Source organism: Equus przewalskii, chromosome 2 (assembly GCF_037783145.1).
Source record: "Equus przewalskii isolate Varuska chromosome 2, EquPr2, whole genome shotgun sequence".
Classification (NCBI taxonomy): domain Eukaryota; kingdom Metazoa; phylum Chordata; class Mammalia; order Perissodactyla; family Equidae; genus Equus; species Equus przewalskii.
Window position 1 is genome coordinate 60,234,614 of NC_091832.1, and position 141,656 is coordinate 60,376,269.

Here is a 141,656-nt window from a genome sequence, read left to right on the forward strand (position 1 = left end):
CAGTGTGGTCAGAATCCCCACACGCTTCCATTGGCAATTTGATTCCTCACCGGATCCTACTGCTTGTCTCCTTCACTTCCTTTCTTGCTGTCTTTGAGGTGGTTGTATTTTAATCGATTTTCACGTTCATTAAAACTTTAACCCTGTTGGAGAAATCAGGGGCACAAAGGAAAAGGGAGGAATTGGCTCCTTGGCCCTTAGAAAGCTGGGCACTGACCCCCATAAGTGCTGAGGTCCGGACTCCTGTGGGCTTTGGGGTTGCCTCCAATTCAGGAGGCAAATAATAACTAAAATGTATTGAGCTGTTACTATATGCCAGGCCCAGTGCTAAGAGGCTTAAGTGAATCATCTCAGTAAATCCCACAGTAGTCCAGTGAGGGAGGCATTTCACTCCATTTTACAGCTGAAGAAACTGAGGTACGGAAAGGTTAAATCACTTGCCCAAGCTCTGCCTGCTGAGTGGTAGGATCTGGACCCACGTTGCCAGATGCAGGAACAGGGTTCTTCACTGCTATTCTACATTTCTCTTCTAGGAGCTTGCTCTTTTCCAGGCAGATTCCCTAGCCGTATTGTCTTAGAATGATTGCATACACTTGCATCGCACTTTACAGTGTATGAGTGTTTTGTATCTGATATCTCACTTAATCATTCATCCAAAGAATATTTAATGAGTGCCTCCCAACTGCCAAGCGCTGTGCTCTAAATCCTTGCTGCTCCAAGTGCAGTCCCCGGACTAGGACTAGCAGCAGCAGCATACCTGGGAGCTTGTTGGAAAGGCAAAATCTTGGGCTCTGCTACAAACCTGAGTGAGCGTCTGCATTTAAACAAGATTCACAGGTGACTCATATGCACATTACAGTTTGAGAAGCCCTGCTTTATATTTCCATAGTAACACCGTGAAATAGATATCCCACTTAACACATGAATAGATTTAGATATTGTGACTTCCTTGTCTCCCACGGCTAATAATGAGGCAACATATGTAAGGAGCTTAGAACTGGTATCTTGCACACAGTATGTGCTCAACAAACAGCTACTATTATAAATGACAACAGAGTCATCTGGTTTCTCAACTGTATACCCCTTTGGCCTCAGCAGAGTCCTCTTAGGCACCAGGCATTCATTCCAAGAGGTGAGGCAGGGATTATGGTTCTGCCGTCCTTCCCAGCTCAGCCAGGGTCTACAGAATGGGGAGTTGGGGGCTCCAGCAGCTACTGGTGGGGTGTGCCCGATCCTACAGCAGGGGGCATCCTGTGATAGGGATGTTCTCCAGAGGAGGCCAGATAGAGAAAGAGGGAGACCAGAAGGCTCTGGGGGGATCCCTCTTGGAAACTCCATGTCCTCAAATCTCACCTCTGTCTCTAGAGTTCCTGTGTGCTGAGGACCGTGGGTACCAGCACCCCAGGCCTTCCCTGCCTTCCTCTCCTCACTTCCTGCCCTCGCCCCTTCAGAAGGCCACCTGTCCGAGGAGGGACTGGGCCTGCCTCCCCGTGCTGGCCAAGTCCTCCCAAGGACTCAGCTATGGTCCAGGGTGCCTGCCATCCGGGACAGTTTCTGGAATACCTGCTCCTGCACTTCTGAACTTCCCTGCTGACTTCTTGGAAAGTGTCAGCTCCTCATCCTCTTTGGAGAGCTAACAAAGGAACATACTTATTTTGAAATAGTCTACTATTTTCTCTCTTTTATTCTTTGAGATAATTTAATATACAAATATTACTTTTAAAGGAAAATCTGTTTATGGTAAAAATTCAAATAATAATATTTAAATAACATAAAGTGAAAGATTCCCCCCCCCCCCAAAAGTTTCATGACAATTTCCTGACAACCTGTTTCTTTTTCACAATTACCTCGCTGGGCTTGGAAGCCGAGTCAAATCAGCTCAAAAGCTCGCCTCTGCCTGAAACAACCAAAGCGCTCCTATTCAGCAACTTTTCTCTATAACCGTCTGTCTCAGTAAGACAATCCACTTTCCAAGGGCGGCTGGCTTCCTTCCACCACCGGCTCCGTCTCGGTCTTTCTCCGCCCGCCTCCCACCCCCGCGCTCGACACCGACCCTCGGCCGCCTCCCAGCCTCCAGCGGCCCTCTTAGGGGAGGAGCCGCGCGCTCGCCCCGCCCGCTCCAGGACAGAGCCCCGCCTCCAGCGCTCACCCCGGGGCGGCGCCCCGCTCTGCCCCCGCGCCCGGACCCCCGAGGGAGGAGCGTGGCGCCACGCCCCTTGCCCCCAACCCCAACCCGCGGACCGACCTCCGCGGCGGCCGACTCGTCCCCGCCTTCGCCGGCGCTGGGCCTTGCAGGGCCGAGCCGAGGGGCCGCGGGCCCGGAGCCGGTGAGTTCTGCCGGCCGCGCTCCCCGTGGCCTGCGCGGCGGGGAGCTGGGGGAGCGGGCCGGCGGGCCCTCCATCCTAAAGGCAGGGCTTTCCCCGGCCGTACGGCGGCCTGCGCGCGGCGTCCTCACCCTGTTCGCGGCGTGGAACCTGAGTTACTGAACGTTTTAGAAGCGTCCCTGATGGAGCCCGCGCCCCGGGCCGAATTTGTTTGTTTGCCACTGTGCCTCCGTGCATTTCCCCGCTGCGAGGCCCCCAGGGCCCTCCAGCCTCGTCTCTGGGTCCACCTCTCTCCCCGCTGACCCCCAAGAGAGTTGGGAAAAGCAGCCGTTTTAGACTCTCCCTCCGGGAATGAATGATTGACTTTAGAAAAGAGGACGCAGGTGACGCCCCTCTCCTCTCCTGCTTTCAGCGTGGTCCGATAGCGAGCCATTACCCAGCCTCGCCGCGGTGAACAGCTTGAGGGAGGGGACTTGAAGGTGGGCATGGTTTGTCCACCAAATCTCTTTCCCTTCTGGTTCTAATCTTTTAAGGCGATGGTAGCGGCAACTTGCTGCTCAGTTTTCCAGCTCCGTAAATATACCTAAAAGAAACATGCCCGGGTGTCGAGAGATTTTTAAGGACTAAGTGCGCTTCAGAGGGAGGCTTTCCAGAAGCTTCCTCTTTTGGAGATGACCAGGGCACGGAGAGCTGGTTGAGGTTAAGGTCGGCTGCGGAATGGCAAGCCTCCTTGCGGCCCCGCGGTTTTGTCAGGATAGCCTCTTGAGTGTCTTGAAGGTTTGATTAGGGGAAATATTTCTACATTTTAGCGACTCTAAGTAGCATCAAATTTAAAATACACGTCCGTGAATGTGCTGCCAATTAAACTAGACGAAAGCATGGATTGTAAGAGGCATCCCCATTTCAGAGATTTTAAAATGTTTTTTAGAGTTGTTGAAATACAGTAGCTCCCACCATGCCAGGTACCTCCTTAGTTCTTTGGGTTTTCATCATAACTTATAGAAACTTGTGCAGGTGAGGAGCAGGTGGTTAAGTAGCGTCCCCTGGGTAAGGGTGGGGGGCACTTCTGTGTCTGACAGGCGGGATGCAGACCACTCAGACTCAGACACCTGGACGCCTTATGCACAAGTTCTCAGCGAACTTGGATGATTTGGAGCAGGGAGAGATGGGGGTCACAGATAACCCTACCTGAGGAACCCCAGTTGTTCCTCACTTACCGTGGACAATTATTTGTAGTTAAGTTGGATGTGGCCTCTCCCTGCTCTGAACCAACATGACCCCATGCCTGCACTTGTCCTGATTCTGAGCTCTGCATTGTCATCACATCCACCGTGCCTCTACTAGGGCGTGGTCCTGGAAGAGCTGGATCCACATATGTCCTTGTGTCCCTTACAGCTTTCTCTTCTGTGACCATCTCTCCGCTGAAGGGGCAAATAAATCAGCAGCAGTGGGTTGGGAGGATTGGTTTTGAGGGGCAGAAAGGAGAGGACAGAGAAAGTGTGGAGATGAGTTAGGGGCCCACAGTACAGGCAAAAAGTAGCAAAGTCCAGCTCCTGTTCAAGCTGCCACAGGATCAGAGCGGAGGGCGCCCATGAGATGATGCTGAGCACACTGTTGGTGCTTAATAAGTGTTTGCTGCCTGAAGAAAGATGAGAAGGGCTGGAAAGGGAAACCATTCTTGGGAAGCTGGCCTGCGCCCTGCCACAGCTGGTCCTTCTCTTTGGTCTGACTGCCCTCCCCAGCCACACTCCCTTTTTGGCCATAGATACTCTTAAAGTTGGTGGCAAAAAGTAGCTGCTTGAAAGCTTGGAGTTTGGCACCCATTAGAACTGCTAGAAAAAAACTAGCTAAGTCAGTGGCCTCTTTCCCCCATTTCTGCCTGCAGGGATGCCAGAAGGGCCATCTGTGAGGAAGTTTCACCATTTGGTCTCCCCCTTTGTGGGGCAGCAGGTGGTCAGAACAGGTGGCAGCAGTAAGAAGCTAAACCCTGCCAGCTTTCAGTCCCTGTGGCTCCAGGACACCCAGGTGAGTTCATCCTCTTAGGCTGGGCTTGTCTGATATGTCACACAGGTGTCCTGGCTTCATCAGCAGCTGTGCCTCCCCTAGAATTTTATCTCAAGACTTTTCATGCATCATTTCCTTGAACCCAAGGCACCCACACTCGGACTCCACGCAGCTCCTCCTCTTTCCAGCCAACGTTTCTCAGCCAGAAGTGAGCATCACAGTGACCTGTGGGACTGTAAAAAATATACATGCATGAGCTAGAGATTCTGATCACTCCAGCTGACTCTGATGTGCACCTTTGGTTGGGAATCATGTTTAATCCCACTGGGCCAGCAAGGAGGTAAGGAAAGAGCCAAGCCTTCTGATCTAGGTTCCACCCGACTCACCTTTGCCCTGGGCATAAGTCAGAATTCCTTCAAGGGAGGCACAGGGTACCTTGTGGACTGACTCGTGCCTCCCTCTCTAGCCTGCTTCTTACTCTCTCTTCCAATCATATTGAACTATCTGGAGCTCCTCTAACAGTCCTTCTTGCCCCTTATTTTGACAGTCTGCTCCCCTGCTTGGGCAGGTCTTCGTTTTCCTCCCGACTCTGACCCCATTCTTGTCCCTCATGTTATCGTGGTAATTCCTAGTCTTTGTTCTGGATTCAGCCTTGCCATCACATTCTCTGAGAAGCCTGCCCTGCCTGCTCTAGGTCGGGGGAGAGAGACTTCTTTGTGCTTCCAGGACCCCCTGTACTGCTTCCTCCTGTTGGACCCTCATTGCTGAGTTTGCGTTGCTTGCTGAGTGGAGGAGACAGATAAACAGGGCAGAGGCTGTGTCCTCATTAATACGGTATCCTGAGCGCCTAGCTGAGTGCTTAGGCACTTAGAGTGCTTAGAAGCATATAGTAATTGGCTGTAGAAAAAATAAATGAGCTCTGCTGCTGCTCAGCTGTGTGCTCCTAGGCGAGTTACGTAATGACTTAGCTCTGGTTTCTGCAGTTGTGAAATGGGGATAAACTACCTACCACGCAGACACACACTCCCCAGGGGCCGTAAAACCATTCCTGGTTAGAACTGGGAGAGGTCTTCTAGACATTCACTTGTATTTTCTGTGTTTGGAGACAGGGGCTCAGAGAGGGGAGCACTTAGCCCGAGTTGACGTAGCTAGCAAGGGACAGAGACTGGGGCCAGGCCTCCTGACCTCCAGGTCCATGTTCTTCCCACAAGAGCATTGGGACTGTTTGTCCAGTCTGTCCTGTAAGGTTCGCAGGGGAGGATTATATCCCTTCGTCTCTGGATCCCCAGTACTTAGCATGGTGCCCGTCCCAGAGCCATCTCGGAGAATATTTACTGAATGGCTGAGTGGACAGATGAGTGTGTGGGAAGGGAGCCTTGAGATGGAACTGGAAGCTGCTTTCCCAGTAAACCAAGGCAGCAGTCTGTGATGTGAGGAGGCCAAGGAAGCCTGAAGGAGGTGGCCTTGGGGACTACCTGGCATGTAGTAGTAGTGGGTAGTAAGTGGGATCCCTTCTCTGTGCTTCTGTCGGTGAGTCTTCTCCCCTGAGGAACTGAGAATTGAACTTGGAAGGTAAGACATATGTCTCCATAGGCGAAACTGTTAGGTAACAATAAATAGGGAGGAGGCGAGCATACGGATAAGCCTCAGCTGAGGGCCTTGACATGAAGAGATGGCGTCCTTGGGGCCTGGAGGAAAAGATGTCATAAAGGAGGTGGGACTTGAGTTGGACCTTGAAGGCAGGAGGATTTAGATGGACCAAAATGAGAGGAAAGGGCATTTCAGGTTTGAGAAGCAGTTACAGAGAGGAAAATGGAGATAGAATGAGCAAGGTTGGTTAACGAGGCAGGGAAAATACTGGCTCCACTCTGTGCCAGCTGTTTTTCTGGTATGTCTCTTCACTGTCCTTGTCAGCTATCTAGTTGCTGTATCAGTATTTAATTACTCATAACAGACTTAGAAGAGTGGCTTACACAAGTCAGGATTTTTTTCTTTCCTCTTCATGTAATGCGAAATCCAGAGGAGGTGGTCCAGGGTGGTATGGGAATGACATGAGATCACTGGGGACAAAGCTTCTCCTGTTCTCCCCTCCCTGGGTGTGGCCCTCGTCCTCATGATGGTAACATGGCAGCTGGGATTCTAACCATTACATCTGCATTCTAGGCAGGAAGGAAGGAGGAAAGGGCAGAACAGACCTGTAAGCATTTTAAAGAGCGTTTCTGGAAACCACATTTGACCACTCCTGTGTACATCTCACTGGCCACCCCATCTGTAAGGGAGGCTGGGAGATTTTTAGCGAGTGTACTGAGGTCCCCATCAATCAGTAGATTTGTTAGTAGGGAGGAGAGAAGAGAGGGATACTGGGAGACAGGCAGCAGTCTGTCTACACATGGTCCGTAGCATCTTCTCTTCCGTTTTATCCTCTCATTTCGCAGAGCACACACTCCAGGCATTGCCTGAAAACAGATGCGTGGGAGATAAATGAGTCCTCGCATGGCTGTTAATGTTTCTGTCCCATCCTAGTTTGGGTGGGGTGGGAGATCTAGGGATCAAACCGCACTACATATTTAGACTTTTACTCAATCTTCCAGTTTTTAAAAAATACTTAAAAGCTTGATTGAGATGTAATTTACATAACATACAGTTCACCCTTTTAAATGTGTAATTCAGTGACTTTTAGTATCTTCATAGAGAGTTGTACAGCCATCACCACAATCAATTTTAGAACATTTTTATCAGCCCAAAAAGAAACGTTGTGCCCATTAGCAGTCACTCCCCATTTCGCCCCAACCCTCCATTCCCAGCCATAAGCACCCACTAATCTATTTTCTGTCTCTGTAAATTTCCCTTCTTTTGGATATTTCACGTGCATGCAATCATGGAATGTGTGTTTTTTTGTGACTGGCTTCTTTCATCCAGCATAATGTTTTGAAGGTTCATCGTGTTGTAGCATATGTCAGAACTTCCTTCCCTTTAAGTACCGAGTTCCTAGAAGGAAGGAGTGGAGACTTACTCCTCTGTGTGCCCTCAGAGCCTAGCACACTGCCTGGCACACAGTATGAGCTCAGTTAACCATCAGTTAATTGAAGTAACTGCAGTGTCACAGGAATTTAAAAGAGGGACAGTAGAAATTGCCGAAGTTGGACAACGTACAAGGAAATCCTGACCTAGGGATTTTCGACCAGGTAAATGTTTTGACCCTGAGGGTCATTTGACAAATACTTTCATCCACATTATACCAGTGTTGGTGAATTTCCATCGAGAAAGTGTTTTCTGGAACAAATTCTGTTATGCCCACTTAATTCCTTGCTCAGTTTTTTATGTAGTAGCTCCGTTAAACCATTTCTAATATGTGCCAGCAAACGGCTGTGCTCAGATTTGCAGATAACTTATTCTGGAATTATTTAGAAAGGTAATGCCCTCTTTTGGGGAGAGGATTTCAAAAGTCTGCTGCAGTTGTAATTTTATACTAATTGACAAATTGATCATATCAGAACTGTGATCTTTAAGTTTGTACCTTTGGTGGTCAAAAAAGTAGCACAGGCATTTCCATTATTAGTGCCAGATTTTTATTTATTTTTTTTCAGGGAAAGGTTTGTCCTGAACCAGCATCTATTGCCGGTCTTCCTCTTTTTTTTTTCTCCCCTCCCCAAAACCCCAGTGCATGGTTGCATATCCTAGTTGTAAGTTGTTCTAGTTCTTCTGTGTGAGCTGCCACCACAGCATGGCAACTGACAGATGGATCGTGTGGTTCCATGACCAAGAAGCGAACCCAGGCCATCAAAGTGGAGCATGCCGAACTTTAACTGCCGGGCCATCAGGGCTGGCTCCAGATATTTTGGTTTTAACTCTTTAAAAGACTCCGTGAATTTCAGGTCGTGTACAACAGGCCCATCCCAGGATCTGGCCACATACATGTTACATGCTAGAGCTAGCAGTGTGAAAATGGAATACAAAGCAGCTGGAATATTCTTATACACACATTTTCTATTCTCGTTTTCTTTTTTTTTTTTTTTTAATTTTATTTTTTTCCTTTTTCTCTCCAAAGCCCCCTGGTACATAGTTGTATATTCTTAGTTGTGGGTCCTTCTGGTTGTGGCATGTGGGATGCTGCCTCAGCATGGTTTGATGAGCAGTGCCATGTCCGCGCCCAGGATTCGAACCAACGAAACACTGGACCGCCTGCAGCGGAGCACGCGAACTTAACCACTCGGCCATGGGGCCATCCCCTATTCTCATTTTCTTTTACTGAAATAATTTTCATTGGGATGAAGTGAATTCTTTTCCTTATACGTGGAAAGGAAATGGTGTTGGTTTGATTCATTGATCAATTTTTGTGTCAGTATTCAATTTTTATTGATTGTAGTCTTTTTTATTGAGTTCTCTTGTGGCCCTTACTTCTGTCAAATCTAATTTCAGGGGGGTGGTGAGGGGTACCAAATTTTACAATGTGTTGTCTTTAGCTGCTGTCAATTTGTGTGTGGCCCGTGTGTGTGTGTGCTAATTATTTCTAATATACGAATGACAGTTTGTACTTATTACTTAGCTAATCCATGAAAAAACTGGGAGCATTTCTCCTCAGGTGTTCTAGGTGGCTGTGCTGTCTAGCATGGATCTATTTCATTGCTAATCTAGTTATTCCATTAGCTTGCAATCACATTGAAAACCGTATGCTAACTGCCCACACCACTGGAGCAAAGAGCAAAAGGCAAGTCCAAAATAGTCAACTTGGGAAAGCTTCATGGAAGAGGCAAGAAGGGAGAAATTGCATTAGGATAAATGTCCGTAAGCACCTCTTCTGTCTTCCCCTTTCTGAGTCTGTAAGGCTCTCTTAGTCCATTTGGATTCCTATAACAGAGTACCACAGACTGGGTGGCTTATGAAGAACTGAAATTTATTTCTCACAGTTCCGGAGGCTGGAAGTCCAAGATCAGGGTGCTGGCAGATGCAGTATCTGATGAGAGCTCACTTCCTGCGTCATAGATGGCCATCTTCCCGCTGTGTCCTCACATGGCAGAAAGGGGTGAGGGAGCTCTCTGGGGTCTCTTTTATAAGGGCACTAATCCCATTCATGAGGGCTCTACCCTCATAAGCTAATCACCTCCCAGAGGCCCCACCTCCAGATACCATCACATTGCCAGTTAGGTTTTCAACATATGAATTTTGGGGAGACACAAACAAGTCTATACCAAAGGCTTAGACCATGTTCATTTTTTTCTAGGTCCACGGAAAGAAATTATTCCTTAGATTTGATCCAGATGAAGAAATCGGATCCTCTGGCAACAACCCACTCCCAGAGTCTCTACAAAAAGGAGAGAGAAAGGAAGAGGCTGGGGACCAAAAGCAGGCCTTGGGGCCCAACAGCCAGAACACTGACCAGCCCTCCCAGTCCCGGGAGGTTGTTGTCCCCGGTGGAGAGGATGCTTTGGAGTGTTTAGGGGGAGACGGCCCTGCAGGAGGAGCTGAGAGGTGGCTGCAGGTCCGCTTTGGTTTGTTTGGCAGCATTTGGGTGAATGAGTTCTCCAGAGCGAAGAAAGCAAACAAGAGGGGAGACTGGAGGGACCCGGTTCCAAGGTAATGGCGTGGCTGAGCAGGCCGAGGGCTGTGGTCTGAGGCTCTGCAGGGTTCTACACAGCCCCCACCGTGCCGGGCGGGCCTGGGCTGGGCTCTGCGGGTACTCGGGGGACATCCAACCTCCTCCCCAGTAGCCTGCTTCCGAGGAGAGAGAGGGTACTTCTCCCTCTGCCTATAGTAGAAAGTAGACTGTGTGTGCACCCAGAGAGGGATGGTGACATCCTGGGGCAGCCCAGAGAAGGGGACAACTTTCCCAACAAACATGGCCCTTGAGTGGGGGAGGTCTCTGAAGCGCGTTGTGTGGCTTGACTAGTACGCTCTGAATTTAGGGACAGTGTTGTCCCGGGTTTTAATCTCAATGTTGAGAAGAATATCTTGGTGCGTAAAACGGTATCCATGTTCAGGATTATTTCCTCAGTGTAGATTCCTAGAGGAGTCACTCCTGGTCAGAGAGAATGAACATCGTGTGGCCTTGCCAGAGTGCTCGCCTGCCTGAATTCTCACGGGCACTGAGTTGTTCGTGTACTTCTTATCAATTTGTCGGGGCTTTTGGATATTATGTGTTAACCTTTGTGATACGTGGTGTCAGTGTTGGTTCGAGTCAGTGTTTGTGTGTTTTGGTATTCAGGGTTTTTAATTTTTTTGTGTCAGTGGTCAGTATTTTCCTGAGTAGCTCTTAAGTTTTCTCCTCTTGCTAAACAAGGCCCCTTCTACCCAAAAGTCACACTACTTTTCTCTTTTCTAAAATCTCATAATTATATATATTTTTAATGTTCAGAACTGTAGTCTTCATTTATGGTATGATGTAGGGCCAATCAGATGCTTTGGACTGTAACAATTACTCAGACTGGCTTATGTGGTGAGGAGATTTTTGGCTCACGTGATGGGAAGCTCACAGGGAGGGTAAGCTTTGGTGTTGCCTCAGTTCCCTGCTTCTGGCTTCACGTCCTTGTGACTTTCAAGTCCTCTCACTTTCCCGCGTGTTAGTTTTGTCCTTAGACCAGCAGCAAGGGGCTCTCGCAGTTCCCGGCCTCATGTCCACACGAGAGAAGAGGGAGAGAGAGAGTCGTTCTAGAAGTTTGGGTGAGCAAGGGGAGCTTCCTCAGAGCTCCCAGCAAACCTCTCAGGGTCCGAAGCCGGCTCCTGCCCTGGTTCCTGAGTTAGTCACCAGCCAGGGGAATGGAAGTGCTCTTCCAGTAACAAAGCTCACCCCAGGTTTTCATGTTTATTTTTACACGTATCATGCACTTATTTTTTAATCTCTTCTTGTCATGTTATGTCTCCTTTCTGATTCTTCATATTTTATATTTTGCTTTGTCCCCGTATCCCTTTTTTCTTTCTCTTTTTTTTTTAGTTTCTTTTTTTGGTGAGGAAACTTAGCTCTGAGCTAACATCCATTGTGAATCCTCCTCTTTTCTTTTTTTAGCTTGAGGAAGATTAGCCCTGAGCTAACATCTGTGTCAGTCTTCCTCCACTTTGTATGTGGGTCACTGTCACAGCACGGATGGCGAGTGGTGTAGGTCCATTCCCCGGGATCCAAAACCAAGCTGCTGAAGCAGAGCACACCAAACTTAACCGCTACACCACGCGCCTGGCCCCCCCCCCCCTCCGCTTTTTTTCTTAATTAGGTTTGCTAGAGTTTTATCTACTTTGTTGGTCTTTCACACAAATGATATTAGTTTTATATACTCTATCTATGTGGAAAAATATTTCCTAATTTTCCAAATGCTTGAGTGTTTGGGCCTTTGTTTTGTTTTGTTGTAATTTTTTATTGGATTATGTTCAGGATGTCAGCCTGTAGATTTTTGACTTTTGGCATCTATTAAGATTTGCAGCCGGCCAAACACAGCATTGATCTGTGGATATATTTTATGTACATAAATGAAGGTACTCTGTTCGTTAAAAGTAAAACATTCTGTATATGTTAAGAACGGGTTATTGTTTTGCTAACTCAAAATCTTTCTGTGCTTGCTCATTTTTTTTTTTTTTTACCTTTTAAAACAATTGTATAAGTTTCAGGTGTACAGCTTTATGATTCGGTATTGTTCACCCTACATAGTGATCCACCACTACCATCTAGTTATCACCCATCACCGTATAGTTGATTCCCTTTGCCTCTTTCTCCCTCCCCAACCCCTTCACCTCTGGTGACCACCAATCTGTTTTCTGTATCTATGAGTTTGTTTTTATTTTATTTGTTCATTTGTTTTGTTTTTTTTAGTTTGCACATGAGTGAAATCATACAGTATTTAAATTTCTCTGTCTGAGTATTTTGCTTAGCATAATACCCTCAAGGTCCATCCATGTTAAGTGGCAAAATTTCCTTCTTTTTTATGGCTGAGTAATAGTTCATTTTATATATATATATATATATACACACACACACACCACATCTTCTTTATCCGTTCATCTGTTGAGGGGACTTAAGTGTTTCTATTTCTTGTCTATTATAAATAATGCTGCAATGAACATAGTGGTGTATATATCTTTTCAAATTAGTGTTTTTGTGTTTCAGTAAATACTCAGAGGTGGAATAGCTGGATCATATGGTAGTTCTATTCTTCATTTTTTGGGAACCCTCCGTACTGTTTTTACTAGTGGCTGCACCAGTTAACGTTCCCACCAACTGTGCTTGAGGGTTCTCTTTTCTCCCCATCCTTTCCAGCACTTGTTATTTCTTGTCTTTTTGATAATAGCCATTCTGACTACTTTTTGTTTACTTAAGGTGCCAAACTTGGGAAGAGGGGCATTAAAGTCCCCCGGGTGATTGTGGTTTTATGTGGTTTCTCCTCTTTCTAAGTGTTTCATTTGTTTTTGCTGCCCTGGGGTCCCTGGCATCAGGTCCCTGCTTCTCAGAGGTTCATAGCAGCTTCATTAATAAACAATAAGATACCCTCTCTTTGCCTGTGGTCTTAAATTCTGCTTTTCTTGATGTTAATAGTACTGCTCTGTGTTCGGCTGGCCCCCACGTTGGTCTTTTTCCCCTTAGTTGTAGGTGTGTGTTCTTACTTATTTTAGGTATGCTCCTTACAAACGGTGAGTAGCTGGGTTTGTATCTCTTTAAACTCAAACTGAAATTCTTTGTTTTGAACTGGGATAACCGTGGTCGTTGGATTTTCTTCCATTTGCTGTTTTGTACCAGCTTTCCTTTTCTTCTGTTGGATTTATCAAGTTTCTTTTCTTTTTTTACCCCTGTTAATTGGGAAGTATTGCTATTCATCTTTACTCTGTTATTAATAATATTATTTTGAAATTATATCTCTATTTTTTTCTGAGTTAATAAATACCAAATTTTTAATAACATTAAATTAATAATTCTTCTCCTTTATTATTGAAACTGGTATTTTGCTCACTGTCCTTCATTCCTCTGAGATGAGACCTTTAAAAGATTTCTGCTTCACGACTTCTTTTCTGTCGTATCCACCCCATCTCCTGCGTTTGCCGAGAGGGTTTAGAATTTTAGTTCCAGATTGTTAATGAATGAATTATACTATCTTGTTAATCACATATAATTAAATTAATTAATATTAAAAACATGTTAATAGGTATCTTTTGTTTCAAGAACTCTTTCCTGACATTGTATTACAGTTCTCAGTTGTACATCATAATCATAATTCTTTTAGGATTTCACAATAAACGTTAGAAAATCTAGTGCTGCTCATTGTGTCCTGTCCTCTTCATCTCCCCCTGTCTTGAGATCCTGGCTGATTTAATTTCCCAGGGTGTGTATTTATTCTTGAGTAGTTAATTACCTCAGATACTTTGTGCAGATAGTCTTTCCAAGTCCCTCTTCCTCTAAATTTGTCCTTTTACTTTCACATAAGAGTACCACCTAGGTCAGATAGATGAATCATTCTCCTTCAGATGTGGAGTCCAATTCCAGCCTGATTATGTTCCCCTACAAAGTTACCTGTTGTTTCTTTATCAAAGTTCAAAGGTTTCTCCTCTGTCCTTGGGATTTAGGAAGCCCATGGGAGTACCCACACTTGCTTGGTAAATCTTGCCTGGGAGTGGTTCCTCTTCAGCATCCATTTCTCTACCCTCCTTCCTAACAAGCCCTGCTTTTTATGCAGGTAGCCACACCTCCTGAACTTCAGACTTTTCTATATGTCCCAAATTGTCTTCAGTGAACATGTTCTGCTATGATCAGACAAATGGAGAGATATGTATGTTTTCTTTTAATTACTCCATTTAGCCCTGAGATTTTTATGATCCTGGCAGAGCCATCCCTTTTCTCCTTTGGGACCTTAGCTTCTGTAGGTTAATCCTGACTGTGGAGTGGGAGCTGTAGGTGCGTGTGACCTGTACATTTTCTACTTAGATACAGTTGCCGTTGTATGCACTTAAAGTCTTTTCTTTCTCCCCAGGTTGGTCCTGCACTTTGGTGGTGGTGGCTTCCTGGCATTTTATAATTGTCAGATGTCTTGGAGCTCTTCCCCAGTGGTCAGACCCACCTCTGACATCTTGTCTGAAAAGTTCCATCGAGGACAAGCCCTGGAAGCTCTGGGCCAGGAGCAGCCTGTCTGCTATACATTGTTGGACCAAAGATACTTCTCAGGCTTAGGTATGACTGATGGGAAAGGGTTGAGCCCCACAGAGTGATTTAATAGACAGGTCGTTTGACTGGAAGGCTCAAAACAGAACCACCCCTGTGGTGCCCTCACTGCTGGTCTCGAGGTGATCACTTAGTCTCTTTAGCTTCATTTCCCATGTTTTTAAACTGAGGACGTTAGATTAGGTAATTTCTAGCTTCTCTCCTACCTTCAGAATTCACACCCTACTTGTCTTATCGGTTGTAGTCTGCCTGACAGCCACAGTGAGCATGACCTCCCAAAGGGCAGGGTCGTGTCTCCTCTCTCCTTGGATCCTCCACTGCCTGGCCCAGTGCCTGGTACACAGGAAGTGCTGGACCCATGTCTGCCAGGAACTGAAAGCTGTGCCACTTGCTAAGGGACATTCGCTAACGGGGGCCGCTCCTGGGCAGATGGAGCTGCCTGCTGGACAAAGCACAGATGTCTCAGGTCTACATCGGGATCTTATAAGACATGAATGAAGAAGTAGCTTCCCTCTCTCTGTTCAAGTGTCCTGAGCAGTGAAGCTGTGAACATTTTGAGGTGGGGAGAAGAGCTGAGCCATTTGAAAACTAGAACAGCTAATTAGCTGGACTACAAGAACCTACCGTTCTTATTGCCACACTGAGGGAACAAGTGCACCTGTGATATGTGCCGAGGCAGGTGGGTGAGCTGGTGATGGCAGAGTCACCTTATATCCAAGGCCTGATTTTGTCTGCTGCAGGCACAGCTCACCTCATGATGGGGAGGAGCCTCGGTGGCTCACCAGATAGTGGCCTTGCATCATGTTAGGACTGTGGGAGTCCCTGCACCCTCAGGGGCAAAGAGGCTTCCAGAAGTGCCTTTGGGGTATATATAGCAAGAGCTAATGCTCTACTAACTTGTTGTTATTACTAACAGTAGTATAACAGCCAACATTTTCTCCATGAGTCTAACATGCCAGGCACATGATTTCATCCTTACTGCTATTGCGTAAGATAGTTATTTATTCCTTTTCCTTTTATTCAGATGAAGAAACTAAAGCAAAGGACAGATTGTTAGTAAACGGTACAGCCGACATGAATCCAGGTGGTCGCCAGTGAATTTTAGAAAGAAGTTTTATGTGCAACCAGGAGCGTGATGATGAAGCTCTTGGAAAGAGCAGTAATTTCATTCATTGTTCACTTCACGCGTGCTGAATGGCTGCCCTCTACCAAGCTCACCTTCTCTCCTTGGGGAGACTGTTGCCTGGTGGCCCAGCAAGCATGGACTCAGGTCACTGTGACTTGAGATAGATTGTGATAAATGCCTGGTAGAGGTTCAAGAAAGTGTTGGAACATTTTGAAGAGAGTGGTTGATCCTGGAAGGAGGGATCAAGGCTAGCTTCACAGAGAATGAGGCAAGGGTAGAAAAATAATAAAATAATACCTTTCAAACACTTTCTGTATTTCAGGCGTTCTGCTCGACATTTCAAACAATAGCAGCTAATATTTATTGAGTGCTTTTTATGTACCAGCCACTGTGCTCAGCATTTGTGTGTGTGTGCATGTGTATGTGTGAAAATCCTCATTTACTGCTCACAAAAACCAGGTAACCTATCTCCATTTTACACATAAGGAGACTGACATTTAAAGAAGCTAAGGAACTTACCAGGGTCACATAGCTAGGATCTGGTTGAGCTCAGATTCAAATCCAGGCAGTCAGGTTTCAGAGCCCATTTTGAGAATCTCTTTGCTGTAACATGGGCCACGCATGAGTTTTATTTCATTCCATTTCATCTTCACAACAACCTTCAAAGTAAGTGTTAGCAAACCCACTTTGCAGACAGGGAAGTTGACTCAGAGAATATGTGACTTGTGCAGGAGCCCCTGGTACACGGCAGAGCTGGTTCCAGGTCTTCTGAGGCACTCCCGTGTGGCCATCATACCAGCTTCGCTTTACTATATTAACTTGTGGACGTGTCTTTTTTTTCTTCCCTTGTCCTCTCCCTGCTTTCTTCCAGGGAACATCATTAAGAATGAAGCCTTGTACAGAGCTGGGATCCATCCCCTTTCTCTCGGTTCGCTCCTCAGTCCTCCACGACTTGAGGTCCTCCTGGATCATGTGGTGGAGTTCAGTGCAGACTGGCTTCAGGGCAAGTTCCAGGGCAAACAGCAGCACACGCAGATCTACCAGAAGGAGCAGTGCCCTGCTGGGCACCAGGTCATGAAGGAGGCCTTTGGGCCTCCAGGTGGCTTCCGGAGGCTCACCTGGTGGTGCCCACAGTGCCAGCCCAGATTGCCACCCAGCCAGCCGGAGCAAGTCCAGCTCCCTTAAGACGCTCGGGCACCTTCTTCACAGAACCTCATCTTTTGGGGACCGTGATGTCTGAGTGTCCAGAAAGGGGCGTGGGCAGGGCTTGGGACCGGGTACAGGAATTAGAGGGCACGGTGGGGCAGGGCATTGTCAGTACTGTTATCTGGAGTTATGTCTAAGACAGTTTCCGCAGGACTAGATGTTTTTCTTTTTTAGTTTGGTTGATTTTTCCTGTCTAATTCTACCATTGTGAAAGATGAGAAAAATCATCATGAAAAACCTCCCAGGACAGTGGGGCAATGAAACTGAAAGCCGGTGGAAAACAGCTGTGCCCCAACATTGCTGTGCAGGTGTTTGGTTTTGTTTTGGAAACATCGGTTGTTTAAGGCCCTCCATTTAAGAAACATTTCTTCATTGCCCTAGAGGGATCCAGGGGTAAGGATGCAGTAGCATGAGAGCAGTGCTTGGATTCAGCCTGCTGCCTGGTCTCTTCCCGTGGGATGGAGACGCCAGGAGAAGGGATGGAGGGAAGAGGGCGACCGGAGAGCTGGCCACTTTCCTGGTGTGCCCAGTGGGCTTTAGAAAAAAGCTACTTGTTTTCTCTTCAAGGAGGTATATTTGTGACTGATAATTTAAACAATGTTGGAATCAAGCAAGAGTTGTAGAGACACACTGTCAGGCTATTAGCAACAGCTGGAAGAAACCAGGACAGTGACATAAAAATAAAGCCCTCTGTTATTTTCTGTTACTGTCTTTATTTGGCAGCAAAGACTTTTACACCAAGTAACTGAGCATCTTTGTGAAGGTGGCCAGCCAGCCATGTTGGACTTGTTGAGTTGGCCTAATGGGTCCCCTTGAAAGGAGCAGGGCTGGGAGTTGGGTGAACACACACCTGCTCTTCTGCCCCTGGTGCCCTGCGCTGGCAGGACATCTGGTGAAGCAAACATGGATTTCAGTTCTGTGGACCCAGCCTCTGGCATGGAGAAGATAGTGATTTGTGTGAGTGAAACTGAAAACAGTCGCTGATATTTCTGGTTTTCCTTTACTCTCATCTGTCTTAAGTCATTGAGTGTTGTCAACAGTGGGAAAAGCCACTTGCTAGCATACCTCTAACCTGTGTAATAGTTAATAAATACTGAGTGCTTAGCATGTAAAGCACTTAGCTTAGTTCTTGCCATATAATCTGCAAAAACCCCATGAAGATAGGTACTCAGTCTTATGTCCTTGTACAGATAAGGAAACTGAAGTCTGGAGAGGCTGAGGAATTTGCTTAAGATCACACGGTTAACAGACCAAGGGCGTGCACTGATCACCCACTCCATTGTAGCCACTCCATGTGGGGCCTCGGGAGCTGCACCACGGGATGTGGCCAAGTCCTCGCCGAAGTCACTGGGGGTATGTCCCTCAAAGTCGCCAAGTTGTCTTTGATCCATCAGCTCTGGAATGTGATCCAAGGAGGAAGCATCACCCGTGGTGTCTTACAGATGAAGGGTTCTGTGATCAAATAAGTTTGAGAAACACTGCATGCCATCTCCCACTCTTGGAGCTTCATGGAGCTCATAAAGGCTCCAGGAAGTTCCACAGTAAAGCAGACTGTTTTAGTTAGCGCCACCCAGTATTTCCAAACCTTATTTTACCATGAAACCCTTTTTGCCTTTACTATTCTTTGGAATATGGTGTACAAATTGGTATTATTTTCCATTAGGATCTCCAAAACTTCTCAAAGCATCGTTTGAACCTGCATTCAAATGTACGTCTCCACTGTCTGTTTTCTCTTCAGACCATCGCCTGCAGCCAGCATCAGCAATCTGTTAGTCACGGCATTCTTATAGCTAATCTAAATCCTTCTTGCTTTCCTCATGTCTCCTTTGTGTCACATTTTACATATCTTACACACTTGCACCTTAGCTATCTCTCTTTAAAAAAGTGCCAGTTCTTTTGGCTTATGTGTTAGTCAGCTAGAGCTCCCGTAACAAAATATCCCAGACTGGGTGGCTTAAACAAGAGAAGTTTACTCTCTCATAGTTCTGGAGGCTGGAAGCCTGAGATCACGGTGCCAGCAGGATTGGTTTCTTCTAAAGTTCCTTTGAGTTACAACTGTCTTCTTGCTGTGTCCTCACATGGTCCCTTCTCTGTGTGCAGGTACTCCTGGTGTTTCTTCTTAAAAGAACCCCAGTCCTATTGAATTAGAGCCCCATCCTTAAGACTTCATTTAACCTTAATTGCCTCTTTAATGGCTCCATCTCCAAATACAGTCACAGTGTGGTTAGGGCTTCAACACAGGAATTTGGCAGGGTGGGGTTGGGGGCTCCGGGGACACACAATGATCCGTAACAGACTACAAAAGGGTTTTAGAGAAAATCTTCAACTTCTCACAGGTCATCTCTCCTTCCTTTTTTTTTTTTTTTTTTTAACTTATATTAGTCTGTAAAATCCCACTACCAGACCAGATGCTCTGAAAATACTATTTGAGTAATAGATTGAAGTTTGTATCTAGATGAGTCTGCAGACTTGCGCATTATGTATATAAAGTATGTGTTATATAAAGATATGTGTGTGTGTGTGTGTGTGTATATATATATATATTTTTTTTCTTCATTCAAATATATCTTTCTAACCCATATGAGATAATATAAGCATGAAGTGCCAGGCATAAGCTAGAGGCAAAGATGGTACCCAGAAAGACCATTTCCTGTAAGTCAACATCTGTCATACAGTGGGTCCAGAGTACAAGAAGTGATGGGATGGTGAGGCTCTACAGACATGGGGGGCTGGGCTGGGCTGACCACCGCGGCCTGCATGTGGGTCTGTGGGTCTACACCCATTGTGATTTGTAGAAGAGAGAAAAATGCTGTTGCAGTTGTCAAGAAAAGAAGTGATGGGACTAGAAACAGCAGTGGAAGTGGGAAAGGGGAGGGATGTGAGGGCCGTCAGCTGACTAGATGTGGAGGGGAGGAGAGGGGGAAGAGCTGAAGATGGCTCGAGCCTGGCACCTGAGAGCCAGAGGAGGCCACCTCCCAAATGATACAGAAAATCATGAAGGAGAGGAGCAGGTTCTGTGGGGGAGGAGGATCCGAGTTGAGGCATGCTGAGCTTGAGGGACCTGCACCCCATCTAAGCTGTGTGGACAACCTAACTAGGAAGTAGGGCTGGCTCCCCACAAGTGCAGGCTGGGCTTGGAGGCACAGATTGGAGAAATTTTCTCAGCATGATGGTCAGTTAAAGAAGGTTCACAAGGGTGATCATGTAGCATGAAGGAAGATGAGAATCCCAGTGAAACCTTAAGAGAGAGTCTTGCGTTTAAGGGGCAAGAGAAGAAAGAGAAGCCAGTCAATGAGAGATCAAACCTAACAGAGGAAAAACAACTTTGAGTAGATGCTTATGGTCCATAATGTTGAATCATGCTGAGTTGAAGGAGAATGATTGAGAAGAGGCCTTTCAATTTGGCAGTTGATCACGTTTGAGGTCGTAACGACCTTCAAGAGAGAGATTTGTGCAGAGTGGTGGCCAACCTAAAGGGGCTGAGAACTGTTTGAGAGCCGAGGAAGTGGCAATGATGAGAGTAGCCTGCTCTTCAGGAAGGTTGGCCTTGAAGGAAATGAGGAAGAGAAAGTCAGGGAGGAGCATTATTTATTAACAGATGGATATATGTGTGGATTTCTGTGTGATTAGTTGAGGGAAAAAACCAGGAGGGAGAGAGCACACAAGTGCCAGCACTTAACGATGACTGGGCTAGGATGGGAAGAAAAAAACAGATCCAGAGAAAATTTGCCAAAGGTGAGGTTTTTTGAGGTGCAAAGGAAGAATGGGCAGGTTTGTAACAATTATGGGAATTTAGAGCCACACTGAAGATCTAGGGTAGTTGCTTCATTTCCCGACTTTGTCCAGCAGTGTCTAGTAGTTTAGGATCAAAAAAAAAAAAAAGGAAATGGATGCTAGATTAGCCCACAGTTGAAGGTTGTCAGGGTAAGACTAGTGGAAGGCCAAGAATCCAAAGGAGACTCCTTATTTTGTTATTTTAAAGTTATTTTTAAAATTACAGACATCAAAAGATTCAAGCAATACGAAAGTTTATAGAGCAAAATGTGGAAGAAAAATCCACATGCCTACTCTGTCCTCTTAGGAGGAGACTTGCGTATAATTCCTCTGACTTCAGTGACTTACCTACAGTCTGCAGAATGGGGAAATAATAGCACCTAGCAGCTGAGTTGTAAGGTCGTTGTGGGCGCTGTCAGAACTACATGGACTTGGTTCTGCATGGGAGAAATGGGGCAGCGGAAATGTGGACAGCTAACAGAAACCACGCCCCTCTCCCAGGCTCTTCAGCAGAAAGTTTCAAGATCTGAAAGGAGGAAGGGAAGGGATAGATAGCCTAATTGGAGTGAAGGAGAGTTAGAGAAGAGGTAGAGGTGGTACAGAAACAGCAGAAGTGGGAAGTTGAACAGAGAGAATGACTCCTGTTGTCCATGTGCCTGTTGGATGTAAGGAGAGGCTTTTGCTTGAGACTGCAGATGAGAATGGGGTACATAGAGGGTGACTCCAGGTTTCACTTAGAAGTAAGGAGAAGTGAGATATTTGTACTCAACAGATTCTACAGGAAAGATGTATTTATCTCATGACCTGGAGTTTCGTGATAACTAATGCTGTGAAAAACTTGGAGTTTATTGTTAGGTTTCAGCGGCCCTAGTAATTAAATAAATATTTCTGAAATGCCTCCTGAGTGCTAGGTTTGGGAGTACAAGGATAAACAAGAGAAGAAAACCCCTACACTAATAGGATGAGGCTGGCTTGTTACAAAAGTGTCAAAAGTGTTTCAGTAGGTTATGGAAAAAGTGCCATGTGAGGGTGGAGAGGATAAGTGACTGCCATCTGTCTTCTAAAAGTTCCAGTATAGTCCCGATTTCAAGCATTGTTACTCAACAAAAAGTAGTGGAGACTTGTTATGTGGCAGGCACCGGGTCAGGTGTTATGTTTAGCCATGGTCTCTTGACCTTAAGGGGTTCATGGTGAGGTGGAGAGTCAGACAAGAGATAGTTACGACATAGTTCAGAATGAGAGGAACCACTGAACTTGATTGAAGGACTGAGGATTGTGGAAATAAAGACCACAAAATAAGAACGAACAAATGAGGCTCTTTATTCAGAGCTTGCTATAGCAAGGGCATGAGCCACCATCATTTGCATTTGGCAGAGACTCAGAAGTACACAGGGGAGTGGGAAAGCTTTATAGTAAGAGAAAGGAAAGTGGTCAAGTGTGCTGTGGTTGGAGGAGGCTGGACAGGGAAGCTGGCACCAGGCTAACTAGAAGCCAGGTGTCTTATGTAATTGGTTTGGGGAGCATATTTGGCTTTCTGTGGTTGGTTCTGAGTTGAAAGTGGGGGCAAAAAATAGAAAAGTTATTTATCAAGTTCTGACCATTTTAAGCCAATTGTTGCATAGGTTGTGGGTCATAGTTCTGTTATTCTTTACGGTCTGACCATTGTCCATTTGTACATGCAGCCTTCGGTTGGGCATCTAGGTCAGAGTAGAAGAGCTGGATTAGGCTCCAACTGTGTTTCTAATAAATAGCACCATCATGTCAAACATGTCTGTCTCTGGTTCTGGACTGGAAGCTCTTTGGGGTGGAAAACCTCATCTCATTTGTCTTTGTTAGTTTCAGAGTCTGCCACACTGTTGTGTACTGGATGTTTGTTGAATCCAAAGAACAGATAAAGGAGAGGCCAGGGAGCTTCAGAAAAGGATTCCTGTAGAAGGGGATTCCGCCTGAGCTGTAGAGAAGGCCTGGTGGATAGCAAGGTGAAGAGCAAGGCATGGCATTCCAGGCTGGTGAATTATTCAGGCGCAACCTGAGGCGTGAAGTTCGGTGGCCTGTTTGGGACCTGGAAGTGCTGTCAGAGCTGGATCAGGATTTGAAAGTAGGGGAGTGACTGGATAGGAGGCTAAAATCCAAAAAAGGGAATATAGGTGCCAAATGATGAGGGAGTTTTTATGCTCTGCCAGAATCCTTGATTTTATCTTGAAAGGCATTTCCTTTGAGGAATTTAAAATTGAAGGATTGTAGGCAAGATACCAACATAATCAAATGTGTGTTTCAGATAAATTAGCTGCCCCATGGAGACTGATGGAGAGAGATGGGAAGTTGGCCTCAAAGTAGTTTGAGAGAGAAGATGAGACTTAAACCAAGATGGAGGAGAGAGGAGAGATTATATGAGAGACGTTTGTTTCTTGGACTCCATAGGATTGGGGAATAATTATTGGACTCTATAGGATTTGATGAATGATTTTGAAGTGGTGGGTATAGGGAGAGAGAGGAGGAGTTAGGGATCACTTCTGGATTTTATAGTTAGGCAATTGGGAGACTGTTAATGCCATTCATAGGACAAACAGGTTCAATGGGAGAGAGATTTCAGTTATGGACATGTTAAGTTTGCACCGTTAGGGGGACATCAACAACGGGGTGTTCTAGATAGTGCTCGATTCAGTAAATATTCATTGTGTGCCTAGCATGTGCCAGGCACTACTGTAGATGCTTGGGGGAGTGTTAGTGAACAAAACAAAGACCTGTCATCTTTGAGCTTACATTCCAGCAAGGGGAAACAAAGCTAAACATCATAAGTGAATTATGTATTATATAAGACTGTGATAAATACTATGGGAAAAATTAAAGCAACATGGGGATCAGTAGTGGTGGTGGTGGGGCAGGCTGCAGTATAAAATAGGGTGACCAGGGTGGGCCTAAATGAGAAGATGAGACTTCAGCACAGTTTTGAAGGAGGCGAAGGAGTTAGCCAACTGGATATCTAGGGGGAAAATATTGCAGGAAGAAGTTAGTGAACAGCTAGACAAAAGGCCCTAAGGCCAGAGAGAAAGAGCCTGGAAGAGGGGAGGTCAGACGTAATGGGGTGGAGGGCTAATGAAGCAGAGCTTTGTAGACCTTTGTAGGAGCTTTGTCTTTTACTGAGTGAAATCGAGGGACATTGCAGGAATTTAGGCGGGGATCTGATCTGACTTAAATTTTAGAAGGATCTCTGGCTGAGCGGTGGGGGCCCTCGGTACCAAGTAGTTTGTAGAGCTTGTGAGAGATCTAGGATGGAGATATAAATTTCCACATCACCCTTGTAAAGGTCGTAGAAACGCTTCAAATCATTTCTTGGGACTAAGCGGGATCTAAAATAAACACGTTAAAGAGGGCAGTTGAAACTTCAGGAGTGACTGACACTGCCCAGGGCGAAGTGAACTGCTGGGGCCGGTCCCAGGTGTTCCGCGGGGCTGCATGTGGGAGGCAGGTAAAAGGTACTGTGCGGTGGGTGTGGCGGATGACTGCCAAGCTTTGTTTCCTGTGTTAGCTCTAAAGACCCAGCGTAGTGGTGGGCCCACCAGCCTTTTAAATATTCGGCGGCTTCACGCGGGACGCGGTTCCAAGCGGAGCGCGTCACCGAAGAGCTAACCCAGCTGGCAGGACAGACAAAGCTAAACACGCGGACGGCTTATCGACAAAATCCTAGCAGACTCTCGCCTGCTTAGCTCTCACAGTACCGGCTCCGGGAGGGCTGGGTTTGCACCTCTGGACTGGCGCAGGGCAAGCGGAAGAAAACAAAAGCCCGCCCCCATTAGGAGCACCAATCCCACTCGCCTGCCTCTTTCTCACCTTCCAATTAGCTTCTAGGGTGTGGTCGTCACGCCAGCCTCATCCCGCCACCGATTGGTCGGCGTGCTCCTGGTGCGAGCAGCTCTGGCCAATCAGCGCCCCTCAGTCCACCCCACGCGCCTCGGGGAAGCGGCGCAGGAGCCGGAGGGCCGTTTGGGTAGGCGGGAAGTGGGCGTGGCGCCGCCGCGCTGGGCCCGCCTCTGCTCCCGCCCCGCCCCGCCCACCGTGCCTACTTCGCCTAATCCTGCCGTGGGTTGGCGGGTGCCGGCTATAGGTGTCTGCGAGGTGAGCCGGAGGTCCGACAGCCCGCTGCCGCCGCCAGGATGGAGTTCGTGAAGTGCTTGGGGCACCCCGAGGAGTTCTACAACCTGCTGCGCTTCCAGATGGGGGGCCGGCGGAAGGTGATACCCAAAATGGACCAGGTGGGCCGAGCATCCTTGCATCCCAGCCGGGGTGGGGAGGCTGCGGGCAGCCGGCCTGCGGGTCTGGCCGACTGGCCCCACAATCGAGGGCGAGGGATGCGGCCAGCCTCAAGCTCCCTCCTTCCCTCGGGGCGTAGATTTCCGCCCCATCAGGTGGCCCCTTCCGCCCTGCCTGGTTCCGCTCTCCTTAACCCAACGGCGGGCCCTGCTGGACTAGATCCCCTCGGCAGGCCTCTCTTCCTCGCTCCCCACCCTGCCCCAAGTTGTCTTGCTGCTTAAAATGTTTCTGCTCCTTCAAGGCATTGGTTTTCAGATAGTTTTGCTTCACATTTCGTTATGTCCGTGAACATTGACGTTTATCTGCTCCTAATACATGGGTTACAAAATGAGGTTATATGGGTAGATTAAGTGGGCGAGGACTTGAGAGAATTTTGTAAGTATAATGAACTATGCAGATATTGTCACTTGAATACCTTTTCTGGAATGAAGCCTTACTTATCCTTCCAGTTTTCGGTTACACCACCTCCTCCATATGCTTCTTGCACTTTCCTGCAGTCTGATCAGTCTCCTTCCTCGCTGCTCCTTCAGTTTTTATAACACATATCTACTCTTCCAGGTTCTTACTAGTTATCTCTATGTCTGTCCATCAACTATATTGTTGGCTGCTTGAAGGCCAGACCTAGTTTTGTTTATATTTTATCTGCCTCATTCCTGTACCCTTTGCTAAATGAATGCTTACAAAGGTATAACAACAAGAAAATTACTTTTAAGTTATTATTGAATGAATAGACACATTGAGCCCAATTAGTGGATTATATCAAAAGTTTAAAATTTTTTTCCCCAAGGGAAATATCACAATCAAAACTGTTCTTTGTTTAAATGTACTCTTAATTTGGTATCCTTTATTAAAACACTTTAATTTTCCATCAGAAAAAAAATTTCCCTTTGTCTCATAATTCGGAATCCTTCTCATCCTTCAGTGTCTAGCTTAAATGAGAGCCACCTCTCTTGACCGTTCCACAGACCTTTATTTGGTGCTCGGCATTATACTGGCTGCAGCATGGCAGCATGGCAGTATAAACAAATAAGACACTCAGAGAGCTCACCATCTTGTCAGGTCAATAAAACGTTATAAGACTGTTTGTAGAAAATTTAGGAAGGCACTATAAGGAGATGCCTTTTCATGTTTCCTATGAACCATTGTCTCAAGCTTATGTCAGTCCCATAGCCTTGTATTGTGGTTATTTGTGAATTGGTTTTACATTTCCAGAGTCCCTTTCAGATTTAAGGTTCTATATTTGATTCTGGATTTTAAGTTATTTGAAAATAGGAATCTTATTGGATGTACCTTTAGTGAATTAATGAACAACAGTTGGGTGCACTGCTCTCAAAAAAACCTCTGGCTTTTTAAACAAGATAAACTTAAGTAAATAGGGCAGAATATAATAAATGCCATAAGGAAATTCACAGAAGGGAAAAATCATTTCTGGCTGAGATAAGGGATTAATCTCAGGGATGCCTGAAGGAAAAACAGCTTTACATTGCTCCTGTTCCTCGCTCAGTAGATATTTGTTTAATTAGAGATTCTTACTGAGAGTTCTCACCTAGAGCTTTCCTGAAATTCTTGCAAATATTTAGATTATTATACATTTGTGTGTTTTGGGGGGAGGAGAATGGTTTCCACTGTTATCAGATTTGTCAAGGGATCTGGGGCCTAAAACAGATATATAGTCACTGCTTTACAATGCTTTTTGTTCAGTCTCCTGAACACCTCCTGTGACAGGTAATTCAATACCTCTGGAGACTGCCCCCTCCATTTCCAGGTAGTTCTGGTTTTTAGGAAGTGTTACCATGTAATGAGCTGAACTTACACTCTTTCTTCTCCCTCTGGAGCTAGAATATAATCCTTGTTTTGTAACACAGCACTTGAAGTATTTTGCGAGAACTCTCATATTCTTTCTAAGAATACTTATATCTGAGCCAAACGTTCTGTGCTTTTCCTTTAGTTATTCGTTATATTTCACTCTTTCCAGATTATTTACCAACCTGGGCTCTCTCCCTTTAAAGTCTCGTGTCCAAAATTGAACAGTACTTCAGGTGGGGTCTGGTCATTTCAGAACTTTAAATTCCTTTCTTATGGATGCTGTATTTCTTTAATTATAAAGTATTTCAAGAAAATAGAAAAATACTGAAAATACTGTAACAAATCATTTTGTGTCTATTTCTAAGATTAAATTTAAAGTTTTGCTATATTTGCTTCATTTTTTTTTTTCTTAAGAAATGTCCAGATACAACTAAAATCCTTTTCCCCATCTCACCCCCGCCCCCCCATCAGTGTTCATTGACTTTTTTAGGCAGTCTCCTCATGCCGTGGGCTTAAATTGTGCTCAGTCCAGATCCCCAGTGGCACTTGTTCAGGACCTATTCCTCCACCTGGATGCCCTGCCGAAAGACTTTTTACACCTGGATCCTTCCCTTTTACATAAAGGGTGTCACCATAATGGCTAACATTCATTGAGGTTTACTATGTGCCCAGCACTATTTTCAACACTTCCTTACATCTATTATTTAAACCTTCCAGTAACCCCATGAGGAAGCTACTATTATTTTTCCTGTTTTATACGTGAAGAAACAGAGGCCCAGAGGGATTCATTAATTGCCAGAGGTCCAACAACTATTCAGTGGCGGAGCCTGTCTTTGACCTTAGCAGTCCGACTCCAGAACTCACTCTTGACCCCACCATCTGCTCATCATTGAGGTGGACCACAGAGACACGTTAAGCACAGGATTGTCCAGATTGGGCTAAAAGTTGGTCACACTTGTGTGTGATGAACACAGAGTGGAAAAGGCCTGCCGTAAACACGTTCACAGGCCCATGGAGAACAGGTGTACAAAAGTAAGATCACCTGGGAAGTGCCAAGTACTCTGAAGTACATTTTGTTTTCCGGAAATTTTAGTGAAGTAACAATGTTTTGGAGTGGAAAGTTTTCAGAAAACACAGGAAAAGTGCGTTGAGAAAACACAGGAAAAGTGCGTTGTAAGGTGTCAGCCTTGAAGAGGTTAGGTTTAGATTAGTGGGGAGGATCCTCAGTGGAAAAAGCCAGCATGAGCCAAGACATATAGGTACACACAGTGTGTGGAAAGATAAGGACACCAGCCTGGCTGGGGCTGAAGCATGTGAGCTACAAGTGCAAAGTTCAGTAAGTGAGTGTGTGAGTCCAGAAGCAGAGCTGCAGCCAGGACAGCAGGTAGCGGTTAAAGGGCGAACTAGGACGTGATGAAACCAGCTAGTATGGTTTTAGACCACTAATTTGGCAGGTGAGTGAGATTAGGAGGAGATTGTATTATGAGTTAGAGTAGTCTAATTAATAGTGATACTATTAATCATAATCTAATAATAATAATAATAGCATTTATTAAGTTGTTATGTTTGCCGGGCACTGTGCTAAGCTCTTTAAGTCTCTTATCTCAGGTAGCTTTCATTGAGTACCAAACCACTCCAAAACTGAGTGACATAGTTCTGGAGATTGGTTGCACAACATTGTGAGTGTACTTAACACTACTGAACTGCACACTTAAAAATGGTTAACATGGGGGGCCGGCCTGGTGGCACAGCAGTTAAGTTCGCACATTCTGCTTTGGCGGCCCGGGGTTCGCCGGTTCGGATCCCGAGTGCATACATGGCACCGCTTGGTAAACCATGCTGTAGCAGGCGTCCCACATATAAAATAGAGGAAGATGGGCACGGATGTTAGCTCAGGGCCAGTCTTCCTCAGCAAAAAGAGGAGGATTGGCAGCAGATGTTAGCTCAGGGCTAATCTTCCTCAAAAAAAAAATTGTTAACGTGGTAAATTTTATGTATATTTTACCACAATTAAAAAAAATCAAACTTGGTGACTTAAGATAACAACTGTTACTTAGTTCACAATTCTCTGGGAAAGCTGGGGAGTTCTGGTCTGGACGAGCGTGGTCAATTTCTACTGGTCTTGCTCAGCCAGCCAGTCAGCTTGTGGCTTGACAGTCTGATGGTTAGCAGGCTGTAGGCTGGAGTGTCAAGGGCAGACTGGCCCATATGGATCTCATCATCCAGCAGGCAAGCCCCCAGACTCTTCACGTGGCAAGTGGAAGAATGCACACCCCATGTGCGTGCACTTTCCAAGCCTCTGCTTGAGTCACATTTGCTACTGTCTTGTTAGCCAAAAACTCATAAGAGGAACCCAGATTCAAGAGGTGGAAAAAGACCCCATCTCCGATGGAAAAAGCCACAAACTTTTGTGGCCATTTTGTAACTTACCACCCTTAGTCAGTGTTGACAACAACGCTGAAGAGATAAGTACTGTTATTGCTGCTGTTTTACAGATTAGGAAATAGTGGCATAAAGTAACTACATCACTTTTGAAGGGTCACACAACTGCCAAGTGGTGGTTCCAGGATGCCAACCCAGGCTTGTCTGAAGACCTCCATGCTTCCAGTTTGGGGGCCACCTGGGATAAGGAGCAGAGGCTTTAGCCCCAGACAGCTGACCAGATCCCAGGCTGTCGCATGTGCTCCCAGCACATCACAGGCACTCTACAATTCCTAGTTTCTTTCTTCCCTTCCCAATTCTGCATGTATTAGCTTCCTTCCAACCAATTAACCAACCAACCTCCCTCCCTCCCTTCCTTTCTTCCCTCCTTCCTTCCTTTCTTCCTCTCTTCCTTCCTTCCCCTTCCTTCGTTTAACAAATATGTGACCAACAATTGCATGCCAGTTATTGTTCCAGGTGCTGGAGATACAACAGTGAACAAGATAGGTGAACATCTTGCTTTTATAACGCTTACATTCTAGAGGAAGAGAGAGAGAATTTTTAAAAAGCAAATATACAGCATTTCAGGTGGAAATAAGTACTACAAAGAAAAATAATAGCAGGGCAAAGGATCTGCGTGTCTGAAGTCAGGGCACACAATTTATCGGGTTGTGATTTGGGTTCAGAGACTTGGCTTCTCTGAGTCTCATTTTTCTCTGTATAAAATGAGACTATTGGAGAAAATAGTAGCGTTGGTTACCCCTGGAGAGGAGACTAGGTGGGCTTGGTAAGGGGGTAGGAGAAAGACTTTTCACGGTATAATCTTTTGAATGTTTTTAAAAGTGAGACTTGGGCTAGTCCCTCTTCTAGCTCTGAGATTGATGAACAATACAGTACAATATTATTTGTGGTGTTAGTTGCAGTTTTTCTGAGCCCTTTTTAACCCCCCCACCCAAGCCATTTTTGAAAAATAGTTGAGTGTACTTCTAATTAGAGGAAACATGGGAGAAATATTTTCCTTCACTTAACGTCATCTTAAGTTAAGTAAAGCTGGAAAAAAATTTACCTTAGGTATTGAGGGCTAATTATTTCTATCACAGAAGGATTTGGCTGTAAGAACTCAGGATTCGGTGGAATTGATTTATACTGAATTTTTAGGAGCATATCAGTAAATCTAGGGGCCTACTGCCACCTGCAAGTTGTGTGACATCACTCAGAGGGCACACAATGGAAAAAGCAGGTGTTTTGTGATCAGGCCCATCTGACTCCTAGCAAGTCTAAATCGTGTTATTTAGACTAATATCTGAAGTCTGTTTCTAAATCCTGACTGTTAGCTGAGTAAGTTTTGGTAACTTAACCTCCGAGCGACAGTTTCTTCATCTGTACAATAGAGATGCTGGATCACAATCCCTTAACCACGACTTCCCAACTCCAAAATGGTCTGAAAACGAAGAGTTTTTTCATAAGTCAAAATTTGGCCAGCAAACCTGACCTGAATTCAAGTGATCCCGCTTATATAAATATTCAATGTTTTGTGGAAGAAGTGTTAATAGTCAATTATGGGGTGCTACTCTACCATGACTGGGGCTGTATATGCATTTTATTGCCTGTTTTCTAAAATTCTGAATTCATGAAGCTTTCAGGTGGATTGTAGGTCTCTAAGACCTTCCTCAAAGGGCTTTTTAGGGATTAAAGGTAATGATTGTGCTGTGGTTGGCCTGTAGTAGCTGCCCAGTAAATGGTAGCTATTAATTTGGTTGTTACATAAATTCAGTTCTCAAGTTTTTGGGGTCCCCCCAATTCTGAGGGAACCTGTGTTACTTCACGTCTCCGTGGAAGGCTGTGGGGAGGCTCGGTGGCTGTTCACCGTGGAACTGTCTCAGCTTGAGGCCGGAGCACCAGTCTGATGAATTCAGTCTTGTCCTTGCAGCCACTGCACGCTCTTGCCTTAACGCCCTTTCTCCCTGTTTTCTCTTGCTGGAGAGTTCTGGGGAGTGCGCTCACTCTCAGACAGCCGTGGAAAACATTGGCAGGCTCCAGGGACAGGCGCAGGAGGGCTGGCTTTTTGTTCCCCCTAGCTCATGGGAATCGAGCAGTGGAAATTTTTATAGTGAGTAGTGTTTTCCATAGTGTATTTCATAGTTATACCTTCCTGTATCTTCTTGCTAGTTTGAGGAAATTATTGTTACAGTGTGGGGTACTGAAAACAAATAGGTGACTGGAGAAAGAATGGTGGAGGAAGGAGAGAGGGACGTGATTTACTGACCTTGGAGAGGAGGGTAGCGTTCTTTAAGATGGTTGCTCTTCAAAACCAGTGCAGCTGCACCTTTGCATTTATTGAAACTCATGATTAGACATCAGCCCCCGAACCATTACTAGTTGTAGCTGAGGATTAAAACATGTGGCAGCCCAGTGAGAGGAACCATTGTGGCCTGGTAACACCAGCGAGTGTGAGGAGCTGCCGCGGGGCTCAGCAAATGGCCACTATCCTGTTTCTTTTATTTTACTGTGAAGTCTTGCCTCTCCACATTTTGAGAAGGAAGGAGTTGGTGAATAATTTTTGAATACACTATGAATGTATTCCTCTATTCATCAAAGCTTCACTGAGTATTTTTATATGCCAGACACTGTACTAAGTGATTTTACTAATATATGGTGCTCAGTAAATATTATTTTATTTTTTTGCTTGAGGATCATTGCCCCTGAGCTAACATCTGTACCAGTCTTCCTCTATTTTGTATGTGGAACACCGCCACAGCAAGGCTTGATGAGCCGTGTGTAGGTCCACACCTGGGATCTGAACCCATGACCCAGGACACTGAAGCAGAGCATGCAAACTTAATCACTATGCCACAGGGCCAGCCTGATATTAATTTTTACTAATAATTTTTTTATTGAATATGGCAATAAAGTCAAACTCTCACAATTATGTGATTTTTTTTTTAAAACTGTACTCTTTTGACAAAGTAATATACATCCGTGGTAGCAAATATAGGAAATACACACAAGTAAAAAGAACATAATTCACCTGGACCCCACCCACTAGGGTCCAGGTCTCGATTTTAACATTCCAGAGTGACTATGGGAAATATTTTAACCACTCCCCTGTTGTTAGATATTTGAAATGTTTCCCGTTTCTCTCTTAAAAATAGAGTCGGGGAGGAGTATATGGGGACTCTCTGTACTTTCCACTCAATTTCCTGTGAATCTAAAACTGTTCTAAAATATAAAGTCTCTATAAAACAGAACCAAACCACATAAAAACAGTCAACAATTCTTTCTGATATGCTTGCATTGAAAATATGGCTTTTTTCCCCCTGGAAAAACAGTTCTTGTTTTCCTCAGGAAAGAGTAGAGTTCAGTAGCTGGTTACAACTCATTGATTTGGAGGGGGAAGATGAGAAGAAATCTTAAAAGAATAGCTAGCTTTCCAGAGGATAGTAGAGGTTTACCTAGCGTTAAAGCAAAACGAGAGCTGGACAGTAGTTAAAGCGGTAAAAACATGTTATTCAGACAAGCGACTGCAATAGGAGAAAAAGACTTCAGCAGAGAACTGGGCTGAATTCCGAAGACAACGAGGAAAAGTGGGAATTTATAGCCAAGGAACAGAGTGGAGGTATCAGTGGATGGAAATTACTAAGAGGAAAGAAATATCTGGGGTAGGGAGGGGTTCTGGTTAAACGACCTCACGGGAGGTCCCGCTGGAGGCCAGGGCGATGGGATGGTAGGGGGTGAGGAACCGGGTCAGATAGTGAGGGTGATCAGATATGGGGATGGGGGATTCTGGCCAAACCAATTTAGGAGGGTTCTTGCTAAAATTGGCCCATGCAAAGATAGACACAGAAGTAGAGGATTCCGAGGAGCCAGGCTACAGTCTGGTCAAGGAGAGATTCTGTCATAGGGAGGAAGAGCAGGCTTCTCAAAAGAGGACTGGGTCCCGTTAGCAGCCTGGGGGCTCTGGAGAGAAGAGGACGACCCAGAGGGAGGCACGGGGTGGCGGCGGAGTTGGGAGCCGCGAGGCGGGACGGGGCGGGGCGGGGCGGGGCGGGCGGCGGCCCCCACGTGTCGGGTGGCCCGGTGGGCCCGCCCCAAGCCTATTGGGGTGGAAGGAGAGGCCGCCCCGCCCCTCGGTGGGCGCCTCCCAGCTCCGCTCGGGTCTATGGAGGAAAAACCCTGCGTTGGCTCGGCGATTCCCATGGCCGCTGCCGCCTGCGGCACCAAGGCCATGTCCCTCTTCAAGCGGACCTTGGTGCTGAGTCCCGCGGCGGCGCCCAGGGGCACGGGCTCGGGCGCCACCCCGCGCGGGTGCCCCTTGCCGCCCGCCGCCTGGCCCTCCAAGGACTGGCCGCGGGGAGAGGGCGTCTGCGGCAGGCTGCGGACCCCCCCGGCCCCCGGCCGCCGGCCCCGGTCCCCCTGCTGCTCCTCCACGTCGGCCAGCTCCGCCTGTGTGCTCTGCCCGCAGGACTCGCTCAGCAGCAGCTTGAGGACTTGCTACAAGTATCTGAATCAGACTAGTCGCAGTTTCGCGGCCGTGATCCAGGCGCTGGACGGGGAAATGCGGTGAGTGGCGGAGGCAGCTCGTTTTGACTTGGGGGAGGAAAGCTTTCCCGGGGGACTGTGAGTCGTTGGAAGCTACTTTTTGACGGGGCCCCTAGCATGGCAGCCTCCGTGCTTGTGGCTTAGCCAGAAGGTGTCCCACCAGAGTGAAGGAAATGGTCGGGTTGGAACGCCCGTGTATTTACTTTAGAATGCCCTTCCTGGCGCCTCGCCATCTAATAGTGTCCCTGCAGGCCCAGCTCTGTCAGGGAAGGGCGGGGCTTGGGGTGGGGTGGTGTTTATTAACTTTTTTAGTCCTGGCAGCAGGTCGTGCATTTTTCTTGGCTTCACTTACCTACTTTTGCATTTCTAGTATATTGGGTTAATTCTTCTGAAGTTGCCTCTGTGCAGATTACATACGTGAACTTAGACCACTTGCCTTTATGTATGATAGTATTTATCCTGAGGGTTATTGTGTCTTTTTTCTTTTATTTTTTTATCTGCAAAGTATTCGTTCTGTCTAAATATTTGGTGTCTTGGTCTTTGTACAGTTGTTCTACGTTAGTTAAATGTAACTTGTTCTGGGAGGCGTAGTGACATCCAGCTGGTAGGTTTTTTATAAATAAACTATAGAAGTTCGTTGCTTCCATCTAAGAAAGGAAAACTAAGATTTTCGTTAAGTGGGCTTTGGGAATCCTTTCATGGTTCTGTAGAGTAGCGGGTGAAGAGGGTTTAGAAAATAGCCTGGCATAAATGACATGTTACTTTAAAATAAATATTTTTGGATGTTTGTTCAAATATATTAATGGCTCTTCCTTTTTTACAGCCATGCAGTATGCATATTTTATCTGGTTCTGCGAGCTCTGGACACTCTGGAAGATGACATGACCATCAGTGTAGAGAAAAAGGTCCCACTGTTACACAACTTTCACTCGTACCTTTATGAACCTGACTGGCGCTTCACGGAGAGCAAAGAGAAGGATCGACAAGTGCTAGAGGACTTCCCAACGGTAGCAGCCTTACAAATCTCTTCTGCATATAGTTGTGTTTATAATTGATGATGTTGTTGTCAGCTGGCCCACATCCCTGTAGTGAACAGTGCCATAAGCAGTCTGAAGGCAGCATCATATAGTGTCATGGTTAAGAATTCTGGTAGCCAAGACTCTGAAGCCAGACTGCCTGGGTTGGAATCCCAGCTCTCCCACTTACTGACTGGTGCTTAGGTACGTAGTCTGTGCCTCAGTTTCTTCATCTGTAAGATGGAGATAATAATAATACCTACCTCACAGTATTGTTTTGAGGATTAAAAGAGTTAATATAGGTAAAGCTCTTGGAATGGTGTTAGCTCCTATTCTTATTACCAATATGTTTGGAAGTCCAAATCTTCCTGTGGAAAGATGCATTCAAATTCCGATGTTGTAAAAGGTGGCTTCTCAGGCTAGCTTACAAAACCTGTTGCTATATAATGCAGCCTAAGTCTCTAGCACTGCTGGCTTCTTGGGTCCCCTAAGCCTGGGAGCGTGGACGTGCTGCTCACAGAGGGTCTCCGCAGTGGGGCAGGGAGCGGGCTCTGCAGCTGGGGCGAGAACTGAGAAGCGGGGTCATCCTCTCCCACCTACAGCTGTGTGATCCTGGACAAGAGCTTTAACTTCTCAATTGTAAGGTTAGAGCTGCGAGGATTAAATAAGTCCATACATATAAAGTACTTGAATGGTGCCTGGTACATACTATGTATTCTGTAAATATTAGCTATTCGGTCCATTCTGTTGGAGTTAAGTGAGTTATAATTAAAATCTTGAACTTTAGAAAATCCCACAAGTTTATGTTACACAAGTGACTAGGTCCTAGTTTTCTGGAATTTGCATGTCTTATCACACAAATAAGTGTTTCTTCCATATCTTCTAAATAAAGATTTGATTTAGCGAAGTCTCATGTTCCCTACTAGTGCAAAGAAACCCTTCTTTTTGTACACAGTTGCCAGAATTTGGGGGAAAGAAGAGTCCTTATGTGACTCTTGCTGTTGAAATGAATCTTTATTCCTGAGTGGGGAGGTGAGGAATCCACCCATTACAATAGAAGGTTTGGGAAAGACTCCTTCGGAGCAAAGGGGTACCTCAGATTACTGAGGTCACATCTTCAGTGTCAAAACCAAAAATACGTTACAGTACAATACAAACCAAAGGAAAAAATCTCGAGAATAATTAGGCGTAGTTGACACAGTGTGATACAAAAGAAGAAAGAAAGAATCTGTAAAGAATAGTTGGAGGAGGATTAAGAACTCTCACCTGGAGAAGGTACCGGTGATTTGGCTCTCACAGGGCACCTCTCACAGGGCCAGAGGATGGATTCCCTCTGACTGGAAACCCATGGACATTCGTTCAGAAGCTTTTGCAACTGCTGAAGCAGAGGAAATGCTGCAAACAGGCTCCCTCCCATTGGTAATTGAAGTGTAGTCTCACTTTAAAAAATTAACTATGTATTCTAGCTAAAGCCTCCGAAAACAAGGACAACCTCCCAAACTACTTCCTAATTGAGTACGTTCATACCAATTAAATACTTTCTGGTCATGGGATGAATGTAATAGGTATTTTAAAAATCAAGGCAGCCCTATCTACTCAGCAAAAATGAGAGAATATGAAAATGTGTGAATGCTAAAATCATTTTGCAAGTATAGCTAGTAAGTTTTTAGACAGTATTCCAATATGGTTACAAAACCTAAGTCTCTTCCTTTATAAATACAGCATTCCAATGGAAAAACAGCACATTGTTCTGGCAAGTTTCAGTTTGAACATTAAATCCATGTTTTCCTCTTTTGGGTGGTAGGGTTAGAGAGCAGGCAGATGCTACCCTCCTGAAGGCAGACTTGCCCCTGGTGGAGTAAAGGGCAGCACAAAGCATAGGCCGGGCATCACTGTTCTGCTCCTGTTAACCTTTTATATCCTTATGAAGATGAAATACGTGAAGCTGCGTGTTTTGTGGGAGTGTAATTTTAAGATCCTTGAGTTGAGGTCCTTTCAGTGTGTGATTCAGCTTGAGATAGGAGTTTATGGAAGTTCTGGTGCCTTAATCTTAAGGACTGGTTTGTGTATATGCTGACCCATCCCAGCATCTCCTTGAGATGAGATGCACAATTTGAAGGGTGAAGCAGTTGCCTGGGGTTAGGTGTACAGTCAGTTTTTGCCTGGGTCCTAGGGCAGGACAGATAGCTTGGCCTCACACAAAGTGAGGCAAGGAGGGCCCCTCCGCCTGGCCCCTTACTTTAAAGGGCCCCACTCTGGGCCTCTTCACCCTCGAAAGCGTGAGGGGTTCCTGGGGCTATGGGAGTGTGCCCACCTGGAGCTTAGGTGGCTCCCCTTCTAGACCATGTCCTGGGTATCTGGAATTGCTTGCCCCTAATTCCCTGAGCCCACTTCCAGGGTCCACAGTCTGTTTCCTCAGGCCCCTCTCCTCCAGGGTGGGCCGTGCACCAGTGACAGTGTCCCTAGGCCTGAGAGCGGCCAAGGACGGCTGTTCAGAGGGTTGTGGATGAAGCAGGGCCCTGCAGGCTGAGGTGTCCTTACACATGAGTGAGAGATCCCTCCTCCCAGTGCCGGACAGCTGCGGTGGGAAGGGAAGGGTGGGTCGGCAGTGGGGATCCGCAGTCTTGGCCCTGCTGCATTTTGGAACAAAAGTCCGAGAGCCCAGGCGTTTTAAATTCACACGTGAGTCCTGCAGGTTGTTATGAAGGTGTGTTTGTCAAGGCAGGAGAAGAGTTACTAGCTTGATCGATCATTTTTAAATTTCAAGCCATTTGGTATGTGGGCCCCCTCTTGTGCCCTTTTCCCAGGCCCCACGGAATTAGGGCTAAGCTTAGAGTGTGCTAACCAGGTGGACTCTTTCTCCACGCACAGTCGGCCTGCATTGAGGGTGACCCTGGCGCTTTATGCCTTAGTGGTCGTTAGTTGATATCATTTAGAGTCGGCTTTCTAGACCTCTCATTGTATCTTATGGATTAATTAGAGTATATCTTTTTCATCTGGTACTAGTAGAAACTAGTAGTCTTAGAGATCTACCTCTAATAACAGAGTATTTTAAATGATAATAGCAATAATAGCATATATTTATTGAGCTATGACTTAGTTATAAAATATATTTCATTATTGATTTACCATTTATATTATTTTATATTAGTGTAGTTTTAACAGGTAATCTATGTGATGTGCTGTTATCCACATTTCGTGTAGATGAGGATACAAGACTCTGAGGCACAAGAGTCTTAAGGACCTTGCCTGAAATCACCTGTGAAGTTAATTGACAGAACCAAGATTCAAATCCAAAAGGTCTGACTCCAGAACCCTTGTGCTTAATCACTGCTGTACTGTACTGCCCCTTTTAAAAAATGGTTAAAAATAAAACTCCACATGTACGTGAAGGTAGAGTGACCCAGTGTTTTGATCATAACAGCCCAAGGTTTATGAGGAGAATTTTTATTTACAGGTTAATGGAAGCATCACACTACCCTTGCGCCCTCCTTGGGATGTGGCCTCTCTCCCTTATCCTCGTGGACTCACCCTGGGATCCTTCCTTCATGGACTTGGGGCCACCAGAGAGTGACCCAAGGACGTAGAAATCAACTGTGGTTGTGAAACAGACTTACCCAGACGGGCAGCACAGGGCCATCCTGGCCCACTCCATTCGGCAGTCACTGTTAGTCTAGGGAACATGGCGCTGAGTGTGGAGCGAGTCCGCAGTGCTCTCCCTCCTCCCTCGGGTTTCTGGGAAAACACAGAACTCTTCGTTGTCGCTCTTCCCCAGCTATTTTTTTCATTTTTTGAATTATATAATTATGTAATAAGTGCCAAAGAGTTGTTGCCAGGGATGGTTCATATTCAGCAGTGAAGTGTTTACTTTGGAGTGTTTGTTTTTAAGAGTCTAAGCTGCTCCTCCTCCCCCGCCTCCCTGGCCTTTCCTTTCTTATAAATAGAACTGACCCGGCCAGGGATCTGTGGAAAGAGCGGGATCCCAGGGAGACTCAGGGATTCAGGTAATCTTCGGGAGAGTCGCTCTCTTGGTAACTATAGGTGTTACCTTTTGGCTTTATGTTGGAACAGCTGTTCTGGAAAGGTTGGATTGATTTTATGGGTTTAACAGTCGATACTCCTCAGAGTAATCCTAAACTAGTTAGGCTTCTGAATCCCATCAGTGCCCTGCAGCCAGCTGCTTTTCCCTCAGGTCCTCAAATTTAGGTGTTTCCTGAGAAAGTTTTTCTCACCTTTCTGTCAACACAGACCAAGTATCTCTCACACTTTTGGTGTTTAACGAAGTCTGCTCACTGTGTTCAGTATCATGCGTTGGCTCTTAATATTTTGTAGCATTTTATTTAAGAAGTTCCATGGTGTTTTTGTATTGTATTTTGATCATCTATAAACACTTCTTTGAACTTCAATAACATATTTGTGCAGTAGCAATGAATTTTAAAAACATCAGTCCTACTGTTTTGCATTGGAGCTTGGGCTCTGAAGAAAAATGTTGGGTACTATGCTTCAAATTGAGCTAAGTTGAGTTGTTGAAGGAATTAAAAAGTGTAGCCTTATCGTGGGGGAGACGCTATAACTTAGGTGCTATAAATTTGGGGACTGATGATAGAAAATGGTTGGCTAATCTCCTCGATAGAATATAAATTACTTTACTTGAGTTTCTGGTCGTTCCCGGCTGTGTATCCCCGGTGCCCAGACAGCACTTGTTCCGTAGGACGTGCTCGATGATGTTTGCACGCGGGAATCTTCCCTGTCATGAGGTCTATCTGAAATGAGGCCTTTCCTAAAATTCTTACCATTAAATGCCCAGTTGTATGTGAAAGCATCTCATTTATTATGCATTGGCAAGATGAGTGTATAGTAAGACATTGAATCTTCTTTTGAATCTAGGAACTTTACCATTTTTAGACCCTTCTATTTTAATATTTATAAAGTTTGCTGAGTTTAGTATTTAAAATGTAGACAACGGTGATAACCTAGATGTTAGGCTTATAGATGAATCATTGGGAGTCTTGATAACGAGTTCTGCTATGCTTTGCTTTATGATCCATAGGTACCATGTTGGTTCCCAGTGTAAATACATATTTCATTCTTTCTGTCTTTTTATGATCTCCATTTCAGATCTCCCTCGAGTTTCGAAATCTGGCTGAGAAATACCAAACAGTGATTGTTGACATTTGCCGGAAAATGGGATATGGGATGGCGGAGTTTTTGGATAAGCACGTGACATCTGAACGGGAGTGGGACAAGGTTAGTGTCCGTAAAGCATTGTCGGTGTGTGGTGCCTAAGACAGGGCTGGCAGGACTCATCGCGAAGTTCAGAACAAGGGCAAAGGTGTCCACCAGTTCTGGGTTTTCTGGTTTTACAACCCGTCTATTTAGCTTGAATGTCTCATCGTAAACACTTAATAGGGGCTTCTAGTTTAATACTTGAAATAACCCAGGCCCTGGAGAGTTTACCGTTAAGCTGAAGTAGATATAACTTGTCCCAGAGGTACAGTCATTAAGCTTATAAAAGTGTCTTCGACTTGCTGTGAAATTTTAGGTAAGTGGCCAAGTTACTTTATGTTATATAGAGATATCAGTAATTTTCAAATCTTAAAAACATGTTTTTTGTTATTTTTTTCCTTTCCATTACCGAGTATGTGTGTATGTCTAGGTACCTTAGGATCTGAGTCATTTCCAGTTCCATCTTAACATAAGATTGCTTTTGAACTCAGTGTAGCTTGGCCCCATTTACTTAGGAGAAATAATTATCAGTTACCCTGTTAAATTATATTATGCGTCTGTTTCCTTAGAAATAGGAAAGGTTCGTGAGAATCCAGAGGTGTTAACTTTGGATCATAGGTGTGTTATGCTGAGGAGTGAGTGCCTCTCTAATACCTTACTTCTTCCTTTCCCAGCATCTCCTTAAGAAATAGGACAACAAGAGATGTTCCAAGTTTCGTGACACCCCTCTCCTGATTCGTATGCTGGTTATAAATGAATACATGTGAGGATGAGCTGTGGGATACCCTACATGGGTGAGGCTGTCTTCCTGAGGAGACAGAGTAGCTAGAAAGGGCTATGAGAGCAGGTGATGTGGCAAATAAAATTTAATGACCTTTATTTGGTCAGAGGTTATTCCTGACCTGCAGCCGCGTAGGATATTGGTAGGAGTATGGGCCTGGAAGAGAGTGCTTGTCTAGACAGAGTAACCTAATCGACTATGAGGACTAAACTGAACATCAAAATGCAAGATAGGGGCGAAGAGTCTTGCCCATTTTCCATTGGAATGGGTTTGTGAGACTAATTCATCACCCCAATGGAAGTGGAGACATAAAACATCTAAATTGTCTACGTATTTTGTATCTTTAATACTGTTTAGGTTAGGATCTCACAAGAGACACTGCTGCATATTCACTGAGTGAGAGTAGATCCAAAGTTTAGCCTCTTAATCCTTCAAGCCTCAAAACTCAATGGCAGCTTCTTTGGAGCTACTGGTTTATGCTCCCCAGTGAGCATGCGTGTGACTGCTGCTGGAATATCAGTTTATGAATTTAAACTTCAAGTGAAACTCCTCCTGCCCAAGACCAGCCCTGGTTATCTCATAGTAACTCCTTTCCTGCTGTGCAGATCTGTTCAGGAAGCTTAATTACGGGTTGTTGAACAGAAGTTCTGATCAGATAAAATAGAATATTTTTAAAGATATTTTTTCCCTTCAACTTTGGAGGAAGATAAATACTTCCATTCTAGGAGTATTTCTACCCGAAGAACTGTTATCTTAAAATAAAAATAGGCTTTTCTTTGGACAGCACTGTGATGTACTAATGTTTTTCAATTTCAATTAATTCTTTTTAAATTTCTTGTATTTGTCCAAGGCTCATTTCTCTCTGTCTAATTTCAGCACATCTTCACTCCTTCCAGATTCTTCCTCTCCTGGAACATAGTTCAAGTGCTTTCTCTTTGCCATCTCATTGTGCCCCTTGATTAGTCTCTGGCTTTGTATTGCTTTTAACTAGAGGTACTCTTTGCTTTGTGGTCTTTGCTAACTCTGCTCCAGAGCGTACCTTCTTTAATGACTCTTCATTCTTAGATGGCCCATTGGGCCTTCATTTTATAAGTATTCCATTAAGTTGTCTTGAAATACTCTTTTCAGGGGAGGGCAGCTTTGACAAACCACTTTTATGGGAAAAAAAATCTTTTCTTTTTTTTCCGGTGAGGAAGATTCACCCTGAGCTAACATCCGTTGCCAATCTTCCTCTTTTTTTGCTTGAGAAAGATTCGCCCTGAGCTAACATCTGTGCCAGTCTTCCTCTACTTTGTTTGTGGGATGCCTCCACAGCATGGCTGATGAGTGGAGTAGGTCCGCACCCAGGATCCAAACCTGTGAACCCTGCCCACGCCCAAGTGGAGTGCATGGAACTTGAACCGCTGAGCCACGGTGCCGGCCCCTGGAAGAAAATTCCTTGGCAATTAAGAATTATGTTTACTAAGGTCTCTTTTGAGAGAGAGAGAGAGAGTTTTGGCAAAGTTGTTAAAGCCTGCCTCTTAAGCCAGACTACCTGGCTTTGAACCCCTGGCCTCTGACTTTCTAGATGAGTGATCTTGGGCCAGGTAATTGACCTCTCTGTGCATCAGTTTCCACATCTATAAAATGGTGATAATGGTATGTACCTCATAAGAAGTTTGTGAGGATTGACTGCAGAGTGCTCTAAACAGTGTCAAGAACATAATGGCAGTGCTCTGTTCTACGTGAGGATTTTGAGACACTGCCAGATCTGGAAATGTCTTCAAGATTAAACTCTACTTAGAATTCTAGTTTCTATTCAAATATTCCTTATTCCCTCATTGTCTTCACTTCAAGTTTTGTATATCAAAAAGTTTACTGTACTAGTTTAGTGTTTCAGTAACCTTTTATTCTAGAAGCAGTGCATGTGCATTGTAGAAATATAGAAAATACAAGTAAAAAAATAAAAACATCAACTAGCCAGAGATCACTTTTGTTAAATCTTTTGTGCACATCCTTCTTGACATTTTTTACTCCTTACATGTATATAGTATATATTTGTGTTTTTCAATCAAAATGAGATCTTATACATTCTGTTTGGAACCTGTGTTTTTTTGTAGCTAATGATCTCTAGCGTTTCCATTTTAGTAAAAATTTCATTATTAAAGTACTTTAAAAATAATCTTTTACAGTACTGTCACTATGTTGCCGGGCTGGTGGGAATTGGCCTCTCCCGTCTGTTCTCGGCCTCAGAGTTAGAAGACCCCTTAGTTGGTGAAGACTTAGAGCGTGCCAACTCTATGGGCTTGTTTCTGCAGAAGACAAACATCATTCGTGATTATCTGGAAGACCAGCGAGAAGGAAGAGAGTTTTGGCCTCAAGAGGTAACACATTCAGGGGATTTGGGGAAAAATAATTTTAAACACTCTCTGAAAATAAACCATTAAACTCTTTTGGTTACGAGTGACAGGAACGCAACTCAAACTACCTTAGGCAACGTAAGAGAATGTCTAAAATGTGGTGAAGGTTTAGTTTGCTCCAGGTAGACTGGCTGAACCTAGAGGTTCAGACTATGTAGTCAGGCTCTGTCTCCTTACTTTCTGTCTCTTGGACAGGCTTTCCCCAAGTGGTGAGTATGTCATCCTATGACTCAAAACCTACTAGCTTAACAAAAAAGTCCTTAGCAAGGCCTGGTTGGTAGGACCTGGTTCCTCTGCCCATCCCTTAATCATTTACTGTAGCCAGAGGGCTGAGTATCTGTCTACACCTGGATTATGTCTGCCCAGCACACATGGAGTAGACTCCCCCTAAGAAAGAAGTCTTCTTTGCCAAGAAGGGGGAAAGGATGCTAGTGAGGCAAAAACTACAGATGTCCGTTATAAGAGATAGGAGTTGATCTCTGACTTAATTCAAAAAGGGACAGGGAAAGGAAAGGCTTTGACATTGATTTTATTTGGAAGGAAAGCTAGAAAATATGACTATTTCCTGATTTTACTTTAGTATTTACCTTGTACTTTCCATAAAATGGTTGGTTTCCTAAAACCAAATGGTTTTAAAGTGAAAAAACAGAAGGGACAAAGTGGGGAAAATATTTGCAGCTTATACTGTAGATAAAGGGTTAATATCCCCATATAAAAAGAACTGCTAGAAGTTAGAAAAAAGGCCCAGTGCCCTGGAGAAAAATGGGCAAAGAGATAAGAACAGATCTTCACAGAAAGATGCAAATAATCCTTAAACATCTGAAAAAATGATCAGTCCTACTCCTAATAAGAGACAATCATATTAAAACTATCCTGAGGGGCCTGTCCCGTGGCCGAGTGGTTGAGTTTGTGCGCTCTGCTTCGGTGGCCCAGGGTTTTGCTGGTTCGAATCCTGGGCGCAGATGTGGCACCACTCGTCAAGCCATGCTGAGGCAGCATCCCACATGCCACAGCTAGAAGGACCCACAAATACACTCCTATGTACCAGGGGGATTTGAGAGAAGAAGGAAAAATAAAATCTTTAAAATAAAACAAAACACTACCCCAAGCTCAGACATAGAGATTTTCAAGCTTCCCAGGTGATGCTAACGTGCAGCCAGGGCTGAGAAACAGCTCTTGACCGCCCCTCCACTGACCCCAAGGCTCAGAGAAGAGTAGAGGCTTGACTAAGGAGCCCCCGTGACTCAGTGGCTGCCCTGGAAGGGAAGCCTCAGTCTCCGGGTGCCAGCCTGGCGTCTCTCCACCGTGCCACGCTGCCTCTCAGACGGGCATGTCGCCCGGTGCTGTTCACGAGCACCAGCTCTGCAGGCCTGCAGGCGTTTCACTTCCCTCTTACATAAAATAGCATAGCTTGCTTTATACCACAGGATAGTGGTGTAAATAAAATGAAGTCAACTTCTAGCCTAGAGTGTTTAATAAATGTCAGTTCAGATAGCTTTAAAAAAAAAAGAACCGTAAGATAGCATTTCTCACATCAGTTTGGCAAATAGTCATGAGTTTGATAAGCCCTAAGCAAGACCAGGGCAACAGCCCCGTATGCGCAGTGGTACAACCCTGGGGTGAGCACTGTGGCAAATGGTGATTCTGGGAGGTTACTGCCCACAGCATCGTCTGCAATAAATAACACAGATGTCCCTCCATACAGGACAGATGAAATGAACCATGGTATATCCACCCAGTGGAGCACAAAAGCACTGTACCACTATGCAGTGATCTCCAGGTTCTGTTATTAAGTGAAAAAAGCAAGGTGCACAACAGCGTGTATAGTTTAAAAGGAAGGAAAACCCAAAAAGTAATAAAATGATTTCAGTAATCATATTGAAATACTGAAACTATTATAGAAGGTTGTAGCATAAAGCAAATAGATAATTGTATTCATATCATTAGGAATCAAGATTTTCAGTCTAGGGCCTGGCCCCGTGGCCGAGTAGTTGAGTTCAAGTGCTCCGCTTTGGCAGCCCAGGGTTTCACTGGTTCTGATCCTGGGCACGGGCATGGCACCGCTCATCAGGCCATGCTGGGGTGGCGTCCCACATGCCACAACTAGAAGGACCCACAACTAAAAATAGACAACTATTACCACTGAGCTTTGGGGAGAAAAAGGAAAAATTTAAAAAAATCTTTAAAGAAAAAAAATTTTCAGTCTAAAGTAAAAGATACAAATATAAAACAATAAAGTTAAGCAAAAACTCCCATAATCTTAAGTTGAATTGGAAATATTGATATGAATTTATGATATGGTTTCTGTCAAAAAAAAAAAAAGTCTAGCTCTATCTTCTTAAAGGTGTAGAAACAATGACCAAACCCAATAGTAAAGTGTACCTGTGGTGTTCCGGTTATGGTCTTTTGTGTGTGTGTGTGTGAGGAAGAGTCACCCTGAGCTAACATCTGTTCCCATCTTCCTCTATTTTGTATGTGGGATGCTGCCACAGCATGGCTTGATGAGCAGTGTGTAGGTCCACACCTGGGATCTGAACCCATGAACCCTGGGCTGCCGAAGCAGAGTGTGCAAACTTAACCACTGTGCCACTGGGCTGGCCCCCAATTGTGGTCTTTTGATACCATTTCTCACTAAAAGGAACCTGAGGAATAGGAGGGGCAGGAAATATACAAGATGAGCTTGGGACATCATGTCACACCAGGATGAAGCGAGCTGCCAAAGACTGGGTGAAAAGGAGCCAATTTGAAGGGGCTTTCTCTGGCCACATGTGGAATAGTTTGAGTATCAAAAAGAACAAAAACTGTAATTGATAGAAACACATCATAGATGTTTAAATCTAAATCAAAATGAAGGAAAAGCAGACATGCACCTCGATGAGAGATTTGGTGGTTTGTTCTTTTATCAAGAGGCACATAATGTCTGATTTTTGCCCACTTTTGCTGTTAGCAGTCATTATGCTTCATGCCTCGTTCTGTTAATTATTAGGCTTGCAAATAGTAATTTTTTTTTTTTGAGGAAGATTAGCCCTGAGCTAACATTGTTCCCATCTTCCTCTACTTTATATGTGGGATGCCTGCCACAGCATGGCTTGCCAAGCGGTGCATAGGTCTGCACCTGGGATCCGAACCAGCAAGCCCCAGGCCGCCGAAGCAGAACATGCGAACTTAACTGCTGCACCACCGGGCCGGCCCCTGCAAAATAGTAATTTTTTATCACAGCTTTATTGAGATATGGTTCACATACCATGTAGTTCACCCTTTTAAAGTTTTCAGTGGTTTTTAGGATATCCATGGAGTTGTGCAACTGTCACCATAATCAATTTTAGAACATTTCGTTACCCTAGAAGTAACCCCATGCTCACTGACAGTCGGCGTCCATTTTCCCCTGACGGCCACTCTCCAGCCCTCACCAACAGTCTACTTTCTGTCCATGTAGATTTGCCTGTTCTGGACCTTTCGTGTCATAGGTGGTCTTACATGACTGACTTCTTTCACTTAGCATGATGTTTTCAGGGTTCATCCGTGTGACAGTGTGTACCAGTGCTTCATTCCTTTTTATTGCCAAATAATATTCAGTTGTATGGATATGCCACATTTTATTTGTCCATTCATCAGTTGAGGAATATTTGGGTTGTTTCCACGTGATCATTGTTAATAATGCTGTGAACATTTGTATACAAGGTTCTGTGTGGACATATGTTTTCATTTCTCTTGGATATGTACCTAGGAGAGGAATCGCTGGTTCGCACAGCGACTCTGACCTTTTGAGGAACTGCCAGACTGTCTTCCACAGTGGCTGCCCCATTTTACAGTCCTACCAGCAGTGTATGGGGTTCCGGTTTCTCCACATCCTTGCCAATGCTTACTGTACACTTTTTTAACTATAGATGGTAAAGTGTACATAATATAAAATATACCATTCTAACTGTTTTTAAGTATGCAGCTCAGTGGTGTTAAGTACACTGACAATATTGTGCAACCATCACCACCATCTATCTCCAGAGCTTTTTCATCATCCCGAACAGAATCTCTGTACCTATTAAACACTTAACTTCCTGTTCCTCTCTCCCTGTTATCTATCTTTTTGGTTATAGCCTTACTAGTGGGTATGAAGTGATATCTCATTGTGGTTTTGATTTGCAACCTCTGATGGCTAATGATGTGGAGCATCTTTTCATACAGCTATTGGCCATTTGTGCATTTTCTTTGGAGAAATATCTATTCAGATGCTTTTACTGAATACTACTAAAATGCTTTCAGATATTTTGATTGTGTTGTTTGTGTTTTTGTTATTGAATTATAATAATTCTTTTTATGCTCTGGATACAAGTCCTTTATCAGATGGATGAATTGCAGATATTTTCTCCCACTTTATGGGTTATCTTCTTCCTTTCTGGATGACATCCTTTGAAGCACAAAAGATTTTAATTTTGATGAAGTTCGATTTATTGATTTTCTCTTGTTCTTGTGCTTTTGGTATCATATATAAGAAACCATTGCCTAATCTAAGATCGTGAAGATTTATGCTTACATTTTCTTCTAAGAGTTTTATAGTTTTAGCTCTTACATTTAGTTCTTTGATCCATTTTGAGTTAATTTTTTGTATATGGTGTGAGGTAGGAGTCCAACTTCGTTTTTTTGCATGGATGTCCAGTTGTCCCAGTACTATTAGTTAAAAAGACTGTTCTTTACCTGTTGAATTATTTTAGCACCCTAGCTGAGAATCGGCTGACCTGAAATGTGAGAGTTTATTTTGGGACTTTCAATTCTATGGCATAAAATAATAAATTTTTAGTTCCATTAGTTTTGTTTTCATTTATTAGCTGGACTGATTTTATAAGGAGATGCCTCCCGTCATCTACTATTTGGTTACTAAGTGGTACAGTTCATGTAGGGGAAACAGTATATATACTTGATGTTTTGTTTTCCCAGCTTTTAAGATAATCAATTGGTTTTCTCTTATCCTCAGAAGGTGACCAATTAGGTATTTTTTTGTTATCATTATAAACTCATGGATTAAAACATATTTGATTGAGTTCGATCTATTGCAATTATTCGCATGATGAAAGCACAAAATTTCACTTCTTTGGTCAGCAGAAGGTTCACGTTGGCTCCTGAGTTCTCTTGATGGGACCCTAATAGTCTTTGATGGCTTCCTTGCCATTTGGCATATGTCAAGATGTTCTGAGCTGATTTTGTGCATTCTTCGCCTGAGATCTGGTCTCATCTGGTTCTTTTAATGGGAAATGGTACTGAAGACCACACGTGGGCACTAGGATACGCATTGCTCTCAGGGTGGTCAGTGTGTGTGTGTTTAGTTTAAAGCTAAAATACCTGGTAAGTTTATAGTGATATTTCCCATTCAAACTCGGGACTATAGGATTGTTAATATAATCTCTTTTGTATTAGATCTCTACCTCACTTCTTCCTTATCAAGATTCATATTCCTCAGGGAAATAGGAGATGATAGAATTAGTATATCCCATAAGTATTCACTTGCTTTTTTCCCACATTACAAATCCTGCAGTCTCTGAATAGTGATACTAATGCTATTATCACCAAGTGTGATTACTGAAAACAATCGAAAATGTTTTTTTGCATGTGCTAGTTTAATTCCTTTTTTTCTTTTTGGCTGAGGAGGATTCGCCCTGGGCTAGCATTCATGCCAGTCTTCCTCTATTTTTTAGTATTCCCCTATTTTTTGCGGGCCACCAGCACAGCATGGCCACTAACAGAGCCGTGTAGGTCCATGCCCGGGAACCAAACCGAGGCTGCTGAAGCAGAGCACACTGAACTTAACCACTGGGCCCCTGGGGCTGGCCCTAATTCCTATTTTTTATGGTTGTATTTATATCTAAATTGTCAGATCAGATAGCCATTACATACTATAATATCTCCTTTTCCCCCCTTATTTAGTCTTAATTTTATGCTCACGACCAGTCTTTATGTTGATGTCTCTAGTCCTTTTGGTTGTCTGAGGCTTGTGCTCTGGAAAGACCCATGAGGATAACAACTCCCCAGGTTTATATGTATTGATAATAGTTTAGGTCCTTTATATTTGAAGGTCAGTTTTTCTGGATATGAAGTTTTTAGCTCACATTTTTTAGTATCTTACATGTGGTACCCTGTTTTCTTCTGCTTTAAAGACTGGCTGTTGAAAATCTAATGAACACTTAATTTTCTTTTCCTTACGAGTAGTGGTTCTTTTTCTTTTCCTTGGTGGTCACTGCCTAGAACCATTGTCATTGGAGATGCCACATGGTAGTATCCTAATTCTATCATCCTTTCTGGATTTATCAGCTAGAATTTTGGATTTTGTGAAAATGGTAGTAGTGGTGACAGCAGCATAGCTTTTGGATTTTCCCAAATTCTCACAAAAAAAGATGAAACAACTCAACAAAAAAACTAAAAGAAGCATACCCAAAACCCGGCCCATGGACAACATGTACAAAAGCACTGAGTGACAGAGCATCCCTAGGAACCCCAGAACCCAAGTGGATGCAGACAAAACGCCAGCAGCACACACAGTGCCAGCGTGCTGCCGGAGTCCGCATGGGAGAAGGCAGAGGTTGGCACCAGCATGTCTAAGAGGCCTGAGAACGGGAGAGGCCCCCAAAGAGCCAACAGGTGTTCACTGGACAGCGGGGCGGGCCCATTGGAGAAGATGAGGTGGAACGGGGAGAGGACTTTCTTCCTCAGCAGTGGGTGAGTCCACAGGAGCCATGCAACGCCTGCAGGAGCTCCATGGACCAGCCCCCTTGAACTGGACACTGACCAGTCAGGACTCTCTTCCGCTGGGCCCCACATTGAGGAGTGAAATAAAAATTGAGCAGAATAGACCTAATTGAGACCCTGTGTGACATGAACCAAATGCAATATATGGATCTTGTTTAGATCCTTATTTGAACAAACCAAGTGGAAAAAAAATTTAGACAATGCAATGGTTTGAACACTGAATATTTTGTATTAAATATTTACTGTTAATTTTTAGGTGTGATAAGAGGTCTTGTATGTACAAGAAAGGTTCTAAGTCTTTTAGAAATTCCTGCTGAGCTATTTGTGGATAAAATGATATATCAAGGCTTTAATTTAAAATAGTCCTGGGGCTAGGGCAGGGGGTATATAGCTGGAATAAGATTGGCCAAATGTCACTAACTGTTGAAGCTGTGGTTGGATACATAGGGGTTTTCTCCAGCTTCTGCAGAACCATCTAGTACCGTCAGCCTGAGTGGGTTTAGGTGCGAATTCAGAATGGGTAACAAATTTGACTTTCCATAGAATCTCCTAATTCTTCTAGGCCTAGTCATTTATTTTGGGAGGTGTATAAAGTTACCATGAGTGTTATTCTTTAGGAAGCTTAAGGATTACCCAAGAATAAAAGTAAGTTATTTTCTAGCTTCAGAGAATCCTTTAAATAATATTAAAAATCATCAAGCCAATGCTACTGTTGGAGTTAAGGATGTTATTTCACTTTCAAGGTGCTGAGATTCCAAGAGGTAGTGTTCTTACAGTGTAGCCCCAGCTCTTCCCCATATGCTCGTTCAGCAGCATTCTTATCAGAATTGGGAATGTAAAGTTGATCATTAATATTCTGAGGCCTAGCCATCTTGAGAATGTTTAATGTGTAGCTTGCAACACTGTTGTAGCTGATTTTGTATGTATCTGGTTATTTTCCAGGAGTAGACTAATGCCCTCTGAATAACAGGAGGTCTCTTTAGTCTGAGGGCATCAAAATATTGATTGGTACATGGTGCACTAATTGTCCCAAAGGGACTTCCCCAAATACTGAGCTTACTCTTAGGTTGTAATTAGACCTTGACTGGTAATCATAAATAGCCATTGCATGGAGCTTAAAATGACTTGGTTTTGGTGAAAGATAAGTCAGCAGCTAAGGAAGACTTTACTGGGTATCATAGTTTTTATTCAGTGACAGTCCTTTCATATTACTTGTACATTCTTCCCCTGTGCACATGTTGACTTGTTTTTTAAACTTATCTGTCTAGGTTTGGAGCAAGTATGTGAAGAAGTTGAGTGATTTTGCTAAGCCAGAGAATATTGACTCGGCCGTGCAATGCCTGAACGAACTTATAACCAACACCCTACACCACATCCCAGATGTCATCACCTACCTTTCAAGACTTAGAAACCAAAGTGTTTTTAACTTCTGCGCTATTCCACAGGTTTGGAATGGGGCTATTCTTGTTGTATATGGGAAGCAGAGGCTAAAGGGAATGGTGTGATGGGGGTGGATAAAATGCCTTTACTATTTTGGTCTGCTGTATTCAAGGATATGGTTCCTTAAAAAGATGACTTTATTTTCTTTTGCTGGGGGGCAAACAGTGTTCCACAACACCTCCCCTTTGCCCCACAACCACCGCACTCAGCCTCGAGGTTAAGTCTGCTCCTTTCCAGAACCTTCCAGAACTTTTCTTCCATTAACTATTCTGAACTAGTTAGATCCTTATCCTCACAATTAAATATAGGGCTTTGGCCTGGATTTATGGCAGTGCTGAATAGGGCTTTGGCCTGGATTTATGGCAGTGCTGAGTGCTTCGTGTAGGTGAAGCTGTTATCAATAAAGGTCTTAATGAAGCACCACTCTCCTTTTTACTAGAACCTGATCCTATGGACTTAGCCCCTCAATATTCTAAGACTACACTTTTTAAATGCCTTTCCCAATTACTTCAATTTTTAACTCAAATAAGTGAAGAAAGTCATAGGATTTAACTGATTTGGAAACTTGGTTTGGTCTTGTTCTAAGGACCAACCTTGAGTGGTTGTTGGAACTAAAATCTGTGTGCCTGACTTAGGTTTCCATTTATCCTAGAAATAATTTACATTTCAGCTGGGAAACTACCCTCCCCTTTTCTTTTTTTCCCCCCCATGTTATTTTTTAATGTGTAATGATTATGTTCGATGTACGAAAAATAGAACAAAATAGAAAATTCTTTCCAGATATTATTTTGAGACATATTTTTCAGATCTAATAACTCATTGCTCTAGCATGGAAAATGTTGCATTGGCTTGTGTTTGTTTTTTCCAAATAAAAAGGAACTTTTGTGGCTGAATTGCAGAGTTATTTAAGACTGCAAAGACCCCTTTATTCTGTGTGTTGTTGAGAAAGGAGGAGTGGGAAAAGTCAAAGTTTTGACGTCCTTTCTTCATGGGTGTTTTTTCTGGTTAGTTACATCTTAGCTCTTTGGCGCTTTCTCATTCCACAGAAGGTTTTCTTACCTTTTATGATGCTGATTGCTTACAGCACTGTTTCTTACTTTTTTCATGAAATGAATCAGTGTTTTATCTCTCTCCTTATTACCTGTAGGTGATGGCCATTGCTACTTTGGCTGCCTGTTATAATAATCAGCAGGTGTTCAAAGGAGTAGTGAAGATTCGAAAAGGGCAAGCAGTGACCCTGATGATGGATGCCACTAATATGCCGGCTGTCAAAGCTATAATATACCAGTATATGGAAGAGGTGGGTTTTTATTTAACTACCTGGATAATTTGTAGCTGTTTTTATGATTTAAATAATGTCAGTATTTAAACATTTTGTATTTGGATGTCAGATGATCCTAACAGCTCACTCTGTTATGGCGTAAAGAGACAGAGTTGGTATCCTTTATTAGGAAAAAGTATATGCACAGGGAGCTGACTGTTCTGAGCTGCACACACAGTACCCTGATGTTAGAGGCCACCTACCCTTATTGTTTATGGGTGAGGAGTGTGGAACTGCAGCCTGTGTATGCTAATGCACTGTCCGACTGAGTGACTCTCAGATCCCAGTCCACATTTCCTGACACCCAATCCAGTACTTTCTGTTACATTATAGCCCTCAATTGAGAAACCACAGTAGGGCATTTCAGCAAAGGGAAACCATCAAGTTACAATTATTTTTAAATTTTCTAATGCAAATCTCATTTTTTAAATGCCAATGCCATCCTATAAACAAAACATCCTTGTTCGAGTCAAATCTCCAGCTGTGGAGGGTATGACATCTGACTAGGTTCAAAAGAACTTTGTCTTAGAGGCTGGAACTCTCTAATCACCAGGCCTTAGGGCTGTGGTTCTCAAATGGAGGTGGTTTTACTCCCTCTCCCCGGGGACATTTGGCAATGTCTGGAGACATTTTTGATTGTCACAACTGGGGCGGGGGGTGCCTACTGCCATCTGGTGAGTGGAGGCCCCGACATCCTTAGGTGTATTCTTACTGCAGATTGAAATACTACAGAAGTACATGACAGCATAAAAGGACCCCTCCCGCCTCCCTCCCCAGAGATCACTGCCGTCCGTAGATCGCTCTGTCCTTCCAGCCCCCGGTTGTGCCTTTACACGGAGGTGATTTGTAACAGCAGTTTCATCAAAACAGAGTTCTAGAAAACACTTATTTCCTCTGATTTCTATACCACATCCCCTTGTATTTCCTCCCTGTCTTCTCTTTGACAAGTTCTGGACCTCAGCATTGCCACCAGAGGCACCTATAGAAGGTATAAGAGAAGACCACATTTATCAAAGTCCTAAAATCCCTTTAGTGACTAGATGAAAGTGTCCAGCCATTGACCAAAATATTGCTACCGCCAAGACTCAGGACAGTGTGCTTAACCATATAGCCAGCATTTATTTTGGGCTTCCTATGTGTCTGGCATACAACCGAATAGGTAGGTACTATTAATATCAAGGAAACTTGAGGCCCTAACCCCATGGCTGGAGCTATAACTTGGACCCACGTCCGGCTGACTTTGGAGCCTCTGTTGTTCACCACGATTCTGAGGGGTTGAATTACTCTTTCTAAACTGAATACTGCCATTTTAGGCACAGTTTCTCCATTTTATATAAATTAGAAACGTTTTATGTAGTATGTAGTTCAGAGAATATTTTAGCTTTGCAGTTTTATTCTGAGTCCTAATTTTAGAAAGCCATTTTTTAAGTGTTGTAGGCAGTTCTATTACTATATTAAAATTTGACTTCTAGTGTTCCTCTTGACTACTGGAATTAAATCCTAGTTGTGATTCACAGTTTGACTTAGGGCAGGGGTAGGCAGACTACAGCTGGCTGACCCCGTTTTTGTAAATAAGTTTTTACTGGAACACAGCCACACCTGTTTGTTTACATGTTGTCTGTGGCTGCTCCCCCAATACAGAGGCAGAGTTGAGTAGCTGCTACAGGAGGTGCCCCACGAGGCTGAAAATATGTTTTGGCCCTTTAAGAAAAAGTTCGCTGAGGGCCCCGCCCTGTGGCTGAGTGGTTAAGTTCTCGGAGCTCCCATTCGGAGGCCCAGGGTTTCACTGGTTCGGATCCTGGGTTGGGACATGGCACGGCTCGTCAGGCCATGCTGAGGTGGTGTCCCACATGCCACAACTAGAAAGAACCACAACTAAAAAATATACAACTACGTACTGGGGGGATTTGAGGAGCAAAAGCGGGGAAAAAAAAAAGATTGGCAACAGTTGTTAGCTCAGGTGCCAATCTTTTTAAAAAAAGAAAAAGAAAAGAAAAATTTTGCTGAGCCCTGATTTAAGGCATCCGTTATTTTGTTTCAAGTTACTCCAGTGAAACTCAAGGTATTTTGGAAGAAATGCTTAAGTTGATTTGATTCAAAAAAATCTCTGAAGATTGCTGAGTCTCAAGTAATAGAATGTGGAAATGATTTCAATGTCAGCATTAAGGACGTTTTGTAAATAAATTTCAAGTTAAAACTTTTTGTATGACGTCTACAAGTTGTCTGGCATCCACGTACTCACACTGATCCTATTTCTCCTCACTGACCAAGTGTGTCCTTGGCAGTAAGACAGGAAGACATTTCTTCCGTCATGTCCCTGGCCTTACTGGTCGAGGCAATAATGCACCTGCAGGGGACTTTCAAGATCTCCTTGTGCAGCTCTCATGGTTAAAAGAAGAGTTGGAGCGAAGCCCAGATGCTCCTGAGCAGGTGGACGCTGCTCCTCAGGGCACTCCGTCCTCTGGAGCAGCCTCAGCTTGGAAGGGGCCTAGATACCTGTCAGCTGGGGAGAAGTGCAACCAGCTATTTTGAGACAGAAACAAATGCGCAGGCAAACAGCCAGAAACCTTATTTCCTTCTCTGCCAAAGTTAATTCCTTGGCATGAGCAGTCTTTTTCAAGCTGGCGGAGTTTCCTGTCTCACTCTCGCTGTGGTTAATGTAGGGCATCGCCATGCTCTTCAAGCCCTATTTATTCTCTCCGCTCAGAGTGTGGGCCTCTGTCCGGCAGCTTCTGCGTCCCTGGGAGCTTGCTGGAGTCTCCGTCCCTACTGGAACCGCTGGATCAGAATCTGCCTTTACCACGACCCCCAGGGATTGCTGTGAATGTAGCGTTTGCAAAGTACTGCTCTGTGTCCCAGCCTCTCACTCTCAGCTGACTCCGCCTTTAACCATGTGAGGAAGTGCGAGGTTCTACGTTGGGAGCTCCCTCCACTCTTGTCTGTGTCTGCCTCTCGCGTGCAGGCCTGACTCCCAGGTCCACACACTCATTCCCTCCTGTCTGCTCAAGATCCGCCCTCTTCGTGTGTCTAAACCCTTTCTCTTCCCTGCGTCATTCCTCTCAGTTTATGTATGTGCTCAGGTCACTCACTTCAAGAGGTGACGGAACCAGAGATCTTCCTGCGTGTGAACTCGCCTCCGCCAGCTCTGCCCCGTCTCCTTGCCTTCACAGCTGAGCTTCTCCAAAGAGCAGCTGTACTTAATGTTATTTATTCATTCCCATTCTGTTCTCAACTCACTTCCTTCTAGCTTTTGTTCTTACCTCGTCATTAGAACTTTTCCTACTGAAGTGATTTGATGACCTAATTTACAAATCTAATAACCAATTTAAAAAACTTTTCCAAGATCCCACTGTTTCATTTGACGCTGGATCTTTCTCTCCTTGAAGCCCTTTCCTCCTGTGGCTTCTTTGACACCTTCCTCTGGTTTAACCTCTTAGCTCTCTGTCTACTCCTTTCCCTTCTTGCTCCTTAGCTGGTATTTTCTTGAGTTCTGTCTTGATTTTTATTTTCTCTCACTACACACAAGCTTTCTGGTTCTCTCATGTATGGCCATGGCTGCTGCCTCCACCATGTGCTCGTCACTCCTGACTTGCTTCCTCCAGCTCAGACCTTGGTCATGAGCTGCTGTTGTTGCTGTTAATGACATCGCCATTCACCTAAGCATGGAATCCGGATGACCCGGGGGGCGTCCCAGAGTCCTCCTTTATTCTCCCTAACCCTGTGTAGGAATCTCCATGTCCTGCCTCATCTACCTTTAGGCTTTCTATACTCATCAGAGTTCTGTGTGCGTTACCCTCTGACTGAGCAATCTAGGACTTTCCCTACAAAAAGAACCAGAAAATTGCGAGGATGCTTATTGTAGCATTTTGTCCTCAATCCTCATGGGGAAGGAATTGATTAAATTGTAGTACATTCATACTGTGTGGCTTGTGTTTAAAAAACATGACATCATTTTGTAGGTTCTGGCATTAATAAATGTCTATAAATTGTTCTGAGTGAAAAAAATCAAATTATAGAATATGTTTATAACCTGTTTTTTAAAAATAAAATTTTAGATATGTATAATTTTATATGCATAATTTAGAGTTGCATATATTTATACATTATAATATAGTCATATATAGAGTACATAAAATATATACATGATATTTTATGTGTTATAGATAGGCTTATATGGGCATAGCAAGAGGTATAAAAGTATACTAGTATATTATGTTATTATGTCAATCTATAGGGGACATTTTATACATTTATATGTATAGACTTACTAAGGGCATAGCGAGAGGAGGTGTGAAAGGAAGGATGCCAGCCTGTGGCTGAGGTGAGTAATGTAAGGGAATTTTGACTTTTTACTTTATTTCTATATTGCTTGTTTTTACAAGCATCATTCCGTCATCTAAAGTTGTTTCTAAGGAAATTAAAGAAGAAACTGTGGTTTCATCCCGGCTCTGTTTTTCTCCCCTGTTGCTGTCCTTTGCAGCAGACTGTTAGATATTCGGGATCGTTAGCTCATTCCTGGAGGCACAGTCTTTCGTTTCCTTGTTATATGAAATTGTAGCTGGGCTTTTTTCAGGGAGGAGGAAGGGTGGCAAGAATATATGTTTGTGGGGGCTGGCCCCGTGGCCGAGTGGTTAAGTTCACGCGCTCCGCTGCAGGCGGCCCAGTGTTTCGTTGGTTCGAATCCTGGGCGCGGACATGGCACTGCTCATCAAACCACGCTGAGGCAGCGTCCCACATGCCACAACTAGAAGGACCCACAACGAAGAATATACAACTATGTACCGGGGGGCTTTGGGGAGAAAGAGGAAAAAAAATAAAATCTTTAAAAAAAAAAAAGAATATGTTTGTGGAAAAAATACCTATTATAAATGAGAATTTGGGGGGGGGGAGTGTGTTTTTAATGCCTGCTCTGTCCTCCTCATCCTCTTTGCTTCCTCTCGGCTTGGACCATTGTCACCTCCCACCATATCACCTCTTACTGATTCGTCAGTTTGGGTCAGTAGACGTTTACGGAGGCCCGCTGTGTGCCAGACGCAGGGCCAGGCTGGAGAGAGCAGGCTGAGTAAGACATGGTGCCTGTGAGGCTTACAGTCTAGTTAGAGAGACAAATACAAATAGATAATTTCAGAGTAAGTGATAAGGAAGGAGGATGGACAGGAGAGCGGCGCTTGGCCCGACCTGGGGCTGTAAGGCAGGTTTTCTAGAAGATACAATACCTATGTTGAAACTTGGGCGATAGGTAAGAGTTAGCCAGGTGAAGGACTGTGGGAGGAGCATTCCAGCAGAGGGAATGGTGTGAGTGAAGAAAGGAACAGAAGCGTGCAGAGGGTGGTGGGCAGCAGCAAGGGAGGCTGGAGAGCAATGGTGGGCCCCATCATGGGCGGCCTTGTGCCTCACATTCAGGAGCTCAGACCTTACTTGGCAGGGGCTAGGGAGCCAATGAAGTTGTCAAGCAGTGGTTTTCCATCTCTTTGGGGACAGTGTGGAGAACAGATGAGTGGATTTAAGGGTTCAAGCATAGAGGCAGGAGTTCAGTTTGGAGGCTGGTGTAGCTCGGAGGAGAGGCACTGAGGGCCTCACCAGAGGCAGTAATGATAGGCATGAGGAGGGGGACTGGGAGGTCTGTGGAGAGGGGGAGGAGGTGTGGAGGAGCGAGGACTCTAGGATGACTCTTAGGGGCCCTGCTTCTGCTCTTGCCTGCCTTCCTCTCCCCTGTTGCCTGTACCACAGATTCGATCTCGATTCCCTGAGCTGCGTTTGCCCAGTCTTTCCAATATTATTTCCCTTCTCCATGTTACTCTGCTTCAGGCTAATCAAACTGTGCTGACATTACCAGGTGCCTGTGTGCGCCTGGCCTTGTGAGGTGTCGGGGATGCGACAGTCACTGAGAACCTGGGTAGCTCCCCAGGTGCCACACGTGCTCAGGCCTCCCTGCTTGCTCCCGAGGATGGGCTTCAGGATTACACAGGCCTGCAGTGACATCGGGCCTCCTTAATGGAGTGGCTTTGGGTTATTACTTTCGTGCTCTCTGAACCTCAGTTTCCTCATTGGTAATGGGCATAAGATACCTCCCTGCTTAGGATCGTCGTAAGAAGGAAACACGGAGGATGTTTGTAAATTTCCCAGGACTCAATAAGTGGCACTGACTATTTTTTCCTCTTTCTCCAACAGATTTATCATAGAATCCCCAACTCAGACCCATCTTCTGGTAAAACAAGACAGATCATCTCCACGATCAGGACACAGAATCTTCCCAATTGTCAGCTGATCTCTCGAAGCCACTATTCCCCCATCTACCTGTCATTTGTCATGCTCTTGGCTGCCCTGAGCTGGCAGTACCTGAGCACCCTGTCCCAGGTCACAGAAGACTATGTTCAGACCGGAGAACACTGACGTGGAACCAGGCTGGGGGCTGAAGTTCACCATGACATGGATTGACCTTTTCTTCATGGATGGATATTGGCTTCCCCTCCTTTGTTTCCCTCCTGCTTTAATCCCTAAAAGAACTCTGTGGGCTTGGACCTTTCGAAACTGACATGCAGTTGAGAAGAAGATGAGAATAAAAGGGAAGGATGTCTCATCCTCAGCTACCTGGGGATGCTTGTGGGTGGTGGCAGCTCGCGCAGGGGCTGATGGCAGAGCACTCGTTGCCGCGGGCTTGGGGAAATAGTTGCATATGGGACTGCTGAGAGGTCTTCTTTAGTGTGAATCCTGGCTACAATTATAATTAAATGTATTTCATTTGAAGCAAGCTTTGAATACCTCTCCTAATAGAAAATGAAGGGAATTTTCTTTCTGTTCTATTCCTATTTTTCTCGTCCTTTTTTCTTCAGTTGATTTGGATGTAGTAGATATGAATGTTCATAGTTCTAGGTAATATTCCCACCCATGTTCCTAAGAAATGCAGACTGTCTTCTGCACATGAAGGCTGGGAATTAACTTCTGGGTGTTCTGGTGTTATTTCCTCGTTTAAAGGGAGTTTAGCTTTCAGAAAGAAACAGCAGGATTGCCTCTGGCCCCACTATAGAAAATTGGTCTCCAGTTAAGGCTGATGTTTTTGAGAAGATTTTTATAATAAAGAATTGAATTATTCTGCATTTGTCAAGGGCAGTTCACTTGAAAGCCTGGATGGGCATGGCATGCGTGGAACTCAAGAATGGAGTTAGTGACTGATGGATGGCTGACCGTCTGCTGCCACCACGAAGCCAGCCAGAATGATACTGAGGGGCACAGCTACCCGGCCCCATGCGCCTGTGCCTGCTGGAAACAGCGAGTGGCCACATGGCCTCACTGCCCCACCTTGTGACCTGCATCCACTCTGCCAGCCTACTCGACTTTTGGCTCATTCTCTTAGCTGCGTTCTGAAATTTTATTGCATTCAGAGTTGTTTTTCAGCTTTTCCTTTTTTTAAATTACCAGTTTATACACCGAAGTCTCGAGAAAGGTAAAAGATGTTCTCCAGTGATCGGTTTAAAAGCTGAATGATGCTTCGCCTAATTCTCCTAGCAGGGCTCACCTCCCTCTTTACCCCAGCACAGCCAAAGTCTGTGGTGTCCTCTCCCCCAGCGACTCACTGAGATTCTCGCCTCGGACAGGGATGACATGGCCCCTCGCTAGGGGTGCGTTTGCAAAAGCCCCTTAGGCTGAGAATCAGTGTTGTAGGGCATTGAAGTAACTTTCCAGAAGCCATTAATGCTCTCAGTATATATCATGTATAGTCTGTTCCTTGGCTACAGTCCTTTGTGTACAGGGACTTAATCATTGGATTTGAGGTTTTTTCTAGCAATAATGTTGGATTGACATTGTTGCACACACCCTCACTGATTGTCCTCCTGTGACCACTGTTGCCGTCTGACGCAGCTGGCTTAGCCTCCGTCAATGGAGGCTTCAGTTAATCGGTTCCTTTGAGGCTCCGTCCCGGACAAACTTGGCACCACGCTGAAGCCAGAGTAACTTGCCACATGCCACTGTAAGCCAGACTCAACAGTAATTTCCCAGGCAATTTAACCATCAAAACTTGATTGGAGATTCCCAGGAAGACTGTTGAAAATTTGTATGTTGAAATCTAAGGTCAGTTCTGCTAAAGTTCACTTAGGGCACAAGACACCCTGGCAGAAGGAGCCTTGATCTGCGGTGGACGAACTGGAAGCCTCTCTCCTGGCTCAGTCGTGGCCTGTGGGACCTTCCAAGCTTCCGTGTGGTCTAGGTGATCTCTTAGGTCCCTCACAGCCAGAAAGCTATGTAATTTTCACTATCACGGGCTTGTGCAAAGGTCTTAGCTCTCATGCCCTCTGCTAAGCTCTTTGGAAGACTGTTTCCCTCATAAATATGTTTCTCGGCTAAAACTGCCACATAAAATACAGGAGGCCCAGTTGGACTTGAATTTCAGATAAAGTGCTTTTTTAGTATAATGATGTCTCAAATATAGCATGGGACATATTTATAATAAAAAATTACTTTATCCAAAATTCAAGTCTAATGGGGCATCCTGGATTTTCATTTGCTAAATCTGGCAACCCCACCCTCTACTCCATTTTGAAGGTAATTAAATGTATAGCATTGCTGGCATAAGTCTACTTGATTCCTACTTACAGTGGAATATTTTAAGTTTTCCTCAGAGGAGCAGCTGACCCCTCTGAATGTAGGGCTTTAAATGAAACTCAGTTACAACAGATGGGAGCAGGAGCCTGAGCTCTAGGTTTTGGGAGCTTCTAGAGCTCTAGCTAAACCTGCACACACGCACACCTCCTTTTGGTAAAGTTCTCGGAGCAACTGCCTGGAAGCCCCGTTTTTCTGTCTACTGAGCCATTTCTCTGGCTGGAGGGGCTGTGTGACTAGGGGAGGAGGAAAGATGGCTGCCATTTGTTAATAAGCATTCTAGGTTATTAGCAGTTCTGGAGGCAGAGCTCTAAGGCTGTGGTTCTCGAATTTTAGTGTGTATCATTAGTGCCTGACGGTCCCAGATTGCTAGGACCATAGACTTTCTCAGTAGGTCCGGGGAGGTGCCCCCAAACTTGTGGGGTTTTTCATTGTTTTTTTTTATTGAGTTCATAATAGTTTACATCACTGTGAGATTTCAGTTGTATATTATTTCTTGTCTGTCACCACATAAGTGCTCCCCTTCACCCCCTGTGCCCATCCCCCAACCCCTTCTCCTGGTAACCACTTAACTGTTTTCCTTGTCCAACTACTTGTTTATATTTCACATGAGTGAAATCACCTGGTGCCAAACTTGTGGTTTTTAACGAGCTCTCAGGTGATAACAAATGCTGCTGGTCAGGAGAGCAGTTGGAGAACCACGGCTTTATTTAAAGAATTATCCTTCAATCCTTCACTTTAGTGAACATATGAATCACCTGGAGTCTTGTTACAGTACAAATGCCGATGCAGAGGTCTGGCCCCAAATTATGCTTTTCTAACAAGCTCTGAGGTGATGGCAGTGCTGCTGGGCTGTGGACCACTTCCCGTAGCCAGGCTCTGAATAGTTATCTGATGCATATTAAAGAGTGGAAAAGCTTCAACTACCTATCTTTGCTCAAACTTCTAAATCTGAAATGTCTAAAAATATGCCCTTCTCCAGGCAAAGAATGAAAAGGCACTGTCACTTGTCATCTTGTTTGGACAGGCACCCAAGGAAAACTTATCACCTAGGGAATTGAACTGACGTGACGAGGTGATGACTGATGGGGTAATTTGAGCTTTATTAAAGTGCTGACATCGATCCCAATCATAAAATCCCTTTTATTTTGTTGTTTTCTAACAAAGACGCCTTAAGCCAAGTGTGAAGATACCCCGAAATTCATTTTGGTCCTTCATTTAGCACATGTCTGCTGGGGTGATGATGGAGTTGCAGGTGGGCACATGGCGACGATGGGGGAAAGCAGTATCGAAATGGAATTATTCAACTCAGTTTGGGAGTGGGTAGAAATATCCCAGAACTTCACTGAAGTTATGAATGTATTCTAACTGGAATTGTAAGAATAAAGTGATTACAAATTTGTGGCTTTGGTCACCCTTGTTAAGCACTTCACAAGTGCTATGATATTTCACCAATTTTCCTACAGTGTTCACCAGGTGTTTAAGAGTTTATCTGAGGTAGCTTCTGATTCCTAACTTCTGAGTCAAATCAGAAGTCAGACTTTCCAAGCTTTTGGAAATAGTCCAACTGTTGGTTGGGGAAGGGAAATAATTGAGGTGTTGACAGGCCAGTGTTATGGGTACCAATTCTTCTAGTTCCCTCAAGAACTGGTATACTTCATTGCTGATTCTTAACCAGGACTATGCCAAGATATAGCTCTTAACCAGCAATGTAAATTGAAGAGTCACAGGGACTCTTAAAATACACCACACAGGCCCTGCCTCCAGCTCACTCCAGGTTGGAGGGCACCAGGGAAATGGGACATCACCAATACACCGTGCCCACATGAACCCTCAGACAGGTCACTGCTGGTTTGTGGTTGGTAAAAGATCGAGTATGACTACGTTCTTAGCTCCTTAAATTAAGCAGCGGCAGAGCTTATCAAGGCTTGGGGCAGTCTGGAGGATGGACTCAGAAAAGGGTTGATGAGAATGACAGGGGACTATGAAGAGACAGAAGCCATGGTTCAAAAGTATGGCTGGGGCAGGAGGAAGTTAAAATTAGGTATTTATCTTGTTCCACCCAATTGAGGCGAGAGATCCTGGTTAGTGGTTAGAGTTTCAAGGGCACCCATATCCACGAGAACGTGCTTCTTTCTGGGGGATAAGGACAGACAGCAGCTACAAGTCTACAGTGACAAATGATCTTTGCGATCCCACCAGAACACAGACGTCACATTGAAGGAGAACACTTTTATTGGCACAGTCATTCCTTTCCTTGTAAATTAACAGAGTAAAGCAGTGATTTTTAAACAGTAAAAGCTGGTTTCTCCCACACTAGTTTCACTGTAGTATCAGAGGTCAGATCAGCCCAATCATAACCACCCAGTTTTAATTTAAGGAGCCCATCTGTGAAACTAGCACGGCTCTTCCAATGATCAGACTCTCTTTCACATGATCAGCTGAGGTGCACAAAAAATAAAACTTCTATTACAAAAGAATCATGCCAAGGACAAGACTAGAGATGGTTAGCAACAGGGCAAAGCTCAGTAGATGCAGGGGCCCTAGGAGAACGTGGCTTTCTCCAAAGAGCTGCCCGCCCCACTATTTCTCTTCTCAACTGATTCCAAATCTGGAAAGCTGCTTGTTTAGACCTACCACCGATGCATGGGAATTTCTCTTGTTAGGAATTTCACTTTCTGTCTCTTTGGAAAACCTACTAACCCTTTATGTCTCTGTCTTGCTGCCTGGGGATGCACAGATGGGGAAGGCCGAGGAGGTGGCTGCAGCGGAGCTGGAGCAGCAGGTCCTACACACAGCACTAGTCTAAGGGGAAGGACTTGCTCTGCTGGCCGCAGGGCTTATGTGGTCTGAGTGTGTGCACTGTGACAACAGTCTGCTGAGCGGGCTGGGAGGGAGCCAGGCCTTGGACGTATCTCCTTGGAAGACAGCTCTGATGGTAGACACAAGGTTTGGCCCAATCCAGTCCTTCAGGCCCTGTCTAAAAGTGCTTGTATCTTATCTGAAAATAAAAGACATGCCCCCCTGCCCATAGCCCAACTGGCTCTATTTAGGGGAAAACAGCCCTGGGCTGGCCGACAGGCCCACCGCAGATTAGATCCTCTTCCAGTACTGATCAGTGCATGGGATTCCAGCCACGATTTCCGATTCAATTCCACAGTGATCCTGGCCTCTGAGGATTTTAAAGAAGCCTGGAAAGTAAAAGCAGGGTGCCTTTAGAGTGTGCCTTGGGTTTTGACCCTTGCCAACATATTCAGACTCATCCCTGAAGACCTAGGAGCAGAAGTTACCAAGCCAGCCCCAAAGCAGTCACCAAGCTAGCACCAGGGTGCTCTGTCGGCTTAAACTGTTTGCCCAGCGGCCCAGCTCCATATCATGAGGCCTCTGGACACCACTTCATTTGAGCCCACGTCACCATCACTGCAGCTGGTGCGATGGGGACTGTGGCAGGCACAGCAATTTGAAGTTGTGTCCTGGCCCATGCTACCTTCTCTTGGGATCAGAGACTGCCCTTGTGGCAAAAGGAAACCCCAGCTCAAAGGCACCCGGATAGTCACAGCTAAGCCCTAGAAGCCTAGGATTTGGAGCTGTGCAGCCAGGCAGAGCAGAGGACAAGATGACCACTGCGACCTAGCTCACAACACCCTATTCTGAGCAGGAAGGGAGCTGCCACTCACCATTGTCACCCCAGTCAGTGTTCCAGGAGTTGCCAACCAGCCAGTAGGGGGTGCCATTCTCCACTCCCCAGCCCAGGATGCGGACAGCATGGCCGCCCATCATATCTCCAGCGACGTGTTGGTACACTCCTGAGAAAGGAAAAACCTGTTCAGACGGAGACCAGGCCGCCGCCCCTTCTCCCACAGCATCCCTCTAACTCAGCTGGCTACCCCCAGAGCCAGGACAAATGGGGTCCAGGAGGCCCAGCAGGCCTGCCACAAGAAAAGGGTGAGCCCTGTTGTTTTCAAACAGGGTTCCATCCGAACCCTGGTGTTCTATCAGAAGGCTCTAGGGGTTCCCACAGCACTCAGAAATCATTTAAATATATTTTTGAAAGTCCAACACACTCAAACATTTAAGTGAATATTAAAATGGAGTCCAACAAAATGTGCTTCTTGATTGCCTTTAAAACTAAAGTTATAAATTCTAATTTAACAATGTTAAAATACTAATTATCTGTTTTTCATATTGGGGCTCCACATAAGGATTTATCTGTCAAAAGGGCTTTGTGGCTGAAGGAGTTTTAAATTGCTGCTCTGTCTGGGGTACACCCTGGAGAGGTGAAGTAGGAGAGAGGCTGGGCTGGTGACAGCCAACGCTGATCAGTGGAGAAAGATATTAGCTGAGGTGCTCAGAGAGGGGCCACCCGGCTATCCCTTCATTGGTGAATCACTGTCAAACTGGAAATGCATCCTTTTTAATATGGGTGGGGACTATGTTAAAAGCTGTGTGCTTTATGGCATTTTTTTCTTGCCAGAGTCGTCTCCCTGTGTCCAGCCCTTGTTTTATGAGTTGAGAGCTTTGGGGTTTTCAATCCAGCAGAAGGTAAATGAGACAGAAGCGGTCACCACCGACTCCCCATCTGGAATAGGGGATTTCTAAGACAGCTCTCGGGCCAGGACCGTCCAGTTCCCTGGGTTGAATCCCCACAGCATTGCACACAGCAAGGTGCTTCTTGTTGACTCATCCTCTCGGCGGTAGGCATGTTGCTGGGACTTTGCCAAAACAAAGGGCAATAAAAAGGGTCACTCGGCCCAGACACATCAAACCTATAGTCACAATGCGAATACACCAATAAAGCAAGGGAGGCGGACAGAGGTGGGAGCCAGTGGTTCCATGGAGGTGAAGACAGGCTTTCCGAAGGAGATATTTGAGCTGGCCTTTATGTGATAAGTAGAAATTGGCCATATAGAAAAACTCTGGGGAGGATATCTGCAATAGCATGTGCAGAAGATCAAATGCGAGCAAGAGGGCAGAGCAGGTGGGAAGCTGCCGAGAGCAGCAATTATGAGTGCCAGGAGCCAGCTGCTGAGTGGCCTGCAAGGAATGAGAGCCGGGCAAGGGGACGCCTGACACAGTCCTACTCCTGAAGGCCCTGCTTTCCTCCCCTGATCAAGTCCTGTTGGTCCCCTGGAACCCGGACGCCCTCCCCCGCGCTGCCATCAGGGAGTCAATACACACCAGACTTGTACTGCAGGAAGTCTGAATACACAGTGAAGGCCGCCTCCACTGGGCCGTTTTTGAAGATCTCTGCCATGATCTCCTTCTCGCTGCTAGAGACGCTGTAAGAACTGCATCCTGGCAAATGAACCAGCCAAGCGGGGGTGAGCTGTGCCTCCCGCATCTCCATCAGCCAATTATTCACTGATTTATGGGGAGTCACCAGGTGAAGACTGTGCGTTTAGGGGACTTGCCCAGCCCGGGCAGTCAGGGAAGATTTCCCAGAGGCAGGAATAACTGAGTTGGATCTGAAAGCTCAGAAGTGGGAGAAGGGGGCTGTGTGGTGAGAGGGGGCAGTGAGCATGAGACTCTGGAAGAAGGGCAGAGTGGTACCCAAAAGGATTCTGGGGTCTGATTACTCCTACGTAAAATGAGGGGTTTGGTCCCTTCCAGCTCTGAGCGTCTGTGACTCTAAGACACCATTCCTAAAGCTGAATTCAGGATGGAGACATGCAGAAAATGCAGTGTGCGCTGTTCCCTCCAGCAAGAGAGGCATCGATGACCCTCCCTTCTCCATCCTGTCTTCCTGACTCTGAGGTCTTACTGCCCTGGCCTCTCCCTTCCTCTGGCCTGGGAAGGGAGTCAGCAGGTCCGGCCGGCGCGCTGGGTGGCCCGGGCCCCAGCTTACCGTAGTGTTTGTCTTCTTTGTAGGAGGGGCTGTAGCCGGGCTCGCAGATCTTGCTGCACTTGGGAGTGTCCCCTCCCTCCCCCGTGCATGGGGGCCGGGAGCCGTTCACATGGTGCTCACAAGGAGGAATGGAGTAGGGTCTGCAACCTGGGGGGTCAAGTAGAAAGGAGGGTGTCAGCCGACGGCCCCTACAGAGGCCCTTTGAGGCCAGAGAGAAGAACTGGGGCAACAGCTAGTGGGATCATAGTTACCCTGATGTCTGCAGCATTGACGCTGCTCTTGCGCCTGCTACTAATTCTGCCACAGAGAGGACTGGCGTGTCTGTCTACCCTATTTTTCAGCCCAGCACTCCTCCCCTCAACCCTCGACCTTCACTTTATAATGGAAAATGAGACCATCATTATTCACTGCTTATAAAATCCATCTGGCCAGAGAGGGGCTTAGGGCAGACACTCACCTACATGGGAGTCATAGAGGCCACCGGAAACCAGGCCCTGTTTTGTCCAGAAGTTCCAAGCTTCAGCAGGAAAGCCCCCATTACAGCTAAGAAAAGAGCCATTCGTCAAATTCATTATGAGACAAGTTCTAGCTGCTCCCACACCGCTGCCTGGTGCCCAAGGCCCCAGGTTCCGAGCCTTGCCACTAAGATTCTCCAGAAGACAGAAGGACTCTCATAGTCATGCCTACACCAAACTAGGCTGTGCCTTTTCTAGAACAGGGATTCTCAATCAGGCAGCACGTTAGAACGCCCTGGGGTACTTACAAAAAACACCCATGCCAGGGATTCTGATTTAAGTGGTGTGGGACGAGGCCCACGCACACCTTTTTTTTTTTTTTTTTTTTTTTAACTCCCAGGTATTTCTGACCTGTAGCCCCAGCTGAGAACCACTGTTGCAGAACCAAGGCCAGAGCTGGTGGAGGGCAGGCACCTGAGGGAGGAGTTTAGTGCTGTGTGACCAATTTGGGGACCCATCATCCTTAATTACAGATGAGGAAACAGGCCCAGAGGCTATTACATTTCCTTGAGCGAAAAAGGGAAGAAGGATGATAAAAACCAGACCTGTGACCAGAAATTTAACCTCATATTCTGAGACCATCTGTGTGGCCCAGAACACACCACCCACACCCAGCTCTGAGGGCCCAGCCTGGTTTCAGGTACCTCCCAGAAAGCAGAAGCCACACTAGGGCCTGCTTACAGACTCCCCAGGTTCCCACGCTGTCTCAGCAAAGGACCACCCTCCACCCTCAAGGAGTACCACTCCCACTCCCAGGGAGCCCTCACAGTCATGGGCCACCTGAGGCAGCCTCGGCCTAGAGTCTCTTGGCGCCATTCCCAGGAACCAGGCTCCCACAGTGGGAGGTGCTAGCTCAGACTCACCCGTCCCCACACTGGTCACCACAGCAGGTGAGCATGTCCTCAGCGGACACTTCCACACTGACATGCCCATTGGTGCGGATGCAGATCCGGTCAGAAATGGCTTCCACAGCCCCAAATGCCTGTAGGAACATCACCCAGGTGAGCCCCACTCCCGGACTGCGGGCCCCTCCAGCGACCACCTTGGAGGATCACAGCAGGCACCTCAGACCTTCTTGGTGGCTAGTTTCTCCGGATATCAGGCGAGGGTCCTGGCGCTCAAGCTCAGCTCTGAAGCAAGAAACCAGTCCCCACCCCTAAGCCTCTACCTGGGCACTTGGTTCATTTCTGAAACACGTGGTTTTGGATTTCAATATAAAGACAGAGCTCACACAAAGGACAAATGCTGTCTGATTTCACTTATATGAGGTCCCCAGACTAGTCAAAGTCAGAGACAGGAAGTAGAAAGGTGGCTGTCAGGGGCGAGGGGAGGAAGCAGGGGGTTAGTGTTTCATGGGGAGAGTTTCAGTTGTGCAAGAGGATAAAGAGCTCTGTGGATGGACGGTGGTGATAGCAGTGCACTTAAAAACGATTAAGATGGTTAAACTTAGATTACGTGTATTTTACCACAGTTAAAAAAACAAAAGACAGTTCACTGAGTACAGATACGGATGGGAGGCTTCAAGAAGCACAGCAGGGGTCAAAAGTCATGGTATTGGCTGATGGACCAGGACAGTGTGTCAAACAGAAATAAACAGCTTCACAACCCACACACAGGCTGTGCCCTGCGCAGGGTGCTTCACACGTCCATTCTTCCACCCAATCCTTGCAAGAACTCATGATTTTAGGATCTTTATGATTTTTACATTCGTGGAGAGTGAGAGTCAGGAAGTTTATGTGACTTGCCTAGTCACAGTTGGTCCAACACCTTCTCCCCGGTCACTCCCACCCCACCTCCTCCCGCTTTGCTCCAGCCCCTCCCGCCAGCAGGGCTCACCCAGCAGGAGCCACAGGAACCCTGGTCTCTGATCTCCTTGATGGTCGGGCAGTTTGGCCACTGTTCCCGGGCATCAAAGTTTTCAGGCAGAACCACGTCCTCAGCAAACCAAACTCTGGATAAGGAAGGTCTCTATTACAAGCTCACATCTGACCACTCAACCCACCCCAATCCTTGCAAAGGCCAGCTGACTTGGGACCTAGAAAGGGAGTGAGGGATGAGGACATGTGCAGGGATGTCCCCTTGAAATTTTATAAAAGAAAACCTGATTCTACTGCTCAACACAACTTATCATTCCATATGCTTCTTTCTAGAAATATTTTATGGATACTCTTCAAGAGTCTTAACCATAGGGTCCAGATAATTGTGTTTCTTGCTTCCTCCACCCCACCCCCAATCACAAACATCTGCCCAGGTTCCTTGCACCATTTTTACTGTCTTAACCATTGTGTGATGTCCCATAACTTAACTATCTCACCCTCATTGTGAGATTTTTCTAACGCTTCCTATAAGAGTAATAGCCATATGAGAATGTCCACTGCCAAGTTTTCTAGAAAAATAAAACAGTAATGGCAGATCATATGGCTATTCTTTAGCTTTTCCTTAAATTATTCAAAATCGGGCCCATCCATACTGTGGAGACCCAGCCCCAGGGCCTTCCCCACAGGGGCTTGGAGACACCCGGAGAAGCACAACAGGGAACTTCTGGCATTTGGGGCTGAGCCCTGGACCTCGAGTAGAGTCCCTGTAGCTCTAGGGGAAGTGAGACCTACGGACACCAGGGAGGCCTCTCTCTTCCGTCCTTCCCACTCTCCCAAACACTGCCGCTCACATGGCAGCCATTCAGGTACATCAGCGCATCCTCCCCGGGGAGCACGCACTCACCTCTGGGGCAGCTTGGGCCCACCCAGGAAGGTGCCACACAGCCTCTTCACATAGCTCAGGTCCACATTGTGGAAGTTGTGTCCGGCCTGGAAGAGAGCCCCGCCCACAGCAGTCACCCACCAAAAGAGGGGTTGTTTCCAGGGAGGGGGCGCATGTGAGTGTGCACACTGCCCAGGTGCAAGGCCTGACAAGATGAGGGGTCCCATCCAACTCAGCAGAGCAAGGGGGCTGGGGCACTGCCCTAGACCGGATGTTTGCGTTCCCCAAAATTCAGACATGCAAACAGCTGCAGCCACCTCCCTCGGGAACCAGAGTGCAGAGCTCAATTCTCGGAGGGGACACATGCAGGAAGCAGCCCCCACAGCTCACCTTCCACGTAGTGTTACGTTTGTTAACATAATTGACCAGCTCATCTGACAGCGGCTGGAAATACGGCCTGCTCCGGGCATTGGTCAGCACCACCAGACAGCTGAGGGTGGCCAAGAGCTGCCACATTTTGGAAGCTGGATCCTAGATTCACCTAGAAAGAACACAAGACATCAGCATGCTCCTCCTTCACTCAGTTCAAGTGTCTAACACACACAAGAGCGCTATCTCAGGCAGCACGGTTCTGGGGCCAGGAACAACCCAGGGGTCGAAAGACCCAGGTTCTCATCCTGGCTCTGCCATTTGCCCCTTCTGTTCCTCAGGTCCCTCTTCTGTGAAGCCTGGGCGTGGCAGCAGAGAGCCCTCAAGTATCTGTGGTGCCTATGGGCTCCCAGGCCTCATCTCAAAGCCCCAACCTGTGCCCGTAGCACCCAGGACTGCGCTACAGACTATGTTTATGCCCCCACCCCCCCAAAACTCACGTTGAAATCCTGACCTCCCATGTGACGTATAGGGAGTGGGGCATCTGGGGAGTGACTAGGTCATGAGAGTGGAGCCCACATATGCGGAATTAGGGCCCTTATAAAAGAGGCCCAGAAAGATCCCTCCTCTCATCCACCATGTGAGGACACAGTGAGAAGTCTGTGAGCTGGACGAGGGCCCTCGGCTGACCATGCTGATGCCCTGGACTTCCAGCCTTCAGAACCATGAGAAATCGACGTGTTTAGAAACCTCCGAGTCTGTGGTAATCTGCTGTAGCAGCCCAAACGGCCTAAGACAGATGGTGTGTGCTTCTCCTCCAGGTGGCTGGGAGCCAGGAGAGAGAAAGTAGAGGGGCTATGCGGCCTGCAGTGAGGGAGGGCCCCAAGCCGCTTCGGGCCAGTGACACGTGTTGCTTGGGTCTCCAGGGCTGTCGCTCAGAGCTAGGGCAGGGCTCACACTCTCAGACAGTACTGTTTATTGGATGGTTTGTGGCCTCCACCATCTTGTGGGCTGTGAGGACAGCGCCAGGGCTGACCTGCCGTCTGTCAACCCCAGGGCCCAGGCAACAAGCAGTATCAACAAGCCCATCCCAAACGAACAAATAACCCTAGATCTCCAGGCTAAACGAGTCCAGTGCCCTCTCCACTTCTGCCAAACTGCCTTTCCATGGATTTGAGGAACCAAGTTTGAGACTCTTCCCACCTTAGTGCTCTGAAAGCATAAAAAGTCTGTGTGATTACGTCAAGCGGAGGACCAACGGGATGAGAAAAATCCAGGAGAAAACAAAGCCCACAGGCCACATTTTGGGTACAAAACAAGCAAAACACCAGCCAACCCAAGCTCAGCGTGTGCCAGTCTCGGGAGAGGCAGGGAAGCAGAGCTGGTCTGGCCAGTGGCACAAGTCCCCTGGGATTCCCTCTGGTTTTTCCAGTCAGCCAAGGGCTCTGCTTCTGTTTTCAGAGACGGTGCCTCCGAGACGAAAACCATCACATCACAACCGTGGGCCTTAGATCTCGGACTGCAAGTCAGGAGACTGTAAAGTTCCAGCTTGGCCTCTGAGGCGAGCTGCTCTGATGAAAACAAGACACGGGTCCTGGGTGCTACAGCACCGCACGTGTGTTGGGGGATGTGCCGTCCCTGACCTCAGGGGCTTACACAGCGGGCCATGTGAAACAACTCACCCCCTCACAGGTCACAGGTTGTTGCGAGGGTTACAGGAAGATGACGGTGCTGCCTCCCACAGGGCGAATTATAGTTGATGGAAATATAAACTTAACTGTTGCTTAAGCAACAATTCATCTGAAAGAATAAACGTGTGAGGACAGCAAGACAGTTCTGGAGAAGAGCACGGACGCGGGCCTGGCCCTCCAGGGTAGTAGATGTATTATAAAACCCTGGGCAAAGCTGGTCCAGGAATAGCCCGATCAACAGACCACCCAGAAGCACGTCCTACGTGTGGGAATCCAATGTACGGAGTAGACGCGACCGAGGAACCGGCATGTGAGCAGACGGTGCTCGCACAACTGGGGAGGCATTTTGAAAAACAGAGTAAGGCTGAAGCTTTACACTTGATTTCCTACAGAAAAAGTGCTACAGGAAACAAAGATCTTGAATAAAAACACAGATGTTGTATGAAGAAAATAAATGCACTTTTAAAAACGTAATATTGGAGTGAGGAATGCCTAAGATTGACATGAAACAAAACCTTAAAGGCAAAATGTTTGACTACATGAAAATAAAGCCGCTCTTCTAGAAAAACAAAATAGAAAGTGACAATCTGAAAAAAAAAATTGTGCCTACATATACCTAAGGTTTCATTTCCTTAATATGCAAAGGGCTCTGAAAATTCAGAATAGAACAGCATCATAGAAAAAGGGCAGAAGGTCATACTGAATTTACAGAAAAAGAATTACGAAGGCCAACAAAGACGCTCAACCATAGGGAGATGCAGAAAAAGTGAAGGAGGCATTGATCTTCAGTCAGACCGGCAAAGCCTGGACAGCCTGTTAGACTTCAGTGGCTGTAGGATGTGGGGAAACAGACACCGCATTGGTGATGAAGACCCAGTGGAAGACGACCATGGAGAGGCCCACCTGGCCGGCTCCATCCATTTTTCCATCCGCATGCCCTTTGACTCAGCAATTCGACATTTACAGATTTATCCTACTAGCCTCGAAATGCAAAGATATGGGTACATGGATGTCTACTGAATATTTTTTCTATTAGCAAAAGACCAGAAACAAAGCAGTAACTGTTACGTAATGGTAAATGGTTAAATAACAGAACGCAAGCAGCCAGTAAGAAATGAACTAGCTGAAGTGACTCATACTGTACCGATAAAGTCAAAATGCCCAAGACAGCCAGGAAGTGAAAGAAAGCAAGGAACAGGTGAGTCACAGTCAGCACTTGGGCCCCTTGAGCAATGTCCACATACATTCCTGTCACTACATGCAACGCAGCAGGAAAAACACACAAAAGGAACAAGAAACTGTGGCAGGGAGACATTTTTCACTATATCATCTTTTTTTTTTTTTTTAAAGATTTTATTTTTCCGTTTTCTCCCCAAAGCCCCTGGTACATAGTTGTGCATTTTTACTTGTGGGTCCTTGTAGTTGTGGCATGTGGGACACCGCCTCAGCATGGCCTGAGGAGCAGTGCCGCGTCCGCGCCCAGGATTCGAACCGATGAACCCTGGGTCACCAAAGTGGAGTGTGCAAACTTAACCACTCGGCCACGGACCAGCCCCTCTTTTTTTTTTTTTTTTTTAAAGGAACATTATATTGGAGGTTTTGTTCTTTTAGGAAGAATAACAGCTAGTGCTACGAAAGATCCAGTGCCACCAAAGTGAGAAAAGAACACTTGTTTTCATGAGCCCCCAGTGCATCTCCAGTTGTCTCCCCAGCCACCAAAGAGGCTTCCTGCTCAAAACACTTAACCTTCCCATTTTTGGTGACTCATGGGGAGGCTGCTGCTCACACAACACACATCAGGGGCCCACATGGTCTCCAAACTCTTAGGTAAATGTCTCGCTGTGTCCTCATGGTGGAAGGGGCAAGGCAGCTCTCTGAGGCCTCTGGGCAGAGAAGCAAAGTGGTCAGGTTCCTTTCTTTCTATTGACACCCTCTGATCTACCCTTGGCATCAACATCTTTCCAAGATGGGAGAATCTAGTGTGGAAACACTGAGAGTGCGCACGCCCTGCACGTCGAGGTCTGGCTGAGGGCCGATTAGAATGGCACCTGGAAGGGGTGCCATCCTCAGCTCTCACCAGGACCTGTCCAGGGAGACCAGCACATGGCCAGAGCCTGAGGCAATCTGAGGCAGTCCTGGCAGAATGCTCCCTGGATGTCAAACAGGAGTGACCCCCAGAGGCCCTCTTGGGGCTTAGCTATCTGTTTGCTGGGATGTTAAATCATAAGCTAGTGGAGAACGGGAGCACTTCCACAGCAAGCTGGATCTTTGAACACGATTTCTCTGGTTTCTGTGGTGGAAGAAAACACAGGCCACGCCCATCTCCCAGATGGTTCCCAGTTCCTGCCCTGACACCTGCCGCGGCCATCGCTGGGCCTGTGCCTGTGGCCTGCCAGGCCCCCCACGCTACTTCACCAGATGTGAGACTTTGGTGCACACACTGTTCTTTTCCTCTGGTTCCACAGGTCCTCCATGTTTCCTGTCCACGTTATTCTCCCTCATGACCCTACCTCAGTGGAGAACCAGGGCCCTGGCGACCTGCAGACCCGGGAGCTCGTAGCTCAGCAGGAACCACCGACTCCCAACCCCATCCAGACTGAGCACCTGGGAAGCCCTTCCTTCCAGCCCCAGCACCCCTGGCACAGCGCTGTGGCACTATGGGAGAGCGTCTGAGTTGGGGTTCAAGTGGTCACCAGCCACTGCAGTGGGCAGTAAGGATTAGCACAGGGCTCGGAGTCAGGAGACCTAGATTCCGATCTCAGCTCTTCCACTTACTAACTGTGCGCCCTTGAGCATGAGCCTTCACTGAGCCTCAGTTTCCCCACCTGTAAAATGGAGCTAATAACCATTAGTTTCTCGAGGTGGAAGTCAAGAGTGAGCTGAGGCTGGGCAGAAGCGCTGTCACAGTGCCTGCCACACAGCAACAAGGCAATGAAGGCTGCTCACGTGGGCTCCTGAGTTCCAGGTCCGCCTCTCCACCCTTCGTCCTTCCTTCCCTCTCTTCTCTTCTTTCCCCCACTTCTAGCCTGTGCAAGAGAACTCCAGTCGGCTCCAAACCTGTCCCCAGTACCTCAACATCACAAAGAAGAGTATGAATTAAAATTGAAGGGTTTTTTTCATTTGGTTTGTTTTATTGTGAGGAAGACTGGCCCTGAGCTACATAACATCTGTTACCAATCTTCCTCTTTTTGCTTGAGGAAGATTGTTGCTGAGCTAACATCTGTGCCCATCTTCTTCTATTTTATGTGGGATGCTGCCAGAGCATGGCTTGATGAGCAGTGCTGGGTCTGGTCTGTGCCTGGGATCTGAACCTGTGAACCCCCGGGCCGCCAAAGCAGAGCACGCAAACTTAACCTCTATGCCACCGGGCTGACCCCCTAAAATTAAAGTTTTAACCTCAATTAACCTCCAAATGGGCTTCCATTTTGAGGGTTCTGAGACCGCTGAGAGCCCAAAGAATATTAACTCAAATTTCTCTTCCTGGAGGTACAGACACAGACACCCGAGAGCTGTGGCCATTTCATTCTAGTGAGCACCAGCCATCTTTCTTTCCACAGCCACACAAATCAGGAACACTGGACAAACCACACACATGTGGTTAAAACAAGCTGTGCTGTTAACAAGCCGGTCATGGGGTCTTACCACGAAACAGAACCAGCTCTCCCTTCCTGTCTTTTGGGCACACACTTCCCTTTTATTACTCAATTCTATGGGTTTTTTTCTTTAACTATAGGAGAGAATGAACAGAAAGTCCTTATTTCATGAGGGAAGAGGGGCCCAAACAGGATAAGAAACTTGCAAGTCACCAGACTCCCTCCCTTTCAGGGTGTGGGCCCGGGGCAGGGCTGGGGGGAACAGCCACAGGCAGATGCTACACCCAGCGCTAGGTCAGCTGGACTTCCTCACAGACCGGGGGCTCCACCACACCCCCTGCCTCTTTTCTAAGTTAACGTCTGGCTAAAAATTAATGGGCTCTCTCATTTCTTTCCTCTCCAAACCCCTATAGCACTTAACGGTTTATATGAAAGCACGTTCCACTGAAGTTCTGCAGAATATTGTCGTGTGCAAAAAAGGACCTGTTGCCAGGCGATCCTTCCACCTCCCCTCACAGCAGAACCATTCCCCAGACTACTTTGAAGCCATTCCTGGGACTAACGTGGACCTTGGGACTCTGGAAGGAGGTGGAATGAACACAGAAGGAGAGGAGCTGATGCCAAGTCGCAGGAGGCTTCAAGTCCTGACATCCCTAAGGACATGAAATCAGTTTTGGCTGCCACCAACCTTGATTTTTAAAAAAGCTTTCTTACGAGGTTACAGAGCCCTCAGGTAGACTGAATTCTAAATCTGTACTGGCTCTAAGGAGAAAAGACATATATACCTGAAATTTCCAAATAAGCCAGCTGCAATCTTCTGGCCAATACAGAAAAAGATGAATGAATATCCACCAACAGGCTTTCATCCAGTACCTCACTTTTCCTTGCCCACAGCTTCTGTTCATACACTGCTGACCTCTTTCACAGTTGGCTCTAAAGAATCAAAAAACTGAGTGGTCACACTTTGCCAATCGCCACAAATTAAGGTTGTGCCTTATATATCAGCAGAGGGTGACAGGTTGGGGGGAAGGCGGAAAGAGAGGGTTGTGAAAATTTAGTGGGACCTTGCTAGAGAACTTTCTAAGTTTCTTTCTCTTCCACAGAGACTGGTCTAGTCTCTTGCTGTCACTGACGGCAGTTGTTCCCAAAGGGCCGACCACTTCAGTACAGCCACATGACAACACTGGGCACACCTTCACCCCCCTGGGCTTGAGTCTGCCCGGTTACACCTCAATGCTGGAGCAGCGCTGTGGTGACCGACGTCAGCGCCCTGATCTCGAACATGCTCCGATCCACCTGAAGCACACCTGAGACCCCTCCTTTCTGAGTCTGAATTACAGCCTTGATGTGGTCTTTCGTGTTTCATGTCTTTGCTCACAATGGAAACGTGTTTAACTGCTTCTTGGCTTATGATCTTCAAATTAAAAAAACAAAAAATGGCTCCTAGTGATCACCTGTCTCCATAAAGCCATGAGGATCAACAGGCACCAGGTGGCTCTGTCCCCCAGAGCTGGGCTCCCTACAGCTGAATGTTCCCAAGCACCTGCCGTGACCCAGAGAAGATGTCCACCATAGCTGGCCACCAGCAGGCTCCAAGGGAACCAGGAGAAGCAGTGAGAAGGCCCCACGCCTGCCTCACCCAGCTAAACCCTTTAGGCCACTCAGAAGTACTTCCCCTGCTACCCACCTGCCAATCATCTCTCCAAAATAAGTGACTAATTCCCACCAGGTTCAGCAGGGCCAGCCTACTCAAGCTACTCTCCCACAGTGTCTGGAAACCTTGTAGCTACAGCGGCCACAAATGGAACATTGCCTTAGATCAGCCATAGCAGCCCACAACCTGCAAAGAGAAGAAAATTACTATCTTAGGCTTAAACAATGGACCCCAGAAAGGTCCTCAACTGTCGAAATATTTTGTATTCTTGAGAAACAAGACAATCTGGGCAAAAGTTCCAGAAGCTTGTGCTCACCAGCTTGGCTCATCACTTCTGAGACTGACTGAGACGTGAAGGGGACACTACATCCCCATATCTTGGTTTCTAAAATGGGCACACTGCCCAGATTCTGAAGGACCCTGGGAGGACTTTATAAAGGCTTTTAGAAATCCTTAGAGACGTACACGAGATTAGTGTTCCATGCCTCTCCAGCCTGCAGGCACACAGCAGCTCCCCAGTTCGATCCTAGGCTAGATTACATCTCCCTGCCGGCTGCGGCAGCTGAGACACTGGCGGCCACAAAAGCAAGCAACGGAAAAACCTCACCTCTCTGGCTCTGGCTTGGTCCTGGTTTCCTCTCCTGGACCCCCCAGGAAGAGATACCTCACAAGGCTGTTGGGAGATGGAAAGAGATGTTTTTTTTGAAAGTGCCTTCCCCGCAGCCTGGCTCAGAGCAGGCAGCCCTTACGCTGAACTGCCACCAGGAAACCGTCTCTCATTCACTAGTGGGGTGAGTATACCTCTCCCCAGGCACAGGTCAGTTAACTCTCGCTCTCCCAGGCTAATTGTTTTTATTCTCAAAATATCCCAGGGTGGATGAAAAACTATGATCCCCCTATTTTTAGCAACAAGCCCTCAAATGATGGTTTATTCTGCCTTCTGCTATCTTGCCCATAAGAACAAAGCACACCCCAACTCCTGTAAGGTTAAGTGGATCAAGAACAGGCAGCAGATGGCTCCCAGCTAATGTCTGACAATCCCACAACCCTGAAGGGCTGAAGCCCTTGGTCGGCACCACCTTCCTAGGTCTTGCGCAAGCCTGGAGACCATGTGACTTGTGTGTGCGTGCATGCACGCAGGCGTGTGCATACATCCTGCCCCAAAGCCAGATCAGAGGGTCATGGAGAAGCCCAGCCCCTGCTGGGTCTCTTGGCAGAATATCTAGATGTTCTCACAGTGGTCTATAATGAATCAGTTTACTATCTTGGTGGTATCTGGCCCATCCCCCTCCCCTATCCTTGCTAGTAACTCTAGGTTATCTTGATGACCAAACTAAATGAGTTATTGGCCTGGTAAAGACAGATAACACAATCAAGACTGCAGGCCTGGGGGCCGGCTGGGTGGCGCAGCGGTTAGGTTCGCACGTTCTGCTTCCCGGTGGCCCGGGGTTCGCCAGCTTGGATCCTGGGTGCGGACATGGCACCGCTTGGCAAAAAGCCATGCTGTGGTAGACATCCCACGTGTAAAGTAGAGGAAGATGGGCATGGATGTTAGCTCAGGGCAAGTCTTCCCCAGCAAAAAGACGAGGACTGGCAGTAGTTAGCTCAGGGCTAATCTTCCTCAAAAAAAATAAATAAGACTGCAGGCATGCATCCTTCCCAGCACCCAGCATTCATCAAACAGTGATGCTGGCAGAGGACCTTTGGTCTTGTATAATGCTTCTGTTTCATAGGTGAAGAGTAACCCCTGAATGGTCTAGCTGACCAGGGATGGAGAATGGTCAAGAGGCCAAATTCTAGGAGAGATTCCACCACAATTATCTGAGTGACCCCCATCATGTCACAGACTTGCAGGTGCCTCAGTTTTTCCATCTGTAAAGTAGGAGAGTCAGACTGCCAGTACCCAAAACTCACACACATTCTGAGAGTTAAAAATTAGAAAACGTTATCTAATATAGAAGTCCAGATACCTAGGTTAGGATCTAAAGAAACCTTATTAAGTTCTAGCTGTTCATAAACACATTAAAACTACAAACACTACCACTGATCAACAACAAAAACAGAAAAGCTTCACTAATCAACAATTTCCTAGGGCAAAGAATTACATTTTAACTCCTAGTCATGAAAATTAAAACAGGGACACCATTTCAAGCCAATCAGATTGGCAAAAATTGAAGTCTGGTAATATCTAGTGTTGGTAAAAATTAGGAACAGGAACACTTAACACTGCTGGGAGTATACGCAGTGAGGAGTAAACCTCACTGGACAGCACTGTCAGTACCCAGCAATTGGAAGGTGCACACACCTTTCCACCCTGCAATTAACTCTATTTCTCCTGCTTTTGCCCCAGAGAAACTCTTGCAAGCGTCTGAGAGATACGAGGTGTAGCTCTGTGAGCAACAGTGAAAAAGCAAAAACAACCTAATTTTCCCTCAGTAGATAAATACACTGTTCATTTAAGATGAATGAACTTGATCTATACGTATCAATATAAATAGCTCTCATAAATAGGTGTGGAAAAGGATACATGCAGTACAAAGTTACATGGATTTAAATAATATTGTTCATGGATTGATACAAAGTATTAAAAGTACCAAAAAAAAAAAAAAAAAAAAACAAGAGAAGAGAAGAGCAGATAGGAGCTACGAGGTCCCTCAGGAAGAGCGGAGCAGGCACAGTAGCGGTAATGGACTTGCAGAGCAAAGAAGCTGAAACCTGCTGCCTGCAAAGGGGAACTGTGACCAAGAGGGAACGCACTCACCCTAAAAACCCCACACACGCCCGAGACCTAGAGGCCCCCAGGCGCTCTGGATAGCGGTGGGGAGGAGGCTTGAGGTTAAAAACAGAACTAATTAAAGTCTAAATATGGAATGGCATTTGATCCCTAGATCCCCTCTCCCTATCCAACCTAGGGTGGAATATGCACATCATTAACCACGGAAGAACTCGGGATTTCTCTCCCATGCTCCCTCTCTTAGGGGGCTCCTGGAGTGTGCGCCAAGAGCGTAAACCAAGAGAGATGATGCTATGGGACCAGGCGTAGACTGCTGACTGCTTCCCAGTATCCCATGTGTGCGATACAGACCTGTATGTACCTCAGCTGATTCAACTTACTGTCAACCCCCACCATCACACTACATGTGAGACTGAACGATATGGAAGTGCCCAGAGTGCACACCTTCTTGACCCACACAAATTCCCATTTCATATAGTTCGACCTCATATTCCTAATACTTTCCTCAAGCCCATCTATCAAAAATTGCTAGCAGAGGGGCTGGCCCCGTGGCCGAGTGGTTAAGTTGGCGCGCTCCGCTGCAGGCGGCCCAGTGTTTCGCTGGTTCGAATCCTGGGTGCAGACATGGCACTGCTCATCAAACCACGCTGAGGCAGCGTCCCACATGCCACAACTAGAAGAACCCACAACGAAGAATATACAACTATGGACCGGGGGGCTTTGGGGAGAAAAAGGAAACAATAAAATCTTAAAAAAAAAAAATTGGTGGCAGATGTTGTGAGTCCTCACCCCGAAATATTTCAGTCCTTCTCTCCGAAGGACAGGGACATTCTACACAACCACAGCTGACTACCACACCTAAGAAAAGTCACCCAGTCATTCCAAGGCTCCCCTGGAAGGGCTGTCCTTTCGCGTCTCCATTCAACTACCAACACTAACACAAAATTTCTCTTACCCCTAAAATGTGTGCAACTTCCTACTCCAACTCTCAGGTCCAGCAGTCTGAGACAGAACCAGTCTCCACGAAAGGCTGAATCAGCAGCACGTGGGCGGGTACATCCTGGAGCCAAAGGGCTTCCACCCTCACCACCTGACCACTTCCGAAACAGGGCTATCCGGACCCAACATCAGGGAAGTTACTGGAGCCAGGGCTGCATCTGGCCTGTGTTGCCTCCCTCTGGGGGCTGGGAAGCCCCCAGATAAGGGATCTGCACTTTTCCACTCAGCAGTACCCCAGCTCTGGGACAAACGCCCCAGAAGGTTTGAGCAGACCCTTTCTCCAAGGTGCCTTCAATTCTCTCTGGGAAAGTGACACAGGGCGGGGGCAGCCCAGCCCCTTTCTTTACTCTAGGGCACTAGGTCACCATCACCAGTGCCAACAGGAAACAGTTCTCCATTAAGGAGGTGACGGAAGAAAAGGAAAGTAGCTTTACCAAACCAGACGCCCTTCTAAGCCTCTTCCCCTTATCATTCTGCATCTTCAAATTCAATTAGATGAATGCATCTCAGCTGCATTCACCTCTGTTTGAAGCAGCACTTGAGGACCAGTCTTTCCAAGGTAACAAACGGTGTTAGGTCTCCCTTTGAAACCAAGCACCTCCACTCCCACGGGGTGTGAGGGTCTCTATAGCATCAGGTAGAGGGATGTGAAGCCTGGTTGCTGCCCTTCTCCCTGCACCAGCCTGTTGGCTTCCTCAGCGCCCGGAGAAGGGGCTGACCTAGACCCACTAAGAAGGCAAACATGATTCACATTTATCTGGACTGTCTGCTGAGCCCTCCAATTCAGTCCCACTGCCACCCCTGCTCCCTAGATGCTCCCTCTGCCAGGCCACCAGGGTCATTAACTGAGGGAAGAGGTGATGCCCCAGAGACTCTACCCTGCTCTCCCCTCTCCCATACCACCCCGGGCCTGAGGCACTGTCTCCCTTCCACAGCAGTCAAGGACTAGGGCGTGGCATGCTCTTCCTCTCCCCGCACTCTCAGGTGGAGTACTCTCCCCCACGCCCTATACAGTCCCCTAGCCTCCTCTCTGCTTAGACAGATTCTCATCCCAACCGTGGCTTTAACCCTTCGTGTGGGTTCCACCGTACTCCACCCAGTTCCAGTCTCCTGTCTTCCGGGGTCCCTGGAATTGTGTGTGATTGTGCGCAGAAAGTTGCCCAGGCAAACCCTTTGGAAGAAGAAAACACTTAAAATAGATGCAGGTAGATACTATTATCTTAGCAATTTTTGCCGAGGAACTGTGGTCCAGAGGCTCACAAGGGGCTGAGGAGCTAGGTTCTAGCCGAAAAGGCAGTGGGACGCGGGCCAAGCTCTTCCTCGCAGGCTCCTCCCTCCATCTCCCCAGAAAACCCCGCAACTCCGCCCTGGCCGCCTCCGGGGTCGGCTGACCCTGCCCGGGGCACGAACGCAGCCCAAGGGTAGGGGCCGGCGCGCGCGAGCTCCCCGGCCGGGGTGGGGGCAGGGGGCCCGGCTGCCCGCGGAAGGGTTGTTTTTTGCTTGTCTCACCACTGGGACTTTTAGCAGGCGGCTAAAAGATGCACGCCCAGCTGCGACAGCCCGAGGGTCCCTCCTTCCCGCCGGCCTTGCGGACGCGGCGAGACCGCGCCTGGGCCCGGAGCGCGGCGCAGAGAGGCCCCAACCTCCCCATGCCCAGCCAAGGTCACTTGCGCCGCGCCCGCGCCCGCACCCGCACCCGCGCCCGCACCCGCCTGTCCGCCCGCACTCACCGCGCCGCGCCGCCGAGAGCCTGGGCCTGCCGCCTGCGAGCGCGCCCCACGGAGCCGGCCGGGTCTGAGCAGCTGCAGTGGCCTCCCGGCCGCCCCCGCCTATGTACCGCCCCGCGCCGCCCCGCCCCGCGTCGCGGCAGCCGACAAGTCACGTGGGCGCCGCGAGCCGCCGCCCCGCCCCCGGCTCCCTGTTCTCCCGCTGCGGGTCCCTCCACCCCTCGCCTACCCCTGCGGGCTCCGCACCCCGCCCCGGCTTCCCGCCCACCCCACTGCGGACACCGCACCCCCACTCTGTCCCCACCCCCAGCTCGCGCTTTGGACCCCGCGCCCGGCTCGGCTTCAGGAGATCCCGCTGGGAGCCAGCTCGCCAGCCCGGGAATAGGGGCACTAAGCCCCGCCGGCCTCTAAGCCTGCGGACTGGGCCCCTTGGGGAACAGAAGGAGGCGAAAGTGGCCCTAAGGGCCTCCTCCCAGCCCAGAGAAATTCCCTAGGGTCCGCCGCTGCCTGAACACAGCGCATTCGCAGCCTGCTGGATCCCTGCTTGGGGGAAAGGATAACTATCCCTCATTTCATTCATTCAGAAACCACTGCCAGAGTTAGGCTTGCAGAGACGGCGGGCCTCCCGGAAGAGCCTTAAAAGGCCCTTTTAGCGTTGATATTCTAAGGACGTGACTATAAGATATTGCAACTATGTGGTAATAATTAAAAATGGTAGCTATTACCACTGAATACTAATTTCAGGACTACAGAGGATCCGTTTGGAAGAGGGTGCCAGGAGGCCTCTCCTGAAGGGGGCATACACTGCAGCACACTGTTTCCCTCGGAGTTCATTTGGGCGAGTGCCTGGAGAGGCTGACGGAGATAAACCCAAGAATCCTCAGGTGTTTCGAATCCTTATGACAACCTTGCAAGGTTGGTATGATCCCAATTTTATTCAAGAGGCTGGTATTTATCCAGCCTGGTATTTTATCCCAGTGCTACTGGGAATAAGAAAGCTGTAGGTCTGGTGAACTCCAGGAGGCCCAGGCTACCTGCTGCATCCTGCAGATGCCTGACCATCAGCTGTCACATAGTCCTCGTGCCTGTCAGGGCCCATCAGAGAGCTCTCTGGACACGTGTCCTTGCACCTGTTTGGTTCCAGTTAAGGATAAGAGTGGAAGGAAAGAAGTCTCAGAGTCTGCACAAGGTTACTACATCCTCAACTGAGGGGAGTTCCCAAGGACCTTAGGACAACGGGAAGGACAGAGACTCCCGTCTTGCACTCCAGACTGCAAATCAGCATTTTGACATGTCACCTTCCGAATGGATGTCAATAAGTTTTGAATTCCACGATGGAACTAATAAGAGGAGGCACAAATGGAGAGGACACACACGTAACCATGATTAGTCTCTCTCTCTCTCATCTTTATAGCGTGACAGGAGGAGTGCTGATTGCTTTACACACATTATACCAATTTTGTGGAATTTTGCATGAGTGCCATTACAGCGGTAGAAATCACTTTTGACGTAAAAGAAAAATAAACAAGCACTACTAGAGTAGAATTAACCCTTCCTTGGGCATCCAGGAATGCTTCATGGAGAAAGGAATACACCAGATAATTTGCTTATTTTCCTCACCTCCCCCTGGATCTTAAGCTCTATCAGGACAAGGATTTTTGCCTGTCCATCCACTGATGAATGGATAAACAAAATGCCATATGGCCATGCAATGGAATGTTATTCATTCATAAAAAGGAATGAAGTACTGGCACATGCTACAACATGGACAAACCTTGAAAACATTTATGCTAAGTGAAAGAAGCCAGGCACAAAGGCCACATGTTATATGAACCGTCCCGTATAGGCAAATCTATAGAGACTGAAAGTAAATTGGTGATTGCCTTGGGCTTGGGGGGAAGGCAAGATGGGAGATTTGGGAGGTGATAGCTAAAAAGATAAGGGATTTCTTTTTGGGATAATAAAAGTGTTCTAAAGTTGACTGTGGTGATTTACATGACTAAAAACCATACTAAACTGGTACATACCATGAACATACTAAAAACCATTGAATTACACAGTTTAAATGGATGAATATTATGGTAAGTCAGTCATATCTCAATAGGCCTATTACCAAAAAAAGGAGGGTTGATTAGGGAAGTTCTGGAAAAGGCTAGAGTAGAAACAATCCTTTTTTTCCCTCTTTTTGGCTGTCCTTTAAGAAGTCCCTTTTCGGGGCTGGCCCTGTGGCCGAGTGGTTAGGTTCGCGCGCTCCGCTGCAGGCAGCCCAGTGTTTCATTGGTTCGAATCCTGGGCGCGGACATGGCACTGCTCATCAGACCACGCTGAGGCAGCGTTCCACATGCCACAGCTAGAAGAACCCACAACGAAGAATATACAACTATGTACCGGGGGGCTTTGGGGAGAAAAAAGAAATAATAAAATTAAAAAAAAAAAAAAGTCCCTTTTCCAAAGAAATGCCTGATTTGTTTCCCCCTTATTTGTAAACCCTTGTAAGTTTGTTCTCCTCTGATCTCTCTCTGCCAGCTTCTAAATCCCAGGGAGGCAGAATCCTTGCTGGAGAGATTTTTAATCGATGGTCTGTTGACACTCAGTAGGTTCTTTGGTAGTTGACGAGGGGGCGGCTCTGATGGTTTTGGCTTTGGCCAGTTCTTTTTCCCAAGTGTTGACCCAACAGAGTGACACCTGATAAGAGCAAGCCTCTATTTTCTTTTTGCTGCTTAAACCCACTAGTTCAAATTTACCTTCAGGCTTAGAATTGTAAGGGTCTCACAAGATCAGACCAACCTTCCTACCTGGACTGGTGTCCAAGGACAGCAACAGGACAAAAGGAAGGGCACAGGCCCCAGGCAAAACTGTGACAACGGTTTTCACCATCCCCAGAAGGAACCTGACAATATTTAACATGATAGAACAAGTTAACTTTCTTCTTAACAATCTATTTGGCCAAAAACAGTAGGGAAAGAGAATGAAAAACAACAATTATTGATAATCTATTATGTAATACACTCTATTATGTAATATACACCTTTTAAAAAATATTCTCACCAACCCTGTGATGTGGGAAAATTCCCCCCATATTACAGATGAAGAAAAAGGGACTCAGAGAAGTCCCATACATCCTAGGTTAACACAGTTTATTAGGAGCAGAGCAGCATTTATAATAGGACCACGTGAATCCACAGCCCCAACCTCTCTCCAGCTTCATCAGGCAATCAGGATTGGCTACAACTCACACACCTGTAGGCCACAGAGTCTGTGATGGGATTTTAGGAAGGGACAAAGAGTGGCTTTTCTCTGGCCAAGGTATTTTGTGCTCAAGAGATTGCTGTTAAAATGTAAATAGATCACCTGCAGAGGTAGCCAGGGGTTGCACAGCACACCTTCTAAGAATTGCTCTCTCTTTGCTGGGGCTCTGCAGTTTGCCAAGGCTCCCTCTGCAGGGGAACTTCCTTCTCTGCCTGCTTTGGGCTCTAGTCCCTACTAAGACAGCTTGGAAGGCTCTCCCTTCCCTCAAGATCCACACGCTTCGGCCTTTTGTCTCAGAGTTGGGGCCTCCACACGGAGTGGGTGCAGTTGAAGCTGAGCCTGCCTTGTGAAGAACATTGTCTTGGCGTGGATTCCCACGTGTGGTCTCGTGGATTGGAAGGACTGTTCTCTCAGCACTCCAGCTCCAAGCTTGGATCCTATAGCCCCTGCGTCAGTCTTCTCCACCAGGAGGTGGACAGAATTTGGAATCTGCCATATGGAACTGTGTGACTTTGGATAAGTGACAGGTTGCATAATTATATTCACCTCATACAACTGTGAGGACTAAATAGATGGGGCTCCATTCATTCCATTTCCTCTCCATTTGTATCTCAAACCCCAGCATTGAACACCAGTCGCTCCAATAAATCTGAGCGCTCTCCACGTACAGAATTAACTCTGACTGGGTCAAACAGCCTATTTGGGGGGTATTATTTAATCCCAGCAGAACTGTAATTGGAATTTGAGTTGCAACCAGCACCCCTCAGCCCCAGAGGTTCCTTTCCTCAGAGGCTTCGGGCAGCAGGGAAGACCTTTGGAAGGTCTCCTTGGGCCCCTCATTCTTCCTTCAGGCCTTGTATGAGCCCAAGACTTTGGTCTCCTGAGACCTCTAGCAGGTTGAAGGAAGCAGGTGTTCAGAGGAGGATTTCATTCTCCCCTAATCCCTTGTCCCCATTCATCCAAACCTACAGGGCCAGAAGCACCAGACGCTACCATGAACCAGACTCTTCTGAGCTTCCTGAAGGGCTCTGACCAATGGGAAAAGGTCGACAACACTCCCTTGCACAGGGATCTCCTTTCTCAACACTGTGTTTCACTACTCCTAGCCAGTGTGCAAAAAGAAAAGGAACCAGAAAAACCTGGGTTTGAATCCTAGTTCCACAATTACTTCACTTTTCCCAGCCTCTGAACAGGTTGTTATGAGAAATAAATTTAAATTAGATAATGCACCAACCACAGTGCTGTACAGACTCAAGATAGTGATGACAAAGCCTTTCCCGTTTTCTATTGCCTAGAGCCAAATATAGAGAAATTTCTGGTCTTATTAAAAACACTGACAACACCAAATGTTGGCAAGGATGTGGAGCAATGGGGGTCCTTGTATATTGTTGGTGGGAGAGTAAGAAGATACGGCCACTTTTTTAAGAGACACTCTGGTGGTTTTTTTTTTTAACTAAATATACCCTTATCCTATGACCCAGCAATTCCAGTTTTACGTATTTGCCCAAGAGAAAGAAAATATATGGCCACAAAAAGACTTTGTGCAACAATGTTCATAGTGGCTTTGTTCATAAAAGCTGAAACCTGGAAACAGACCAGGTGTCCATCCGTAGAAGGATGAATCAACAAGCCGTGATATATTCAATCATCCTTCCCAAACACAAAAAGGCATCAAATTACTGTTACATGCAACTACAGGATCAGTTTCAAAAGCATTATGCTGAGTGAAAGCAATCATATGCAAAGAGGGCATACTCTGTGATTCCTTTGAAATTCTAGAACAAAGAAAACTATTGTATGGTGGAACAAAAACTATAATGGTTGCCCCTGGGGATGGTGAGGGTGGAGATTGACTGAGAAGGGGCTTGAGAACTTTCTAGAGTGATGATTATAGTCTATATCTTGATGGAGTTTGGGGTTACACAGGTATATGTCCTTGTCAACACTTGGAGAAAATACACTTCAGATTTGTGCATTTCATCAGTGCAGGTACATTTTAACATCAAAAGAAGCCACTGTAAGCAAATATTGGATTCTGGTGAATGATATGGATGCTGAAAGGGAAGTTATTGCAATTTACTCTGAAATGCATTAAGACGATGGATGGATGCACGGAGGAAGCGAGGGATGGGCAGATGGATAGATGTGCAATAAAACAAATGCAATAAAATGTTGAAGGTAGAATCTGGGTGGCGGGTGAACCAATATCCAACATAAAATTCACTGTAAAATTCTTCCAGCTTTGGTGTCTTTGGAAATTTTCATGATATCACATTGGACTAAAAGTTCTAGTCTTATAAGCATATGAAACAAAAACAAAATATAAATTGAAAACAACTACACAAAAACTGTTCTTCAAAGATGGGCTCAAATATCCCTTTTGTTCACACATCCCTGGTATCTCTTTTTGTGTCCTAATCTCCTTTTCTTATGAGAACACCAGTCACGTTGGCTTGGGGCTCACCATAAAGGCTTCGTGTAACTAATCACCTCTTTAAAAGTCCTGTTTCCAAATTCAGTCACATTCTGAGGTCCTGGGGTTAGGGCTTCAAGGCACGCATTTTAGAGGAACATAGTTCAGTCTATAACACTGTCATAGAGAAGAGGGCTGCTTTGGACTTTCCCATAAGAGGCAGGCTATTTGGAAACCTCAGAGAAAAAACTGACTGGGGATATTCCTGACCATAAGAGTCTCAACCTGGTGGTGAGCAGAAAACAGCGAGGGAGCGAAGGCCAATCGTTTTTTTCAACAAATGTTAGTTGACAGTCTATTGTGGGACAGGGGCTGTGCTGGGTACTGGGAGTTAAAAGGGAATTTTGCTATAAGCCATGTTGGATTAGGCTGTGCATGTGTTAGTGATCAAAGTAAATTTCCTTGAAGATAAGTGCAATAGTAAATGAGCTTTCCTATATTCATTTAAAAAATATCTTTGGGGCTGGCCCTGTGGCCCAGTGGTTGAGTTTGCACGCTCTGCTTTGGTGGCCCAGGGTTTTGCTGGTTGGGATCCTGGGCGCAGACATGGCACCGCTCATCAGGCCATTCTGAGGAGGTGTCCCATGTGCCATAACTAGAAGGATCTACAACTAGAATATACGACTATGTACTGGGGGGCTTTGGGGAGAAAAAGAAGTAAAGAAAAAAAAAGATTGGCAACAGATGTTAGCTCAGGTGCCAATCTTTAAAAAAATAAAAGAATTAAGGTAGTATTTATTCAGGTTTTTGTATTGCAAATAAATACCGTCATCATTTTTACATATAATTGTGGTTTGATTACCTTGCTGATACTTGATGTCTAGAACCAACTTTAAACTGTTAAGCCATCCTAAATGATAGCACCTACTTGCTGCCTGTGGCTATAGTCAAGAGAGGGTTCAATAGTCTCCATTAAGAAGGACTCTTGGGGATGTATTAGTCAGGGTAACTAATGCAAGCTGCTAAAACAAACAGGCCTATCCCAACAACAGTTCATTTCTGACTAAAGTTGGAGACCAGTGAGGGTTGGTTGGGGTGAGGTGCTCTGCTTCGTAGTGTCACTGAGGGACCCAGGCTGCTCCCTTCTTGTTGTGCTGCCATCTCCTACACATGGACTCCAAGGTCCCTGTCAAAGGAAAGGGAGAGAATGGGGGAAATGTCCATGTCCTCTTCACCCCACTAGCTTGTGAGCAGTATACAATGCTTTCACATACATTACACTGAAGAAAAATTTGTGGATGTCACAGGGCTGGGAAAGGTGGTTTAGGTGCGTGCTCAGGAGGAAGAAATGGTTCAGGTGAGCTCTAGCTGGTCTCTGTCATGAATTCATAATCCTGGTTCCACCTCTTCCCAGTTGGTGGCCTTGGCCTTAAGCAAGTTCATTAAACTCTCTGGGCTCCTTTTCCTCCTCTGTAGAATGGCATTGATGATAGGGCTGATCTCATAGGGATGTTATGAGATCAAGGGAGTGTCTTAGTCTGCTCAGGCTGCCATAACAAAGTACCACAGGCAGGGTGGCTCAAACAACAGGACTTTATTTCTCACAGTCTGGAGGCTGGAAGTCCAAGCTCAAGATGCCTGCAGAGTTGGTGTCTGGTAAGTGCTCTCTCCTTGGATTGAAAATGGCTGCCGTCTCACTGTGTCCTCATGTGATCTTTCCTCCATGCCAGCCGGTAGAGAGAGAGGAAGCAAGCTCTCTGATGTCTCCTCTTATAAGAGTGCTCTCATGACCTCATCTCAACCTAATTACTTTCCAGAGGTGCCATCTCCAAATACCATCCCATCGAGGGTTAGGGCTTCAACATATGAAATTTGGGGGACACAATTTAGTCCATGGCAGGGAGTTAATATATGTGAGACCCTGTGTGCCCAGCCCAGAGCAAGCTCAGTAAACATGAGCTATCACTCAGCCTGCTCCAAATCAGAACTACTGACAATGCCTGTGTTTGACTTCATATAGCTCCTTACAGTTTACAACGCATTCTCACCCTCATAACCTTTTCTACTTGGAGCCTCTTAGCAGCCCTGTGAGGTAGGCTTTTTCCAGATGAGAAAACTGAGGAGAGGCTGGGCTACGTGCCAAGGTCACATGCACTTAAGCAGCTAAGCCTCCTGACTCAGTCCAGTGTTCTTCCTGTATCTTTCTGAGAACACAGTCACCTTCTTTAGCACAATGTGGTGTCCTGGACCCAATCCAGGGCTGCTGAGAAGCTTGCAAAGAGGGTTTGAGTTACGGGGAATTGATGAGTCTACTTCTGGTCCCATACCTTGGGATTTCATGGAATGTTTCAGAGTATTTTTGTCCTAGATACTAAATTTGCCCTAGGGACAGACCTATTGACTTACCTCTCTGTGAAAAAGCAGCTCCATGCCCTCAGCAGTGAATATTGAAGGTCCAGTCGACAAAGTTATCAGGAGGAATGGCAATAGGGCTGTACCCCAATTCAGGGTGACAAGAGATTTTCACGTATTGAGGTGTGGGGTAGCTATTCTGGTTCAAAACTGATTGGCTTGAACTAAAGAAGCCTGACTCATGGCCTATGAAACATACACTGTACTTCTGCTTGAACTATTAAAGTATGGAATGCATTAAACATTATCTTGAAACAAAAGAGTGTATGCTTTTAAGATAAGAATGCATACTCCCCCTCCTAGGCCCACCAGTATCAGTACCTCCAGTATTAGTACTCCTGAGGATGAGTTCCCTTTCCTGGACGTCAGGGTCATGTTGACTTGCTAATTTGCAACTCAATACCTCTTTGAAACTTTGATGAATATATATCCTGGGTGTGTTTAATGTGTGTTCTTTGTTCTAAAAAAGTATAAAACTGTACTGAAAAGCATGCTTCTCTGGAATGCTTCCTTCCTTTGTGGAGACTGCCCTCCTGGTTATAATCCTCAGCTTGGTCAAGTAAAACTAACCTTATCTCTCATATCTATAGAATGGTTATTGGTCATTTTGCATTGACAAGGGTTTCTCAATCATTTTCAGCCCAGCCCACAGTCCAGATGGGGAAAGATTTTATTACCACATGCCAGCAGAAATAGTTTCTGTGTATGAGATTCTTTTCGCCAAGGGAAGGTAAAGCGTAAATTATTCCCATTTAAATGCATAACCATTGCACTGGCTCGTTTTAGATACCAGTGAATTCAGCCATGGAGAATGGTTTAATTTCTCTATTGATTTCAGAAACAATGTCTTGTTTGCTGTAGATGGGCAATAAGCAATTTTCAAAAATTCATCTACAAAGAAGTATTTTTATTTTTCATGAATTCTGCTTTTGCTCAAGCATGTCTTCAGATTTTGGAAATCCACGTGACACAAGAAATCCTTTGTTTCCTCCAGATGTTTATCTGCATGAGCTTTCCATCCTGTTTGTTTATCTAGGGTTCTATATCGGTGAGAAGACCTCCCCTAATTGGTAGATGTGTCTGTGACTGGACATATAAAGTATTTTTCAGTTGTTAATCAACCCATTGGTATACGTTAAGGAAGTAGTGGATCAGTCATCAGGGAGCAGGTGGGGGAAGTTTGTGACTTTTGCAACAAGAGCTGAGAAAGGCTTGAACATTCGATGGGGGCAGGGAACAGCCATAATCTCAGCTCAGTTTATTGCCTTTCATTCAACAAGAAGTGGCCTGGAACACGAGCTTCATGGGAGGTTGGCTCAGGTTACGGGCTTGTGAATCTGTAAAAGAATGGAGCCTCCTGCCAACAGAGGGAAGATGACATGTGGGAGGCAGGATTCTAGCATGACCTGACCTGTCGTCAGAGTCTGCTGGTAGCGCTGAGCCAGATGTAGGTCAGGAAGCCAAGGGAAAAAAGACCGGCTTTGCTCAAGCCTGGGGCCAGCCTTGGCAGTGGACCAGCACATCAGCTCGAGACCAGGGGGCAGTTGGGAACCAGGGTCTGTGTATCTAAGACAAACCTGAGTTAATGAAGGCAAAATATCTGTTAACTTGCCCCTTTTTGCTTTTCTATTTGCTTGCTTGCACATTAGCTTTTCAACTAGGGCCTCCCCTCCCTTTAGATCCTGGTAAATGGATGGAGATACTACATTTCACGGCCTTTGGCTGTCCCTAAGATGTTTGCAAATCTCCAGGTGAAGGAGTAGCGCTGGGGGAGGAGGTAGTGCTTGCTTTCTGAAGACATAAAACTCCACACCTGGCTTCATTTCCACACACCTGAAGCTCACACACATCCTGACCCCTCGTGGAGATTTGGGAGTAGGCATTGAGGATGGGGAGGAGGTGTTCAAGAGATGGAGGAGGGTTTTGCCTTGCAGAAATGCATCCAGAACATGAGGAATCCAGAAAATGTTCTTTGGTGACCCCACCATGCTGGATTTCATTTTGTCCCGTCCTCTCCATCTTTTTGGCTCCCTCCCTCGTTCATGCATCTCTCCCCTTCCTTTTTAGCCGCAAAACAACCCATTCCTTCCCTGTCTCACCCAGGGCAGCCTCCTCATTCTCTGAAGTCTCAGTCCTTGCTGACATTCATCCCACAAGATCTCATCTACCCCAGCCTGGCCTCTCCAGGCTAAAGATTCTGTACCAGTTAGAGTTCTGGGGCCAGCTGTACTCTCTGTTTTTAATTTCACTTCTCTAGGAAAGTTTCTTTTGGAAATTCCACCCTTGCTCAGGTGAACTAAGAGAGTCAGGGCAAGAATGCTGGTGGGGTTGTGCATGGCTGGAGACCCAAAGTTGTTCTGGTCTCCCCCGTTCCAGCTTGTGCCTGTAGAGAGCAGATGAGCTGGCCAGCAGGGAAACCCAGCAGCTGGGCAGGGACACAGCTCCTTCCCAGTCGGCATGATCGCTGTACTCCAGAAGCTCCCTGGGAGGGGGAACATGTTCTAGAAACATCTATCTAGAGAGCAAATTTGCCCGGAAGTTTTTTGTTCACTTTTTAAATAGACTTTATTTTTTAGAGCTGTTTTAGATTCATAGCAAAACTGAGAGGAAGGTACAGAGATTTGCCATATACAGCCTGCCCCCCAACACACATAGCCTCCCCCACTATCAACATCCCTCACCAGAGTGGTACATTTGTTACAACTGATGAACCTACACTGACGTGTCATGATCACCCAGAGTCCGTAGTTTACATCAGGGTTCACTCTTGATGTTGCACATTCTATGGGTTTGGACAAATTACAGTAGGTATCCACCATTACAGTATCATACAGGGTAGTTTCATTGCCCTAAAGACCCTCTGTGCTCCACCTGTTCGTCCCTCCCTCATTTCTGCCCCAAAGTTTTCTTCTTAAAAATGCATTTGAAGTTCGATTTTCATTCATAATATGTTCATGTTTGTATTAATATAAAAATAATATATTCTTCAGGTTTGCAGTATCTGTACATTTATATCTTCTGCTATGTGTCAGGCACTGTACCAGGCTGGGGCCTGAGTGGCAAGCAGGACTGATAAGGAACTGAGGATCTAGGTGGAGAGACAGATGTTAATCAGTCAGCCCAACCAATGGTATTTATCTGGAGGCTGCGTACCTTCAAGGGTCTAGTAAACCTGGTTGTCAAGTTGTATGCTACTCTCTTCCAAAATCTTTGTGTAGCTATTCCAACATTTGGCTCACAGTAGGGACTTAGTGGACATTGGCTGAATGATTGAGTAAAGGGGTAAATGTATGAATTATAAAGTTTGACTGTGATTCTCATCTCGGAGGGTTATGGTTAATTTTATGTGTAAACTTGATGGGCTAAGGGATGCCCAGATAGCTGGTAAAACATTATTTTGGGGTGTATTTGTGAGGTGTTTCTGAAGAGATTAGCATTAGGTTTCAGTAAAGAAATGGGCCCTCACCAATTGAGGCGGGTGATCATCCAATTCACTGGGGGCCCGGATGGAACAAAACGGCAAAGGAAGGGTGAATTCTTTCTCTCCTCTTGAGCTGGGATGACTGACCATCTTCTCCTGCCCACAGACATCTGAGCTCCTGGTTCTTGGGCCTTTGGACTTCAAGGCGTACACCAGTGACCCCTAGTTCTCAGCCCTTTGACCATAGAAGGGAAGCTACACCCTCAGCTCTCCTAGTTTTCAGGCCTTTAAACTCAGACTAAATTATAGCACAGGATTTCCTGGGTCTCCAGTTTGCAGACAGCAGATTGTGAGACTTATCAGCCTCCATAACTATGTGAGCCAATTCCTAGAATAAATCTTCCCTTCGCTCTCATTCTCTCTCTCTATTCTATTGGTTCTGTTTCTCTGGAGAACCCAGACTAACACAAGGAGCTTGATACAGTCCCTCTAGGTTAGAGATGAAATCCAGGGAGTGGAATCCAAAAACACTGGTGCTTAAAGATTCTCAGAGATGATTGAACTTAACCCCTTAATAGAGAGTTGAGGAGGATAAGGCCTAGAGAAATAACACGGACATGCAACTCATCCAAACTATAACTAACTAGAACTCTAGTTTCTGGATTAAGCACTGTGGATCTGAATGCACTGCCCATGCTGCTCGTCGTTCCAGGCACACTCAGACGATTGGTAACCCTGCTTGGTATAGATGTCAACACACATGATGCATTCACTGATAGGGATCATCACCAAGCTGGTGTTTCTAGGGCCAGAGTTAACCAATGTCAAGGTCATAGTGATGTGGGATCGGTGAGCCAAGGAGTCGAAAGAAAGATTTCTTGGACTCTCAAGGTCTGGCAGTAGTACTCTTTTATTTAGAGAATAGTGTGGGATAGCGTGGGGACAGGACCCATGGGCAGTCAGAGCTGCTGCAGGCATGGGTTGAGGGTAGGGCTAAATTTAAGGCATAGGTATGTGAGTTATCTCTTTACAAGACAAAGGAAAGAATATGTAAAAAAAAGTCATTAAAATGGTATCAGTGCAGGTGGGGTCTGGTTATTGGGGGGGGGGTCCTATAATTTTTAGATAAGAATCAAACTGGATTAAGTAAGTGGCTGAAGCCACCACTTTAAATATTATTTTTAGCTAAAAACAAAGGAGGATGTTTGGGGTGGAGGGGGGTGTTGATCATGGGAGATTACCACACAAGTACAGTAAACAAGATGCAGATTTAAGTCCTTGCCTTTGGCATTGATTAAGAGTTTCTAGAGATAAGGTCATCCCCCCTTCTTCCTGGTACAGAGAGGGAGACACCTTTACACAGGAGATTTCCTTTACAATGTAAATGTCTCTAACAAAGGGTAAGTAAATTCTACTCATCAGAGCCTCCTTCCCATCTGCAGTTTTTAAAAGTAACCAGCCTAAAATAATCCTCATCAATAGTGTGGATGCTGGCTGCTTCCCTAGCCCCCTGACTGCCTGCTGGAGTGTGAGTCAAGGGCATGGGGCTGAAAAAAACAGGCTGCTAGGAGCCAGGGAGATGGGTTGGCAGGAACGCATGATCTGTAGACTATCTTTGGTCTATTCCTGGCTGGATTTCCATTTAATTAAGTGCATGATGATCCACCAGCAGTGGATGATGAGGTTGCCATCCCTGGAGGTCTCCTGGCTCATGTAGTGGCTTCCCCACTGAAGAGGCTTCAGGAGTCTCTTGGGGGCTCTTTTTGGGGGTCTTGGGAACACCACTAGTGAGCTACACAGGTGTGTATCTGTGTGTCCTCTGGTTTCTGTAGGTGTGAGCTAGGGTGATTTAGACAAAAGACAGGTTTTGGGGAACTAGAATTCAGCCTCTGTGCCTTGCTAGGTGGTGTGTTCTTGAGCAAGTCACTGAGCTTTTCTAAGTCACTTCAGTTTCATCCTCTGTATCATCTGTGATAGGGGGATAATATTGACAAGAGATTTTCACATATCGAGGTATGCGGGGTATCTTCTGGTTCAAAACTGATTAGGCTTGAACTACAGAAGCCTGACTTATGGCCTATCAAACACACGTTGTACATCTGCTTTAACCATTAAAGAACGCACTCTCAAGAATGCATACTTCCCCTCCTATGCCCTATTGGTAATGCCCAATGCCCCTGGTAGTCCCTTTCCCAACATCAGGGTCATGTTGACCTGCTAATTTGCAATGGAATACCTCTTTGAAACTTTGATGAATATGTATCCTGGGCATGTTAATGTATGTTCTTTGTTCTAAAAAGGTATGAGTGTACTGAAAACCATGCTTCTCTAGAATGCTTTCTTCCTTTGTGGAAACTGCCCTCCCAAATTATAATCCTTACCCTGGCTCAGGTAACACTCACCTTATCTCTCTTATCTATAGAATGGTTATTGGTTATTTTGCGTCAACATTATTTACCTCACAAAACGGATGTGAGGGTTAGGAATAACATCTGGGGTCGACCCTGTGGCTGAGTGGCTAAGTTCACATGTTCCTCTTTGGTGGCCTGGGGTTTTGCCAGTTCGGATCCAGGGTGTGGGCATGGGACCGCTTATCAGGCCATGCTGAGGCGGCGTCCCACATAGCACAACCAGAAGGACCACAACTACAGTATACCACTATGTACTGGGGGGCTTTGGGGAGAAGAAGAAGAAGAAGAAGAAGAAGAAGAAGAAAAGGAATAACATCTGTCAAATGCCCAGCACAGTATTCAGTAGATGGAAGCTGTAGGTGATGGTCATCATCATAATTATTAGGTAAGGGGCCCCACTCTCTGATATCCATGAGGATAAGAGCTGAGATCAGAGTTTGTATAATAGTTAGTGTCTCCTTCAGAGAGGGCAAAGGACTCCTGCCCCCACCCCCCAGCTGCTTCCTGTCAGGTCCTATTGGACACTATGTGGCTCTAATACTATGTGAGGACTTGATGGAGGCACCCTGTCAGTTCGACATCAGGTCTTCAGGTCCTCATGACATTGCTGTGGGGGGTGGTGACGCAAGTGCAGGTGACTAAATTGAGTGGGGCCCGACTTCCCTACGATATTAGCAAGACATCCCTTCCATTGGAACATTCTACATTGATTGGTCCAGTACAGGATAGATTCTAGAGCATTTTCAAGAAAACATAGTTTTCTAGGCAACTTGATATGATACAAAGACAGTGGGTTTTCCAACCCGCAGACTTAATATCAAATCCTGGCTATGAAACTCACTCACTGTGAGAAATGGGACAAATTAACTGACTTCTCTGAGCCTCAATTTCTTCTGCAAAATTAGGGACAAAATTAGGAAAATAGGGTGAAATGAAATATCCCAGGTGCACTTGTCCTCGCAGGCTGCCATAACAAAAGACCACAGACTGGGGGCTTAAACACCAGACATTTATTTCCTCACAGTTCTGGAGGCTGGAAATCTGAGATCAAGGTGTTGGTAGGGCTGCTTTCTTCAGATCTCTCCTTGGCATACTGATGGCTGCCTTCTCTCTTTGGCCTCACGTGGTCTTTCCTCTGTGCTTGAGCACCCCTGGTGTGTCTCTGTGTTCAAACTTCCTCTTCTTATAAATACACTGGTCACATTGGATTAGGGCCCACCCCAAAGGCCTGGCCTTATTTTAACCTAATCACATCTTTAAAGACCCTACCTCCAAACACAGTCACATTCAGAGGTACTGGGGGTTAGGGTGTCAACATACAAATTTTGGAGGGACACGATTCAGCCCAGAACACCAGGTAAAGCTTGTAGCCATGTAGTGGCCTCCATAGGTGTTCATCATTATGGGACCTTGCCATTTCTTTCCCCAGACTCTTTCTCCCTGCTCCTGTTTCTGGAATGTTTCTGTGGTTTGGGAGTTGGTAATTATGCAGGCGGGTGAGAGTGGTATATTTCACAGAATTTAATAGTAAAAGCTAATTAATGGCAGGAAGAGGGAAACATGAAAAGCCTGCTCAGCATTGCTCTATAAACAACGAGTCTACCCTCAGGTACTTTTCTGGGCCTAGTATTACTGAGAATTGTTTGCTGCTTCTGGAATATGCAGAAAATGTGTTGCCACCAGGTCAAAAACATGCTGCATTACAAAACTCACCTCTTGTGCCTTTTGTGATGGGCTGTTTGCTGCATAAGTGAAGAAAGGGCGTTTAGGGGATATTTATATATCCACATAAGCAGAACCTCTTTGGTCAGAAGGTCTTGTTCAGCAGCATTTTTATTTATGTTACAGTCCTTGAAAGAGTCTAAGTAATCTTAAAATTGAAGTGTACTTAAACACCATGGAGGGCCTTATAAGTGGCAGGTACTATACTGGATTTTGGGGATTGTAGGGGAGGAAGAGCTTTCCTCTACCCACTTTAGGTCCTTCTGGCTGGGCTACGAATAACAGGAGAAAATCAAACAAAGCTTTATAACATGTATACAGGTGAGAGACTCAGGAAAACTGAGCAACTTGCCAAAATGGTGGAGGTTCTCATCTTAAATACCATCTTCAGTTACCAAGGAGGATGTTGTGGGTAGGGGGAGTCAGTTATGGGAGATTACCAGAAAAGCACATCAAACAAGAGTAAGATTATCATGCAGATTTAAGTCTGCATTGATGAGTTTTTAGAGATAAGGTCATCTTCACTTCTTCCTGGTACAGAGAGGGAGACATCTTTACAGACAGAGATTTCCCGTACAAATGGAAATGTCTCTTACAAAGGGTAACTTCTACTTTTCAGAGTTTCCCTCATGTCTGCAGTAACTAGCCAAAAATAATCCACATGCCAAAGAGACATATCTTGGGGTGGCCAATTCCGATCCCCCACAGGATACAGAGAGAGTCTTGACAGCCTCTCTGCTTTCAGGGAGGTCAACCTTCTACAACATTCTGTACATCTGTTGTACCTCCCATGCAAGGCAGTAGTACTTTCTATATGTAATGGCTGGCTAGTGGTCACCGGCCCTGTGCTTGAACAATTGAGATGCTGGGATGCTTGCTACCTCACAAGGCCTCTCTGATTTCTGAATTTCCGGATACAGAGTTGGATCTCTGCCCCACCTGCCTCACTCTCCAGGTTCAAGTATCCCTTTCTGCCCGGGCAAGGCTACCATAGCCTTTGGGGTAGGGCCAAATAGGCTCTGTACCATCAGTTTATGCTCTTGGGATATGGTTCCCAGAGCTGACATCATCCTGATTGGGCTTCTTACCATTTGCCACAATCTTCCTAAAAGCGTGGCCTCCAAAATGGACCCAATTCTGGAGCAGTCCAGCTTCAGGGTGGAGGTGGGGGGCAGCATTCCCCACTGAGACCTAAGTACCATTTCCTCCGGATGCAGTGGGGTCACAGATGGTTTTTCTAAAGGCAAGAGACTTTTTCTCTAATTTTTGATGTTCAGATTCTTCGTTAAGTCACCTGACTTCCCCTTTCTCCACATTAGGGTGACATAATGAAACCACATGTCTCTCATCTCCTTTCTTATGATGAGTAATAATGTTGTTTTATTTGTAAAAATGTTGACTAGCTATGAAGAAGTCTGGTGTAGCAAAAGCCCTGCCCTAAATATTTTATGGATTTCTAAAAGCCTGACCTGTGGTTTGAGCTGCAAAGAGGATGACAGGAATTCCTCTGTCTTTCCAGAATAGCCCGAGTAGCTGGGAGCCCAAGGACGGGTCATGTCTTTTGCACAATTGCAGTCATTGCAGCAAATTCTTATCTCTGGGTTCAAGGTGAAAATGACTTTGGAATTCTCAAAGACAGATCTTAAAATATATGTTATACAAACATAACAAATCAATATAAATGATAATAATAGTCAACACGCACTTGCAGTGCACATGTCATTCAGGCTTTAGATCAACACTATAAGACCTTTTAACAGATGAGGAAAGTGAGGCACAGGGAGGGAGGTAATCTGTCCAAGGATCCATAGTCGGTTGGTCAGCGGTAAAGCCAGGACACAAACCCAGTTTATTTGGCTGGGATTCAGCAATTCAGGCAGGGGCAGAAACCAAGACCAACCAAGGCCCTCCTTGAGCTAGGTTTCAGGGAAAACAGGGCAGGGCAGAAAGCAGAGGGAGCCCCAGGGCCCATCTCGAGGAGCTGGTGGCATTCTAAGTGGGGAATGGATGACTTGCACCTGAACACGCGCGCGCGCGCGCGCGCACACACACACACACACACACACACACACACACTGTGTCAGGAGAGGAGGGGAAGAAAGAGGGAGCATGGTTGGAATTCTGACTGGGAGAATCAGGGAAGGCTTTCCCAAAGAGACCTCTGAGTTAGACTCTGAAAGACAGAATTTCGACAGCAGGAGGGGACGTGGGGAGCAATGTCACAGATCTTTCCAGGCAAGGGAACAGCAGAACAAAGTTTTGGCAGGGACGAGGTCTGGCACATCCCTGCAGAGGGCTGGGTGTGGCTGGAATGTGGGACCTGGGGGCGGCGTTAACCAGGGTAGGAGATGGTAATAGACTCCGGTGGGCCTTCAGTTCTGAAGAGCTTTCACATACGCTCTTCCACAGCCACGTCTTTGAAATTTGTTTTTGCGGTGCCCTCTGCTTCAGATGCTCTCTTCTCTCTCCATTTCCACCTCGGAGCTCCAGGCTAAGAATAAATGCATCTCTTCGTTGAAGCCTGTATTGATCCCTGTGGTGGGAAGAGCGCGCTCACTCTCCTGAGGCCGCAGGACTCGTTCTTCTTGTTCTTCTCATGGTTCTTGGTTCCCCGTGGTCACCTGACCCCAGGCCTGTGGTTACTTGGGCAAAAGTGCCCTGGGAAGGCCTGGGAGGGAAGGATGGTACCCTGCTCATCTCTGTCCCTTCTCAGGACCGTCTCTGGCCCTGCACGTGGGCCTCTCATCTCAGTCCTTGCCTCCCCAGCCCCTCCTGCTCATTTAGTCCGTGCACCTGTGGAGGGAGCCTCTCAGCCAGTCCCCCAAGAGGGACCCCAGTGGGCCCCAAGAGGCCTGGCACTAACTGTACCATAAATTCATTATTCTCTGAGGAGCAGGTGGAACAAAGCTGTGACTGCTGTCTAGTCTTGAGACCCCTCACCAAGGTTTGTATTCCCCTCTCCCAGAAAATATGCCAAGCAGAAGAACAGAGAGACTCCTGCTTGCAGAATGTCTTGCAGCAGCCCCTCTGGGTCTACAAAGTATCTTTGCTTTTCAACGTTTCAACTTGACAATTAAAAAACAAACCACTTGCCCCCATTACAAATGCAGTCAGAGAATGATGGTAGCATGTCTTTGGGGAGCCCCCTTTCTGCTCTAGGGGAAGAAAAAAGGGGCTTGAAGCTACTCTCTGGCAGCCCCTTAGGCCCCAGGCCCCATGAAGTTTCAGCCTGTGCCCAAGGCAGGGCTAGTGGTAAGGAAATAAAGGGAACGCACCCCATTTTGTCTAGTCTCTTGGTGTCCAGAAACTTCCTTTTTACTGCTATAGAAAGCGTCACAGTGATGTCTCACCCAGAGAGGCCAGTTATGCCTCGTTTGCTCCTGAGTCCAGAGTCCTCTGCAAGCCCCAGCGACCAGCCAACATGGACAACACGCAAATTGCTAACCTTGGACTTCAGAGGCCTCCTGGTGTTTGCTCTGCCCTCTCCCCCTTGAGGATCATGTGCTTTGGCAAAGATGAAAGCAGAAAGGAGTTAAACGCGTTCACTGTCTTCTGTGGTCTGCTGTCATGATCAATCCTGAACCTTCTTTGCTTCTCTTCTTTCTTCTAGCAAAGCTGAAGGGCTCCTTCTGTCAGCCTTAGTGCACTCCCCATCCCCACTTGGGGCTGTAGCCTGCCCGCCCTGCTCTCATGGGTCTCTGCCACATCTGTATCTTTCTTGTGCCTCCAGGATGCACTGGACAGCTGTGAAGGTTGTTCGCTGCACAACCCTAGGGGGCGCCACTCACAGAAGTGATGAGGGGAATTGCACAGGGGTGCACAATGGCCCCGTGGGCCCCCTTCCATATTTCATACACTGTCTTTGTCATGTCAGAGTCCATCAGAGGCTTCCCTGAGTCGGTAGCTCTGAGTTCCTTTTCCCATTTTTGAGAAGAGTATTGCACAGAGAAATATTTCTCGATTATAAACAAAAACAGTTCAGGGACTATGATAAGTAGTAATTAATACTTGGCCTCTGTGTTGGGAAGAGACCAAGGGAGTGATGAGGAGTGGAGAGAAATAGAGCACGTAGGCCTTAAATCAAACGATAACTTCTACTCAGTTCCAGAAGATCCTGGCCATGCAGGGTTGCCAGCAGAACATTGCCATATCTTCTGGTTTATTCCGTAGAAGTGGAAGTCTGTCTTTTTAGATGAAGTCTCTTGGTTTTCAATGTTGCCTTAAATGAAAAACAAATGAACAAACAGATATGAAATGGGGCCAAACAAAACGACTATGAACTGCTCTCGTTCTACCGGCTGTGGGTAGTACTGATTTCTGCTTTACGTCCTGAAAGGCAAAATTGTCACAGAGAAAGAACCTCATCATCAGAGGTTCTGTTTCCAGTGATGGAGACTTTCTTTCAGCAGCATCCATCCTGCAGTTTTGAAGGCTGTCTGGCTAGGTGGCACCTATGAGATCTGTGGGATTTTCCTATTATGATGGCACCTTCCTCTCTCCTTGATTCCATAATTTCTTGATCAACACATCTTTGTCCTGGCAGTAGGGCTGGGACACTTGATCTCCAGGGATGACAGTCAGTTTGGACGCAGTCGTGCGCCCTCAGCAGACAGAAAACAGTGAAATAGTTCTATGGTGGGTAAGACCCCTGAGTGCCTGCCCCCCCTCACATCCTCCCCATCTCTCAAGACCTCCCTGGGGCCCTCTGAACTAAAGGGCGGGAAAGAGTTAATATCTAGCACAGTAGGAAACCTCCAGGCAGCAAATTGGTCACTAAGTTCTTTGACTATCACTCACATGGTTTCCATTTTTAGATCGAGAAAGGAAGTCTAGAGATTTCTTCAGTTTTGCCCGTAACCTCCTGCCTGGTGAGTGGAACTAGACCATCAACTCAGGTTTTAATTTCACTCTCTTTTCATGAGAGCACACGATTTTCAGATATTTAACAGCTCTGAGTATTGAATTTTTAAGACCAACCTAGGTCCCTAGGTCTTCACCAAGGAAAGGGAACAATGCCGTAAGTAAAAGGACGCATGTAGGGAAAAGCATGGCATGGACACGGGAGGAGCCACCAGGAGTGTAGGACCCTGGTTAAGAACATGCCCCTTCAGCACCGGCCTCAGAACAAACGTGGAGCTGACCTGAGCCACACATGCAGCCTGCCGCTTGAGGCAAGGCCCCCAGCTATGCCTAGTATAGATCTGCCAAGTCATAGTCAACCTGAAAACTGGCAAGAGGGAGACCAAATTCCTGGTTGCAGCTGCCAAGGTTTGGGGTGGCGTGTTATGCAGCACCATTGTGGATATAGCTGACTCATTCAGAAATTGGTTAAGACTTTGACGTGAGTCAGACGTGAGTCTCACTTGGCTTCTGTCACTGTCTGTGTGATCCTGACCAAGTTACTAAACTTCTTACCACCATAGTACAGGGCTTATTTTTGTGAAGATTAAATGAGACTAGACATGTAGTTTGTTTAGAATATTATGTGGCACATAGCAGAGTCTGAATATTCTAACTAATAGTAATGCTATTTTTTTCTGAGGGGAAATAAAAGTACTTCTGTTATCCTAACGACTATTCTCATTTTGCACATTTCTTTCCATTCTTGCCCACACGAATACGCCTTTTAGGTCCTTGCAATGATAATGTACATAGCCACCTCCACTTTGATCATAAACATTTCCCTTTGTTTCTATGTAGCTTTCAGAATCTCATTTTTTTACTGTTTGCAGAAGATTTGTGCGGCAAGATGATAATTTTGCCACAAATTTATAAGATTTCTAGTTTTAAAAAAAATATTGCCAGTGCACAATAAATACTAACTTAAACATTTTATTGGGCATCTGCATGTACCAGGCACAGTTCTAGCAGCAGAGGATATAGCAGTAAATAAAGCAGATAAAAATCTCAGCTCCATGGAGCTCCCACTGCAGTGGTAGAAAACAGACAATAAAAAAAGATGCATAAATAATAATATAGTGTGTCAGATGATGATATGTGATGGGAAAAAATAAAGCAGAGTGGGTGGATGGGAAGTACCAATGAGGTACAGGGTGTTGTTTGCAATTTTAGATAGGATGGCGTGGGAAAGCCCCACCCACCAGTAGAGGCTGAAGAGGGGAGCAGTGGAACCACCTGGATATTTGGGGAAGAGCATTTTCAACTGACTGAGAGATTAGCAAGTGCAAAAGCACTGAATGCCTGGTGTGTCTGAAAAACAGTAAGGAGGCCTGTGTGACTGAAGTGGGATATGTGTGTTGGGGATGGTAGGAGATGACATCAGGAAAATAAAAGGCAGTCAGAATGTGTAGGGCCTTGGCTTTTTTTTTTTAATTTTTAAATTAAATCTGTCTATCTAGCCTATCTATCTACTTATTTTTATTGTGGTAACATACACACAATATAAAATTGACATTTTTGACCATTTTCAAGTGTAATTTTCAGTGACATTAAGTATATTCTCATTGCTGTGCAACCATCACCAGTATCCATCTCCAGAACTTTTTCATTTTCCCAGATTGAAACTCTTCACCCCTTAAATGCTGACTCCTCCTTCCCCTCCCCCAGCCCCTGGCAACCCCCATTCTCCTTCCTGTGCCTTGGCTTTGACTTTGAGTGTTATGGGAGCTGTTGGTGCATTTTGAAGAGAGAAGTGCTATGATTCGACTTTTTTAATAGGCGCCTTCCGGCTGCTGGGTTGAGAAGGTTCTGAAGGAACGAAGCGGCAGAAGCAAGGAAGCTAGTCAGGAGGCTGCTGTGATAATCTGGGTGAGAGGAGAGGGTGACTGGGATCAGGGTGGTTGCAGGGGACGTGGTGAGACGTGGGACTATGCTGAAGGCAGAGCCAACAAGACTGCCTGATGGATTTGATGTGGGCTTTGAGAGAAAAGGAGGAATCAAGGATGACTCCAAGATTTTTTGGGCTAAGCAACTGGAAGAACAGATTTGCCATAAAGTTAAGTGGGGAAAGATTCAGAGGAGGAAGTTTTCTGGGGGAAGACCAGGAGCTCAGTGTTGGACATGCCCAGAGTGAGATAGCTTATTAAATGTTCCAGCTACAATGTTGAAGAGAGAGCCAAATCTGGAGTTCATAGCAGCCAAACTGAAGATAGGGATTTGCAAGTAATCAGTGTGCAGATGGTATCTGATGCCACGAGACTGAGTTCACCAAAGTAGCAAGAACAGCCAAAAAAACAAGCCCTGGGAGCGAGCTTGAAGATGCTGCAAGGTTAAGAGGTCAGGGATACAAGGAGGGATCAGGAAGAAGCAGCTAAGGAAGAGGACAACCAGGAGGATGTGTCTTTGTGGAATTCCAGTGAAGGCGCTGTCCCAAGGAGATCAATATAATCAGTGGTGTGTGCCTGATAGGATCTGTCTGCAGACCTGCTGAGTGTGAGGGTCACTGGCAGGTCAGAGAGTGCAGCTGAACTATGAGGAATCGAGATTGAGGAGCAGTTTAGACAGGGCCAGGGTGTCGGGGAAAGGGCCCTAAGGAATGAGTGGGAATTTGTGGATTAGGGAAAACAGCTGCCCAGAGGTGTCCATTTTGGACCCCAGATGCTGGGGTTAATCCCCAGAGTAAAGGAGACCAAGGCAGTGGTGGGACATGGGAATGCAGCAATCCTCCTGGGACCTCAGGCTCTGCCCCATAAGAAGGTCTCCCATGAGCTCTGAGGCTGCTGGTGCAGCTCTCCTCAGTCAGATGGACCGACTGGCTGCCAGCCTGATGGTGAGAGCTGACGATGGTAGGAGCTGCTAAAATGAGGTCAGGTCTGTGTTATGGGCTGAATCGTGCCCCCTACCCCCACCCCCCAATTTATGTGTTGAAACATTAACCCCCAGTATCTCAGAGTATAACTGTATTTGGAGTCAAGGTCTTTAAAGAGGTGATTGAGTGAAATGAGGCCTTTAGAGTGGGCCCTAATCCAATCTGACGGGGTCCTTATAAGAAGAGGAGATGTAGAAACCAGAGAAGCACACAGAGAGGGGAAAAGGCCATGTGGGACACAGCGAGAAGACAACCATCTGCAAGCCAAAGAGAGAGGCCTCAGAGGAAACCAACATTTCCAACACCTGGATCTTGAATTTCCAGCCTCCAGAACCATGAGAAAATAAATTTCTGCTGTTTAGGTCACCCAGTCTGTGGGAAGACCTGCAAGGCAAGAAACTGAGGATGGCTTCTGGCCAAAAGCCAGCTTGAACTGGGGCCCTCAGTCCCACAGCCCAAAAGGAGCAGAATCCTTCCGACAACCACCTAAGTGAGCTTGGAGGCGCATCCTTCCCCAGCTGAGCCTTCAGGTAAGACCACAACCTTGGCTGACACCTTGAGTGCAGCCTTGTGAGAGACTCTGAAGCAGAAGGCAGCAAAGCTGTGTCCAGATTCCTGACCCACAGAAACTGTGTGATAATAGATGTGTATTGTTTTAAGGTGCTAAGTGTGTGCTCATTTATTACTCAGCAGGAGATAAACAATACAATCCTGAAATAGGTCCTTGGGAAATAGAAGTTTGGACAGATCTCCAAGATTTCTTTCAGTGCAAACTTTCTACGGAACAGATTAAGAGCCCACAGTCAGTACTCTTGGATTGGTTAGCTTGTGGCTGCCCATTGATGCCTTGTTTAAAAGCCAGCTTTTTGTGTTTCAGATTTTTGCAGAAGGCAGCTGGAGTTTGTTAAATAGAGTCTCCCCAAAATTCATGTCCATCCAGAACCTCAGAGTGTGACCTTATTTGGAGGCAGGGTCTTTGTAGATGTATTAGGTTGAGATTATACTGGATGAGGGTTGACCCTAAATCCAATGACTGGTGTCCTTGTAAGAAGAGGAGAGGACACAAAGAAACATACAGAGAAGAAGGAGATATGAAGACAGAGGCAGAGATTAGAGTGATCAGCTACAAGCCGAAGAGCGCGAGGATTGCCAAGAGTCACCAAAAGCTGGGAGAGAGGCAAGGAAGGATTTTTTCCTAGATCCGTTGAAGGGAGTGTGGTCCTGCTGACACCTTGAATTTGGACTTCTGACTTCCAGAACTGTGAGAGAACACATTTCTATTGTTCTAAGCCAGCTAGTTTGTGGTAATTTGTCATGGCAGCCCTAAGAGACTAATACAATAGCATATTTACATTTTTAAACTCATGTATGCCATACAGAAGTCACTGGGATTCTTGGAATTTTCATGAAGAATTATACATATTCCATTATGTGGCTATGAAGAAGAATGATTTTGAAGATTCTAGGTAATTTAGAAAACTGCTTATGATACAATGTTCAGAGCAGAAAGCAGAAATAGGTACAGTATGATCATAACTAGGCTAAAAACAAACCCTCTATGTAGGGAAAGAGAGGAGGCTGTGAGCTGAAATATAAATAGGATCGTAGAACTGTGTAGGATTTGCTCCCTTTTAATTTTTCAAAATTCTTTAATGTTTTTATATTCACTTCTATGCAAAATATTTTAGGAAAATTGAATAAAAGAAATCCAGATTTTAAGAGAGAATGTGAAAAACATGCAGGTTATGGACCATAATCATGAAATGCATGTTTGTGACCCTGCTCCCAACCTAAGACTGATGACATTGGCTATGAAAGCGCAGCATCTGTGTACACTTTCCTTATCTCTCTCTCCTTCCCAGAGGGAACAGCCATTCAAAATGGAAGACATATCAACCATTTTGCCTTTTTAAAAATTGAATTATCATGAATTACGAATCTGTAAATGATAATTACTTGGTTCTACTTATTTTGAGGTTTTGTGATCTCATTTTGTGACATGCTTTTTGATCAAGTGTTATAGACCTAACACTCATACATACTGATTTACATAGTTGTACTTCATTCAGTTTCGTTGATGTATAGCTTGCTCTTAAAACATATTCATTCATGGCTTTGTCCAGGTATTTTAGAATAAAGGAATAAAAAAATAAAGAAAACAAAGGAAAAAAAAGAAATCCAGATTTTGAGGAAAAATTTTCAGAGAGCGTGAATAGGGACTTGCAGGCATAATTTGACCAAGTCATGGTGATTGTTTTCTTTTCTCTTTCTCTCCCCAGTTTGTGTATTTCCTGGCCTGCTGTCAGGCCTGATTTATCTGAGGCACCCTCAGACCAGTTCCCATTTCAGGAGGACCCGAGGGCAGGATGAAGGGTGGGGAGGTCAGAGCCCTTGAACAGGGACCCTGGACCGCTCAGCACAAGGCACAGACTTCACAGCGCAGCAAAACTCTGCTTGTTTCTTCAGAAGTCATTACGAAAGGTCTTTTTGGCATTTTTGCTTCCTTTCTGGAGCTTTGGCCCACGCAGCGACCTCAGTGTCTCCTGACCATGGAGTCACGTGCCTTTCTCTACTGTGGAGTTTGAGCTTTATAAAGCCCCAGCTCTTTGGCAATAGAGAGCGCGTGGGCCTGACATCAGCAGTGGGGCGAAGTCTTTCTTCGGCTTTCCATCCATGTCCACATGATACCAATGACTTCTGGTGGACTCCTGATTTGACCCTCCGATAGAGGAAGCTGCACTACGCAGATTCTCCTGAGACAGGCCCTTAAATGCTGAGCACAGCACTAGGTAGGCCTTCAGAGTTTACAAAGCTTCCCCAAATACACTCCCATTAGAGCCCCACAGCCACCCTGGAGGCAGGCATCTCAAGTCCATTTCACAGAGGAGAAGATCTGTGTTCAGTGGGAGAATGGGGAAAAGTATGGTTCGAGGACATAACCAGCATGTGTTAAGTCTCCTCCTGGGACCAGCACTGTGTTGGATGCTTTATACACATTTGATCCTTTAAGGGAACTTGTGAGGCAAGTTGTATTTTCATGCTATTTTTCTTTAAAGATAGGATAACTGTGATGGACTGCATGTTTGTGTCCCCCCCCAATTGACATGTTGAAACCCTAACCCCCAATGGGATGGTATTTGGAGGTGGGGCCTTTGAGAGGTGATTAGGTTTATATGAGGTTACAAGTGGAGCCCCCACGATGGGATCAGTGTCCTCATAAGAAGAGGAAGAGATCAAGAGCTCTCTCTCCACCATGTGAGGACATAGCAGGAAGGCTGCTGTCTACAAGCCAGGAAGAGGCCTCTCACCAGACACTGGATCTGCTGGCACCTTGACCTTGGACTTCCAGCCTCCAGAACTGTGAGAAATAGATGTTTGCTGCTTAAGCTGCCCAGTTGACGGTATTCTTGTTATAGTGGTGCAAACACACAACAACTAGGCTCAAAGAGGAAAGTGACACAGCAATAAGTGGAAGAGCAGGAACTGAAACTCAGCTCTCTGTCTTGTGTTTAGTGCTTTTTCCCATCACTACCTCCATTAGCTATCTTTTGCTGAACAACAGATCACCCCAAAACAGTAGTTTAAAACAATGACGATAATTTACGATCTCACAGTTTCTATGGATTAGAAATTTGGGAGCAGTTGGAGCTGGGCTATTCTGGCTCAGAGTCTTTCATGGAATCCCAGGCAGGATGTCAGCCAGGGCCTGCTGTCATCGGAAGACTTGACCAGGGCTGGAGGATCTGCTTCCAAGATGGCAGACTCACATGACTGACAAAGTGGTGCTGGCTGTTGGCAGAAGGCCTCAGTCTCTCTCCCCCAGGGCTGCTTGAGTGTCCTCACAACATGGCGGCTGGCTTCCCCAAGTGAATGATCCATGAGAGAGCAAGACAGACGCCACAACGTCTTTTACGACTTTGCCTCAGAAGCCAAATGGTCATTTCTGCAATATCCCCTTGGTTGTAATTATACTTCATAATTTTTTTGATGCTCTGATGCAGTTTTAAAGATTTTATTTTTATTTTTCCTTTTTCTCCCCAAAGTCCCCTGGTACATAGTTGCATATTTTTAATTGTAGGTCCTTCTAGTTGTGGCATGTGGGATGCTGCCTCAGCATGGCCTGATGAGCGGTGCCATGTCCATGCCCAGGATCCGAACCGGCAAAACCCTGGGCCGCTGAAGCGGATTGAGCGAACTTAACCACTTGGCCATGGGGCTCACCCCTCTGATGCAGTTTTAAACAACTATTTTGAAGTATAATTGATTTATGGTCAACTACACATATATGCAGTGTACAATTTGGTGGGCTTTGACATATGCCTACATCAATGAAACGATCACCATAATGAAGATAACGAATACTTCCATCACCCCCAAAAGTTTCCTTATGCCCCTTAGTAAACTACCCCTACTTCTACTCCTGCCCCCAGGCAACCACTGATATGCTATCTGTTACTAAGTATTAGTTTTCATTTTCAAGAATTTTTTTTTTTAGTGAGGAAGATTGGCCCAGAGCTAACATCTGTTGCCAATCTTCCTCTTTTTGCTTGAGGAAGATTGGCCCTGAGCTAACATCTGTGCCGATCTTCCTCTATTTTGTATGTGGGATGCCACCACAGCATGACTTGATGAGCAGTGTGTAGATCTGCTCCTGGGATCTGAACCCACAAACCTTGGGCCGCCGAAGTGGAGCACACAAACTTAACCACTATGCCACTGAGCTGGCCCCCCATTTAATTAAATGGAACCACGCAGTACATTCTCTTTTACATCTGGCTTCTTTCTTTCAATGCAATGATTTTGACAACCATCCACGTTGTTATGTATATCAATAGTGCGTTCCTTTTTAAATATTAAAAAATTTTAATAGCTTTATTAAGGTATAATTGACTTATAATAAATTGCCTGTATTTAACATGTATGCATTGATAAGTTTTGACCCACGAATATACACCATGAAACCATCACATTAACCAAGATAATGAAAATGTCCATCACCTCCAAAAGTTTTCTTATGCCCCTTCATAATCCCTCCCTCCTGCTTTTCTCTCTATCCCCAACCCAGGAAACCACCGATCTTGCTCTCACAATGAATTTGATTGCATTTTCTAGAATTTTATACAAATAGAATCATACAGTATTTCTTATTTGGAGATTCATCTATGGAGGTGCATATGTCAACAGTTCACTCTTTTTTATTGCTGAGTACTATTCCATTGAATAGATAGGTCACGATTTGTTTACCTGTCCCTGTCAATGGAGGTTTGGGTTGTTTCCACTTCTTGGCTGTTGTAAAGAAAGCTGCTACGAACATTCAAATGCAAGTCTTCGTGTGAACAGATATTTTAATTTCTCTTGGGTACATACCTAAAAGTGGAATGGCTAGGTCATACGTAAGTGTGCTGAACTTTTTAAGAAACCGTGAAGCTGTTTTGAAGTGCTGGTACCATTTTACATTCCCACCAGCAGTGTGTGAGAGCTCCCGTTGTTCCCCATCCCTACCAACACTTGGTGTGGGCGGTCTTTCAGTGCAGTCATTCCAGTGGGGCTGTGTGGTATCTCATCGTGGTTTTAATGTGCCTTTCCCTGACAACTAATGTGCTTATTAGCCATTCATATATTGCCTTTTGTGAAGTATTTATTCACACCTTTTGCCCATTTTTGAAACTAAACTGTTTATCTTCTTCTGAGTGAATAAAAGCAAAGTACAGAGAGTGTTATAAACATGTAAGTTATTTACACAGGAAGAGTGGGCCCTGTCTGGTTTCCCTCCTGGCCTCTATAGCTCCCTGCCCACATTGTGACCAGAAATCTGTTGCTGGTGGAGGGGAATTGTAAGGACCTGGGCAAATGCAGCAAAGAGGGTCACACGGCAGAGGAGGCAGGGTAGATATGAGGTTGGCAGGTATCTTATGGCATCATAACCTCATATGACTGGGAAGGTCATTGAGTCTGGGCACCTCTTACCACTTCTTTTTTGGTGAGGAAGACTGGCCCCGACCTAGCATCTGTTGCCCATCTTCCTCTTTTTCCTTGAGGAGGTTTGTCACTGAGCTAACATCTGTCCCAATCTTCCTCTATTTTGTGTGTGGGATGCCACCACAGCATGGTTTGACGAGCAGTGTGTAGGTCTGCGCCCAGGATCTGAACTGGTGAACCCGGGCCGCCAAAGCAGAGTGAGCGAACTTAACCACTGTGCCACCGGGCTGACCCCACTTTCCACCTTTTGATCCCAGCTCCCTTATGGCTCCTGGTTGAAAATCCTTCAAACTATGGATATATAAATTACCGGGAAATTTGGCTGCAAAGTGTAAACACTGTAGATGAATCCCATCTCCAAACTGATGCCCAAGTAAGGCAGAAGTAGCGGGGGGTGTGGGTTGGGTGGTCTTTGCTCTGCCCCCTGAGAGTGGTTTTGCACATCACCGGGCACTTTACCAACAGTGACGATTAGGATGAGGATTCTAACTATTCTTTACACTGATCGAGCATGAAACAGTTTTAACAGCATGCCCTTGCCTATTCTACTTCTTCCGTCTGAGATGGGCTTGGCATCGGTCAGTGAGCCCATTTTACAGTGAACCCAGCTGAGGTTCTGACAGGTTGGGAATAAAGGAGCCGCTCCAGCGAGACCTGGGTGGACTCATTCCCAGGGCAGGCTCCAGCATCACCTAGCTGTGACTGTCCACGTAGGTGACCTCCCACATAGTTTACCAGCTCTCAAACCACAGTTCAGGCCTATCTTCTGTTCTCTCTTTTCCCCTTGATTCCACCTCCCTCTGCCATTTTTATTTATTGCACAAACATGCACTGTTCACAAAACAAAGAACAAAAAGAGAAACAACCGTGCTTACCAAACTTTGGAGCCAAAGAAACTTGAGTCCTGTAATCTCAAGGGACCAGTTTCCTCGCCTCTAAAATGCACAGCCACCGTTCCTGCCCCATCGTCTTACATAGATTCGACAGACCCTCTTCCGGAGCTCACTCGAGCACCAGCCAGAGCTGGCGCTCCTGGTTTGTATTTATTTCTAACTCAGGCCCGCAGGTGGGCCCCTTGAAGTCACCACGAACCTTGATCTTCCTTGACCCAGCCCATGGGTGGAGAGGAAGCTCCAGGACGCACGGCACATCTCAGGCGGTCCTCCCAGCAGCGGCGGAGCCCGGCGGCTCCCTCCGTTAATGCCTGCAGCGCCACCCAGCGTCCAGCCTGGAGACCTGTAGCCATCACCAGCAGAAAGCAAGGCGCGTTCTGGGGGAGGAGGGGATCGGGAAAGCTCAGCTTTGGTCCAGATCGGATAGGGTGGAAACTATCCCAGGCAAGAAGGGGCTTTCTCCTCCATTGAGGACGAATAGCGGCCCACAAGCCAGCTGGAGCCACTTCCGTAGCTTCTACCGTTGTGACCTAAGCATTTCCTTTTTTCCGTCCCTGTGAGAATGAAATCTGTGCACAGGGCTGTGCCTGAGGGAAGCCCTGTCCTGAGGTCTGGCTTGGGACTCTCCCATCCGTGCCTGCAGCACATCCACAGATCTCACGGGGCATGAGGGTTTCTCTCTTCTCCTTTCCCTCAGGGCTCCGTGGGAATTCCTGCCTTCTCCTCCTCCTCCTTCTTTATCAAACTCAGTTTCCTGGACATCCAGGTCCTCTCGTGCTGATTGACCCAAGGCATGCAGTCAAGAGACTTGGGATCCAGATGCAGCTGTGCTGTGTATGAGCATCTTGTCATCTGTAACATGGGGGTGGCAGTGAGAGGCCTCACAGCTGAAGACAGAGCATCCTGGGTCCAAGCCTGCTGTGGGGCGTGCCCTTAGCCTGTAGGTTAGAGAACAACAGCCTGTGTCTGCAATTCCAGACCCTATAATCTGGCCACAGCCTGCTCTTCCAGCCTTAACTCCAACTACTCTCGACTCAGGCAGATGGGCTTGCTGGCCCCCATCAAAACATCTCTGTGATTTCCCCCCTCCACACCATTGGTGGAGCCCTTCTCTTGGCCTGGAAGGTCTCTCCCCCAGCTCACTCTGCCTGAAACTGGCACATCCTTAAAGGCTCTGCTTGCTCCTGAGCCTTCCGGGACATCTGACAAGAGTCTGCCATCTGAGCTCCAGGACCAAAAGCTATGTTGGACGTGTGGATGTGGCCTGTTATTTATGTTAATGTTTTCTAATTAAAAGGGTAATATATGTGCTCTTTTGTACAAAAAAGTAAGACTCACCCGTTATCCTACTACCTTGATATAACTACTATTAATTTTTAATTACTTTTTATTAATTATCCCTCTAGACAAATTTTTCTGTGCAAATGCATGCATTTTACAAACATAAGATCACATATATTTAGCATCGTTTAATGTGCAAAAATTATGCTTCTTCAGCTAGTTACTGAGCTTCTAGAAAGCAGGAACTCTTACTCACCCTTCAAAACTCAGCCCATGTGACCCCTCACAGGGAGTGTTGCTCTCTCATCTGCATGTGATGACACTTAGACCATTCTTTTATTTCCATGCTTGTTATCTTGTATTTGTCTGTTGGTTTTTGCATCTGACTTCCCCACTTGACTGGAACTCTTTGAGGCTGGGGACCCTGTCTCATAGATTTTTGCATTCCTGTTAAAGAGAAATTATTCTGACGCTTGTTAAAACGGTAAGGAAGGCTTTGTTCAAGACTATTGCAGTGGGGGTCATGACAGTTGCAGTAGGGGAGAGGGATTGGGCTCAACTCCAAATACAACGACAAGTGGGGATTTATAGCCAAGGAGTAGGGTGGGGGTGAGTGGAGGGAAAACGACCAAGAGGAGACATCAAAGGTAGGGGGATTCTTGCCAGCCTGATCTAATAGGATTCTTGCTAAAGGTAGGCCAAGGACTTAGATAGCAAGGTGGGGCGTGAGGAATTTGATCAGATATCTTGGGGGATCAGATATTAAGGGTGGGGGGATTCTCGGTAAACTGACTTAGCAAGCTTCTTGCTAAAACTGGGTTAGGCAGGATGGGGGCCAAGGTCGAGGCCTAGTGGAGAGGAGGGCTCCGGGGAGCCTGACTTAAGTTCGGTGGAGGAGAGAGTCTTTGTCAAAATCCACATTCACTCACTATGTTCATATTGAAGTAGATACCATGCATACAATTAAGATACACCACTGTATCTTTTAAGCTACCTTCCGAAAGAGCAAAACTCATACTTTCCTCTCTAGGGTTTGTAGATTTGAAAAGGAGTTTGGCACCATGCACCATGTCATCCTTGATGCCAGAAGCCCTCTCTAGGACAAATAAGCTTTATGAAGACAAGGGATCCCCCAGCCCGGCTTCTTGACACCTGCCAGAGTGTGGCTTGATAAGTGGTGCAGAGGTCAGCGTCCAGGATCTAAACTGGCAAATACTGGGCTGCCGAAGCACTCTCGAACTTAACCACTATGCCACTGGGCTGGCCCCCAGCCTGGCTTCTATCCTGGCATCTCAAACCCCCCAAATAATGGTATTTATTCAATAAATACTTGTTGAGCACCTACTATGTGATGGGTACTGTTATAAGTACAGAGAATATAACACTGATCAAAACAGATCCCTGCCTTCTTCGGGGCTTACATTTTGCTGGAGGGAATCAGACAACAAGCCAAATACGTAAGTTAAATATATAGTACATCAGATGGAGAAAAACAAAGTAAGGAAGGGACAGTCCCATCCTTAGGCCTGGGCCAGAAGGACCACTGCCCTAAAATGCTCCACACTTCAGAGGCCTGCACTGGCCCTCCTCCAGGGTGAGGGGTTTGCCAGGCCAAGGGGAGGCGTGCCTGGCAGCCTGAGTCCCCTCCCGAGACCATACCATACTCTGGTTACCCAGGACCCCAAAACTTACTGTCCAACGGCCCTGAGTCCATGTTCAGGGCTGTGTAGATTTTCCCCGGGCCTGACCTTATAGAGTGAAATGGAACCCAGCTGTATGTAGCCCTAAGCCCGAAGTGTGATCAAGGGGTGGCTGCTTCCTGGGGACATAGCTGGGATGTTCACACAGATGTGTGAGTCTCCTTGAGGTGCCAAGTGGAAATAGGGGTGGGAGGAGAAAGGGGCTGGGTCTTATTTTGGGGATCACCATTTTTACTCTTGCTCCAGGTTTTACAAATGTGAGGGGCAGGCCTGGGAAGATAAGGATAGGGACTTTTTTTAGTGGGGGATGTCACTGCAATGTTAAATAAGATGGTCAGGGAAGGCATCATGGAGAAGATGACATTTTACTAAAGACTCAAGGAAGATGAAGAAAGGAGTGATGTGAATATCTGTGGAAGAGCATTCTGCGCAGAGGAATAAGCAAGTGCAAAGGCCCTGAGGCAAGAGTGTGCCTGGCATGTTCAGGAAAAGTAAGCCTGGTGTTCCCCAGTCACCTTGGCCCACGGGGACCTGCCAGATTTGTGTTTATGCAAAACATAAAAGAAATAGATCAATCATAAACGTCATATTGAATGAATGAATGGGCCAGCCTCCCTGAGGAGCCACTCCCAGCAGCACACAGTTGTGTCTTTTCCCCCTGCCCTGTGCCAAAGAGTATTTCTGGGCCAGCTCTGCTCTCATCCTGATGACCAGGGACTGCTACTCTTCAGGCCAGGATTTCCCCAAACCTGCTATTTTTAGAAGTTTTTTCCAGTTCCCTCAAGTCTCTCCCCTTATCACCTCCACCTTCCTGTTTTCCTCTCCTGCCCGGCACCCTGATCTGCCTGAGGTCTCCCCACATGTCTGCCTGTTCTCAGGGACACCCGTGTCTCGGATGTGGCTGCAGACACAGAGCCGAGACGGGGGGCAGCTGGGGGGAGGACAGTGTGGCCGTGGTCCTCTTGGCTGAGGGGACAGAGGAGGAGCTGGAGGAAGGAAAGACTCAGAGGTCGGTGGCTTGACCTGGTCTCAGCTGAGGGGAACAGGGAACGTGTGTGGGTATTTACACAGTTAAGAAGAAAACAACAACAACAAAGTCTTATTTTGGGGGACAGGTCCTGAGGTTTTGACCTGACCTGGAGCCTGGGTCTCAGAATTCAGCTGGTGGCTTTTCAGCTTTGCTGCCACTGCTCTGAGCACCTTGTATCCTCAGTCCCTGGAGATGCACCTGCTCCCCTGGGAGGGGAGGAGGAGTCGTGGCCCCCCTTTCAGAGACGTGGAGACAGCTGCACCCTCCAGGTCTCCCCTGTGCCCTGCTTCCATTTGCACAGGCTGTTCCTCTCGGCATGACCTTCCCACCCTCCTTTGCCCAGGCGTCACCTGCTCATCTCGAGGATTCCACGCAGGCCCTTCCTCCTCTGGGCAGCCTGTCCTGGCCGGTGAGGCCGGCTGGGGCACCCTCCTCTGTGCTCCTAGCGACCCTGCACTTCTCTGTTTTGTTGCCCTGATCACTCCTGGCCCCATGAGCTGATATTCTTCCCTTGGTGACAGGGGATCTTCTTATTCTATGTCCCCAGAGCCAGCCTGGGGCCAGGCACGTGCAGCAGGTGTTCAGACTATTAGTTTGGCAGATGAATGGGTAGGAAGTAAAGCCTGAAATATGCTCCCCAGACAATTTAGTATGTCCAGGGAGGCATCGAATGGGGGAGGGGCTGTGAGAGGGGACGTTATTGGGGTGAAAATGGGGCTGGACTTTGGCTTGCTCAGCATTTTCCACGCAGTCTCTGGAGGCCAAGGAAGATGGTGCTCGCTGCCTGGGTTGGCAGGGAGAAGCTGGGAAGTGGGGGAGCACTTGACTCACGTGTGTAAAATGTCTTAGATGTAAAGAGTTCACAGTGACCTTCTTGCAGGAGGTCCAGTCCACCTGGGAGGTAGGCAGGGCGAGGACGTTATGCCCGTTACAGAAACAGGCTCAGAGAGGTGACTGGACTCACTCAAGGTGTCCACGTATCTAAGGGCAGGGCCAGGGCCAGGGCCCAGGCCAGGTTCAAGTTTCCCTGGGCCCTGTCCATGCCTTCTCACGGGCATCTTGCCCCTCTGTACAGGCTGCAGGGGCTACTCAGGGTGTGTCAGGGTGTGTGGACTCAGGGTCTCTTCCAAAATGGCACAGGGCTTCTGAGTCTGGACCAGCTGCTCTTCATGGCCTCTTACAGTTCTGTGGTCCAAGCCTCTGGCCTCTTCAGGGGGCTTGAGAGAAACACCCTTTCTCGACCTGCCCTTGAAAGGGCTCTTTGGACGAGGTCAGTGTGGCAGAGCTGGCTGGGCTGCCAGGGGGTGGTGTCGGGGAGAAGTGGAGTTGGCTCCTGTCCGCCAGCACTCCCTCATCTCCTGGGCCCCATTCTTGACGGGTTCTCCCATTTGGTGACTGCCCTCATCATTCCAGCCCTAGCATCACCTGGGGGAGGGATAAAAGATGTTTGTGAAATGAGACATTTAAATAAAATTGACTAACTTGCATGTGGTATTTCGTTCAGCATTTTCTCATACATTTTGAGGTAGATATTGTCCTTCCCACTCTGCAGGTGAGTTAACTGAGGCACGATTAATAATTGTAATCAGACACTTATGGAGTGCCGAGTGCTTTGTCTGGATTATTTATTGAATAACAGTGGCTTCTATTTATTGAATACTTACTATGCACAGATGCTGTTCTAAGTTCTGTACATACATGAACTCATTTGATCTCCATGAAAACCCTAAGAGGTAGCTGCATGAGAAAATGGGGCCCAAAAAAAGGTTAACAGGTCACCCAGGGCCAGAGCAGGGAAGGAGTGGATCTGGCATTCAAACCCTGTAGCCTGACTCAAGTGGCCTCCCACTGAAAAACCCTGCCCAAGCCACACAGTTAGTTACTAGTGGGGCTGGGGTTTGAACCCAGGCAGTCAGATTCCGGCGCCACTGGCAGAACCAGAGCTGGGGTACAGACCTTCTCCTCCAAATGCAAATAGGAAAGCTGCTTCTTCTACATCATGCAGTTTCCCTACATGGTCCTGGGAAGCAAGAACCCTGTTTCCCACTAGGAGAGGCTTCCCCTGAGTGCCCTCTAGGCTGGCCTTGGTCCACTGCTGACTGGGATCCCACAGGCAAGACCATCTCATTCAGGGTTCCATGTCAGGCCAACTTGGTGAGTAGATTCAAAACCAGTCTCTCCATCTTGACTTGTTTATTTTATCTCTCAAAATTTTTTGGAATACAGGCAGGAAAGTGGGGTTCTGTTTATTGAGCTCTTGGTGGCCTCAATATTTATACAACACCAACAACCAGAGTGGTATTAAAAACATTTTACATTCAGGATGGGACAGGGTGGAAATGGCCTGCATGGTGGTCCTAGAGGCCCACTGTTGTGCAGACGTTATTCCAGTAATTGCTGGATAGTGCAGGGTGCAAGAAGGTCCCGAGGGAAGGATCAGGAATACTGGAGTGGCCAAGGGACCTCCAGGAGGCTCAGGGAAACAAATGTTTTACCAGTATGGTTGAAGGTATTTCAGCATCCCAAGAACTGGTTGGCATGCCGGCTGAATATTGGATTGCATATGTCTTTTGAGGATATTTATTATCTCAGTTTACAGATTAGGAAACTAAGCTCCAGAGAAGTTAAGTAATTTGTTCAACAATTGTCTGATAGAGCCAGGACTCTTATCCTTCTGGCTGGCTTTGAAGCATGGGCTTTGGAGCAAAGTGTCCCCTAGATGAAGAGGAGTTTGTCACACTGAGCACTTCCTGGGGCCTTGCTTGTGTCCACACATGAAAGCTCACCCAGAGGAGGTTGCAGTAGACAGCTTCTGAGATGGTCCCCAATGATCCCTCCCTCCTGGTATTCCCACCTGTGTAATCTCTTCCCTTTGAGTCACTTGCCTATAACTAATTGAATACCTCAAAGCAAGGAGATGTCACTTCTATTATTATATTAAAAAGACTTTGACTACTGTCTTACTAGCAGACACTCCCTTGCTGGCTTTGATGAAGCAAGTTTGGGAGGGAGGCCCACATGACAAGGAATTGGAGGCATCCTTTAGCCAACAGTCAGCTGGGGACTGAGGCCTTCAGTCCATCATTCCAAAGGGAAGTGAATCCTGCTAACAACACATAAGTGAGCTTGGAAACAGATACTTCCTTAGTTAAGCCTTTAGACAAGGCCCCAGCCCTGACTGATGTCTCAGTTGTAGCCTTCTGAGAGAACCAGAAGCAGAGGACTCAGATAAGCCATTCCTCGATTCCAATGTACAGAAATTGTGAAATAATAAATATATGTTGCTTTAAGTCCCTAAGTCTGTGATAATTTGTTATGTGGCAATGGGTAACAAATACAGATGTATATCAAATAACATGAAAAACTATGGGAATTATCTAGGTAAGTTAAAGATTAAGATGCAACACTTTTAGTTTTAAACATCTTTGTAGAAGTCGCAAACACTATCTTTTCAAAGTGGCAAGCAGTTATCTGTCTTTAAATATTCCTCTGAGACAGAATATTCTTTGCTTGAGGGAAACTACCAAACTATTCATTAAATAAATGTTAAACCAGCTCAAGAGATCAGGCCATGGCAGGTTATGTTATTTGGGCCAAATACCTCCCACTGAATACAATACATTCTGGAATAGAAAAAGTTCTTAAAAGCATTTTAGTATGGAGATAACAGTACCAAGCTATCAGGTCAAAATTGCTGTGTAAGCAAGAACCTAGACATGTACACAGAATCTGGAAACCACTTTTTCCTTGAGGGTGTTTACTGATCCCAGTAAATTTGAACTTTCCTTTGACAGCATCATGAATTGGATGATGGGGGAAAGAAATAAAAGTCCAAGCCCATGAAAGTTGAAAGTATAATAGAAAATTTCTCCCACAATGTGCTGGAATTACCAAGGGCTACGTCCCTGGAGTAAGGGTGAACTAGATGTACATCTGTCCTACTGAGGGTTAGCGATTGGGGTTCTCACTGCCTGGGTGGTCCAAGGTTTAAGCTTTGAACTTGGTTTAAGGTAGCTCTGGAGGAACATGACACCTGAGAGAAGCAAGCGTAATCCTCTTTGGAGAAAACTGGATCTGAAATTACTGTTATAAATATTTTTTCAAGTATAATGAACAGCTCACAATAAAAGGTAATGTGGTATCAAAAGAAAACAAGGTACCATGATGAGAACCAGCAGAAAGAACAGACAAGAGAAGCAGATCTACAAATACTTTGACTACTGGAATAATCAGACAGAGAGAGATCCACTCTCTGTCTGATTATTCCAGGTGTATCCCCACAAAAAGTATACTTAGCATGCTTGAAGAAATAAGAGAGAAGCTTGAAAATATCTGCAGGAAACTTTCTAAAGTGACCTAACAGATCTTAAAAGAAACCAAATAGAACTTTTACAAATGAAGCATACAATAATCAAAAGTCAAAAGTTCAATGGCTGAGTATAACGGCAGATCAGACCAAACTAAAGAGAGAATTAGTGAAAAGGATATTAGCCGCAAGAAATCATATGGAATGCAACACAGAGAGACAAAACAATGGAAAAAGGAGAAGAAAGTATAAGAGATTCAGAAGATAGAATAAGAGCATCTAGTGTATGTTTAGTTGGAGTCCCAGAAGGAGACAAGACAGACTAGAACACAGACAATATATGAAGGAATAACAGCCAAGAATTTTCCAGAATTGATAAAAGACGCTAATCCACAGGTTAAAGTATAATAGAATAAATCCCTAGATGAATAGAGAAAACATACATCCATACTAGACATATCTTAGTAGAACTGCAGAAAACCAAAGACAAAGAAAAGAATCTTAAAAGTAGCTGGGGTCGGGGCCGGCCCAGTGGTGCAGTGGTTAAGTGTGCACGTTCTGCTTCCGTGGCCCAGGGTTCGCCAGTTCGGATCCCTGGTGTGGACATGGCACCGCTTGGCAAAAGCCATGCTGTGGTAGGTGTCCCACATATAAAGTAGAGGAAGATGGGCACAGATGTTAGCTCAGGGCCAGTCTTCCTCAGCAAAAAGAGGATTGGCAGCAGATGTTAGCTCAGGGCTAATCTTCCTCAAAAAAAAAAAAAAAGTAGCTGGGGTGAGGAGGAAAAAAAGGGATGTCCACACCAGTAATAATGGAATCTAGAAGGTAATCTAATACTTTCAACATGCTGGAAGAAAATAACTACCAATCTGGGCCTGGCCCCGTGGCCGAGTGGTTAAGTTTGCATGCTCCACTGCAGGCGGCCCATGGTTCGAATCCTGGGTGTGGACATGGCGCTGCTCATCAAACCACACTGAAGCAGTGTCCCATGTGCCACAACTAGAAGGACCCACAACGAAGAATATACAACTATGTACTGGGGGGCTTTGGGGAGAAAAAGGAAAAAAAATAAAATAAAATCTTAAAAAAAAAAAACAAAAAAAAGAAAATAACTGCCAATCTGGAATTCTGTACAGCGAAAATATTTTTATAGGAATAAGAGCAAAATAAAGACATTTTCTGATAAATAAAACCAGAAGGAATCTTCCAATGTTAGACCTGTGTCAGGGAATTCTGAAGGATGTGCTTCAGGCAGACAGCAAAACAATCCCAGATAGAAGGACTGAGATGAAGAGTAAATAGAGATCAAAGAAAGTGAGTGAATATCTGGGTAAATGTAAATGAACACGCACTGTATACAACAATAGTAATACTAATTCATGGGCTTTGAAATAACTAGAAAAATTGAAATATATAGCAATAGCATGTAAGCTGGAGGGGTAAGTGGAATTAAATTGTTATAGGTTGTTGTATTGTCTGGAAGTGGGATAAAGATACTGTTCAACTTTAGAATTTGATAAGAAGTTAACTCTGCATGTCGTAATTTCTAGGGTAATGATGATAAAAACAGGCCTCATAACTTCTAAGGTAATAAAGGGAAGAAAATGGAATGATAAAATTAATGAAGTCAAGTGATGGCAGAGAAGACAGAGAAAAACAAGCCTAGAGCAGCCAAGACGAAAGAAAATCACAAAAGAAATGGTAGATTTAAATTCAAATATGTCAGTAATTATGTTAAATGTAAATGCCCTAAATGCTCCTGTTAACAAAGATTTTAAGACTGTATAGTGTAACTCTACTCGGACCAGAGAGAAGAAACTAACTTGCCCAAGGTCCCCCTGGGAGTCAAGGCAGGGCCAGCAACCTCGTGGCCTGCTTCCTACCCCTGTGTTCTGTCAGCCCTACCCAATCCAATTCAACCCAGTCTATTTACATTGAACAGCCTGCTGTTTGTCAGACAGTGTCAGATTTTGGAAAATACAGATGAATAAATCAAGGTTTCTGTCCTCATGGCGTTTTCCTGAATGAGGAGAAAGTGTGTTTCAGCACGATTTCTTGAACACGTACTTCTTCAGGGGTTATGAACACACCGTATCTTCATGGTGGGGTGGTGGGGTAGTGACGGTTTCGAGGCTGTGTCTGTGAAAGGCCCTGCCTGTGTGCCTGAGTGTCCATCCAAGAGAGCCGGCGTGAAGACAGAGGAGATGGTGGGAGGAGGCACTTTTCTGAATGGAAATTCATCAATGTATTTCTGTCTGCTGCAGTTATCAGTGTTGCTATTTCAGTGAGTAATGGTGGAGCCGTCACCGGGCTCATGCCAGACGCCGGGAGTAGGGGCGCGGGGCCGTGATATGGCAGGGGTCCTCTTTGTCGTCAGAAAACATGAGCTCATGCCAAGGTTTCCGCAGGTCACCGAGATAGCACTGGCTCTCTGGAGACAGGCGTGACCCTCAGGTCGGCTCCTAGTCATTGAACTAAGTGGGCTCAGATAAGGGCCGGATAATGGTAGCCAAACTCCCACGGCCTCTTCAGGCCTCCCCCAGGGCCCTGAGGCCAGAGAGAGGGCAGGTCAGGGAGGGGCCAGTGGGAGGAGCCTGCTCTGAGCCCTCTGGAGATTGCCACAGGGGGATCCAGACCTCCTGAGGCTCATGGCCTACACCCTTGTCCATGCCCCCGCCTCCAGGCCAAACAGTTTTTAGGACAAACAGATGTCTAATGGGAAGACACTGGCCGCCACTGACTCCCGGTAAAATACCAAACTGGCAGCACTTCCTTCTCTGGACTTTTTCTTGTTTCATCAAATTTGCTGTATCTGTTGGCACATTTTAGTGAGTGGGGAAGTAGGAGACGCGTGCCTTCAGGGCCCTGCTGCGGATCTGGGGGCCAGGGTTAATTTGCAATGTGGTTTTAGAAAAAGCCAAGGCCTGATTGCAGTCTAAAGTTGAGAAGTTTCTGAACTTCTGGGCTCCCTGACCCTAAATTGGCCACCAACAAGTTTTAATCTCAGAAGCCTTCCTGGTATTTAACAAGCCACACCCACTTTACAAGTAAAATGAAATCTGTGTGCAACCAAGATGAGACGATGGTCATGTCCCCGGGCCTGCGAATCAACGGCTGCTACACAGTCACGTGGGACGGGTAGGAGGTGGATCCAGAGACAGGAGGGTCTTTGGAGATTGCCTCTGGGATGGCAAACACCAGGCCTGTACGCTGCCAGTTCCCCTCTATCACTTGTGGATTATGGAAACTCTTCTTTTCCTGCCCAGAGGAGCCCCCAGGGATCCTCTGTCAAAGGACCAGAGCTGGCGGGTGAGATGCAATGATTGCTCTCTCTGAAGGTGTCCAAGTCTCTGTTCTGCAGAGGGGGGCGCTGGGGCCCGGGGAGGGAGCCTGCCTGCCTGCCCAGCATGGCACAGCTGGTCAGTTGAGGCATCAGGACTAGAACGAGACCTCCTGCCTCTGCTCGGGGCCTTTCTCGACACCCCGGGTCTCACAAGCCTTCCCTCTAATCTGAGGTAGCATTGCTTACAGTGCTGCTCTTCCATTTTGAAAAATAAAGCTCCTGTATCTCGCACGTAGACCGTCTCAAACTGCAAATGAGAGTAAAAACATCCGGAAATCCCAAACCTTGCACTGAGAACCGAAAACCGTATTCCTCGATGGCTGGAACGCTAGCGACATCTACTGAAGTCTGCAGACACTGCACATGTGTGGGATAACCGGGCATCCCCCTCGTTCCAATACAGTTTACGGAAAAACTTTAAGCGCATGCAATTCTGTGTGTTATTTATGAATATGTGCAGATGTAGAAAAAGTATAAAATGTAATTGCAAATGATAAACATAACTTCAAAGTAGTAGTTACCTCTGGGGAGGGTAGGGATGGAAAGCATGGTAAAAACGTAATGATTTTTTTTTCCTTTAAAGAGATCTGAAGTCAATATGACAAAGTATCAACATCTATTAAATCCTGGGGGTGGTAATATTGGAGTTTGTTTTTATACACTTATCTCTATGTTTAAAATAATTTATAATAATAGTAATAATTATTATATTTATCATATAGTATATTTTATACTATCTATTTGTTATATGTTATATATTCATTATATATTGTATAATTACATTTATGTAAAGACAATAAAAAATACGAATGTAGGGGCCGGCCCTGCGGCCCAGTGGTTAAGGTTGCGTGCTCTGCTTCAGTGGCCCAGGGTTTCGCCGCTTCGAAATAATCCTGGGCACGGACATGGCACCGCTCGTCAGGCCATGCTGAGGTGGCATTCCACATACCACAACTAGAAGGACCCACAACTAAAAATACACAACTATGTACTGGGGGGGCTTTGGGAGAAAAAGGAAAATAAAATCTTTTAAAAAAAATACGAATGTAAAATTTGGGGTCCACACTCTTGGCCTTGTCGGCAGCAGGGCAATTTAAATAGCAAAAGTTGTTAATACCCACTGGCTGCTATTAGTATCATTGACAGATTTATCGGAGTTGATGCAAGTAACTGAACATCAACCAAAGTCTCATGGATGGGCTAAAGAGGAATGTACTCTTCAATCGAGGTGATAGAATGAAGATAATGTGTGCATTTGCTGGTTTGATACTGGACAGACTCATTTCTTTGCTCTTGTCGAAAAATGGTCCACTCCTCATAGGAAGTTGTGGTGGGGAACATCAGAGTGTTAACGACACCGAATCTTGGCTTTGCAAGCAAGAGCCCAAGCAGGTGGCTGAAGGAGGTGGTTAAAATGGATAATTGGTATTATTTGCAGATTAAGCTTGCAGCCTGGAAATGATCACAGACCACAATTTCCCACTGTTAGGTCTAGAACCCCGAAGCTGCCCACCAAAGGCAGCAGGGCTAGAGCAGGCCTCACCATATTTTGACAATTCTGGTTCACCTTCATATTTTTTTTACATATCCCAGTGCCTCTTGTATGATTATTTACATAATATATTTTTGATTAAGTAACTTCACTTTTGATTACCAGAGATTTGAATGTGATTAGCCTGTGTCCTGGGATTTTTTTTTTCTTTTTTTTAAAGATTGGCACCTGAGCTAACAACTGTTGCCAATCTTCTTTTTTTTTTTTTCTGTTTTATCTCCCCAAACCCCACCCCTGTACATAGTTGTATATCTTAGTTGCAGGTCCTTCATAGTTGTGGGATGTGGGACGCTGCCTCAACGTGGCCTGACGAGTGGTGCCATGTCCACGCCCAGGATGCGAACCCTGGGCCGCCGCAGCAGAGCGTGTGAACTTAACCACTTGGCCACGGAGCCGGCCCCATCCTGGGATTTTTAAAATGTCCCCAGTTGATTCTAATACGAGGCAAGGTGAAAACCACTTCTTCAAAGAAGGAAAGGGAGATCCCAAGCTTCAAGGGATGAAGAGGGAATTGAAAGCCAGAGTAGTTAGTGTGAGAGCCGATGCGGTGGGCCCTGGGTCTGAGTAGGGCAGCTTCTGACCAGAAAATGGGTCCCATTGGCTAGAGGCTTGGGTTTGAACACTTTCACGTGGACATGTGATGAGGCCCCAGACCTATAAGAAAGGAAAACGGGAACTGAGAGGCCTGCCTAAGTCAGGGCCCTTGGAAAGCTGCATGCTCAGTGAAGGGAGGACTAAAGCCCCACCCACTGGTGAGGGAGACTGTGCCTGGGGCACCAGGTGGAAAAAGCATCTCACAGAACAGCCCAAAACTCCAGCTGAGAAATTGACTTAAAAATCGGTTCCAAACAACCCAAATGTCCATACACGGATGAATGGATAAACAAAATGTGGCATGTACATACAATGGAATATTATTTAGCCATAAAAAGGAATGAAATTCTTTTTATTTATTTTTCAAATTGAGATATATTTGACATATAACACTATTAGTTTTAGGTGTACAAGGAATGAAATTCTGACACATGCTACAACATGGATGGACCTTGAAGATATTAAACTAAGTGAAATAAGCCAGTCACAAAAGGGCAGATATTCTATGAGTCCACTTATATGAGGTACGTAGAGTCATCAAATTCGTAGAGACGTAGGGTCAAATTCACAGAATGGTGGTTGCCAGGGGCTGAAGGGAGTTATTGTTTGGTGGGTGTAGAGTTTCAGTTTGGGAAGATGAAAAAGTTCTGGAGATAGCTGGTGGTGATGGTTGCACAACAATGTGAATGTGCTTAATGACACTGAACTGTGCACTTAAAAATGGTTAAAATGGTCCGTTTTATGTTATGTATATTTTACTGCAATAAAAACAATTAGTCCTAAGTTTATGATACCCTTGGAGTGTTTGGCAGAATCAAATAAAATGCTGCTTGGAGGAATAATACTCTTCCCAGAGTGTATGTGGTTCCCACAGTAGCGGAGCGAGACGAGGGGTGAGGGCTGAGTGAATCCTCACTGAAAATAGTTTGATAGAAATAAATCACACAACACACAGGAAGATAGCCTACCATGATAGAAAGTCAGAAGACATGATGAACAGCAGGATTACCACCCCAAGAGATTGAGATAATGGGAGAATCTGAAAGAAAATACATATGTTAGAGATGAAAGAAGAACTAGAAACCCTAAGAAAATGCTATTATGCAAAAGAATAGCAGTTTAGATATGGCTAAAGAGAAAATTAGCAAATGAAAGTATAGATCTGAGGAAACTGCCACAAATGAGGCCCAGAACAAAAAAGAGATGGAAACATAAAAGTGAAGTCTTGAGAAATGAAAGATGGACTGAGAAATCTCACCATACGTCTGAAGATGATGTTGGTGGTGCCGTGTGCTAATCACTTGAGCCACCTGATTTGGTGCAGCAGTGGTGGACAATTCTGTGCACAGAGCCACATGCCACAGTGTTTCTCTGTGCTGACCCTAGGCTTTCACCAACACTGCAAAAGCCCACTTAGCTTACACATGAACACAGTTCAGAAGTTTGAAGGTGTTAACACTTCTAGCAGCAGCCCTCAACCAACGGAGGATGGGAGTAAATAAATAAATGTCTCAATTCAACTGTTCTTTGTTGAAGCAATCTGAGGCATACTCTGTAAAGTTCTCTGAAGAATCCTCTGCAGGACTGAGCCCCAGTTAGTCACAGTGGTAACCAGTCCAATAATGCAAACTTTCCTGTTTCACTCTCCATACCTCATTGCTTCTGATCACAGGGATTGCTTCCTGAATAAACTAGTTGCACTTAAATCCTTCACTCAGGCTCTGCTTTCAGGGAGTTCAAACTAAAGTGAAAGGAGGGAATGCAAAGAACAAATTATTTGAAGAGGTAATATTTGGAGGTATAATGTCTGAGAAATTTCCAGAATTAATAAAAGACAAGTGTCCTCAGATTCAATAAACAGGATTAAAAAAAAATCTATTCCCAGACACGTTGTGAAACATCAAAGACAAGGAGAAAAATTTCTAAAACAACGAGAGAGAAAAGATGGATTAATATACCAAGGTATGGCAATTAGACTGAGAGCAGACTTTTCAACAGCTACGAAAGCAGAAGACAATGGAACAATGTGCTAAAGGAGAATGCCCTAGAATTTCATATGCAGCTGAACTATGGTTTGAGAGAACTGCTTTGGATCTGAGGTGGAGGAATGGGGGACAAGTTTTCCTTGACTAGTTCTGCTTGGCCTTGGTCCCTCCCTTGTGAGTAGAGGTTCTATCTTGGGCAAAGAGATTTTGTGGGGAGCATCAATAGAACTTGAGAGCTTTAGTTTTTACCTTCTGATCCTAGGCTCCCTGCCTCCCATCTCCCCAGGGAATGAGATTTTGGATTATTCTAGCAGTATCTGTGGGTCTGCTGAAGTTTAAGAGGTTTGCCAGAATTTCTCTTTGGGTTGGGGAGTGAACATCTTCGTTGCTGTCTACAGATTGAATTTCCCTCTCTCCTGCCTGCCCAGAAAGAGGAGGAGAAATAACTGTAGACTTGCAGGATTAATTTTTGCTCTGCTCTACCTTTCCAGGCCTCAGTTTCCCAATTGATAAAATAAATAAATAAATAAAAGATTGGCCCAAATTGAACCTGTTTCTGGATCTAACTCTCTGGGGAAAAATTTCAGCCACCCTCCCTGGGTTCTGCAGTGGTAGCTACTTTCCAGAACAACACAGGTAGAAATACTGCCCCCCGGCCCTCCCCAGCATGTACACTAGGTAGGTCAGGGTGTGTTGGTGACCAAGGTGCCTTTCCTCCAGGCCGTTCCTGCTCCTGCTCCCTTCACCATACCAGGAGGATGAGAACCAGGCTGAATCACAGGTTCGCCACAGAAAACAAGATATTTATTTCCTTTCCTGGTTTTTGTTTAGGTCAGGTCTAGATTAGATTATGTCTATGGAGTGGATTCTAGTCTTGTTGATTTCTTAAAAAAAATTAGAAAGTATTTGTAATTACACAAGTCATACAGAAAACTTACTTCCATTGCAAGACAATTCAGATCACGCACATACAGCAAAAGATGCTTTCCCTGCCTTTAATTCCAGCTCTCTTCTTTAGAGGTAACTGCTGCTGTCAGTTTGGTGTGTACACCTTCCAGGCTCTCTCTCTCTAGATATGAATATGGATATGGATATAGATAGAGATATCTATTTCTCTATATAGATACATATGTATACATATAAATTTGTTCCTTATGTGGTATAATCCATATAAATTCTGCAATTTGTTTTTTTTAACTTACATATTTGGGGAATCTTTTCATTTTGATTTAAAGATCTTTTTTCTGACTGATACTTAGTATTCCAGATTATTGATATACCATACTATGTTTAAGCAATCTCCTGTCAATTGACATTTAGTTTGTTTATAATTTCTGCAATGAACAGCCTTGTAAATCTCTTTGTGTACATATGCAAGTATTTCTCTTGAGTGGATGGGGGAATCAACTTACCAGTGAAGAGAAGACACATTTAACTTCAACATTTTAATATTTGGAAGATTGCTCTCCCAAAGGGCTGTATCAAAACACGCGTTTCCTAATCAATGCATGAAAATAGTCATTTTTTCATCCTTTCTCCCAAACTGATTGTTTTTGATCTTTTTGATGTTTTCCCCTGATGCTGCTTTTCTTGCTTAGTGGCTCCCACCTCTTGTCTTCCTTTTTACCGTCTACTTCTCTTCTGATATAGCAAACAGACATACTTCGGAGACTCATACTTTGTATTCAAGTCATAAAATTACACAAACATAATCCATATGGTCAGAAGTCAGGGAGTGAAAAACACTTGAATAGCCATACATGAGAGTTTGTAAAATCACACACACACAAACAGAGTCTTCTTTCCAGTCAAGATAAGAATATTGGTGGGAAAAGTGCTGCCGGACTATCTCATTTCCCCGTGTGGGCGTCCCAGATAAGCGGCCTTCCAGATCTGGACAATAATACCACAGCCTGACAGCTGCTCCCCAGCCCTCTGCCTGCCCCTCCTGAGAGGCCTTGGCCAACATGGCTGTGCCTGGGGCCAGACCCAGCACCGGGGCAGAGTGAACAGCTCTGAGCACATCAGAGGGGTAGAGGTGATGGCGACCTAGGAGGAGGGGCTAAACTCATGATTGTGGTGGTGCTGAGGATAGCTGGGTGCCCAGAATCATCTGGGTATGCCAGCAGCAAATCAAGGTAATTAGAGTAACCACAGGGGGCCCAAGTTGGTACTGTGGCCTGGAAGGGAGGATAGCAAAGTGGCTCAGCTTGAGGCGCACACACAACAAGTTTGTAAACCTCCTTCCTCTCTTTCTACCGTGCCCAAGGTACTCTGGGTGGGATGCCCTGACAGCAAGACCTCTCTCTCCCGCCAGTGTCTCCCTCTCTTCCCACACCTTTCAGGCTTTACGCTGTGGCATCCTTCTATAATAGTTTAGTAAGCGCCAGGTACTCTGTTAGTCCTAAAGAATACAAAAAGCAGTAAGTCCTAGTTTCTGCCCTCAAGGACCTCATGGTCGGGCAAAGTGTCTAGGATCCCTCTGGCATTATAATTTTGTTATACTTCTAAACCACATCTCCCTGCCCTGTGTTCCTTGCTGCTATGTCTGATGTTTGTGGTTTTGGTGCCACTGATCTAGGTTGCTATTGATATCCATGTTGAGTCTTTTCTTCTATGTGTCAAGTAAAGGCATGGAGAAGGGAGTGCGGGAGACCACAAGTGTTGGATGGGGCTCCTGCTCCCTCAAGTTTGCTGGGTAGCTCTGTACTGACAAGGCCAGAGGAATAAACTGCTCTGTGTCCTCATTCCAGGGCTGGGGAGAAGAGGCTGGAGCCTGTGAGACTCTGCTTGGAAACCTGGAGACTGTGTGGGGCTGTACAGAGTGTGAAGATGGCCTGTACCAACGATCTTGTTTAGTCCTCACAACCTGGGAGGGAGGTGGAGCAGGGCTTCTCATATCTGTTACAGATGAGAAAACTGAAGTCTACAAGGGTTAAATGACTCCCCTCAGGTTGCATAGCTGGGAAGTGAAGAAACTAGGTCTCTGGACTTGAGAAATCTGGGCCCTGCCATGGGCCATCTCCATGGGAGCTCGGCAAGTTGGCTCCACCCAGCAGCGCCCCCTAGGTGGAGGAGGCCAGATGCTCCCCAGCACTTGCTCTTGGGGCCAGAGCCCTGTATCCTTAAGGAGGGGTAGACAGAGTAAGTCACATTTATACCCTCCTGAGCTCCCAACATGAGCATCTATGTGTAATATGGTTAAAAAGGGGAAAAGAAACATTAAGAGTGGACTTGAGGGGTAACTTGTCTGGAAGGCGAGTTTCTGAGCTGATTCTATATAAGCCCTATATTTCCAGCCCTAGTTGAAGAAGCTACTGGCTTTTTCCTTAGAAATTTCTGGGCCTTTAAATCTCCAGTCTCCTAAAGCTTCAGACTTTTTACTTTCTCATTTACTGAACATTGATATCCTAGCCACGGTAACAACCATGTATCTGGGGCTCTGTTCTCGGGTATGAGGGACCATAAATAGGAGTGTCTGACCAGAGCTGTCTGGACTGAGAAGAGTCAGAGAAGTGGGTCTAGGAATTCTGTAAAAGAATTTAGAGTTAGATATCAAATGTATAGAAAACCAAATGCAAACAATGGGGCGAGAAGCAGGAGCGAAGCTGGTGTGGAGCCAGGGATTCAGACTCGGGTCAAGAAGAGGTTTGAGCTAGATGTGAGGTTTGGAATGAGAGGGGAGGGTCATGGAGAACAGCTGGAATATTTTGGGGTCATGGGTTTAAAGTGTTTTGAACCATGGAGTCTAGTTACCCTCCAAAATGGGTGTTTCAGTTTTCACTACTTCCATCAAAGCACTATAGTTCCTGTTGATGAGCACTCTCACCAATACTCAGCATTATAATTCAAAGACGCCATCTCATGAAGACTGTAGCCTTGGAGGGTTTTACTGTCTGGGGGGATTTAAGTGCCTGGACATTCCCAGTGCCCACACACTGCCTAGCACATGCAGACCCTCAGTAGGCATTAACAGGAGGCTGTGCATGGTTATCACTCCAACTGGGGGGCTATCAGGACTTGTGGAGAGAGAGTCTGGAGGCAAGCCCTATGTGCCCTTTCCTGGCTGTCCCTAAAGGAGAGAGGAAACCTCCTCTCCTGGAGCAACTGGATGGATACAGGGCCTGCTCTCTAGAACCAGAACAGGAAGGCCTGGATCCTATTCTGGAATAAGCTGTGTGACCTTGGGCAAGTCATTGGTTCTCTCCTTTCTCAATGTTCACAGGCACTAGATGGAGACATACAAACCACCCTTCCATTATATGGAGCTTTTGTTGGGGAGTAAGGGATGTTAAAGTCAGGATATGGAAAGATAAGAGCATAGAGCCTCAAAAAAATGCAGGAAGCTTTAGAGATTTTTAGAAAGAGATGACATTTAGAAGGAATGTGAGATCTGGGAAACACAGGGAATGAGAACTACTTTCCAAGGCTCTTCCTGCTCCCTGACCATCTGTCCCACATCCGACCTCTAAGAGCGGGGTGCAGAGTCTACCTTGGAGATGACTCCTGGCCGAGAGAAGATGCTCAGAGTCTGCACAAAGGTTGGAGAGTAAATTGGCCTGGTGGATCCAGAAAGGCATAGGAAGTGAGTGGCAAGGGAGAGAGTGGACCTGAAGGAGAGCATTTATCTGGGGAGCTGCTGGGATGGCACATTGCCCTCCTCTCTGGGATGGGGAAGAGGCACAATGCAATTCTCCGCTGATGTTTGACAAATGTCCGCTTGACCAAATCTGCTTCTCCATCTAGCGAGTTCTGGAGTCAGGGAGTGGTCGAAGTGCCTGGGCACCAGGAATCACACTGTGTCTGGCCTGGAAGGAGAGGATGGAGGCCAGGACGTATGTGGGCCTTGTGATCCAGCAAGAGGGAGCCCAGGAGCTCCCAGCCGGGGGCTGGGGGGCATAGAGTCTTTATTTGTACACCCAAAGGGTAGTATAGTCAAATTATTAGGGGCTGAGTGAGGCGGAAGCTGACCACCATATCATAGAGACCACTGGCACCAGATAGACCCAGGTAATAAAAATAACATATTTATTGAGTGTCTACTACACGCCAGGCATGAAGTATTAATTTATTAATTTATCCGATCCTTACAATAGCACTCTGAGAGAGTAAAAATTATATCCTCATTTTACCGATGAGGCAACTGGGGTCCAGAGAGGTTAGGGAACTTACTTTGCTTAAGATCACATGGCTGTGAGAAGCCAGAGTCCAGCTCCAGAGCCCATCCTCTGTGGGTGACAGCACGAGCCCCAGCCTGGCCGGAGTAGTAACCAGCATCCCTGAAGTGTTGGACCAGACTGGAAAATGATGCCAGCAGTGAAGCCCTCAGAGCAGTGAGACGACCCAGCAGGACATGGCACTTCCCCTGGGGCCATCACCTGCATGAGCACATCTCTCAAGCTCCCTGCAGGTCTCAGCATAGTCTCACACGACACTGGAGCAGGTAAGTAGACACTGAAACTGGACAGTGATGGAGACTTTAATTCCTGAGCTGGATTAGCGATGCTCTGGGCTGGATTGAGACTACCAACATAGTCTGCTGTCATGGCATGGGAACTCAGGACCAGGAATGGAACTTTTATTTTGAAGGACAAAAGGAGACTCCCTCTGCCCTTCTGCGCCTGGCTAAGTGGTGGCTGCCAGTTGCAGCTGCCTTGTACCCCAGTGCAGTGTGGAGGAGGGTGGAGGCTGGGCTGGGAGAGCTGGCCATGTGCAGGGGCGTTGCTGGCCGGGGCAGCAGGAACCTCAGAACAAGGCCAGGGCTCCTCTGATTTGAAAGCTGCAGCTGACACTTCCCAGAGCTCCAGCCTGTGCCAAAGTAACCAGAACTCAGGCCGTCCTCTGCCTCCAGGCTCCTTCCCCACTCCGGTCCCAGGGAGGCCTGGCAGCTGATAGGAGCTGGGTCCGCAGATGAAGTCATCTGTTTTGGTGCCAGGGAAGGGAAGGGCTGGGGGGAGCAGGCGGAGGGGCCCCAGGGCCCGTGCTCTGTCTGCCTTTCCCAGGCTGGCGCCACAGGTTGGAAAGCCTGAGTTTTATCTGGGGAGTGCCCATTGTGGGGGAGGGGGCCGGTGGTGGGTGGGAATGGGGGCCTGGGAGGGCAGGGGACTGGTGAGGAGCGTCTGTGCACTGTTAGCAAATCTGGAAGAGAAAATGAGAGTTTGGTTGAAATGTCAGGGATTGGGAAATTTGTAGGTCTCCTGCAAATTTTGTCAGGCTGATACTGTGAGTGATTCAATCCGTGATCTGATGTGAGCACCCTATGCCATTCTACAGAAGAAGGAAGGAACCTAAAGGACATTCTAAGCTGTAAACTCTTTGCCTTGCTCTATAGCACTTCTGTCATTTGTCACTGTCTTTGAGGAGCCCCAGGCACTTTGCAAGTTTTCTCTCTGGACCTCAGCAAAGCTTGGGATTCAGATTCATCTTTATGAAGAGAGAAGTGGGCACGCTTCCTCATGTCACTTAAATGTTTTTACGTTGAAGTTTAGCACAGAGTTCACAAATCTTATGTGTACAGATTGATGCACTTTTACTAATGAATATACCCATGTCACACCACTGGATGCAGACATAGACCTGTCCCTCTGTGCTCCTTCCCTGCCATCGCTCACAACAACTGCCACCACGACTTCTGTCACAGTTTGGTGTGTTCTTGAAGTTCATACAAGTGGAGTTCCGCAGCATTGCTCTTTTGTGTCTGAGTCTCTTTCTCATCATTCTGTCTGGGAGGCTCACCCTGCTCTTGCGCTCAGGTGAGCAGCAGTAGTTTACTCTTTTCTCTCTCTTTTTAAAGACTTTATGTTTTAGAGCAGTTTTAGATTCACAGCAAAACTGAGCGGAAAGTACAGAGATTTCCCATGTACCCCCTGCTTCCATACTCACAGCCTCCCCACTATCACCATCCCCCGCCAGAGTGGTACATTGTTACAACTGATGAACCTACATGGACATGTCCTTATCCTCCAGAGTCCATAGTTTACAGTAGGGTTCACTCTTGGTGTATATTCTATGAGTTTGGACAAATGTATAATGACATGTATTGTCATTATAATATCATACAGAGTATTTTCACTGGGAAGGAAGAAGATTCTTTGGGTGAAGGGGAGGAATTCTTAAGATATGGCTGCGTTTTAGTTTAAATACTGCTCAATGCTTTCAAGTGAAGAAAATTTGCAAGGCCAGAGATGGGTGAAGTCTTTGACACAAAATGGCAAAGGCCTCACCCAGAGGTGACAGAGTTGGTTTGTGTCCAGAAGGCCAATCTGGAGTTGGCATTATGAACTGGTAGATTCTCATTGGTGTCCACTTTCATTTAATATCTTTCGTTTTTTTAAACCCGGTTTCGATATGTACTACCCCCAGGCAAGCATTGCAGCACGATGGGGCAGGAAGGGCAAGAAGTGCTGCAGCTGCTGGCGGAGTCTGGACCAATTCTGCTCTCCCGGAAGGGAAAGAGTGGTCCTGGAGGGACTGTGCTGGAAGTCAGCCCTTCCCACTCAAATTAAACAACAGAGAGTGTTGCAAGGTAAGATTAGAGGGATGATAGAAGTGGGAGCCCATTCAGGGTGAGGGAATCCCTGAATGGGATTAGTGTCCTTCTAAAAGAAGGTGTAAGACCAGACCGACCAGGAATCAAGGTAGTCAAGACCAGAAGAAGGACCATTTGAGCCCCAGGGTCCTGGGCTCCACTGTACAGTTAAGGACGGGTCTCTTAGGGAACAGAAAGGCTGGAGACAAGCCCTTGATGGGAGGTGGATAAGAGCAGGTGGGGCCTTGGAACGTGGAAGCAAAGAGCGCAGAGGAAGAATAATCAGATTATCCTGAGTGCACGATTAGTGGAGCAAAAGGGATGCTGACTCTAGTGCTGGCTAAATCTCTTGGACTCCACTGAAAACCCATCTTGGGATTCTTGGCCAGACAGAGGCAAATGTCTTCCTCTTCCTCAGGAGTGGGATATGACATGTGAATTACAAAGTAAAGGAGTCAGAAATAGAGGGAAGCTGAAAGACAGCAAAAACAGGCCTGAAAGCCAGAGCAGCTACGTCCAAAACTCTCAACCCCTCTGCTGTGGTCTGAATGTTTGTGTCCCCCCAGATTCACATATTGAAATCCTAACCCCCAAGGTGATGATATTAGGAGTTGGGGCCTTTGGGAGGTGATTAAGTCATGAGGGTAGAGCCCTCATGAATGGGATTAGTGTCCTTCTAAAAGAGACCCCGGAGAGCTCCCTGGACCCTTCCACTGTGTGAGGACACAGAGAGAGTGTTGTCTGTGAACCAGGAATCAGGCTCTCACCAGACACCGGATCTCCCAGCACCTTCATCTTGGACTTCCAGCCTCTAGAACTGTAAGCAATAAATTTCTGCCATCTATAAACCACCAGTCTGTGGTATTTTGTTATAATAGCCTCAATGGACTAAGACACCTGCCAACCAGGGTGCCACAACATGTTGATCCCCTCAGTCCTGGGCTGGGTCTGGGACAGTGGGAGCCCAGCCAGGTGCCTCCTGCTGCTTGCAGCCTCTCCAGGGCACTCGAACAGCATGGGGCCACAGGAAGCAGGTTCTGTGCTCTCTGTGGATGGCCTGGATTCAGTGCTGGCTGCTGGCAAGAGAGGGACTCCATCCCTGATACCCACCCTTGCTGGCTGCAGAGCCTGGCCTGACCATTACAGACCAGGGAACCCGGGGGCTGCTGGAGGAGGTGGTGATCCTGGTGCCCAAGTGCCAGGTGTACTGCCAAGGTGTGGCTGGTAAGGGGTGGGAGGGCAAGGCTTTAGGTGAGGACTCCTTGCAGGTGGTGCTCTAGGGAGAGGCTCTGGAGCTGTCTTCACATTTTCCGGCTGCTTTAGTCCAATTGCATGTGATGTGCTCTTTAAGTGGCACCCCAGCCAGCTGATGGTGACTTTTCTCAGATTAGCGCTTCATCATTATTTTGAAATACATGTTCAACAAATCAGAGCATCATTATTTTGGAAAGTTTTATATGGATTCAAAATCCATTCTTGCTGTTATAAACTATTTAAACATTACCTTTGTCAATAAAGAGAAGGAAGAGCTGTTAGACTCTTCATGTATAATTTTGATTGTTACAAACTTTCGAGTGACTGTAAAAATGGTTTAAGTTGATTTTTATCACCTCCTTGTTTGAACAGGGTTTAAACTACTAAAAACTTGAGGAGCTCTTCATTAAAAGTCTCTACCAGGAATTGTCTGTGACTTTTTGCAGTGTAAAAACAGATATGAAAAATATCTATTCAGAGATGTAATTTTAAAGGTGTTATGAAAATTTTAAAATAATTTAATTGGAGGTTTTACTCTAACTTCTAAAAATTTAGTGTTTATCATGTTCCCTAAGTACGGTCCCAGTTTGTACTTAGTGATTTGACTTTTACATGAAGAAATTATTGGTTTTGCATAGTCCATTTATTACTTTAAAATGGTGTCTATCTTAGTTCCGGCTGCTATAACAAAATACATAGACTGGGTGTCTTAAGAACAGAAATTTATTTTTCACAGTCCTGGAGGCCGGGCATTCCAAGAGCAAGGTGTTGGCAGTTCCAGTGTCCGGTGAGCGCCCATTTCCTGGTTTGCAAGTGGCTGTGTCCTCACATCTTTTCCTTTGTGTCCTCACACAGCAGAGAGCAGAGAGAGGAAGCAAGCTCTCGCATGACTCTCATAAGGGCACTAATCCCATTCATGAGGGCTCTACCCTCATGACTTAATCACCTTCCAAAGGCCCCAACTCCTAATACCATCATATTGGGGGTTAGGATTTAAACAAGCAGACTTTCGGGGGACACAAACATTCAGTCCACAGCAGTACCTGTGCTTTGTTTCAGGTAGATGGGTTATAAAATAATTCAAGGCTTTCTTCTAGTGCTGTCATGGGTTCCTCTCATTACCTTTACAGCTTTGATCCATTTGGAAGTAATTTTAGTTTAACGTGTAAGGCAAGGGTCCAAGCTTGTAATTTTTCCAGATGGCTCTCTAGTTTTCCTGACACTAGTTATTGAATAATCCTTGATCAGATGGCCTATCATTTCTAAATAGTCATTTGTATTGGTCCATATCTTTTTTTTTTTTTAAAGATTGGCACCTGAGCTAACATCTGTTCCCAACCTTCTTTTTTTTCCTTCTTCTTTTCTCCAAAGCCCCCCAGTACCTAGTTATATATTTTAGTTGCAGGTCCTTGTAGTCGTGGCATGTGGGATGCTGCCTCAGCGTGGCCTGATGAGTGTTGCCATGTCGATGCCTTGGATCTGAACCAGTGAAACTCTGGGAGCACACGAACTTAACCACTTGGCCACGGGCTGACGCCGGTCCATATCTTGACTTTAGTGGTCTGTCTAGTCATATGCCTTTGTCACACTGTTTTAATTATTGAAACTGAATAATTAGCATCCAGAAGGGTTACTTTTCTACTCTTCATCTTTAGAATTTTTTTTTTTGAGGAAGATTAGCCCTGAGCTAATTGCTGCCAATCCTCCTCTTTTCGCTGAGGAAGACTGGCCCTGAGCTAACATCCATGCCCATCTTCCTCTACTTTATATGTGGGACGCCTGCCACAGAATGGCGTGCCAAGTGGTGCCATGTCCACTCCTGGGATCCGAACCAGTGAACCCCGGGCCGCTGAAGCACAACGTGCGAACTTAACCGCTGTGCCACTCGGCCAGCCCCAACGTCTTTAGAACTTTTGATGAGATTCTTACTTTTTTTTTTTAAAGATTTTATTTTTTTTTCCTTTTTCTCCCCAAAGCCCCCCAGTACATAGCTGTATATTCTTCTTTGTGGGTCCTTCTAGTTGTGGCATGTGGGATGCTGCCTCAGCGTGGTTTGACGAGCAGTGCCATGTCGGCGCCCAGGATTCGAACCAATGAAACACTGGGCCTCCTGCGGCGGAGCGTGCGAACTTAACCACTCGGCCACGGGGCCAGCCCCTTACTTTTAAATTTTTTCATATGAGCTTTAGAATTGGCTTGTTTGATTTTAAACTTTTTGATGTTTTTGATGAGGTCACATTTAACTTATAGGGTAACTTAGGGAGAGTTGCCACATTTAGAAGAAGTAGACTTTCTTATCTAAGAACACGGCAAATCTTTCCATCTCTTCAAGTCTTCTTTCAGGTCCCTCGACAGGTTTAAAGTATCTTCATGTAGGCATCTGCACATCCCTTGTCACATTTACTTCCACGTATTTCATTTTTTGTTTGCTATCGTAAGTAGAGTCTTTTCTTTCATTGTATCTTCTAGCTAGTTGTTGTTTGTATTGGCAAACTTTATAAGTAAAGATAACCTTCTGGCTGGATTGTTTTGAAGATTAGAAGTGCTGTATAAGAAAACACCTGCCATGTACCTTGGAACCTGTCTCTTCCGACCTCTTGTCAAACAATCTGAGTATGAACCTGACATGCGCCATCAATTCTTATCAGCAACTAATAGATTCAGATACACTAACATCTATTGAACTCATATGATTGCCAGACATTGTGCTAACCCCATCCACTTATTTACAGCCTCTTGTGTAATGATTATTTTTCACTTACATTTGAGTGACTGAAGTTAAGTGCTTTTCCTAATATCACTCAGCTGGTAAGCGACACACTGGGCCTGAGCGCAGGGAGGCTGCGTTGCCGTCCATAATGTGTTTCAGCGCTGCTCTCTTCACCACCTCTCCATTATATTTGTTCTGCCCTCCCTTTGTTTTCCAAATTAGTTTCTTTCCTTCTATATACACTTTTATGTACAATTAAAAAAAACTTCACCTCCAACTGATACATCTTGTCAACTTATCTTTGCTAAAGATTTGCGTCTCTTAACATGTCAGAAATTGTCTTCCTTTACAAAATGGAGCTAAATCTCCCTCCCCCGCAAAATCCCCTCAAATCTAAACAACAGAGTGTAATTTCATCCCTTTAGCTCCTAAAGTGTGATGAGAGGTTTACATCCCAGTTCACACTTTTGCAGTTTTCTGTCCCACTCATCCAAGAGTTGTTGAAAGTTACCTCCTATAAGTGGAAAAGTGGCGAGAGTGGTCGTCTTGGCTCTGGAAAGACCCAGAGGATGGAGAAACCCAGACAATTTCCCTGCCTGGCTGTTGGAAAAACAGGTAGGCTACCCCCCCTGGTGGTGAAAATAGGAACTCTACCTACTAGCCTCTTGATCACTAGGGGTTTGGCCTTCTTTCCAACCCTGTCATTCTCACCCAGAGGCTCAGCTTCATGTTGTGTTCACAAATGAGGGAGAGCTAGACTGAGAGTTCCCAAAGGATTGCAATTAATTTTGGTCCACTTTATTTCTAGTCCTGCACAACTTGGCATGTATCCATTTTCCAAAATAGACAAAGTTGAAAAAGATTAAAAAATTTTTGATTGTGATCCACTGTTTTGGCTGACTCCCTTCCATAAATACACATGGTGTGGATTATGGAACCCTGGGCTGCCTCTCAGAGACCTGGGGCCTTTTCTCGTTTCTGGCCTCACCCGTAGTGTGATCTTGGGCAAGTCCCTTCCCCTCTCTGGGCTTCAGTTTTCTCTCTGTAGAGACGATTTCAAAGGGCCTTTTCAGATCCAGGCATTGGCCTGTGTGTGTTTTCAGACGAGGGAGCTGCCTTGGG

General features: G+C 46.0%; 3 protein-coding genes and 3 long non-coding RNA genes across 16 annotated transcripts; 4 read left to right on the forward strand and 2 right to left on the reverse strand.

Annotated features, from left to right (window-relative positions):
* The first annotated feature begins 2,038 nt into the window (after positions 1-2,038).
* NEIL2 (nei like DNA glycosylase 2) lies at positions 2,039-19,294 on the forward strand. 3 transcript variants are annotated; one of them, XM_070611439.1, is made up of 6 exons: positions 2,113-2,327; positions 4,210-4,349; positions 9,236-9,351; positions 9,550-9,902; positions 14,270-14,466; positions 16,455-19,294. In XM_070611439.1, the coding sequence occupies exons 3-6, from the start codon at positions 9,274-9,276 to the stop codon at positions 16,766-16,768; spliced, it is 942 nt and encodes a 313-aa protein (XP_070467540.1). In that variant the 5' UTR covers positions 2,113-2,327; positions 4,210-4,349; positions 9,236-9,273; the 3' UTR covers positions 16,769-19,294. The 3 variants fall into 3 exon arrangements, with proteins under 3 accessions (XP_070467539.1, XP_070467540.1, XP_070467541.1); XM_070611440.1 differs by lacking the exon at positions 4,210-4,349 and adding an exon at positions 4,395-4,668 and having other exon boundaries at positions 2,163-2,327; XM_070611438.1 differs by lacking the exon at positions 9,236-9,351 and having other exon boundaries at positions 2,039-2,327.
* Positions 19,295-24,491: 5,197 nt separating this feature from the next.
* On the forward strand, positions 24,492-59,655 carry FDFT1 (farnesyl-diphosphate farnesyltransferase 1). Of its 2 annotated transcripts, XM_008531032.2 has the most exons (8): positions 24,492-24,816; positions 33,564-33,661; positions 34,464-34,647; positions 39,775-39,903; positions 42,835-43,026; positions 51,066-51,242; positions 52,385-52,537; positions 58,730-59,655. In XM_008531032.2, exons 1-8 carry the CDS (start codon positions 24,718-24,720, stop codon positions 58,949-58,951), a joined length of 1,254 nt encoding a protein of 417 aa, XP_008529254.1. In that variant the 5' UTR covers positions 24,492-24,717; the 3' UTR covers positions 58,952-59,655. The 2 variants fall into 2 exon arrangements, with proteins under 2 accessions (XP_008529254.1, XP_008529253.1); XM_008531031.2 differs by lacking the exon at positions 24,492-24,816 and having other exon boundaries at positions 33,256-33,661.
* A 3,718-nt stretch (positions 59,656-63,373) lies between these two features.
* CTSB (cathepsin B) lies at positions 63,374-83,182 on the reverse strand. Of its 7 annotated transcripts, none has more exons than XM_070611436.1 (12): positions 82,987-83,119; positions 77,557-77,709; positions 76,655-76,802; positions 70,607-70,757; positions 70,238-70,323; positions 69,353-69,467; positions 68,380-68,498; positions 67,459-67,544; positions 67,002-67,148; positions 66,335-66,451; positions 64,834-64,962; positions 63,374-64,347 (listed from the first exon to the last, which is right to left on the reverse strand). In XM_070611436.1, the coding sequence occupies exons 4-12, from the start codon at positions 70,730-70,732 to the stop codon at positions 64,250-64,252; spliced, it is 1,023 nt and encodes a 340-aa protein (XP_070467537.1). In that variant the 5' UTR covers positions 70,733-70,757; positions 76,655-76,802; positions 77,557-77,709; positions 82,987-83,119; the 3' UTR covers positions 63,374-64,249. The 7 variants fall into 7 exon arrangements, with proteins under 7 accessions (XP_070467537.1, XP_070467538.1, XP_070467533.1 ...); XM_070611437.1 differs by lacking the exon at positions 82,987-83,119 and adding an exon at positions 78,131-78,191; XM_070611432.1 differs by lacking the exon at positions 76,655-76,802.
* Positions 83,183-97,884: 14,702 nt separating this feature from the next.
* On the reverse strand, positions 97,885-113,576 carry LOC139082046 (uncharacterized). Its single transcript, XR_011537715.1, has 2 exons — positions 113,234-113,576; positions 97,885-102,830 (listed from the first exon to the last, which is right to left on the reverse strand). It is a non-coding gene; the product is annotated as an uncharacterized lncRNA (long non-coding RNA).
* On the forward strand, positions 105,219-111,298 carry LOC139081515 (uncharacterized). Of its 2 annotated transcripts, none has more exons than XR_011536665.1 (2): positions 105,219-105,379; positions 108,659-111,298. It is a non-coding gene; the product is annotated as an uncharacterized lncRNA (long non-coding RNA). The 2 variants fall into 2 exon arrangements; XR_011536664.1 differs by having other exon boundaries at positions 105,338-106,909.
* Positions 113,577-124,739: 11,163 nt separating the features above from the next.
* Positions 124,740-125,409, forward strand: LOC139081521 (uncharacterized). Its single transcript, XR_011536675.1, has 2 exons — positions 124,740-124,877; positions 125,100-125,409. It is a non-coding gene; the product is annotated as an uncharacterized lncRNA (long non-coding RNA).
* The last annotated feature ends 16,247 nt before the right edge of the window (positions 125,410-141,656 follow it).

Excerpts from the sequence above, each read along its gene's own strand:
- NEIL2 (XM_070611440.1), top strand. The coding sequence starts at position 4,617 with ATGTGCACCTTTGGTTGGGAATCATGTTTAATCCCACTGGGCCAGCAA. Across the intron at positions 9,352-9,549 it reads TCCTCACATGGCAGAAAGGG|GTCCACGGAAAGAAATTATT; the intron begins GTGAGGGAGCTC and ends ATTTTTTTCTAG. Across the intron at positions 14,467-16,454 it reads AAGATACTTCTCAGGCTTAG|GGAACATCATTAAGAATGAA; the intron begins GTATGACTGATG and ends GCTTTCTTCCAG.
- FDFT1 (XM_008531031.2), top strand. The coding sequence starts at position 33,261 with ATGGAGGAAAAACCCTGCGTTGGCTCGGCGATTCCCATGGCCGCTGCC. Across the intron at positions 34,648-39,774 it reads TGCTAGAGGACTTCCCAACG|ATCTCCCTCGAGTTTCGAAA; the intron begins GTAGCAGCCTTA and ends TCTCCATTTCAG. Across the intron at positions 51,243-52,384 it reads ACTTCTGCGCTATTCCACAG|GTGATGGCCATTGCTACTTT; the intron begins GTTTGGAATGGG and ends TATTACCTGTAG.
- CTSB (XM_070611431.1), bottom strand. The coding sequence starts at position 70,732 with ATGTGGCAGCTCTTGGCCACCCTCAGCTGTCTGGTGGTGCTGACCAAT. Across the intron at positions 68,499-69,352 it reads GTTCCTGTGGCTCCTGCTGG|GCATTTGGGGCTGTGGAAGC; the intron begins GTGAGCCCTGCT and ends ATGTTCCTACAG. Across the intron at positions 67,149-67,458 it reads CCTCTATGACTCCCATGTAG|GTTGCAGACCCTACTCCATT; the intron begins GTGAGTGTCTGC and ends TTGACCCCCCAG.